This window comes from Mobula birostris, chromosome 7, assembly GCF_030028105.1.
Source record: "Mobula birostris isolate sMobBir1 chromosome 7, sMobBir1.hap1, whole genome shotgun sequence".
NCBI lineage: Eukaryota > Metazoa > Chordata > Chondrichthyes > Myliobatiformes > Myliobatidae > Mobula > Mobula birostris.
Window position 1 is genome coordinate 93,320,051 of NC_092376.1, and position 144,179 is coordinate 93,464,229.

Sequence of the window (144,179 nt, forward strand, 5' to 3'; positions counted from 1 at the left end):
AGGAGTAGGCCATTCAGCCCTTTGAGCCTGCACCGCCATTCAGTATGATCATGGCTGATCATCCAACTCAGAACCCTGTACCAGACTTCCCTCCATACTCCCTGATCCCTTTGTCCCAAGGGCCATATCTAACTCCCTCTTAAATATAGCCAATGAACTGGCCTCAACTGTTTCCTGTGGACCACCACACCCTTCTTGGGTAACGGTATTACTGAACCCTGAAGCAGGTGGGTACCACACACTGCCAGAGCAAAAGGTTGAAGATATCCATGAACACACCAGTCAGCACAGGTCTTTAGTATTCGGCCAGGTACTCCATCGGGACTGGATATGTTCCTTGTCTTGAAGGCAGCCCACACTTCAGATACTGAGACCATTTGGAGATATGGGGGTGTGCAATGTTCTGGTGGTCAAAGTGAACATAGAAGGCATTGAGCTCATCTGGAAGTGATGCCCTGCTGTTTCCAAAATCACCAGATTTAACTTTGTAGGAGGTACTGGCACTCAACCCTGCCGCAGCTGTCAAGCATCCCTTGTTGATTCCAGCCTAGCCCAGAATCTCCACTTCGCCCATGAGATCATACCTGCATCTCTTGTAATATTCTTGATCTCTGGAATTGAATGTCTGATCCGGCCCTCAGAAGGTTCAGAATTCCATTTCTGCAAGAAAAGAACGAGTGAGGGAGGCCACCAAGAGACCTATGACAAGCCTCAGTGGCTGAGATGGGAGAGACTGCATACAACAACTGTTGCTCGGGTGCTTCACCAGTTGCTTCACCAGTCACAGCTTTATGGGAGAGTGGCAAAAAGAAAGCCACTATTGAAAAGAACTCACATGAAATCTCAGCTAGAGTTTGCTAGAAGGCATGTGGGAGACTCTGAAGTCAACTGGAAGAAGTTTCTATGGTCTGATGAAAACAAAATTGAGCTTTTTGGCCATCAGACCAAACCATAGGCCAAACACAGCACATCATCCAATATAGACCATTCCTACCATGAAACATGGTGGTGGCTGCATCATACCATGGGGATGCTTCACTGCAGCAGGCCCCAGAAGGCTTGTGAAGGTAGAGGGTAAAATTAATGCAGCAAAATACAGGGAAATGCAAAAAGTATTCACCGCACTTGGAAGTTTTCATGTTTTATTGTTTTACAACATTGAATCACAGAGGATTTAATTTGGCTTTTTTGACACTTCCATGTCAAAATGAAAACAGATTGCCTAAGTATTCACCGCCTCAAGTCAGTATTTAGTGGATGCACGTTTGACAGCAATCACAGCCTTGAGTCTGTGTGGATAGGTCTCTATCAGCTTTGTACATCTGGACAAAACTGCTCAAGCCCTGTCACATTGCATGGAGATTGTGAGTGTACAGCCATTTCAAGACCAGCCACAAATTTTCAATTGGATTGAGGTCTGGACTCTGACTTGGCCACTCCAGGATAATAACTTTTGTGTTTTTTAGCTGTTTCTGTGTAGCTTTGGCTTTATGCTTGGAGTCATTGCCTTGCTGGAAAACAAACCTTCTCCCAAGTCTTGCAGACTGCATCAGGTTTTCCTCCAGATGTACAAAGCTGATAGAGACCTATCCACACAGACTCAAGGCTGTGATTGCTGTCAAACGTGCATCCACTAAATACTGACTTGAGGCGGTGAATACTTAGGCAATCAATTATTTTGTGTTTTATATTTGTAATTAATTTAGATCACTCTGTAGAGATCTGTTTTCATTTTGACATGGAAGTGTCAAAAAAGCCAAATTAAATCCTCTGTGATTCAATGTTGTAAAACAATAAAACATGAAAACTTCCAAGTGCGGTGAATACTTTTTGCAGGCACAGTATTACAGTGTTATTAAACCTGATTCTGATTCTTAAACTTTTTATAGTCACTCATTGCAACCCCCTAAGCTTCCTTCCTTTTCTTGACCAGAGCTTCAATATCTCTCGTCAGCCAGGGTTGCCTAAAGTTGCTAGGTTTATGCTGACAGGAACACGCTGCCTGTGGAATCTTAATATTACATCCTTAAAAGACTCCACTTGACATTCATTACTTTCCCTTCAACTAGGCTCATCCAATCAACCTCTGCTAGATCCTAATTCCTCCCAAATGAATCCTGCTCCAGTTTAGCATTCTAACTTGTTGTTCTTTCTATCCTTTTCTAGCACTGCCTTAAAATTGGCATCTAGTTTAAGAGGGCACTGGTGAAGTTCGGTGACACTTGATGGTGGTAAAGAAAACAACTAAATACTTTGTTAATCTCACCTTTTCTGGTAAATGATCACTGCAAACAATAGCTGAGCTTTTGAACCACTGTACAATCTGGCATTTTTGCAGCAAGAACTAAAGTCTCGAAAATGCAGAATGTTGTAGTGTGACATGTGCAGGCTGAAACAAGATGGTGGAGTCCAGGCTGGAGAGCAGGGAGCGAGCCAATGTTTAGCCATGCTGGAGTGGACTTGGAGACAATTTGAAGGTGAGGCAAGTGGTGGTGAGGCGGAGTTGAGGTGAGGCAGAATGGAGGTGAGGCAGAGTGGAGGTGGGGCCCAATTCGAATGCCAGTTTGAATTGGAAAAGTCAGAAATAGGCCAAACCAGGCCTAAGATCGTATCAAATTGGCAGGGCCATGGAACGACCTGAGGTTTGGATAAATTAAGCGGCAGGCCATATTGAAAGATCAGGGTGTTGGGACCGGAGGCGATGGACAGGCCAGTTCAGCTCATTGCTCCATGAGGTTTACTTGTTTCCATGCTGAATTGAGGCTGTGGCCTGCAACTAATGGGCTTCTAATTTGGCTGCAGTCATGCCTGGCTTCAAGTCTGTAAGTGAGCTTCAGTTCTGAATGATATTTGCTTAATTTGATAGTTTGCACAACTTGTTTTATTTCTCTGCACATTGGGTGTTTGACACTTCTTCTTCTTAATGGGCTTTATTGGGTTTCTTTGTTTTATGGCTGCCTGTAAGGAGACGAATAGCGAGGCTGCATAAAATACACATACTTTGATAATAAATGTACTTTGAATTTTTAATTATAGTCACCAGAGCCGAAGTTCTCATTAACTGCACTTTATTTACTTCCCCTGCCTCATTCCCTCGGTCCATTGGATCCTTCTGAATAGGTCCCTCTATACATTGGCTCAGGAGACTTTCCTTGGGGCATTTCACAAATTCCACCCTGTCTGGACCATTAAGTCTCTCGCCCAATCAATACCAGGGAAATTAAAATCTCTCACATTATTCTTATAAAAGTCAGCTATTTTTCTACAAACCAATTCAAGTGCCTGTTTCCTATTCAAAGGTCTATAATATAGCTCCGCCAGAGTGATCTACCCTTCCTGCACCATGCTGGGTCAATGACTTCATCAACTTTGCCTCCAACTTCCACCCTCCCCTCAAATTTACCTGGTCTATTTCCGACACCTCCCACCCCTTTTTCAATCTCACTGTCTCTATATCTGGAGACAGCTTATCTACTAATGTCCATTATAGGATGCAAAACTGGGCTGAGAAGTGGCAGATGGAGTTCAACCCAGGTAAGTGTGAGGTGGGTAGGTTAGATATGATGGTAGAATACACTACTAATGGTAAGACTCTTGGTAGTGTGGAGGATCAGAGAGATTTTGGGGTCCGAGTCCCTCGGACACTCAAAGCTGCTGCGCAGGTTGACTCTGTGGTAAAGAAGGCATATGGTGCATTAGCCTTCATCAACAGTGGGATTGAGTTTAAGGGCCAAGAGGTAATGTTGCAGCTATATAGGATCCTGGTTAGACCCCACTTGGAGTATTGCGTTCAGTTCTGGTCGCCTCACTACAGGAAGGACGTGGAAACCATAGAAAGGGTACAGAAGAGATTTACAAGGGTGTTGCCTGGATTGGGGAGTATGCCTTATGAGAATAGGTTGAGTGAACTCGGACTTTTCTCCTTGGAGCAGCAGAGGATGAGAGGTGACCTGATAAAGGTGTATAAGATGATGAGAGGCATTGACTGTATGGATAGAACATGGAACATAGAATAGTACAGCACAGTACAGGCCCTTCAGCCCACAATGTTGTGCTGGCCCTTAAACCCTACCTCCCATATAACCCCACCACCACCTTAAATTCCTCCATATACCTGTCTAGCAGTCTCTTAAATTTCACTAGTGTATCTGCCTCCACCACTCACTCAGGCAGTGCATTCCACACACCAACCACTCTCTGAGTAAAAAACCTTCCTCTAATATCCCCCTTGAACTTCCCACCTCTTACCTTAAAGCCATGTCCCCTTGTATTGAGCAGTGGTGCCCTGGGGAAGAGGCGCTGGCTGTCCACTCTATCTATTCCTCTTAATATCTTGTATACCTCTATCATGTCTCCTCTAATCCACACTCTCTAAACCAGACAGCATCCTGGTAAATCTCCTCTGTACTCTTTCCAATGCTTCCACATCCTTCCTATAGTGAGGTGACCAGAACTGGACACAGTATGCCAAGTGTGGCCTAACCAGAGTTTTATAGAGCTGCATCATTACCCCGCAACTCTTAAACTGTATACCTCGACTTATGAAAGCTAACACCCCAAAAGCTTTCTTAACTACCCTATCTATCCGTGAGGCAACTTTTAGGGATCTATGGACATGTACCTCCAGATCTCTCTGCTCCTCCACACTACCAAGTATCCTGCCATTTACTTTGTACTCTGCCTTGGAGTTTGTCCTTCCAAAGTGTACCACCACACACTTCTCCGGGTTGAACTCCATCTGCCACTTCTCAACCCACTTCTGCATCCTATCAATGTCTCTCTGCAATCTACGACTATCCTCTACACTATCCATAACACCACCAACCTTTGTGTCGTTTGCAAACTTGCCAACCCACCTTTCTACCCCCATCCAGGTCGTTAATAAAAATCACGAAAAGTAGAGGTCCCAGAACCAATCCTTGTGGGGACACCACAAGTCACAACCCTCCAATCCGAATGTACTCCCTCCACCACAATCTTCTGCTTTCTGCAAGTGAGCAAATTCTGAATCCACCTGGCCAAATTTCCCTGGGTCCCATGCCTTCTGACTTTCTGAATAAGCCTATTTATATTCAGAGGCTTTTTCCCAGGGCTGAAATGCCTAACACAAGAGGGCATAGTTTTAAGGTGCTTGGAAGTAGGTACAGAGGAAATGTCAGGGGTAAGTTTTTTACGCAGAGAGTGGTTAGTGCGTGGAATGGGCTGCCTGCCATGGTGGTGGAGGTGGATACAATAGGGTTTTTTAAGAGACTCCTGGACAAGTACATGGAGCTTAGAAAAATAGAAGGCTATGGGTAACCTCAGGTAATTTGTAAAGTAAGTACATGTTCAGCACAGCATTGTGGGCCGAAGGGCCTGTATTGTGCTGTAGGTTTTCTATGTTTCTATAAATCTACAGGATCTCACAGCTACCTGGACTATACCTCTTCCCACCCTGCTACTTGTAAAAACACCATCCCCTTCTCTCAATTCCTGCGACTCCACCACATCTGCTCTCAGGATGAGGCTTTTCATTCTAGAACAAAGGAGATGTGCTCCTTTTTCAAAGAAAGGGGCTTCCCTTCCTCCACCACCAACGCTGCCCTCAACCAAATCTCTTCCATTTCACACACGTCTGCTCTTACCCCATTCTCCCGCCACCCTTCCAACGATAGGGTTCCTCTTGTCCTCACCTACCATCCCACCAGCCTCTGCATCCAGCACATAATTCCAATGGGATCCCACCACCAAACACATCTTTCCTCCTCCCACTTTCTGCTTTCCGCAGGGGTTGCTCCCTACACAACTCCCCCCCCCACTGATCTCCCTCCTGGCACTGACCCTTGCAAGCAGAACAAGTGCTACACCTGCCCCTTCACATCCTCCCGCACTACCATTCAGGGCCCGAAACCGTCCTTCCAGATGAGGCGATACCTCATCTGTGAGTCTGTTGGGGTCATATACTGTGTCTGGTGCTCCTGGTGTGGCCTCAGACCCAGCGTAGATTGGGAGACTGCTTTGCTGAACACGTACATTCCATCGGCCAGGACAAGAGGGATCTCCCAGTGACCACCCATTTTAATTCCACTTCCCATTCCCATTCCGATATGTCCATCCATGGCCTCCTCTACTGTCACGATGAGGCCGCACTCAGGTTGGAGGAACAACACCTTATATTCCATTTGGGTAGCCTCCAACCTGATGGCATGAACATCAACTTCTCGAACTTCTGGTAATGCCCTCCTCCCACCCTATCCTTCACCAGTCCCCATCCCCCTTTCCCTCTCACACCTTATCAGCTTCCCTGCCCATCGCCTCCCCTGGTGCTCCTCACCCCTTTTCTTTCTTCCCTGGCATTCTATCCCCACCTATCAGACTCCCCATTCTCCAGCCCTGTATCTCTTTCACCAATCAACTTCCCAGCTTTCTACATCATCCTTCCCCCTCCTGGTTTCACCTATCACCTGGTGTTTCTCTCTCCCTTCTCCCACCTTGTAAATCTACTCCTCAGCCCTTTTTCTCCAGTCCTGCCAAAGAGTCTCAGCCCAAAACGCCGACTGTACTTTTTTCCATAGAGGCTGCCTGGCCTGTTGAGTTCCACCAGCATTTGTGTGTGTTGCTTGGATTTCCAGCATCAGCAGATTCTCTCTTGTACCCTTCGTATTTATTTATTTGGAGATACATTGCAGAACATTTGGACAAACAACATCGGGGTGCGTGAAAATAGTTATCATTCAAACAGAACTGCGATCGAGATTTAAAAGACAGAGCTTCGCCGCAGTTTCTCTGAGCAATCAACAAGAGGGATTCATTAGAAAGGGCCTAGCAGATTCATTAGAAAGGACAAGCAGAGTGGAGTGGCCATTCTTTTGAGTGTGCCAGCTTTAGAGTGGCTTTGGCTCATTAGGCTAGGGTGAAAATAGGCTTGGGCGAGGTAAAGTATCCCTTTCTGTTCCTATTTGTTCATTCCTCATCTGTAAGGGCGTAGTAATTTAATGAGAATGACTCCAGGACATATGTCTGGGATGTGGAAGACCTCCCTTCAGCTTATATGGGAGAATGAGGATGTGAAAGACAGGAGCTACAGGGAGGTAGTCACACCTAAATTGCAGAGACTGAATTATCTGAATAAGGGGAGGGGAGGAGAAGATGGCGGCACGATGCAGCGCGCATGGCCACTCCGAAATGATATCGTATTTGTAAGTAGGTACCGTGCACAATCCTGATTTGATGGAGACAGACATGAGAAGCACAGAGGAACATCTGGAGAAACTTCTGAAATGCCTGCTTCGCTTGCTGCTGCTACTGTGTGATCGAGAATCTCCAGAGGGGAAGGCCCCAAATCCTTGGCTTTGCCTATTGCCTGTTGGCAGGCCCGGGGTCAAAGCGCTCGACAGAGATGGTGCTTGGTGCTCGGTGTCGGAGGGCTGGTCGGAGGCTCGAAGTTTTCGGACGGACTCAAGAGTCAGCTGTGGTCGGGTGCTTCCAGGGTGCTGCATCGGCAAGTTTGCGGCGCTGGAAGCTCATGGCAGGAAGAGAGTTTCTCTTCCTTCTACCGTCTGTGTGAGATGTTGGGACTTTCGAGAGACTTTGAGACTTTTTTTACCGTGCCCATGGTCTGCTCTTATCAAATTACGGTATTGCTTTGCACTGTTGTAACTATATGTTATAATTATGTGGTTTTTGTCAGTTTTTCAGTCTTGGTTTGTCTTGTGTTTCTGTGATATCATTCTGGAGGAACATTGTATCATTTCTTAATGCATGCATTACTAAATGACAATAAAAGAGGACTGCGTGTCCTCATAATCTAATCTAATCTAATCTTCAGAAGCATAAAGTGTAAAAGAGAGGCGTAAGTGGATGTTGGACCACTGTAAGATAATGCTGAAGAGGTATGCAGTAAACAAAGAAATATCTGAGGCATGTAAGAATGGATCAGCAGTTATCATGGGGACTTCAACTCGCATGTAGATTGGGTGAATCAAGTTGGTCGAGGCAGTCTTGAGGAGGACTTCATAGAATGCATCCGTGATGGCTTTCTTGAACCTACAAGGGAATATGCTATCTTAGATCTGGTCCTGTGCAATGAGACAGTTAAAATTAGTGATCTTGTAGTCAGGGATCCTTTTGGAAAGAGTGATCACAGTATGAATGAGTTTCTCATAAAAGTGGAGGGTGCAATAGTTCAATCTAAAACCAGTGAATTATGCCTAAACAATGGAGATTACAATGGGATGAGGGAGGATTTGGCTAGTGTAGACTGGGAACACTTAGGCTATATGGTGGGATGGTTGAGGAACAGTGGAAGACTTTCAAAGAAATTTTTCACAGTGCTCAACGAAAGTATATTCCACTTAAAAGCAAGGACAGTAAGGGTGGGGAGAATCAGCCTTGGATAACTGAGGAAATAAACGAAGGCATCAGACTAAAAGCTCGAGCGTAATAAGTTGCCAATAGTAGTGGGAAACTGGATGGTTGGGAAGACTTTAAAAAGCAACAAAGCAAACAATAAAGAAAAGAAAGATAGATTATGAAAATAAACTAGCACAAAATATAAAAATAGATAGTAAAAGATTATATAATTATATAAAGCAAAAATGGTGGCTAAAGTGAACGTAGGTCCCTTGGAGGACAAGAAGGGGAATTAATATTGGGTAATGGGGAAATGGCTGAGGCTTTGAATTACTATTTTGTATCAGTCTACATGGTGGAGGACACAACTAACATGCCAAAGAAAGATGTTATGGATGCAATGGGAGATGAGGACCTCGATACAATAACTATCACTAAGGAGGTAGTGTTGAGCAAACTTGTGGGCCTGATAAGTCCCACAAGATAGATAAGTCCCCTGGTCCTGATGGAATGCATTCCAGGGTACTAAAAGAAATGGCAGAGGTTATAGTAGAGACTATTTGGTGATAATTTACCAACATTTTCTGGACTCTGGGCAGGTCCCGACGGATTGGAAGACAGTGAATGTCATGCCACTGTTCAAAAAAGGATGTAGGCAAAAGGCAGGTAACTATAGACCAGTTAGTTTAACATCTGTAGATGGGAAAATGTTTGAAGCTTTCATTAAAGAAGAAATAGCGAGGCGTCTGGAAAGAAATGGATTCATCAGGCAGACTTATCCATAAGGTAAGGATGCATAGATTTAGGGGTGATGTCTTAGTATGGATAGAGGATTGGTTAACTGATAGAAAGCAGAGAGTTGGGATACATGGATGTTTCTCTGGCTGGCAATCAGTGGTGAGCGGTGTGCCATAGGGGTTGGTGCTGGGCCTGCAAATATTCACAATATACATTAATGATCTGGAAGAGTGGACCGAGTGTAATGTATCTAAGTTTCCTAATGATACTAAATTGAGTGGAAAAGCAAATTGTGCATAAGATACAGAGAGTCTGCAGAGAGATATAGATAGGTTAAGTGAGCGGGCAATGATCTGGCAGATGGAATACAATGTTGGTAAATGAAAGGTCATCCACTTTGGAAGGAAAAATGAAAAAGTAGATTATCATTTAAATAGTAAAAGTTGCAACATGTTGCTGTGCAGAGGGACTTGGGAGTGCTTGTGCATGAATTGCAAAAGGTCGGTTTGCAGGTGCAGCAGGCTATCAAGAAGGCAAATGGAATGCTGACTTTCATTGCTAGAGGGATTGAATTTAAGAACAGGAAGGTTATGCTCCAACTGTATCGAGTAATGGTGAGGCCACACCTGGAGCACTGCATGCAGTTCTCAAGATTCGGGGTAGTACATTTAGGATAGAGATGAGGAGGAGCTGCTTTTCCCAGAGGATGTGAATCTGTGGAATTCTCTGCCTATTGAAGCAGTGGAGGCTACCTCAGTAAATATATTTCGGAAAAGGTTGGATAAATTTTTGCATAGTAGGGAAATTAAGGGTTATGGAGAAAAGGCAGGTAGGTGGAGATGAGTCCATGGCCAGATCAACCATGATCTTATTGAATGGTGGAGCAGGCCTCACCTGCTCCTATTTCTTACGTTCTTAGGTAGTAATGGGGAACAAGGAAATGGCAGATGAACTGAATAAGTATCTTGCATCCTTCTTCACCGTGGAAGACACTAATAGTATAATGGAAGTTCCAGAGTGTCAGGAGTCAGAAGGGTGTGAAGTTGCCATTACAAGGGAGAAGTTTCTTGGGAAACTGAAAGGTCTGAATGTAGATATGTCACGTGGACCAGATGGTGTTCTCCTCAGGGTTCTGAAAGAGGTGGCTGAAGAGATTGTGGATGCATTAGTAATGATCTTTCAAGAATCACTAGATTCTGGAATGGTTCTGGAAGACTGAAAACTGCAAATATCAGCATGGTTCCCTCAAGGGAAAATCTTGCCTGACAAATCTGTTGGAATTCTTTGAAGAAATAACAAGCAGGATAGACAAAGGATCATCCATCAGTTGATATTGTGCATTTGGATTTTAGGAAGGCATACAACAAGTTGCCAGACATGAGGCTGGTTAACAAATTATGAGACCATGGGTATTACAGGAAAGATTCTAGCATGGATAAAGCAGTGGCTGAGTGGGAATAAAGGGAGTGTTTACTGGTTGGCTGCCAGTGTCTAGTGGTGTTTCACAGGAGTCTGTGTTGGGACAGATTCTTTTTACATTATATGTCAATGATTTGGATGACGTAATTGATGGCTTTGTTGCAAAGTTTGCAGACAATAAAGAAGACTATAGAAGACATTTGGACTGTTGGAGTTTAAGCACAGCAAACAGTTGCTCTCTTTGCCTGGCCTCACTATTAGCTGTCTGAGCTAATAGACTACGTACTGTCTCTCCTGGGAAATCAACATCCTTGTTCTATTTTTAAAGAACCCTTCATGCAGCAAATGCCTAAAGTTCACACAGCCCTTGCTAATGCACCCGTGAAGGACTATAGGGAGCCTACACTCAGCCAGGTAGAAGTGCAACATTCCTCCTCCCTCCTCTACATCAATAAGCCCAGTCAGCAAGGCCTCCACCAAATGAACGGCCGCAGTGGTGAAACAGACAACGCCAGGTCTACATTCTTACCACGCTCGCCTTGGTACGAACGCTAGGAAGTGCCGACTGCCTTGCAACCTCTGCAGAGCCAGCTCATCATTTAGCTGTAAAGTTTTTTTTCCAAAATTGACTTTGTTAGGGGCTACCATCAATTGCCTGTGTGCTCGGAGTACATTTTCACGGCTGTGAAAACCTTGTTGGCATTTTTGAGATTCTGCGCATGGCATTTGGGCTGAAAAACACAGCACAGACTTTTCAATGGCTGATGGATTCTACTATATATTAAAAGACTCCAATTTTCTTTCTGTCTATTCTGGTATCTGTCCCCCACTTTTCCTTCGCTACATCAACGACTGCGTTGACGCTGCCTCCTGCACGCATGCTGAGCTCGTTGACTTCATTAACTTTGCCTCCAACTTTCACCCTGCACTCAAGTTTACCTGGTCCATTTCCGACACCTCTCTCCCCTTTCTAGATCTTTCTGTCTCTATCTCTGGAGACAGCTTATCTGCTGATGTCCACTATAAGCCTACCGACTCTCACAGCTATCTGGACTATTCCTCTTCTCACCCTGCCTCTTGCAAAAATGCCATCCCCTTCTCACAATTCCTCCATCTCCACCACATCTGCTCTCAGGATGAGGCTTTTCATTCCAGGATGAGGGAGATGTCCTCCTTTTTTAAAGAAAGGGGCTTCCTTTCCTCCACCATCAACTCTGCTCTCAAACGCATCTCCCCCATTTCACGCCCATCTGCTCTCACTCCATCCTCCCGCCGCCCCACTAGGAATAGAGTTCCTCTGATCCTCACCTACCACCCCACCAGCCTCCGGGTCCAACATATTATTCTCTGTAACTTCCGCCACCTCCAACGGGATCCCACCACTAAGCACATCTTTCCCTCCCCCCCTCTGCTTTCCACAGGGATCACTCCCTACATGACTCCCTTGTCCATTCGTCCCCCCCCCCATCCCTCCCCACTGATCTCCCTCCTGGCACTTATCCTTGTAAGTGGAACAAGTGCTACACATGCCCTTACACTTCCTCCCTCGCTACCATTCAGGGCCCCAGACAGTCCTTCCAGGTGAGGCAACACTTCACCTGTGAGTCGGCTGGGGTGATATACTGTGTCCGGTGCTCCCGATACGGCCTTCTATATATTGGCGAGACCCGACGCAGACTGGGAGATCATTTCGCTGAACACCTACGCTCTGTCCGCCAGAGAAAGCAGGATCTCCCAGTGGCCACACATTTTAATTCCATGTCCCACTCCCATTCTGATATGTCTATCTACGGCCTCCTCTACTGTCAAGATGAAGCCACACTCAGGTTGAGGAACAACACCTTATATTCCGTCTGGGTAGCCTCCAACCTGATGGCATGAACATTGACTTCTCAAACTTTCGCTAATACCCCACCTCCCCGATGTACCCCATCCATTATTTATTTATATACACACATTCTTTTTCTCCCTCTCCTTTTTCTCCCTCTGTCCCCCTCGCTATACCCCTTGCACAACCTCTGGTTTTCTCCCGCCTCCCCCTTTTCTTTCTCCCTAGGTCTCCTGTCCCGTGATCCTCTCATATTGCTTTTGCCAATCAACTGTCCAGCTCTTGGCTCCATCCCTCCCCCTCCTGTCTTCTCCTATTATTCTGGATCTCCCCCTCCCCCTCCCACTTTCAAATCTCTTACTATCTCTTCTTTCAGTTAGTCCTGACAAAGGGTCTCAGCCTGAAACGTCAACTGTACCTCTTCCTAAAGATGCTGCCTGGCCTGCTGCGTTCACCAGCAACTTTTATGTGTGTTGCTTGAAGTTCCAGCATCTTTAGATTTCCTCGTGTTTGCATTCAATTTTCTTTCTGTTTACCTGGATGACATACTTGTTGCCAGTGCATTCGAATCTAAACACGTAGTTCATCTCCACACATTTTTCCAGACCTTAAGCCAACACAGGTAGATTATTAACCCTGCTAAATGCCAGTTTGGGTTATCAACCATTGACTTTCTCAGCTATTGCCTCTCAGCAGAAGGTGCAAAACCCTTCCATACAAAGTAGCCGCTATTATGGATTTCACCGCCCCACATTAACAAAAAAGCTACAGGAGTTTTTAGGTGTGGTGAATTTCTATCACCATTTCATTCTGCAAGCTGCTGAAGATAAACTTATGCTGTATAGTATGCTTAAAGGTAATACCCGTAATCACGTTCTTACCTAGTCAACGGACATGACCAGGGCATTCGATGATACCAACCCCACTGGCGCACCTGGTCCCTGATACACCCATAGCCATTACTGCTGACTCTTCAGACTATGCTGTGAGTGCTGAGCACGAACTGTTGGAGGCGTGTGGCAGCCGCTAGCCTTCTTCATCTGGCAGGGTCACTATTTCACAGCATTTGTTGACCACAACCCTCTCATGCACGTGATGACCAAAATAGCAGACCCTTGGTCTGCACGGCAGCAATGCCGGCTAGTCTACGTATCAGAGTTGACAACTGATATACAATATATCAAGGGGAGAAACACCGTAGCTGATTGCCTCTCACAACCAGCCATCGAGGCCATACACATGGGGGTTAACTGTATCAGCTGACCAAGCCACTGACCTAGAGGTCCAGGCTTTCCAAACAGCAGTGACTGGCCTACGGTTTACTGACATTATGTTCGAGGAAGCCCGGGTTTCTCTCCTGTACGACATCTCAAACAGTTGCCCTCACCCCATGGCACTTGCAGACTGGAGGGGACTGTTTTTGACTCCATACTTGGCCTCTCGCATTCAGGTCAGAAGGCCTCACAGAAGCTGGTTGCACTAAAGTCTGTATGGCTTGGCCTTAGAGAGGATGTGCGTGATTGGACTGCGGCCAGTGTGGAGTGGCAGTGGACAAAAATTAACCATCATGTTCAGGCGCCATTGGCACCTTTTGAGGTCCCTGAGTGATGGTTCAACTATGTCAATGCGGACCTTGTTGGTCATCTTCCCCCCCCCCACCCCCCCACTTTCCCCTGGTTTCACACCCCTCCTTACCATAGAGGACCATACAACAAGGTGACTCAGCCGTTCATCAGCACCTGGGTTGCTGAGTTTGACACCCCATCTGTTATTTTCTCTGAACACAGTGCCAAATTCATATCAGACCTCTGGGCTGTGATGGGCTGGAACCAACGCATTAGGCTACATCACACCACAGCGTATCACCCGTAGTTCAATGGCCCATGCAAGTGGTTTCACGGCTCCCTAAAGGCTGCTCTGAGGGCCTCCCTGATGGATGAGTGTTGCCATGATCATCTCCCATGGGTCCTGCTGGGGCTCAGTGCATCTCCAAATGAGGACCTGCAGTCATCTGCAGCTGAGTTGGTATACAGGCAGTCGTTACGTGCCAGGTGATTTTATTACTTTTTATTCCGTGTCGGTCTCTGAACAGCGTTTCACCCTCCTCAGTAGATTGAATTCCTTTGCACCTATTCCTACCTCCCAGCATTGTTTGTTTTCGTCTGTTATTCATGCCACCATCCCCTTAGCCCCGCTTTATGATGGCCCGTTCCATGTTTGGAATGGAGAGAAAAGACACTTATCATAGATAACAGGGGTAATCCTGAATGTATTTTGGTCGGTTACCTCAAACCGACTCAGAAAGATCTGGAGTATTCCGCAACCATGTCCCCGCATCAGGACACAAACATGAGTGTGTCAACAAACCTCTGGATGAGCCAGAGGCACCTGCTGTTCCTTCACCCATGGAACATAGGACCCAAGCTCCGGACAGGCCCACAATACCGGTTTTAATGAATTCTAAGGGTGGGGGTGTCTGTGTAGGGTAATATAATTGGTAGAAATGTACATAATTCTCAACCACCGACATTGAGTTAGGGTTCACTTTAAGAGGCGGATCTGACGTGATGATGCAATTAGGTGACGTTCTTTTTACCGTATTTTGTGTTCAGTGTTTGGAGTACAATAAATGAGTTTTAATGGTTTTTCTGAAACATAAAACACATTATGCCTTTTTATTTGTGAAAACCAACACTACTTCCTCTCTTATCAAAAAGGCAACATTCCCTCCTTACCAATCTGTCCTTTGTCACACCTGTAACATCTGTTTCCTGGAGTACAGAGCTGCCAGTTCTGTCCTTCTCTAGCTATGCTTCTGTTAAGGATTTAACATCTCAGTCCTCAGAGTCAATCCACCTAAGTTGGTTCACCTTGTCTGGTAAGCCCTGTGCATTGAAATTAATGGTGTTTATCTGAGTATTCTCTTTACTGTGCTCCTGGCTATCTTGATTTGATTATTAAACTTGTTCTCATTGGCTACTGCTTATCCCATGACTTGCTCCTGCTTAGAGTCCCACCCTCCTGCCGATCTAGTTTAAATCCTGCTGTGTAGCACTCTCTGCAAAGATATTGGTCCCTCTCTGGTTCAAGTGTAAATTGATCCTCTTGTACAGATCAGGAGTGATCCCCGAAGGGATCCCAATGATCCAAGAATCTGAATCCCTGCCCCGTGCACCAGCTCCTCAGCAGCATATTCATCTTCTCTCTCCCTCTCTCTATTTCAGGCATTGATAGCACATGGCACCCAGAATACTCCAGAGATCAATACCCTCAAGGTTCTGCTTCTTAAATTACCTAACTGCCCAAAACTTCCTCAGGGGGAGCCACAGTGACACTGCTCTGGCAGTGCTGTGACTCAGAAGAGCATAGAAGTCAGGAGGATTGCAGTGTTGATAGGAGATTCCATAGTCAGAAGAACAGAGACAAGATTCTGTAGGCACAATAGAGACATCCGGATGGTTTGTTGCCTCCCTGGTGCAAAGGGCAGAGTTGCCTCAGATGGGGTCCGTGGCATTTTCTAGGGTGAGGGCGAGCAGCCAGAAGTCTTGGTGTATATTGGCACCAATGACATAGATAGAGAAATTGAAGAGGTCCTGAAGAGAGACTTTAGGGAGTTAGGTTGAAAGCTGAAAAACAGAACCTCAGGGTGGTCATCTCTGGATTACTCCCTATGCCATGTGCCAGTGAGCGTAAGAATAGGATGATTTGGTAGGGGAATGCATGACTGAAGATCTGGGGCAGGGGGCAGGGGGCAGGGGTTCAGATTTATGGATCATTGAGAAGTCTTCAGGGAAAAGTATAACCTATACAAAAGGGACGGGTTATAAGTATTTTGCATCAGTCTTCACTGTGGAAGACACTAGCACTATAGTGATAGTTCCAGATGGTCAGGAGTCAGAAATATGTGAAGTTACCATAACTAGGAAGAAAGTTCTTGGGAAACTGAAAGGTGTGAAGGCAGTTAAATCACCTGAACCTGATGGTGTGCATCACAGGATTCTGAAAGAGGTGGCTGAAGAGATTGTGGAGACATTAGCAATGATCAGAAGAGAGTATCTGTTTCCTTGGGTAGAAGTGTCTAACACCAGAGCGCATGCATTGAAGGTGAGAAGGGGTAGGTTCAAGGGGGATGTGAAGGGTAAGTTTTTTATTCAGAGAGTGGCAGATGTCTGGAATGTGCTGCATGGTTTGGTTGTAGAGGCAAACACTTAAGAGGCATTTAGATACGCACACGTATATAAGGGAGATGGAGGGATTTGGACATTGTGTAGGTAGGAGGGACTAGTATCTGGGTATTTTTGATTTGCTTTTTAGCTGGGTTGGCACATTATGGGCCAAATGGCCTATTACTGTGCTGCAACACACAGTCCATAGTTGGCATGGTTTACTCAAGGGGAAAATCTTGCCTGACAAATCTGTTGACATGTTTGAAGAAATAACATGCAGGATAGACAAAGGTGTATGCCTGATATTGTGTACTTGGATTTTAAGAAGACCTTTGACAAGGTGCCACACATGAGGCTGCTTAACAAGCTATGCACCCATGGTATTACAGGAAAGATACTAGCTTGGAAAAAGCATTGGCAGTTTGTCGAGAGGCAAAGTGTGGGATTAAAGGGAGTCTCTTCTGTTCTGCTGTCAATGATTAGTGGTGTTTCACAGGGGCCTGTCTTTGGACAGCTTATTTTTACATTATACGACAATAACTTAGATGATGGAATTGTTGCAACGTTTGTGGATGATATAAAGATAGGTGGATTTTGCGGAAGTAGAGAGGCTACAGAAGGATTTAGATGGATTGGGAGAATGAGCAAAGAAATGGCAGATGGGAAGTGTATGGTCATGCACTTTGGACTTCAGTAGAAGTGAAAGGGTTGACTGTTTTCTAAGTGCAGAGAAAATACAGAATTCTGAGGCACAAAGGGACTTGGGTGACCTTATGAAGGTTTCCCTAAAGGTTAGTTTGCAGGTTGAGTCTGCGGTGAGGAAGGCAAATGCAATGTTGGCATTAATTTCAAGAGGACTAGAAAATAATAGCAAAGATGTAATGTTGAGACTTTATAAAGCACTGGTGAGGCATCAGTTGAAGTATTGTGAGCAGATTTGGGCCCCTTGTCTTAGAAAGGATGACCTGAAACTGGAGAGGGTTCAAAGGAGGTTCACAAAAATGATTCTAGGATTGAATGGCTTGTCATATGAAGAGCATTTACTGTCTCTGGGCCTGCATTCATTGGAATTCAGAAGAACGAGGGGGTGACTTCATTGAAACCCATCAAATGATGAAAAGTGGATATGGAGAGAATGTTTCATATGGCGGGAGAGTCTGGGACCAGAGGACATAGCCTCAGAATGGAGGTCCTTTTCGAACAGAGATGAAAAGGAATTACTTTCGCCAGAGAGTGGTGAATCTGTACAATCCTTAGCCACAGGCAGCTGCAGAGGCCAAGTGTTTACAAATATTTAATGCAGTGGTTGATAGATTCTTGATTGTTCAGGACATGAAGGGATACGGGGAGAATGCACAGACTGGGGCTGAGAAGAAAAATGGACCAGACATCATGAAACTGCAGAGCAGAGTCAATGGACCAAAATAGCCTAATTCAGCTCTTATATCTTATGGTCTTATATTTTTGAGTTCTTCAGTGCTATCTTTGATCACTCCTGTTAGTGGAAGACAGTCTGTTTATTGAAAATGGACATTAGGATTTGGTGATCAGTAACAAGGGTTAACTCTCTCCCATAAAAGTACTGGTTGAAATTTTTTATACCCCAAACCAGACTGAAGGCCTCTTTGTCAATCTGTGCATAATTCTTCTTTACAGCAGTAAGGGAACATGATGCAACAACCAACAAGCCACATTGGGTTTGGCTGTGAAGAAAAACAGGAGGACCAGCATTATGGGGACGTGAATGGCTGAAACAACTATAACTTAATTGGAGATCCATCCACAATCACTGCAATGAAGCCAACTGAAAGAGAATTCAGAAAAGTACTGGATGATGCCTCAACTATTGCCATGCCATACACCATGAACTGTTGCCCAACAGAGGGGAAACAGGTGTTGGTGGCAACCTCTGTGCCTCTGGTTGGAAAGCATCTTGGACCAAGGAAAGACCATGCTGCTCAGAGGAATCATGAAAGTGATGAAAGCAGTGGTCCAACTACAACAGTTTTTGTAAGCAACATATCTGAGAAAGACACTAATGTATTAATCATGCAGATACTTGTGAAACATGGCTATGGTTTAAGCTGGAAGAGAGTTCAAGGGGCTTAACAAAAGTTGCAAGCATTTGACTTTTGAGTACAACGAATTAGAATCTACTCTGTGTACATTGAGGTTATTGCATGAACAAAGTGGGAGACAAAATTCAGCTTGTAAAAGTGCCACAGTCTGTGGCAGAGTGTGCCACAGATTTACTATGCCCTGGCTAAAAAAATCCTCCTTACCCCTGTTCTAAAAGTTTACTCCTCAATTTTGAGGTTGTGATCTCTAGTTCTGGACACTCCCACCATAGGAAACATGCTCTCCACATCCATCCTGTCTAGTCCTTTCAACATTGGGTAGGTGTCAATGAGATCCCCCCACATTCTTCTAAATTCCAGTGAATACAGGCCCAAAGCTGCCAAACGCTCCTGATATGTTAACCCCTTCATTCCTGGAATCATTTTTGTGAACCTCCTCTGGACTCTCTCCAAAGACAAAACATCCTTTCTGAGGTATGGGGCCCAAAACTGTTGACGATACTCCGTGTGGTCTAACTAGTGTCTTATAAATGCTCAGCATTATCTCCTTGAAATAAATGCCAACATTGCATTTCTTCACTGCAGACTCAACTTGTAAATTAACCTCTAGGAGTCTTGTATGAGGACTCCTGAGTCCCTTTGCACCTCTAATGTTTGAACCTCCTTCCCATTTAGATAATAGTCCTCACTATTGTTCCTTTACACAAAATGCATCATCATACATTTTCCAGTATTCAACTGCCTTCTTTGCCCATTGTTCTAATTTGTCTAAGTCCTGCTGCAATCGCTTTGTTTCCTCGGCACTACCCCTCCACCTGTCTTCATATCATCCGCAAACTTTGCCACAAAGCCATCAATTCCATTATCCAAATCAATGACAAACAATGAAAAAAGTACTTGTTGCAATACTGACCCCGAGGAACACCGCTAGTCACAGGCAGCAAAGCAGAAAAGGGCCCCTTTTTTTGCTACATCCTGCCTATCAGGTATTCCTCTATCTATGTCAGTATCTTTCCTGTAATGCCATAGGATTTTATCTGGTTAAGCAGCCTCATGCGTGGCACCTTATCAAATGCCTTCTGAAAATCTAAGTAAGTGATATCCACTGCCTCTCCTTTGTTCACCCTGCTTTTTACTTCCTCAGTTCCTCTAACACATTTGTCAGGCAAGATTTCCCTTTGCAGAAACCATGCTGACTTTGACTTATTTTATTTTATCATTCATCTCCAAGTACCCCGAAACCTCATCCTTAATAAAAGATACTTTCTCAGTCACTGAAGTTAAGCTAGCTGGCCTATAATTTCCTTTCTTTTGCCTTCCTCCCTTCTTAAAGAGCGGAGTGGCATTTGCAATTTTCCAGTCCTCCGAGACCATGCCAGAATCAAGTGATTCTTGAAAGATTCAGCGTGAATTTGATCATGACCAATGCGCATCTGTTATCTCTTCAGCAACTTCTCTCAGGATTCTGGGATGTAGTCCATCTGATCAAGGTGACTCATTCACCTTAAGATCTTTGAGTTTGCCTAGCACTTTTTCCTTTGTAATAGCATTCCTGCTCCCTGAAACTCATGGAGCTCTGGCACACTGATAGACCCTTCCACAGTAAAGACTGAAGCAAAATACTCATTAAGTTCATCTGCCATTTCTTTGTTCCCCCAATACTATTTCACCAGCATCATTTTCCAATGGTCCAATATCAACTCTCACCCTCCTTTTACTCTTCATAACTACAAAAACGTCCCAATCATCCAACTTCCCACTCACTTTTGCTACCTTATATGCCCTTTCCTTGGCTTTTATGCAGTCCTTAACTTCCCTTGTCAGTTATGATTGCCTAGCCCTGCTATTTGAGAACTTTTCTGTGGGACATATCTATCCTGCGCCTTGTGAAGTATTCCCAGAAACTTCAGCCATCTCTGCCATCATCCCTGCCAGTATCCTACTCCAATTGACCTGGGCAAGCTCCAATTTCATGCCTCTGTAATTCCCTTTATTCCACTGTGATACTGATACATGTGAACTGTGCTTCTCTCTTTCAAACTGTAGTATGAATTCAATCATATTATGATCATTGCCTCCTAAGAGTTCCTTTACTTTAAGCTCCCTAATAAGATCTCGGTCATTACACAACACCCAAGTAGGATCAAGTACAAGCTGCTCTAAAAAGCCATCTCATAGGCGTTCAACGAATTCCCTCTCTTGCAATCTGACACCAGACTTATTTTCCCAATTACCTTGCGTATTGAAGTCCCCCATTACAATAGTGTCATCACTACTATTACATGCCTTTCACAACTCCCTTTGCTAACTCCACACTATATCTTGGCTACTATTTGGAGGCCTATATATAATTCCAATAATGGCCTTTCCCAGAGTAGGCACAAGCACAAACTGCTCTAAAGAGCTGCCCCACAGGCATTCAACAAACTCCCTCTCAAATGCCAACCTGATTTTCCCAAACCCCTTGCATATTGAAGTCCACATTACAATTGTGACATTACCCTTATTACATGCCTTTTCCAGCTCCCTTTGTAATCTCAACCTCACATCTTGGCAACTATTTGGAGGCCTATATATGATTCCCATAATGGTTTTTTTTACACTTGCCATTTCTTAACTCTACCCACAAAGGTTCAACATTTTCTGACCCTATGTCACCTTTTTCTAAAGATGTATTTCCGCCTCTTACCAACAGAGCCAAATCACCAGCTATGCCTTCCCGCCTGTCCTTTTGATACAGAGTATATCTGATGTTAAGCTCCCAACTATGGCCTTCTTTTAGCAGTGGCTCAGTAATGCCCACAACGTCAAACCAACCAATCTCTAATTGCGCCACAAGTTTATCCACCTTATTTCTAATGCTACACACATTTAAATACAACATCTTCAGTCCTGCATTCTTCGCCCTTTTGAATTTTGCCTTTGTGATATAATTTAATTCTTTGTTTTGTACAGGTTACATCTGCCTCAGAAGAAGTCCCAATTATCCAGAAATCTGAATCCTTGCCCCCGCTCCAATTTTTTAGCCATGCATTTATCTGCCACCTCATTCTGTTCCTATCTCCACTGCTGCATGGCACAGACAGCAATCATGAGATTACTACCTTGTGGTCCTGCTTCTCAGCTTCCTTCTTAACTCCTTGTATTCTGTTTACAGGACCTCTTCCCTCTTTCTACTGTTACGTACCCCGTAACTGGGTTGTCAAACCAGCAGAAATGGATCACTCAGTTGGAGTCTGGATTACTAGAACTAAGAAAGTTTTATTAAAGAAACAAGCAACACAGTACTCTAATCAAAAGGATAATAAATGCAACAGTTCAGCAATAATAAGCACACATGTACACAGAATTAAGATAACAGGATCAATCAAGCTCTATTGTTGTCTAGGGGTAAATGACCAGTTTCAAAGTGACGCAAAGTTCAGTTCAGTTTAGTTCAGTTCAGTTCGCAGTAATCGCTGCCGTGGCGATGGACAGTGGGGGGAAGGAGAGAGAGAGCAAAACAAATGAATATTCAAAACGGCTTCCACACAGACCTTCACAGTCAGCTTTCGGGCGAGTCCTTTGTGATGTCATCTGAGGTCACCGACCGTGACCCCTCCGTTTCCCGATACAATCGTTTCTCTGCGGTGAACCTGGCACCCAGGCAAGGGTGGACACACACCAGGTTCCCGCCGATCGTGCCTTTCCACCCTGAGCGTCTATGGCTTGATCCCGCGATCAGCCGTCCAAAAACTTCCCACCGACTTGTGAGAGACGCACCGCTTCCAGGGTTTCGTTACCTCGGGGTGTCGTGTGTGTGTTGCCTTAGTGAACCTGTCCCTTTTTATCCCCCTGCTGGGGTATCGCCTGTCCATCACTTCAAACAGTTCAGGGTTCAAAGGGGGGAGCCGATCTTGACAGCTCTCCTTCCGTTACTCTCTCCCGTCCCTTCATTAACATCTCCAAATGCTGCTCCATTGTTTTCCTTATCTCTCTCCCTCCTGAAGACAGGTGGCAGACCAACTACTGATCCCACTGGTGCCAGCACAGGACAGCTAACATCTTAATCTATGTGTATTCTCGTCACACTGCTTATATCGTTGGTACTAATGTGTACCATGACTTCTGGCTGCTCACACTCCCTTTTCAGGATATTGTGGACGTGTTCAGAAACATCATTGACCTTGGCACCTGGGAGGTAAACTATCATCCATGTGTCTTTTTTCCTTCCGCAGAATCACCTATCTGTCCCCGGAAATGTAGAGTCCCCTATTACTGCTGCCATCTCTTCCGTTCTCTACCCTTCTGAGCAACAAGGCCAGACTCAGTGCTTTCTCCCCAGATCACTTCATGTCCTAACCAACAAAGAAACTATCAGCCTCTGCCTTAAACATACATAAAGACTTGGCCTCCACAGCTGACTGTGGCAAAGAATACCACAGACTCACCACTCTCTAGCTCAAGAAATTCCTTCTCATCTGTGTTCTAAAATGATGCCCCTCTATTCTGAGACTGTGTCTTCTGGTCTTAGACACTTGCACTAGAGGAAACATTCTCTCCACAGCCACTCCATCAAGGCCTTTCACCATTAGATAGGTTTCAATAAGGTCACCTGTCATTCTTCTGAATTCCAGTGAATATAGGCCCAGAGCCATTAAACACTCTTCATATGACAAGCCGTGAACCTCCTTTGAACCCTCTCCAGTTTCAGCATATCCTTTCTAAGATGATAGGACAATATTGCAGCCTGCAGACAGAGTACCAGTGCATTAGGGATAGAGAATTAAAAAGGGTAGGAAGTACACCACTCAAAATATTATATCTCAATGCACAGAGTATAAGAAATAAGGTGGGTGATCTTGTTGCACAATTACAGATGGTCTGGTATGATGCTGTGGCCATCACTGAATTCTGGCTGAACAATGGTTGTAGTTAGGAATTGCATGTCCAAGGTTACACATTGTATTGGAAGGTAGGCAGAGGGGTTGATGTGGCTCTGCTAGTTAAGAATGGCATTAAATCAGTAGAAAGATGTGACATAGAAGATGTTGAATCCTTGTTGGTTGAGTTAAGAAACTGCAAGGGTGAAAGGACCCTGATGGCAGTTATATACAGGCCTCCCAACAGTAGCTGGGATGTGGACCTCAGATTATAATGGGAAATAGAAAAGGCATGTCCAAACAGCGATGTTAGGATAGTCATGGGAGACTCCAACATGCAGGTTGATTGGGAAAATCAGGTTAGCAATGGATCTCAAGAGAATGAGTTTGTTAAATGCCTATGAGATGGTTTTTTAGAGCAGTTTGTCATTGAGCCGATTAGAGGATCAGCTATACTGGATTGGATATTATGTAATGAACCTGAGGTGATTAGGGAGCTTAAGGTAAAGGAACCTTTAGGAACCAGTGATCACAATACGATCGAGTTCAACTTTAAATTTGATTGGGAGAAAGTAGTCTGATGTAGCAGTATTTCAGTGGAGTAAAGGAAGTTACAGTTGTATGAGAGAGAAGTTCGCCAAAGTAAATTAGAAGGAGATGCTGGCAGGGATGACAGCAGAGCAGCAATGCATGAGTTTCTGTGAAAAATAAGGAAGGTGCAGGATAGATGTATTCTAAAAATGAAGAAATACTTAAATGGCAAAATAATACAACAGTGGCTGACAAGGGAGGTCAAAGCTAACATAAAAACAAAAGAGGGGGCGCATAACAAAGTAAAAATTGGCAGGAAGATAGAGGATTGGGAAGCTTTTAAAGACCTACATAAAGCAACTAAAATATCTTTAGGAGGGAAAAGATGAAATATGAAAGCAAGCTAGCAAACAATATCAAAGTGGATAGTAAAGGTTTTTTCAAGTATGTTAAACATAAGGGAGAGATGAGAGTGGATATAGGTCTGCTAGAAAATGAAGCCGGGGAAATAATAACAGGGAGCAAGGAGACAGGAGATGAACTGAATGAGTATTTTGCATCAGTACTCACTGTGGAAGAGAGTAGCAGTGTGCCAAGTGTTGAAGGGTGTGAGGGAAGAGAAGTGAGTGCAGTTACTATTACAAGGGGGAAGGTGCTTAAAAAGCTGAAAAACCTAAAGGTACATACGTAAATCACCCAGACCAGATGAACTGCATCCTAGGGTTCTGAAAGAGGTAGCAATAGAAATTGTGGACACATTAGAAATGATCTTTAAAACATTATTGGACTCTGGCATCGTGCCAGAGGACTGGAAAACTGTAAATGTCATTCCACTCTTTAAGAAAAGAGGGAGGCAGCAGAAATGAAATTAAAGGCCAGTTAGGCTGACCTTGGTGGTTGGGAAGATGTTAGAGTCAATTGTTAAGGATGAGGTTATGGAGTACCTGATATCACAGTACAAGATAGGACAAAGTCAGCATAATTTCCTTCAGGGAAAATCTTGCCTGATGAACCTGTTGGAATTCTTTGAGGAGAATACAAGTAGGATAGGTAAAGGGGATGCAGTGAATGTTGTATATTTGGACTTACAGAAGGTTACCACAGGCAGCTGCAGAGGCTAGGTCATTGGGTGTATTTAAGACAGAGATTGATAAGTTCTTGAGTAGACATGGCATCAAAGTTTACGGGGAGAAGGCCAGGGAGTGGGGCTAAGGAGTGGATATATTGATCAGCCATGATTGAAAGGTGGAGCAGACACAATAGGCCAAATGTCCTAAATCTGCTCTTAGGTATAATGGTCTCATAAGGAGCCCAAAACTGCTCACAATACTCCAAGTGAGGCCTCACCAGTGTTTTATAAAGTCTCAACATTACAAACTTGCTTTTATATTCTAGTCCTCTTGAAATGAATCCTAACATAGCATTTGCCTTCCTTACCACAGACTGAACCTGCAAATTAACCTTTAAGGAATCCTGCACAAGGATTCCCAAGTCCATTTGCACCTCAGTTTTTTGTATTTTCTCTCCATTTATATAATAGTCAACCAGTTCATTCCTTCTAACAAAGTGCATGACTAAACACTTCCTGACACTGTATTCCATCTACCATTTCTTTACCTATTCTCCTAATCTATCGACATCCTCTGTAGCCTCTCAACTTCTTCAAAACCATATGCTCCTCCACCTATCTTGATATCGTCTGCAAACTTTGCAACAAAGCCATCAATTTCATCAACTAATATTGGAAATATATCTGTAACCCTGAATTCTTTATGAACTTGTAACTTTTATAAAAATGTAATGTAATTAAATCCTATGGTGCTTTGCTGGTTTGGGTGAGAAAACTTACAAGTGTGTTTAGATTATGAAGACACGTAGTCCTCTTTTATTGTCATTTAGTAATGCATGCATTAAGAGATGATACATTATTTCCGCTGGTGTGATATCACAAAACACAGGGCAAACCAAGACTAAAAAAACTGACAAAACCACATAATTATAACATATAGTTACAACAGTGCACAATACCATAACTTGATGAAGAAGTCCGTGAGCACAGTAAAGTTCAAAGTTTCTCAAATGTCCCACATCTCATGCAGACGGGAGAAGGAAGAATTCTCCTTGCCATGCCGACCACAATCCGACTCTGAGTCATCTGAAAACTTCGAGCTCTGATCAGCTCTCCGACACCGAGTACTGAGCGCCATCTCTGTCCTAGCGATTCGACCTCTTTCTCAGTCGCCAAAAGCAGGCAAGGCTGGGGATTTTGAGGCCTACCCTCCGAAAGATTCCCGACCACGCAGTAACGACAGCAGCGAACGGGCGTTTCAGAAATTTTTCCAGATGTTCCTCTGTGCTTTCAAGTCCACTCTCCATCAACGTTTATGTTGTATCAGAACGAACTATTTTCTTTGTTGACGGGATGGATAATGTAGCACAATCTCTATGAGTCTGAAGGTGGTGAAACCTTGAATTCTAATCCTGTGAAGAAACAGAAACTACAGAAGGTGCATCAATACAACGTAACATACCTGGAGTGTGGTTTTATTTCATTTCTGTCAGATCAGCGATGCCCCATGTGTCTTATTTGTAATACAGTACTGTCTAACGAAGCAACAAAACCATCAAGATTGCAGGAATACTTCTACAAAGGGCATGCTGAGAAGGCTATTTATGGTATTACTCAGTTCCAGAAGATGAAAGAAGCATTCAAAAAGCATTGCACACTCGAGTCATTTGCCAAGAAAGCTAAAAATGACATTGATAGTGTCTCATTGCTTCTTATAACTTTTCCAAAATTATGCAAAGTGTGGAAAAACTCATACAATATTTGATGACTCTGGGTCTATACTCACTGGTATTTAGAAGGATGAGGGGGGGATCTCATTGAAACCTTTCGAATGTTGAAATGCATAGGCAGAGTAAATTTGGAAAGGATGTTTCCCATGGCGGGGGAGTCTAGAACAAGAGGGCACTGCCTCAGGAAGAAGGGCATCCCATTTAAAACATAGCTGTGGAGAAAGTTCTTTAGCCAGCGGGTGGTGAATTTGTGGAATTTGTTACCACAGGCAACTGTGGAGGCCAGGTGTATTTAAGGCAGAGATTGGTAGTTTCTTGATCGCCCAAATGCCCTAATTTTGCTCCTATGTCTCATGGTCTTATAGACGTGTTCTTACACTATGGGGGCACCAGAAAGTATATTGTGCCTGAGGGGCAGTGGCAAGTATGAAGGTGTTTTAGGGGGGTGTTGGCAAGTACCAAAGTGCTTTAGGGGGATGTTGGGCTGGAAAAGATTGGGAAACTGCATTAGAAGTTTGAGGAGACTTGATAATTTCTACAGATGTACCATGGAGAGCATTCTAACTGGTTGTATCACTGTTTGGTACGGAGTAACCTTTGCACAGGATCAGAAAAAGCTGCAGGAATTTGTAAACTCAGTCACCTCCAGCATGGGCACTAGCCTCTCCAGCATCAAGAACATCCTCAAAAGGCAATTCCTCAAAAAGGCGATATTCATCATAAAGGACCCTCATCACCCAGGACATGCCCCCTTCTCATTGCTAGCATCAAGAAGCAGGTATAGGAGCCCGAAGATACACACTCAACCTTTCAGGGGCATCTTCTTCCCCTCTACCATCAGATTTCTGAATGGACAATGAACCCATTTACACTACTTCACTATTTTCTCCTTTTTTTGTGCTCTTTTTGCACTACATATTTAACTTTATTTTATATATATTTTTTCTTATTGTAATTTATAGTATTTTCATTATTATCTATTGCTCTGTACTGCTACTACAAACAACAAATTTCATGACGTATGCCAGTGATATTAAACCTGATTCTGACTCTAAGGTGCAACGACCTAGGTCTTGAAAGTTAATGATAAATTTGAATGGAATGTGACTGTGTTCAATGCCAAGTGAAGTCGCTGAACAGCAGCCTGGCATATGAGGTACTGTTGTCCATGGCTGTGTGAGGTTTTCTGTGAAAACCATAAACTAGTCCTCAGCCTCTGCTCGCCGAAGCCTCTCAAGCCAAAGTCTCAAAGCTCCACTCCTACCCTGAGCCACTCACACACTGGCCACTCCTCTTCAGTTACCCCTCCTTTTATTTGTCCCTGCCAATTATCTCAAGTACTCACTCCCTCTAATCAACTAATCAACACTCTATTTAACCCTTCAGTTGCCCTCCGCGCACCTTTTAAAGCACACTCACCTCAGCTCCTCAGCTGTTTCCCAGTACTCAGCGCTCTCCTGAGCCCCTCACTACTCCTCCTGCTGCTAGGGTCCCGCAATCACAGTGTTCTTAGTAATAAAGTTTAACTGATTATATGAATGGATGTATACAACTATGAAAGGCTAATGATCTACTAAGCAATTTGTTCTCCATTCTCAACTAGTAAGCAACATATATACTCAGTGGCCATTTGATTAAGTATACTTGTACACCTGCTCATTAATGCAAATATCTAATCAGCCAATCTAGTGGCAGCAATTCAATGCAAAAAGGCATGCAGACAGTCAAGAGCAGGGGTCCCCAACCTTCATTGCACTGTGGAACGGTTTAATATTGACAATATTCTTGCAGGCCCGCAGTCAAATATGTTGTGTTTACCCAGAAAAAGACTACAATGACCATGAAGCCTTGCGCGGGCATCAGTGCGCATGCGCGTCGTGACCTGCCTATTTTTCTCCTGCAAATCCTTTTTGGCGATTCTGTACGGTGGGGGGGTGGGGAGGGGGCGTGTTAATCACGACCTAAGTGTTATCACCACTTAGGTGATAAGTGGCTAATACACTCAATTTCGTTTCTAAAAGGGTTTATCTAACTAATTTAATATTAAACACAGCGTATATTTTCCTCGCATGAATATAGTGATAAGTTAATTATCAGGGGAGCTTGAAGTAAGTGTTGAACGAACTTCCAGTAGAAGTAGCAGAAGCAGGTTCGATATTATCATTTAAAGTAAAATTGGATAGCTATATGGACAGGAAAGGAATGGAGGGTTATGGGCTGAGTGCAGGTCAGTGGGACTAGGTGAGAGTAGCGTTCGACATGGACTAGAAGGGCCGAGATGGCCTGTTTCCGTGTTGTAATTGTTATATGGTTATATAAGTAAGTCAATAACATCATAACATTTTAAGTAACATTTGGATATTAAACACACAGCACATATTTTCCCCGTATGAACAGATAAAATCATTGCAACACACCAATATCGCTGAATCATTGGGAGCCCAGGGCTTGTCTCCCTGCAATAAGCGGTCCTATCGAGGGGTGATGGGAGACAGCGATACTAGAAAGGGGTTCCTTATGTCCAGTCTATTCCGTAATTTAGTTTTTGTTGCATTCAATTGCAGAGATATGTTGGAAATGGAAGCAACGTTTTCAGTGCTTTCGTGGATATCTCAGGATATTTAGCCTTGACCTTGATCCAGAATGCCGGCAGAGATGTTATGTCAAACATACTTTTCAGCCCGCCGTCATTTGCAAGCTCAAAGATGACACAGATGATACGTGGGTAATGACCCTGCGTGTGTTCAAGATCAACACTGGGCGTGACAGGGAATGAGGAAAGGTGCAGCTGACTCGTATCGTCAAATCATATTGTTTCCTCGCGGCCCGGTACTGGTCCGCGGCCCGGTGGTTGGGGTCCGTTGGTCAAGAGGCTCATTTCTTGTTCAGACTAAACATCAGAATGAAGAAGAAGGGGTGGCACAGCTGTGCAGTGGTTAGCACAATGCTATTACAGTGCCTACAACCTGGTTCAATTCCCACCACCATCTGTAAGGAGTTTGTGACCACACGGGTTTCCTCTGGGTGCTCCTGTTTCCTCCCACATTCCAAAGACATACTGGTTACTAGGTTAATTGGGTGTAATTGGGCCGGAAGGGTCTGTTACAAATCTGTATCTCTAAATAACTAAAAACAAATACATCTAAGTAACTTTGACCGTGGAATGATTGTTGTGCCAGACAGAGTGGTTTGATTGTCTCAAGAACTGAGGATGTCCTGGGTTTTTCTCTAGACTTCAGAAAATGGTGTGAAAAAATATCCAGTGACTGCCAGTTCTGTGGGCAGAAAGGCCTTGCTAATGAGAGAGGTTGGAGGAGAATGGCCAGACTGATTCAAGCTGACAGGAAGGCAACAGTAACACAAATAACCATGCATTATTAACAGTTGTGTGCAGAATAGCACCTTTGAACACACATGTCGAACCTTGAAGTGGAACCGTGCAGTGGACCACGAACATACAGAGATCCACTCAATGTCATCTTATCTGGTACCACCTCTACCAAATAAGCATGACCACAGAGTGTATATTCACAACTCTTCCACGACAGCCTGCTTTCTATACACAGTTCTTTTAATTAGTGATGAGTCCAGTTTTGTGAGTTCTGAGGTTATTGATGATGTCTATATCAGACCTGCAAAATCTTCCATAGAAGGGAAAGTAGTTAAGAAATTGCAATCCTGTGGACCTCTTATTTTTCAACAGTAACCCCTGATTCCGGATATCCCAGCCAACCTTGACAAGTTATTAATCTTTTCAGTGCAGTGATCGTGGGCCCAGTCTGCCCAAACTGTCCTCACAGAGAGAAAAAAACAAATCCTGGAATGAATCTAGAAAACCTTCTCTACATCCTCTGTCATAACTATATCTTTCTTTGGGTGGATGGAGCATATACAATATTCCAGGGGCAGATACAATATCTTACTATGGGCCTTTAGAATTGCTCGAGCTTTCCAGAGGAATGATACTGATTAGATTGCTCTACAGAGGGATGGCAAAAACTTACTGGGCCAGTTGACTTCCTGCTCTCCCATAAATTTGTGATTCTTTAATCATGATGTAAACCCCTTGATATAAATCTAAAAGCAAATACAGCAGTTGTAATGACTTACTGAATTGCATTCATTTTTAACTGACTTGGAAGTCTTCAGGTTTTCAGCCCTTTGCATGGATGCCAGATAGAATTTATTTTATTGAAAAGGCAGCAATATAAATACATCTCTGATTTGATAAGAATAAATATGAAATAATTGTTTCCTGTGAAGTAAATAGTAAAATAGTGTATAAAAATGTTAAATATTGACACCTGGCAACCAAAATATAAAGTTGAAATGCAAACTTTCAGAGACTGGTTTCAGGGCTGGTATGTTACTACATTATTACATGTTTATGGAGCTTGTTTTAAATCTCTCTCTTTTTAAGATGTTTTGCTTATTTATTAAAAGGTACCAGTTTGGTGGTCTAAACAAGCAAGAGAAAAAATAATTCTGTCAGAGGATTCTGCACTGGGAGTTTCCAGTAGAGCACTAGCCTATTGTTACACTGATATTATTTGTTCCACATACTTATAATACTTTAATCATGATATTCCATAAACTAATTAAAAATAAATTAAATTGCATATAAAGACAAATCATGTCAAGTACATGATAATATTATTAAATACTAGACAACAGGGTGACCCGTTGGGGCACCCTTTGAGAGAAGGGTAGTGCAGTCTGATGTGACCAGAATGAACATTAAATTTTCCTGAATGCTATTGGTATCGCTTTGCTTTGGAAATTGAAGAAGAAAACCTCAGTTTTTTAAAGAAGAACGATGCATAGCAAGGCTCCTCCTTGTTTAACGAAGGACACTTTTGATGGCATCATTTCTGGTTGATCTGGCACCCTTGTGCCTCTCATTGTCATTCTGGAGACGTGCAGTCCTTTCATCCACCGTCTCTTCATCTCTTCTGCTGTTTATTCTTTGCCTCTGATCTTGGAGATGTGCATTTCTCTGCTCCTTTGTCTCTTCCTCTCTCCTCCTTCTGTGCCTGTTTTTGTCATTCTGGAGATGTGCAGCCCTTTCATCCCCCGTCTCTTCATCTCTTCTGCTGTTTGTTGTTTGTCTCTGATCCTGGAGATGTGCATTTCTCAGCTCCTTTGTCCCTTCATCTCTCCTCCTTCTATGCCAGTTGTTGTCAGTTTGGAGACGTGCATGCCTCTCCTCCTTTGTCTCTTCTTCTCTCGTCTTTTTTGTCCTCTTTGATCCTGGAGTCGTGCGGCCCTGGCCTCATCCAATTCTTGTTCTCTTCCTCTCCTTGCCACTTCCCGACCACGTTTGGCATCATATCTTGACCATAATGTCCCCCTTTTCTTTCCACATGGCATAATTAGGCTGACCATACTTTTTTCACCCTAATGCTGGATAGAAGATACAAAGCAGTAACACCAAAGCCTCAAGGATGCTGATTATTCTTGATGATGTGGTTGGCGCTCTCCTAAATGGACGTGATATAGTCACCGCTGTCCTTTGACTGCAGCAGAGGGTTTGATGGGTGTCTCGAAGTGCGACATTACAGTAAGATTTAATTATCTCTTATTGATGGGTCTCAGTTAGACCTGTCCCAATCCTGCACATGCTGATGGTGATTAGCAGAAAATGACCGCTCGAAATAGAGCTGCCCTGCCCTTTTGCTCCGGTTGGTGTCACTTCTGAGGCTGGCCATGCACATATGTCTTGGTTTCGCGTTACAGTTTCCATCATGGCTGGCAGCTGCACTCGGGTGAAAGCTAGGCTGTTGATTTTGGCGAGTGAGCAATTTTAAACTAATATATAACCCTGAACTTTGCCTGCATTCTGTAAGTTAGCACATTTTAAGTTGATTTAGCCAAGAATAGTGCCGTTGTAATGCACCATTTGCACTCATTAGAGGTCACAAACAGACAAACAGAGCCTGAGAGTTTTAGTAGTACGTTTGTATATAGATTTTGCCCTCACTGAAAAAGAATTGTAACTGAATCATTTCTGGTTGCCAATAGATGACACAGTACTCCTCTTCTTAATTAGCTCCATTGACTTTACTTAATTTCATTTGCTCCACAGAAAGGCTAATCGTTCTACATTAACAATTTTAAAATTATTAACACTTAACCTTCATTCAATAATTAAAATTTGATGTTAATTCAACAATTAACCTAAACTAGCTTAAAGCAGCAAACATTTCCATTGATCTTTACTACATAAAGTTGGTAATACAAAGCATCATATTAGCTGTTTGATATTTACCAATTAAAACTGAAAACGCCATATGTAAGTTTGCTGACGACACCACTGCCGTTGGCCAAATCAAAAGTGGTAACTAATCAGTATATATCAGGGAGATTGAAAACCTGGCTGAGTGGTGCAACAACAACCTCTTACTCAATGTCAGCAGCACCAAGGAGCTGGTTATTGATCTTAAGAGGAGGAAACCAGAGGTCCAAGAGACAGTCTTCATTGAGGGATCAGAGCTGGAGAGGATCAGCAACTTTAAATTATTTTTGTTGTAATTTCAGAGAACCTGTCCTGGGCCCAACTTTTAAGTGCAATAATGAGAAAGCATGGCAGTGCCTCAAGTTCCTTCAGAGTTTGTGAAGATTTGGCATGACATCTAAAACTTTGACAAACTCCTATAGCTGTGTGGAGGAGAATACACTGACTAGCTGCATCACAGCCTATTATGGAAACACCAATGTCCTTGAACGGAAAATACAACACGTAGTGGATGCAGCCCAGTCCATCACTGATAAAGCCCTCCCCATCAATGAGCACATCTACCATTCGCAGTAAAGCATCATCTATCATGAGGGACCCCCACCACCCAGGTCATGCTCTCTTCTCACTGCTGCAACCAGGAAGAAGGTACAGAAGCCTCAGGATTCACACCACCAGGTTCAGGAACTACCCATCACCTATCAGGTTCATGAACCTAAGGGGATAACTTCACTCACCCCATCACTGAAATGCTCCCACAACCTATGGACCCACTTCCAAGGAATCTTCATCTCATGTCCTTGATATATATTGTTTATCTATTATTATTTCTTTTTGTTTTGTATTTGCACAGTTGGTTATCTTTTGTACTCTGGTTGTTTTCCCACCCTGTTGGGTGCAGTCTTGCATTAATTCTACTACGGTCCTTGTATATTATGGTCACCATACTATAGAAACAATGTGATTAAGCTAGACAGTGTACAGAAAAGGATAGGGATTGACAAGGATGTTTCTGAGGCCATACAGCTTGTGTTATAAGGAGAGATCAGACAGGCTGGGGCTGTTTTCTACTTGAATGGAGGCCCAACTTGTCTACGCTGACCATCATGCCTATCTATGATAAACCCACCTGGCCACATGTTATCCCGCTACTGCTTTCATCTCCAAGTACCTGTCAAATGTCCTTTAAATTTTTACTGTATTTGCCTAACACTTTCTCTGCACCTTGTTCCACAAAACACAGTCCTCTTTGTGAAGAACTTATCCCCCAGATTGTCTTAAACTTTCTCCCCTATTACCTTAAACATATGGCCTCTTAGTTTTAGTCTCTCCCACACAAGCAGAAGGACCATCTACCCTCTCATATAACAATACAAACTCAGCCTCTTATATTCCAGTGAAAATAAACCTCACCTGTCCATTGTCCATTGAGTCTGCCCCACCATTACATTATTTCCCTCTCAGCCCCAATTTCCTGCCTTCTCCCCATATCACTTCATGCCCTGACTAATCAAGAACCTATTAACCCCTGCCTTGAATATACCCAATGGCTCAGCCTCAACAGCCACCCGTGGTAGCAAATTCCAGATTCTTCACTCACTGGCTAAAGAAATTCATCATTTACGTTCTAAATGAGAGTCCCCCTATTCAGAGGCTGTGTCTTCTGGTATTAGACTCTTCCACCATAGTAAACACCCTCTCAACATCCTTTCTAACAAAGCCTTTCACCATTCAACAGGTTTCAATGAGGTCACACCTCATTCTTCTGAATTCTAGTGAATACAGAACCAGAACCATCAAACTCTCCTCATATAAGCCTTTCAATCCTGGAATCATTTTTGTGAACCTCCTCCTGTGTCAGCACATACTTTCTTACATAAAGGGTCCAAAACTGCTCACAATACTCCAAGTGAGGCCTCACCAGTGCCTCATAACACCATACCATTACATCCTTGTTTTTATGTTCTAGTCCTCTTGAAATGAATGCTAACATCACATTTGCCTTCCTCAACAGACTCAACCTGCAAGTTAGCCTTCAGGGGACCTTGCACAAGGATTCACAAGTCCCCTTGCACTTCAGACTTTTGAATTTTCTCCTCTATGTAAAGTTCTCTCCCCCTCCCCCTTTCCCCAGTCCAGGCAACATCCTGGTAAAGCAGTTCTGCATTCCAAATGCCACTGTGAGAATGGCAACCATAATTATATACCACGTGAAACGTTATACAGCTGCACACAGCATCCCAACTCCGATACTCAATCCCTCAGCTTTTAAAGGACACTTCCAGTCAGAAAAACTAATTCAATTTTGAATCGTGTCCACCAACACACCTTCAATCCCATGCCCACTAACTTGGCCCAGCCTATTATGTGATAGCATAAAATATTTTGGAATATTCATTAGTCCTTCTATTTTCTCTCTCAAGCACTACCTCCTAACTTTTTAACTTTTTTTCTGTTCTTGTGGGACCTTCCCTGTTTTCACCCGTCCACGATGATGCTGCAAGCACCGCCTTGTTGGAATGTGACGTCCCAGTGATCATCAGAGTCAGAGTTCAACGTTACAAACCTTGTGGAAAAGAGGCAGGAACATGGACCATATAATCAGGAAACTACAAGAAGCAATTGATGAAGTGGTGGAGTGGGGTTATGATTGGGGATATAGATTTTCAGTAGATAAAACTCAAACTGTATTTTTTTACCAGGAAAAGGGTTGAGGTAGGGAAGAAGTTAAGAATGTATGGGGTTGAATTAGAAAGGGTTGCAACATTTAAATTTCTGGGAGTTATATTTGATTTACGATTAACATGGGCAGACCATATCAGGAAAGTTGAGGAGAAATGTAAAAAAGTAATAAATGTGATGAGATGTTTGACTGGTAGGGAATGGGGAGCAAGTTGTTCAGCTTTGAAGAGAATGTATGTGGCTTTAGTGAGATCTGTATTGGATTATGGAAATATAGTATATGGATCAGCAGCTATGTCTCTTATAAGGAAACTGGATGTGATTCAGGATCAGGCCTTGAGAGTGTGCAGTGGGGCTTTTAAAACGTCACCAATGTCAGCCCTACAGGTAGAAATGGGAATAATGCCTTTGGAACTAAAAAGGATGCAACTGATGGCAAACTACTGGGCTAACTTGCAGGGGCACAATGATTCTCACCCTACTAAAGGAGCGTTGCAGGAGTGCTAGGAAAATGGGAGGTTTCAGAGGGATACCTTTAGTCGGGTAGGGAATGATATTGCGAAAGAATGTGGAGTATTTGATCTGAGGATAAGTCCTTCAGTAGTTTATCCGGTTGTAGCTCCATGGAAGCTTGTATGGCCTGACATAGACTGGCATTTGTTAGAGGTAAAAAGGAAAGAAAGATATAAAACAGATTTGGTAAATGCATTTAACTGTCATGTGATGGAAAAGTATAGTGATTATACTCACATTTATACGGATGGTGCGAAGGAACCTGAAACAGGAGTGACAAGGTTTGGGGTGGTAATACCAGCAAAAGAAATTGGAATCAGCAGAAGAACATCTAATAAGTTAGGGGTGTTTACAGTGGAGATGCTGGCAGTGTTGGTTGCGTTGCAATGGGTGCAGAAAGCCAGACAAGCCAAAGCATTGATATGTTCAGATTCATCCTCAGTTCTAGCAAGTTTAAGGTCTTTTCACACAAACAGTCGGCAAGATGTACTTTATGAAGTCCTTCAGTTAGTTACAAGAATTGCAAATCAGGGAGGTCAGGTAAAATTTCTATGGGTTCCAGCACATGTAGGGGTGAAGGGGAATGAGAGGGTGGATGAGTTGGCAAAGAGGGCGTTAAAGAAAGAAAATGTGGAAATGCACATTAGTATCAGTAAAGCAGAGGTTAAGTGTGTAATCTGGGAAAAAGTCAACCGAATGTGGCAAGAAAAATGGGACAGGAAGGGGAAAGGGAGGCATTTATATCAAATACAGAAGAGTGTTGCAGGTACTAGGATAGGTAATGGAAACAGAAGAGAGGAAACTGTGTGGACTAGGTTAAGGCTAGGGCATTGTGCATTAAACAAAACATTGAAAATGATAGGGAAACACCAGACAGGATTGTGTGAGAAATGTCAGGAAGAGGAGTCAGTAGAACATGTAGTTTTGTGTTGCAGGAAGTATGGGATACAGGGAGAGATGATGAGAATTAAATTAAGGGAGTTGGGGGTGCAGGAATTCACATTAAAAGGGTTGCTGGGCATGGGTGAGAGAGCACAAGTCCGGGTATTTTTAGCGTTTTTAAGGGGTACAGGGGTTTTTTTTATAGAATATGACAAATAAACAGGAATAGGATACTAGGATGGTCAAAGATGGGAGGGTGAAGTGTGTGTGTGTGTGTGTGTGTGTGTGTGTGTGTGTGTGTGTGTGTGTGTGTGTGTGTGTGTGTGTGTGTGTGTGTGTGTGTGTGTGTGTGTGTGTGTGTGTGTGTGTGTGTGTGTGTGTGTGTGTGTGTGTGTGTGAGAGAGAGAGAGAGATTGGGTGAAGGGATTTAGATTATATGTCTAGTGCACATTCCGGAGCAGAAGGTGGCGGTAAATGCACCATTAAACTGGATGCCAACCGCCGTAAACCAAGAGACAGACCTACGTTACAAACCCGGATGTGAGACGTTAAAGCAACACGCATCAAAGTCGCTGGTGAACGCAGCAGGCCAGACGAAGGGTCTCGGCTCGAAACGTCGACTGTACCTCTTCCTAGAGATGCTGCCTGGCCTGCTGCGTTCACCAGCAACTTTGATGTGTGTTGCTTGAATTTTCAGCATCTGCAGAATTCCTCGTGTTTGTGAGACGTTAACGTCCGTGCTGATTAACCTTTACTTTCCAGCCCGCCCCCCTCATAAATATCCATTACCCGACATTGCGAATAAATTAATAATTCAGTGTCGGCCGGGGTCAGGCTCATGAATATTCAGTGTTTACTACCCTGGTGAGTGATGGCTGCCGCGGTGCTGTGTCGGTTGCTGGGCCTGGTTGAAGTGAGAAGCGCCGCCCTACGCTGGCGTGCTCCTTGCTCTATCCATGTAGGTAAGTGGCAGAGGATTCCTGTTGGAATTCAATGGAGAAACGCATCCGTTTTCCCCGGGGAGCAGAAGTTTGGAGGGCAGAGATGGCATTTGCGGGCCAGTTATGTAATCCGTTGTTGATCGCACACCACCAATTGACGAAACACTTTACAGAACGGGGGCTGCAAAGGGAAGAGCCACCAGAACCGTCATAGAGACTGCGGAGCGACCCTCCAGCTGACTGGATCAGGAGGTGTGACCCGTGGGCCAGTGCTGTTCGGACTCAAGCCTTGGGCCCCTGGCTGTGTCGTCTGGGCGAGGGTGTCTGAGACTCCGGGTTTCATCACTGATCATGTGTAACAGGGTAACAGCTTTAATTTTGCTTTCTGTTAAATCTCATTTTGAGGATCTTGCTATTTGCATTCATGCAGTAAATTTGTGACCATCGGAATATTGACAGGTTTTTATTTTTGATTACTGCATTGCAGCTTTTGGGGGATTATCACCAGTTTTCTCGTCTTTTTGTTGACCTAATAGGCTGGCAGGTCAAATTTAATTGAGAAGTCTAAAGTTATTTTGGCAGAGAAAAAAACAAGAATAGTATAAATTAAATGGCTGAATTTTAAAAGGAGACACATAGTGAGACTGATGATTGGAACACTAGAAATGATTTTAAGGAGCCAAGTTAGGAAGCATTAGTTTTTCACTGTACTGATTTTGGACAGGGCTCTGTTGAACAAGATTATTAATTTGATTTGCTTCTCAATATTATTTGTTCATGAAGGCATATTTAAAAGAAGTGTGTCTGATCTGGAGATGCAGAAATTTCCCAGGATTTCATTCAACTTGGCCAAACCAAACCGAATAATATAGCGGAATTGGGATCATGAGTTTCTGGTAGCTTTTGCTGTATAAGATTGATATCCTTTTGTAACTGATTGTGGAAGGCTATGCAGGAAGTGGCAATTGTGGCAGGACATAAAAAATAACAGCCTTTAATCATTTTAGCTAAAAGCTTAGACTAGCAGGATGCAGTGACAAAATTACACTTCACAGTACAATAATGTAGTTGCTTTTGTGTATTAAGCAAGTGCTATTCATCTAAAGATGGATGCACTGTAGCTTTTGTGCAACTTTTAATAAAAATCCTAATGCATTTGAAATGTTTAGATCAAAAGGAGTGATTGAAAATAAAGTCTGAATTAGTTCTTCCTTTCCACTAAAATCAATGGAGATACCGTCCTCGCATCAGTTACAACAGGTGGCTGCAATCTTAGGAAATGTGTACAGACAGCAGAACCAATGTTGTTGAAAAGATGCAGAGAGATGTAAGGAGCCCAGACAATCTGAAGCATTGTTGGCTACCCTCTTACTGGGTAGTACTATCTTGAATAAAAGTCTGAAATTCAGTGGCTATGAACATGTCATATATCCCACTAAATGAATGGTAAAGTCTTTCATTAAAATAATCTTGCCTTTGATACATTGGTTGTCTAATTTCTGCATTTATAATTCTACTACTTCAGCCTTTGGAGACTTTACAGAACTCCCAATCAAGTCTTAAATGTAGTTATTTATTATTTAGCAATACAGCATTGAATGGGCTCTTTAGCCCTTTGAGCCACGGCACCCCAACAACCCTGATTAACCCTTACCTAGTCAAGGCTCAATGAACTACCCATTACATCTTTGAACTGGGAGGAAGCAGGAGGAATCCCACGGAGAGGATGACGCTGAAATTGAGCTCCAAAGTCTGGAATGACCTGAGCTGTAATAGTGTCATATTAACTGCTATGCTACTGTGGCACCAAATCTTTGTCTGCTGCTTAATAATGCACTCTGCTTGCCTATTTCTCAGTAAATCATCTCTGAATAGGAAAATTAAAGATTCCTTTCTTCACCTGGTTTTGCATGTACTAAAAATGCTTAGATATGTCAGCATCAAGGCTGTTCATTCTCTGTTTTCATTTTTTTTACCCCCTGTAAACTTGCAGCCAGTATATTTCGTTTCTGGTCCTGACCATCTTACAGTGTGTACTTTACAAGTAAATATTTAGTTAAGACACATTTCTAACTTCCTGCTAAAAACTTTTCTTTGTCCAAGTGCATTAGCTTTTGCATGCTTAAAGAACCATTTATCGGTTATTAGCCTCTTACCTTCCATTTCATAGATTTGAACACAATTATTAGTACTAATTTTGGCAGAACTAACAGAGAAAAGACCTTTGTGTATGCTAGTAGATGCAAAATCTATTTTGTATTCCCTTGCCTGAAACTAATGTGGGTCTCTTAGTCTGTGTAGTGCGACCTGAATGTGCCTCTTGCAGTGTGACAACATTTCTAGTATGAAAGACAATATAACATGGAAGGCTTTGAAAGAATATGGACCAGCTAAGTGATGTGGAGAGGACATGGCAGCTAGAATACAGTAGGTTCTGGTTAATTGGGACACATCGGAACCAGTACATTATGACATCTTAAAGTCTGAATGTTTAAAACCTTAGTGAGCAAAATAGTTCTGAAGTGTCTTACTGCTTTAACTATCAGTGACAAATTCACTGCTTTTTAAACACAAACATAAGCAACTGACAGTTTAAAAGCTGTTTAAGCATGGCAAAGTGTCTAAAAGACTGTAAGACATAGAAGCAGAATTAAGCCAATCAGCCCATCGAGTCTCCTCCACCATTCCACCATGGCTGATCCTGGATCCAACTCAACATCATACACCTGCCTTTTCACCATATCCTTTGAAGCCCTGACTGAACAGGAAATGATCAACTTCTGCCTTAAATATATGCATAAACTTGGCCTCCACTGCAGTCTGTGGTAGAGCATTCCACAGATTTACCACTCTGGCTATAAAAATTCCTCCTTATGTCTGTTCTAAAAGGTTGTCGCTCAATTTTGAGGCTATGCCCTCTAGTTCTGAATGACCCCACCATATGAAACATCTTCTCTACATCCACCCTATCTTGTCCTTTCAACATTTGGTAGGTTTCAATGAGATCCCCAAACATTCTTCTAAATTCCAGTGAGTACAGGCCCAAAGCTGCCAAACGCTTCTCATATGTTAACCCCTTCATTCCTGGGATCATAGAACATAGAATAGTACAGCATATTACAGGCCCTTCAGCCCACAATCTTCTGCTGACCCTCAAACCCTGCCTCCCATATAACCACCTACCTTAAATTCCTCCATATACCTGTCTAGTAGTCTCATAAACTTCACGAGTGTATCTGCCTCCACCACTGACTCGGGCAGTGCATTCCACGCACCAGCCACTCTCTGAGTAAAAAAAGCTTCCCCTAATATCCCCCTTGAACTTCCCACCCCTTACCTTAAAGCCGTGTCCTCTTGTATTGAGCAGTGGTGTCCTGGGGAAGAGGCGCTGGCTACCCACTCTATCTATTGTACACCTCTATCATGTCTCCTGTCATCCTCCTTCTCTCCAAAGAGTAAAGCCCTAGCTCCCTTAATCTCTGATCATAATGCATACTCTGTAAACCAGGCAGCATCCTGGTAGATCTCCTCTGTACCCTTTCCAATGCTTCCACATCCTTCCTATAGTGAGGCGACCAGAACTGGACACAGTACTCCAAGTGTGGCCTAACCAGCGTTTTATAGAGCTGCATCATTACATCGCGACTCTTAAACTCTGTCCCTCGTCCCTCGACTTATGAAAGCTAACACTCCATAAGCTTTCTTAACTACCCTATCTACCTGTGAGGCAACTTTCAGGGATCTGTGGACATGTACCCCCAGATCCCTCTGCTCCTCCACACTACCAAGTATCCTGCCATTTACTTTGTACTCTGCCTTGGAGTTTCTCCTTCCAAAGTGTACCACCTCACACTTCACTGGGTTGAACTCCATCTGCCACTTCTCAGCCCGCTTCTGCATCCTATCAATGTCTCTCTGCAATCTTCAACAGTCCTCTACACTACCTACAACACCTTTATGTTGTCTGCAAACTTGCCAACCCACCCTTCTACCCCCACATCCAGGTCGTTAATAAAAATCACGAAAAGTAGAGGCCCCAGAACAGATCCTTGTGGGACACCACTAGTCACAATCCTCCAATCTGAATGTACTCCCTCTACCACGGCCCTCTGCCTTCTGCAGGCAAGCCAATTCTGAATCCACCTGGCCAAACTTCCCTGGATCCCATGCCTTCTGACTTTCTGAATAAGCCTACCATGTGGAACCTTGTCAAATGCCTTACTAAAATCCGTATAGATCACATCCACTGCACTACCCTCATCTGTATGCCTGGTCACCTCCTCAAAGAAATCTATCAGGCTTGTTAGACACGACCTTCCCTTCACAAAGCCATGCTGACTGTCCCTGATCGGACCATGATTCTCTAAATGCCCATAGATCCTATCTCTAAGAATCTTTTCCAACAGCTTTTCCACCACAGACGTAAGGCTCACTGGTCTATAATTACCCAGACTATCCCTACTACCTTTTTTGAACAAGAGGACAACATTCGCCTCCCTCCAGTCCTCCGGTACCATTCCTGTGGACAGCAAGGACATAAAGATCCTAGCCAGAGACTCAGCAATCTCTTCCCTCGCCTCATGGAGTAGCCTGGGGAATATTCCATCAGGTCCCGGGGACTTATCTGTCCTAATGTATTTTAACAACTCCAACACCTCCTCTCCCTTAATATCAACATGCTCCAGAACATCAACCTCACTCATATTGTCCTCACTGTCATCAAGTTCCCTCTCATTGGTGAATACCGAAGAGAAGTATTCATTGTGGACCTCGCTCACTTCCACAGCCTCCAGGCGCATCTTCCCACCTTCATCTCTAATCGGTCCTACCTTCACTCCTGTCATCCTTTTGTTCATCACATAATTGAAGAGTGCCTTGGGATTTTCCTTTACCCTACTTGCCAAGGCCTTCTCATGCCCCCTTCTTGCTCTTCTCAGCCCCTTCTTAAGCTCCTTTCTTGCTTCCCTATATTCCTCAATAGACCCATCTGATCCTTGCTTCCTAAACCTCATGTATGCTGCCTTCTTCCATTTGACTAGATTTTCCACCTCACTTGTCACTCATGGTTCCTTCACTCTACCACTCTTTATCTTCCTCACCGGGACAAATTTATCCCTAACATCCTGCAAGAGATCTCTAAACATCGACCACATGTCCACAGTATACTTCCCTGCAAAGACATCATCCCTGTTCACACCCGCAAGTTCTAGTCTTATAGCCTCATAATTTGCCGTTCCTCAATTAAATATTTTCCTGTCCTCTCTGATTCTCTCCTTTTCCATGATAATGCTAAAGGCCAGGGAGCAGTGGTCGCTGTCCCCCAGATGCTCACCCACTGGGAGATCTGTGACCTGACCCGGTTCGTTACCTAGTACTGGATCTAGTATGGCATTCCCCCTAGTTGGCCTGTCCATATACTGTGACAGGAATCCATCCTGGATACACTTAACAAACTCTGCCCCATCTAAACCCTTGGAACTAATCAGGTGCCATTCAATATTAGTGAAGTTAAAGTCACCCATGATAACAACCCTGTTATTTTTGCACCTTTCCAAAATCTGCCTCCCAATCTGCTCCTCGGTATCTCTGCTGCTACCGGGGGGCCTATAGAATGCTCCCAATAGAGTAACTGCTCCCTTCCTGTTCCTGACTTCCACCCATACTGACTCAAAAGGGGATTCTGTTACATTACCCACCCTTTCTGTAGCTGTAATAGTATCCTTGACCAGTAATGCCACCCCTCCTCCCCTTTTTCTGCCCTCTCTATCCCTTTTAAAGCACTGAAATCCAGGAATATTGAGAATCCATTCCTGCCCTGGTGCCAGCTAAGTCTCTGTAATGGCCACTACATCATAATTCCATGTATGTATCCAAGCTCTCAGTTCATCACCTTTGTTCCTGATGCTTCTTGCATTGAGGTACACACACTTAAGCTCTTCCACCTTACTGTCTTTACACCGTTTATTCTGCTTCTCTTTTCTCAAAGCCTCTCTATATGTTAGATCTGGCTTTGCTCCATGCACTTCTTTCACTGCTCTATCGCTCCGGGTCCCATCCCCCTCGCAAATTAGTTTAAACCCTCCCGAACCATGCTAGCAAACCTACCTGCATCGTGAACCTCCTCTGGGCTCTCCAATGACAACACATCCTTTCTGAGATATGGAGCCTGAAACTGTTCACAATACTCCAAGTGTGGCCTGACTAGTGTCTTATAAAGTCTCAGCATGACCTCCTTGCTTTTATATCCTATTCCCCTTGAAATAAATGCCAATTTTGCATTTGCCTTCTTTACCACAGACTCAACCTATGAACTAACTTCCTCCCAATTTAGATATTAGTCCGTACTGTTGTTCCCTTTACCAAAATGCATTATCATACATCGCCCAACACTATTCCATCTGACACACTTTTGCCCATTTTTCCAATTTGTCTGTGTCCTGTTGCAATCGCAATGCTTTCTCAACACTACCTTTTCCTCTGCCTATCTTCGTATCATCTGCATTCCATCATCCAAATCATTGATAAACAATATGATGAGTAGTGATCCCGGTACAGACCCCTGAGGAATACCATTAGCCACTGGCAGCCAACCAGAAAAAGCCCCCTTTATTCCGACGCATTGCCTCCTGCCTGTCAGCCCTATTCGTCCCAGTATCTTTCCTGTAACACCACAGGATTTTATCTTGTTAAGCAGCCTCATGTGGCACCTAATCAAATGCCTTCTGAAAATCCAAGTAAATGACATCCAGTGCTTCTCCTTTGTTCACCCTGCTTGTTACTGGTGTGTCTAATTACACACATAAGTGCATGAGTTAGAAACTGCTTGGCAATGGTCTCCTGTCCCAATTAAGCAGCGTAGTGTCCCAAATAAATGAAGGAATCCCAGCTATTTCCTCAGTTTGTGTTGTTAAAGAATTGTCTCAGTTAACCAGAATCCAAAGTTTAAAGTACATTTATTACCAAAGTATGTATACATTAAACAATGCAAACAGGAGGAAATCTGCAGATGCTGGAAATTCAAACAACACACACAAAAAATGCTGGTGAACGCAGCAAGCTGGACAGCATCTATAGGAACAGGTACAGTTGACGTTTCAGGCCGAGACCCTTCGTCAGGGTTTGTCCACGGACCCATAGTTCAGCGCAGAGTGGAGCAGCAAGCTGAACCTGTCCGTGCCTGATACCCTGACCTTTCAATCTGGCCCGGCACCTAAATTGTTGTCCAAAGACTGGGTTCAATTGCTTTGGTACGCTTCGGGGCCTGGACCCCACCGCCTCAATTCTGCTCGTACCCAACCTTTCCGATTTGGTCTGGCACTTAAATCAATTGAACCTGGTGTCTTCCTTGCTCTCAGTGATGCCTTACATCCCCTCAGTTCTGCCACATCGAAGTGCCTCCAAATCCAAAGGGAAGGTACGTGCTATTACTTGCAATGATCGTTTGCCAGATTAACAAACAATTTAGTTGTTTTCCTTGTTTCATCAGCTACCAGCTAGAAGTTGCTGAGATTAATCAGTGCCATCCTAAACCACTGTATATTGTAGTAAATTGTCAAGTTATCCTCTTCGGTCTATGAAACAGAAAAGTATTTGTTAAATGATGAGAGACTGGGCAATTCAAAAGAACCTAGGAATGCTTGCATACAAGTTCTTGAAGCCCAATGTGCAGGCACAGCAACAACTAAGAGGATAAATGTTATGTTAGCCTTTACTTTTAGAAGATACGATTGGACAAATAAGATGTTATTGTAGTTGTTTAGACCTGCACCTGGAGTACTATATAAAATTTTGATCTCCAAGAGTAGATGTATTTGTCATAGAAGAAGAACAGTGAAGTTTAGCTGGATTAGTTCCATGGATGGCGGGCTTTGAAGCTTGAGGAAAGATTCAGATTTAGACATTTTTTTTTACAATTTAGAAGAATGCGAGGTGATTGTATTTCAAGGCCAAATTCAGGGAAGATGTTTCATTTGCTGAGGTGTTTAGGTCAGGCTACATAGTTTCAGAATATGGGGCCAATTGGGATATGCAAGGAGTAAATTCTTAATTTAGAGGGGCATGAAGTTTTGTAATTCTTTAAGTGCTGTGGAGGCTTAGTCATGGTATTCATTAGAAGTGCACTTCAAGAGATTTCTGAACATTAATGGAATCAAGGGTTGTGGGAATACTGAAGGAAAATCAGCTGAAAGATCAGTCATGATGTTAGTGAATGGCAGTCCTCATTAGAGGATCAGAGGTGGAGAGGCTCAGTAACTTTAAATTCCTAGGCATTCTCATACCAGAGGGTCTGTCCTGGGAGCAGCAAGTGCCATCACAAAGAAGGCACTGCAGCACCTCTTCCTTCCTTAGGTGTTTCTGCAGATTCGACATGTCATCTTTGATAAACTTCTATAGTTTCTCAGTGAAGGGCATTCAGATTGGTTGCATCATGCTCGAGAATGGACAAGTCTACAGAAACTGGTGGATACAGGCCAGTCAATCACAAGTGGTGCCCTCCCACCAATGAATATATCTACAAGGAGTGCTGCCACGGAAAAACAGCATCCATCATCACGGAATCCACCATTTACGCCATGCTCTTATTGCTTCTGCCATCGTGAAGGAGGTACAGGAGCCTGAGGTCCTACACCCCCAGGTTCACGAACAGATATTGCCCTTCAGTCATCAGACTCGTAAACCAGTGTGAATAACTCTCAACTAACTCCGCAATGTATGAACTCATTTTTAAGGACTCTACAACTTATGTTCTCATCACCCCTTTCAAAGTATTAAGATACAAGTTATCAGGTTTTGAAGGTTACAGGATTTCAGTTCCATTAGTTTCAACAATACATTCTTTTTCTACTAATGCCAATTTCTTTTAACTTTCCATACCCACTATATTTGCTTACTTCCAGAAGAATTTACATGTTTTTGTCATGAAGGCAGGCATAAGAATTAAATTTATTTGCCACTTCATTATTCCCCAATATATTTTCTCCTCTCTCAGTCTATGAGATTAGGTTTCAGAATTCATATATATCTTTTTACCTATCTGCAGAAAATTTTGGAGTCAATATTTTTGGAACAAATGTCACAGAAGCACAACAGTTAGTGTTGCTTCGGTGGCCTGAGTTCAGTTGCCAGAGTGGAGTTCGCATATTTTTACAGTGATTGCAGAGATTTCCCCAGGTGATCCAGTTTCCTTCTACATCCAAGTATGTATGGGTAGGTGGTGTAGATGTACGGCAGGGGAATCAGAGCGGAGGTAAAATAACTTCCTCCCATGTTCCAAGATCTCTTGAAATGGTTACTAGATTAATTGGTACTTTGTTTTGTTTAGAGATACACATGGAACAGGCAATTTTGGCCCAATGAGCCATGCTGCCAGTTACCCACTTATTTATCACAAGCCTAATCACAGGACAATTTACAATCACCATACTAACTGGAATGTGGAGGAAACCCACACAGTCATGGGAAGAACATACAAATGTTTTACAGGCGTCACTGGAATTGATCCCCAAACTCTGACATCCCGAGCTGTAATAAGCACTATGCTATCGTGGCTCCATTGTAAATTGTCCTGTGATTAGACTAGGGTTAAATAGATAGGTTGTTGGGTGGTATGGCTCGTTGGGCCAGAAGGGCCTGTTCCTCACCAGATCTCTAAATAAATAAATAACTATATCATGCAGTTCACCCCCATTTTTTTAGTAATGGTGTCATAGATGGTTAAGGAGCACCAAATATATAAAAAGCTGTTTTAAATTCATCAGATGTTAATGTAGGTCATTTGCCAAAAAAATTGACCTATTTGGTCTCTAATTTAATGCTGTTAATGTTGATTTATGGTTTGCCATTCCAGGGTGCCGAAAGAAATCAACCCAATACTTAAATCGTCCCAATCTACCTAAATTAGCATACAAGAAATCAAAAGGTAGAAATCCAGGAGTTCTTTTCTTGCCGGATTTTGCATCTAATATGAAGACAGATAAAGCATTGGCACTTGAGGACTTTTGTAAATCACTTGGGCATTCGTTTGTAAGGTACTGCATGGCTAGATTTACAGTATATCTTCTGTAAAAATGTATGCACTTATAAATGCAATGGTTGCTGGTGTTGGGGATGTATTGTCTGAATGATAGTTAAGTTAATGGCAATTTACTTCCTGGCAAAAATAGATTTTCCCATAGTAATTATATTTTCACTTCTATTCAAGTGGCGCACAACCTTCTTTCCAGGGAGAACAAATTCTGTAAAAGATAGAACATAGAACCATATGGTGCAAGAACAGGTTCTTTGGTCCATTATGTTGTGTCAAACGAACTGAGCCAATGATACCTAATCTCCTCTGCCTGTGCATTGTACATATCCTTCCATTCTCTGCATATTCATGAGTCCATCTAGAAACCTTCTAAACACCCCCATCATACCTGCTTCTACTACCAGCCCTGGCACCATATTCCAGGCATCGACATTTTGTGTGGCCGGGAAACAAAGCAAACATCACATCTTAAATCATGCCTTCTAATATTAGACATTTTAACCCTGAGAAAAAGATACTGTTGTCTATCCTATCTATGCCTCATTTAATTTTATAAACTTCTGTCAGGTATCTCATCAGCCTCCACACACTAGAGAAAACAATTCAAATTTATCCAACCACTCCATATAAGCATATGCCCTTTATTTCAGGCAGAATCCTAGCAAACCTCTCCTGAGCCTCCAGATCTTTCCTATAATGAGCCAACCAGAATTGGATGCAATATTTCAGATACAGCCTATCCAGATTTTTTTAAAACTGCACCGCAACTTCCTGACTCTTGAACTCAATGCCTCGGCTAATGAAGGCAAGTGCGCCATACACTGCCCTTGCCACCTTATCAACTTTTCGGGAGTTATGCACTTGGACTTTAAGGTTGTTATGGCCAGGGGTGGTAGTGGAGATGAGCTCCTGTTGTTTATTAAATGCTCCCAATGGTGTGCACCTCAAGTTGCTTCTAACAACCAAGTCCAGCTCCTGGCCTTTACATGTGGCTTAGCTACTAAGCCCAGTGCAACTGTTTGTACTGACAGGAGAAGGGGCAATGGTGGGTTACTGGCGCCTTAAAACCAGTTGCTTCAGGCAGATGGGATTTGTCAGCTGTGGTTGGCAGCTCATCTAGAGGAAGGAAAACTCTCATCTTAAACCTCCACTGCCATGCAGCTACTCATGAGGAAGGCTTCATGAGTAAACCCCAAGGGAAGGATCCAGAGTTACTGTTCCCAAGTCCCTATGTTGCCTTCAACACTGACTAGCAATTCCTGTGATGCTGCTGGTACCTAACTGTATCAGTCTCTGCCTTTCATCAGATGCATGGAGAGGGGGAGCTTGTTATGTGGGCAACAGCTTGCTGTCCATATTGTACTGCCCAGGCTTGTGTATCTAGACAGCTAGGACACAGCAACCGTGATCGACCCTGACTGATGGAGGCACACTTGAACCCCAAGATCCATCCGTGCATCTGCACTGCTAAGAGTCCTCTCATTAACCGTGTGCTTTCCCTTTGCTTTTATTTTCCCAAGAGTGCAACTTCTTGCACTTGCACAGATTCTATAGTTTTATTTTGACCATATATAGCCAATTACCAGCATTTTAAGTCATGTTTAAGGGCATAATTATTGCTCCACCATTGGTGTATTTACCACATTTCTGGTATTCGTAGAACAGTGTAGAAATACTTCATATTTAGCCAGGTTAAACTCCATTTGTCATTTCTCCGCTTGTATTTGCATCTATTGTAATGTTCTTCAAGATACCCAAGATTACCTCCTCTTTTATCTCAAAATTCCCTAGCAAATTAGCACACTCCAGATTAAGCTTCCTATCTGTCACATCCTTCTCCTTTGTGAATGCTGATGCAAAGTACTCATTCAGAAACTCATCCACATCCTCTGCCTCTAAGCACATTCCCTTCATAGTGGTCCTACCCACCCCCTAGTTATCCTCTTGCTCTTGATTTATTTACAGAATACCTTGGGAATTTCATTAATTCTACTTACCTAGAACTTTTCATAACCCTTCCTGGCTATCCTAATTCCTCACTCCTATCTTGGTTTCTTTTCTGGCTTTATAATCCTCAAGGGCTCTGTTCTTGGTCTCCTAAACCTTTTTATATATTTCCTTTTCCTTCTTGACTAAGTTCACATCTCTTTTGACTTCAGAGTTTTCCCAACCTTGCCCATCCTTGCTCTTTCCTCATACTGGAACATACCTGACCTGTACTCTGTACAGTTGGGCTTTAAAAACCCTACTCATTTCAGATGTGGACTTGCCCAATAACAGCAGCTTTCAATGAACTCTCCCTACTCCCTGCCTAGTAATCTTGTAATTCCATAAGACCATAAGGTACAGGAGCAGAAGTAGACCATTTGGCCCATCGAGTCTGCTCCACAATTCCATGCTGCCATGCATAGCGGTTAGTGCAATGCTACACAACTCAGGCATTGGACTTCAGAGTTCAATTCCAATGTCTTCTGTAAGGAATACGTGAGTTTTCTCCAGGTGTTCCAGTTTCCCCTCACAGTCCAAAGACATATCGGTTAGTAGGTTAATTGATCATTGTAAATTGTCCTGTAATTAGGCTAGGGTTAAATCGGGGGTTGCTGGGTGGCACAGCTCAAAGGGCAGATTCCATGTTGTATCTCAAAAAAAAGTAAATAAATTCTTCCTGTTCCAGTTTCGTTTTTTCCAATAAGGTCTATACATTTCCTTTTCTATAGCTATCTTAAAACTTAGGATTTGGTATCAGTGTTCCCTAACTGTTCTCCTGCTGAAAGGTCAGATCGGCCAGCCTCATTACCCAACACCAGACCTAGCACTGGCCCTTCTCTTGCTGGACTCTCCACCTTGCCAGATCTGAGCCCAGTAACATTGTACTTTTCACTATGTTGTGACAGGTTGATGTCCACCTATAAAACGAACCAATAGTATTCTTAACTGGAGAAATGAATTTATGGCTCAAGTTTTTTTTTAATATAATTTTTATTGAGTTTTCAAAGTAAGTACATGAGAAAATAATATCTACCCTCCCCTCTCCCCTTAACCCTCCCCCCCCCGATATATACTCCTACCTAAAGAGAAAAGAAAAAAAGAAAAAAAAAGAACCTCCTGAATATTGGAAGATTTGCACATGCTCCATGGGATTAAAAATAAATTTAATATATATTTGTTACTTTCCCCAAGGAACCTAGATCTTTATCATCGGAGCTGTAAATAAAGGCTCCAAATATTCAAAAATGTTTCATATTTATCTCTTAAAGTCTAAAACATTACTTAGCTTCTCAACTCTCATAGTTCCCTGGGGAATCTCTTTGAACTTCACCATGTTGCTATGTGTTTCCCTCCCAATCATTCAGGTAAAAAAAGAAAAAAAAAGAGAGATAAGATACAAAAAAAGAAAAAACAAAATACCCCCCCACTAATGTTGTGAATGAAAAGATACACAACACTACCCCCCTCCATTGTGCGGGTCGTGGCTATTGCCACGCCTGCACACATGAATAACGTAGCAATTGGACAGTGTTTCTTCCAGCTCCCCCGTAACAAAAAATTGTATATATATTAAAAAAATTTTAATGTCCTTATTCCCAGCTAATATTCCTCAAATTTTAACCTTTCTTCCCCTCCCTCATATAATTAATAATATATTTATATATTCATCCGCCTAAAAATCCAACAGGCCTAATCCTTGATCCAGTCTTCATCTTCAATCCATCTCAGTCCCCTGGGTTTGTTCTTGTATCTGGTGAATATTCAAAGAATCTCGTACAAACTCCTCTGCTTTCCGGTAATCGTCAAAAAATTTTTTTCTCCACCAGGCAGAAAAATCTTCAAGGTTGCAGGATAACGCAATATAAATTGATAACCGTGATCCCATAGGGCTTTTTTCACTGGATTAAATTTCTTCCTTTTCTTCAAAAGTTCATAACTTATGTCAGAGTAAAAAAAAAAATTTTCTTCCCTTCTATCATCAGTGGCCCTTTTCTCTTCTTGACAGCTTGGGCAGCCGCCTGTAGAATCCTTTCTTTGTCTTGAAATCTTAAGAATTTTATTAAAATTGATCGTGGATATTGGTCATCTTGTGGTTTTGGTCTCAGAGCTCTATGTACCCACTCTATTTCAATTGATCGGTCTTCCTCTTTCATTTGCAAGATTTTCGGGATCCATCTTTGAAAAAATTCTATTGGATTATCTCCCTCTATACCTTCTTTAAGACCAACAATTTTAATATTGTTACGTCTACTAAAATTTTCCAACACGTCCACTTTCTCCAAGAGTCGATTTCTTTCCGTATTCCGGACAAGCACATCATTTTCTGTTTTTTCCACTCTATCGTTAATATGCTCCATTGTTCTTTCCATCTTCTGAAGTTTCTTATCCATTTTATCCTGTCTTTTCATAGCTTTATCATAGCACATCCTCACGTCTCTAAGCTCTGTTCTTAATTTTCTTAGTTCAGCTGTTAATTGCAATAAAACCTCTCTTATGTCTCTGTCGTCTCCTTTACTTCCAGTCTCTTTCAGTTCTTCCTCCTCTTCCTCATCTGTAGTCTCTATGGTATCCAATTCTGACTCTGAGTCGTTTTAAGTTGCGGTGGCCGTTGGTTCGGCTCAAGTTAAAATAAATATGTTGTTATGCAGATACAAATTGATGCCTATAGTATGGTAGCCCAATGTTACAAGTAGGAAATCTGTTCCCACCAGCACTATATTTGTTTTATAGGGCAATCCCCCCCCCCCCCACCACTCATTAATATAGTACACCTAGGTCTCAAAAGTAGCCTGGACTAAGAACCCAGAAGATCTGTACATGTCCAACATGGACCCTGGGTCTTGGACCCTTGTGTTTCTAAAAACAATTATGACCCTGGTCCCAACATTGGTTGGACCCTAATGATCCAAACAGAAGCAGAATGAGTCCAGTTTTACCTTGAGTCTGTCTTTTTTTTAAACATAGGTGTTCTTTGATAATTACAATGTGTGACAAAGAGCTCAAATTTTAGAGGACTCTAATTATGGTTTGGTATGTTATAATAGGAAGAGATCTCAAGCAGAAACTTATATTAATATAGGTTGTTGAAGAGATGGCTAATTTTCTTTCACTGAGCCAGGAATGTTATGGATTAAAGCTGAAGAGTTGTGATCAATTAAGAAGAATTGGATGGATGGGTTAACTGTTTTTTTCCGTGCCTTATTTTATCTGCTTTCAGCCTTCTTTGGAAGACTTGTAACCTGGGATTTTACTTTCTTTGCTTAGTAAGTTGTGTTCATAAACCTGTTGTAAATGCCTAGCTTTAACTCTTTTATTAAATTGGGAACTCTCTGTTTAAAATATTAATGGTTACATGTGACTTTAGCAACAGTGATATTCTTGTTCTTTTCAATCTCAAAAAGTCCAAACAATTCCCCTGCATTTTTCCCGTTCTCATTCCACCCCATTCTTGACTCCGATCTGAACCCAGCATTCTTAATCCCTCATCTGCCAGAATCCACCCAGACAAGTTGTCCTTTCTTTCATCCAACATACATAGAAGTTGCTGGTGAACGCAGCAGGCCAGGCAGCATCTCTAGGAAGAGGTACAGTTGACGTTTCAGGCTGAGACCCTTCATCAGGACTAACTGAAAGAAGAGATAGTAAGAGATTTGAAAGTGGGAGGGGGAGAGGGAGATATAAAATGATAGGAGAAGACAGGAGGGGGAGGGATGGAGCCAAGAGTTGGACAGTTGATTAGCAAAAGGGATATGAGAAGATCATGGGACAGGAGGCCTAGGGAGAAAGAAAAGGGGGAGGGGGGAGGCCCAGAGGATGGGCAAGGGGTATAGTGAGAGGGACAAGGGGAGAAAAAGGACAGAGAGAAAAGAATGTGTGTATATAAATAAATAAGTACCGGATGGGGTACGAGGGGGTGGTAGGGCATTAGCGGAAGTTTGAGAAGTCAATGTTCATGCCACCTGGTTGGAGGCTACCCAGACGGAATATAAAGTGTTGTTCCTCCACCCTGAGTGTGGCTTCATCTTGACAGTAGAGGAGGCTGTGGATAGACATATCAGAATGGGAATGGGACGTGGAATTAAAATGTGTGGCCACTGGGAGATCCTGCTTTCTCTGGCGGACAGAGTGTAGGTGTTCAGCGAAACTGTCTCCCAGTCTGCGTCGGGTCTCGCCAATATATAGAAGGCCGCATCGGGAGCACCGGATGCAGTATATCACCCCAGCCGACTTACAGGTGAAGTGTCGCCTCACCTGGAAGGACTGTCTGGGGCCCTGAATGGTATTAAGGGAGGAAGTGTAAGGGGATGTGTAGCACTTGTTCCGCTTACAAGGATAAGTGCCAGGAGGGAGATCGGTGGGAAGGGATGGGGGGGACAAATGGACAAGGGAGTCGCATAGGGAGCGATCCCTGCGGAAAGCAGAGAGAGGTGGGGAGGGAAAGATGTGCTTAGTGGTGGGATCCCGTTGGAAGTGGCGGAAGTTACGGAGAATTATATGTTGGACCTGGAGGCTGGTGGGGTGGTAGGTGAGAACAAGGGGAACCCTATTCCTAGTGGAGTGGCGGGAGGATGGAGTGAGAGCAGATGTGCGTGAAATGGGGGAGATGCGTTTGAGAGCAGAGTTGATGGTGGAGGAAGGGAAGCCCCTTTCTTTAAAAAAGGAGTCCATTCTTTGTCATTTACCATCTATCCCTGCCTCTAACCACCTGTTTCTTTTGCCCCTGTGCCTGGCCATCTTGTTTCTGATCCACGCTCCAATATGATTCTCTCCTTAACTTATTTACTCTTATGTTTTTGTTCTACAATCGGAGATTACAGAAGAACTCCTATTCCACAATGCATTATGCTTCATACCTTGGGAGAGATAAGACCATCTAAAACACCCTATTAATAAGGTGAATAAAGCTGAAATATGCCCTGAACTATGCAGTTCATCTCAATTACTCCATGAGATCTTTCCAAATAGTTCTAGTTCCCGTATTTCATTCTCCATATCAAAAATTTCTCTTAAATTCATTAATGGATTTGCTGCTAACTGTTGTGACACCTAACTTTGTATTACCTCATGGAAATGTGCCATAGCTCAGAAATAGGCCCATCACATCCATATGAACTATCAAATACCCTTCTACACTAATCTCCTTTATCTGTTCCCTTCTATGCCATGGTGATTTGAGTGATTGCCTCAAAATTTCTTAAAATTAGTGAGAGTACGTAACTCCAGTACTCATTCAGACAGTGCATTTCAGATTCCAACCATCATCTTGGTGAAAAGGTTCTTCCCCCAGATTTTCTCTAAACCTCTTACTCCTCACCCTAAGCCTATGCTCTCCCATTTTAAACACCTCACCATGAGGAAAGGTTTCCTGTTGTCTTCCCCATGTACACCCCTCATAGCTCCATATAGCCATGTGGGATATCTTATTTTTTTTCCGGAACTCCAAGGAAACCAATCCCCATTTATCCAGTTTCTCCTCATAACTGAAGTGCTACATCCTAGGCAACATCCTCTGTATGTGCTCAAGTGCAATCATGTTCTTTGTGGTGACTAGAGTGATACATTATTCCATTGTGTACTAACCAGTGTTTTATACAGTTGTACACCTCTGCATGAAACATAGAATTCTGCATATCTTTTGTGTAATGTGGAGCTGCACTTTCCAGTCTGCTAATCTATATAACTTCTGCTCTCGTTTCTATTTTGATGCCAGCATGCTGTGTATTGATGACTGTCCCCTGATTTTACATATTCTAGCTCCTAGAAATTAAAAATGCACTAGCTCTACTGCATTAACCCAATCTAGTCTTCATGTTATTTCCTCAGGTGGTTCTTAATTTTATTCACCTCAATAAGTAACTCTCCGCTCAATGAGTGGGTATCTGATAGATGTTCAGAAAACAATCTTGCCCATTGCTTATTACGGAGTATATATCATTTTCTATTTTATTTGCATCTGTGAGCTATGACCTGTCTTATTCAAAATGTTAAGTTACTTGATCTATAGTTCTCTGCATGTCTGCTTCGTAATGTAATGCAGAAAAACATAATTTACCATAGGTATTGCAATGAGCAGATTACCTAATATACTTCTTTAGATATGTAGATTCATACAAAGGTATTAATGAGTTCCTTAAGCAAAACCTGCTTTTTAAAATCGAAAAAGTATCTATGATTTTAATTAATAAACTAATCTATTCTAAGGGAAGGAGAAAAAGTTAACATTTTAGATTTGGGATCCTTTATCTGAAAATGGATCTCAAACCTCAAACATCAACTGTTTCCCTTTATAATAAATGCTGCCTGGCTTGCTGAGTGTTACCAGCATTTTCTGCTCTCTTCTCCAGGTATCTGGTATCTGCAGTTGCTTGTTTTTTCTCTGTATTCTAAATGTCAGGTGAAGTTTGAACAGTAACTCATGAAGCAAACTATTGACAGAATGGAAATTGTTTTCTTGCCATTGCCATGCATATTTTCAATGTTATTTTCTATAATTTATTATGAAATAAAGTTGGCTTTCTCAGAACTTTCTTATGCGATTTGGTTTTGCTTTTATAAGGTTTGATTATACGGGATGTGGTGCATCTGGTGGAAACTTCAGTGAGTGTACAATAGGACAATGGAAGAAGGATGTTTTGTCTGTAATCGATGAGCTCACCGAAGGCCCACAAGTAAGATTTTATAGCCATGTAAATTATAGGGTTCAGATTTTCATCTTAGTGACTTCAGAGGTACTTATGGTGAAGTATCATATAACTATATAACCATATAGCAATTACAGCACGGAAACAGGCCATCTCGGCCCTTCTAGTCCGTGCCAAACTCTTACTCTCACCTAGTCCCACCGACCTGCACTCAGCCCATAACCCTCCATTCCTTTCCTGTTCATATAACTATCCAATTTAACTGTAAATGACAACATCGAACCTGCCTCAACCACTTCTGCTGGAAGCTTGTTCCACACAGCTACCACTCTCTGAGTAAAGAAGTTCCCCCTCATGTTACCACTAAACTTTTGCCCTTTAACTCTTAACTCATGTCCTCTTGTTTGAATCTCCCCCACTCTCAATGGAAAAAGCCTATCCACGTCAACTGTATCTATCCCCCTCATAATTTTAAATACCTCTATCAAGTCCCCCCTCAACCTTCTACGCTCCAAAGAATAAAGACCCAACTTGTTCAACCTTTCTCTGTAACTTAGGAGATGAAACCCAGGTAATATTCCAGTAAATCTTCTCTGTATTTACCCTAACTGTAAAATGCAAATGAAATCAAAATTGGAAAACAGAAAAAATATAGTTTTGAATTCCACTTGTACTTTTGGAATATAACTTACAAAACTTAAAAAGGAGGCAGGACTATTTTTTGTTAAGAAGGGTGAAAAAATTGAATTAATATATCTCGGCTGTAGATTGGGCTGTCGAATTGTTATTTTTCTTGTAGTTTGACTTTCCTATGCTTTCTTGTATTTCTTATACATGTGATTGTTCAGTGAATTTTCCAGTAATTGGTGTACAGTTGTCCCTGCACTTTTCTGGAAACTTCGTCTCAGTGGCGGTGTCATATTACTTGAATTTGGCTAACTTTTATCAACAGAATTTCTGTTTAGTTCTAGTCTGGTATGGGAAGACAATGACTCTGTCTCTCCCCCTTGTCTCTCTCAGTGCTTCTCCTGCCTACCTTTGCTCTTGTAATATTTAATAAAACAACCGTAAACAACAAGTTTTATTCCTCATTCTTGACTTCTGAAGAACATTGGGATTCAATACGGCCACAAATCCTCATTCTACGCTTTTGCCACTGAAATAGCTAGCCTCTCCCATACAGGAGGTACACATTTCTGTCAAAAGCATATTCCTTTATTGCAAATTTGACAGTTCTTATTTCTTAGTCGCTGTTCTTTCTGCACCTGCTGTTTCAGTCATCCTTTCCCACACACTGTTGTTCATTTCCATCCTTCAGGTTATGAACAATCCTCAGGAAATGAAACTTTGTTCTAACCTGGAGAATGCCGGTAATTATTTTCACTTCAGCTCCTTTACAACTGAATGTCTCTTTCACTTCCAGAAGAAACAATCCCTATATTCATTCATTTGCTACCTTTTTAATTTCTAAATGGAGGATCTTTGTAACTGCCACTCACTGCTTAATAATATAGGAGAAAAAAATTGCTAGAATGATTTGCAAAAGTCATGACAAATTCAGCCATAAATTTAGCTGAAGTTGTTCGTCTTGAAGCATTAAAAGTAGAGGGGAGATTTCACAGAGATACAGAAACGTACGAGTTAATGACTGGTTCTGAAAGGTTCTAATTAGTAGACAGGTAAAGGATCAGAAGCACAGTTTTTTTTGGCAAGGTATGCTTTCTCTGTTTGGATAGGAGTAATGATTTATGTAGAATTTGCAGCAAGGAGGAGTGGCGGAAACTGAATTAATCATTACCTTAAAAAGGGAATTTGGATATGCATGTGTGAGAAAATAATTTGCAGGGTTGTATTGAAAGCATAGGGGAATGGAACTGAAGATATTGTTCTGAAAGGAGCTGATTAGTCAATACAGCCAATGGGTTGAGTTTACCCAGTTGCATTGTTTTCCATTCCTGCCTCAGTGTTTATTCTTTGCAGTTTTGTAGATTTTAAGCCCTTCTTTCCACTAAATTTAAAAAAGAGTGAATTACAGTTGAATGTATTTTCATGCGAAGTACTCTTCAGTTTTTGTACATTCACGCACCTTGTGCATCCTTTCTAGGGACATCGCAATCCGTAATAAAAGTGTCTGTTCTAGCTTGAGCTAAGCTTTTCCTATCTTATCTCTTTAGTAAGGTAAATCATCTGGATAAGAGAAGAATTTTAGCTTTATTGAACTTTATTTACTGCTACTATTTCACGTTTAGCCAAAACAGCAGTTAAATCTCTCTGTACAAGGAATAATCTGAATGTTCTGCTACTTTGGGTAGCGCGTCTGGACACTCTGCCAGTTTAACACCCAAAGTATAAAGCATGGCAGATCATCAGACTTTTACTGCATATCAACAAATTGGCTGAGAGGGCTAAATGCCAGGTTTCCAAGTTTGCCAATGATACAAAACCACACTGGATTGTGAGTTGGGAGGAAAAAGTAAAGAGGCTTATTGGGATTATGGATGTGTTGAATGAATGGACAAGTACACGGAAAGTGCAATATAACATTGAAAAAATATGAAGATATTGTAATTATATGGATGGTTCATGTTCAATCAGTAAGGTCAGAAATCATTTTATTAAATGCAATAATACATACAAAAGATCAATAAGAAAGAAACAACTGTGTTCAGGAAAACTAAATCTATGCTTACATGTCTTAGATCATGCAATCAGATAAAACACCACAGTTCCATAGCATTAGAGTATTCCATCTCTTCTCTTATGCAGATAAGATAATCTTACCTTCAAATCTGTTCACACCACTCATGAACCCAATTCAGAGATAATGGTCCATTGAATCAAACAAGAAGCTGGAGAAAGTAAATATTTCTCAAGAGAAAATAACAACTTCCTAGAGCAACAGTGAATGCATGACAGTCTTCCATTGATACCATTCACGACATTACAAAATGACATCTGACATGCAGTGGAAAATTCCCATGTTTTATGTGCGTTGACAAACAACTCTTGATCATGTGACTGATCATTATAGTTACTAATCTTTCCCAAGGTGTTTACTCAGTACTACACCTGTGAATTTTGCAATGTTATTTGCACGTGTATTCAGAGATTCATAGTGTAAGTAGAATATATTAATAATTTCACTATTATAAGCCATATTATTAAAGCTATTAAACACTATTATTCAAAAGTTCTTGCTGTATTCCACACAACAGTGAGTATAAAGTAATGAATTCTCCCAATTAATTTTTGCATATTCTGGTCCCATGCCATCAAAATTAGCCATGTCCAGATTATGGACTTTAACATGTGGACCAGTTTTATCTCTTTCCATAGCTATTTTAAAACTGATGGGATTATGGTCGCTGGTCCCAAAGTAATTCTTGACTGACACCAACCAGTTGCTTATCCTTATTTCCTACAAGAAAGACTATTGGTCCCTCTCTATTTCAGCCGTCTACATATTGCTTGAGAAAACTTTCCTGGACAAACTTCACAAATTCTGCCCCATCCAAATCCTTAGGACTTTGGTAGTCCTAGTCAATGTTAGGTCAGTGAAGATAACATCTTCTATTACACCAATTATTCCTACTTCTATAAGAACATAAGAAAAAGGAGCAGGAGTAGACCATCTCACCCAATGGTCCCCAACCACCGGACCGCGGACCAGTACCGGGCCGCAAAGCATGTGCTACCAGGCCGTGAATCAGCTGCACCTTTCCTCATTCCCTGTCACGCACTGTTGAACTTGAACATAGGGTTGCCAACTGTCCTGTATTTGACAGGACATCCCGTTTATTGGGCTAAATTGATTTGTCTCATACGCCCTTGTCCCGTATTCCCCCCGCTGAGGTAGAGTGTTCCTATAAAACCTTTGGTGCCGAAATGGTGTGAAACGAAGAAGCAATTACCATTATTTTATATGGGAAAAATTTTTGAGCGTTCCCAGACCCAAAAAATAACCTAACAAATCATACCAAATAACACATAAAACTGAAAATAAATAACATTGAAATATGGTAAAAGCAGGAATGATATGATAAATACACAGCCTATATAAAGTAGAAATAATGTAGGTACAGTATAATCGGGAAGATGAAGGCAAAACCGATTTGTGGGAAAAAGAATCGTCACGTACGCGCATGCGCACATCACATGCACGTCACGCATGCGCACACAGGTGCCCGCGCAAGGCTTCATTGTCATGGTAGTCTTTCCTGGGGTAAAGTGTCCTGGGATTTGACTGCTACTTTCGTCCCTTATTTGGGAGTGAGAAAGTTGGCAACCCTAACTATAAAAGACATGTTGGGGTAAGTTTAATCCTACTTGAACCCCCCCTCCCCCGGTTTGGCCGGTCTGCAAGAATATTGTCAATATTAAACCGGTCCGCGGTGCAAAATAGTTTGGGGACTCCGATCTAGCCTATTGAGCCTGCTCCACCATTCAATAAGATCATGGCTGATCTGACCTTGCACTCACCTCCACCGATCTGCCTTCTCTCCTTAATCCTTAATTCCCCTACTATGCAAACATCTATCCAACCTTGTCTTAAATATATCTATTGAGGTGGCCTCCACTGCTTCATTGGGCGGAGAATTCCATAGATTCACCCATCAGTTCTCCTCATCTCTGTCCTAAATTTACTCCCCCAAATCTTGGGGCTATGTCTTAGTCACCACTATCAGTGTAAACAGCTTCTCTGCCTCTAACTTATCTATCCCTTTCATAATTTTATATGTTTCCATAAGATCTCTCATCCTTCTGAATTCCAGTGAGTATAGTCCCAGGTAATCTCTCCTCATAGTCTAATACTCTCATCTCCTCCACACTGCCTCCAAAGCCAGTATATCCATCCTCAAGTAAGGAAACCAGAACTGCACACGGTCCTCCAGATGCGGCCTCACCAGTACCTTATACAGTTGCAGCATATCCTCCCTGCTCTTAAATTCAACACTTTAGCAATGAAGCCCAGCATTCCATTTGCCTTGATAGCCTGCTGTGCTTGCAAACCAACCTTTTGCAATTCATGCACAAGCACTCCCAAGTCCTTTTACCATTTAAATAATAATGTGATCTTCCATTTTTTTTTCCTTCCAAAGTGGATGACCTCGCATTTACCAACATGGTACTCCATCTGCCAGACCCTTGCCCACTCATTTAACCTATCAAATCTCTCTGCAGACTCTCCATATCCTCTACACAATTTGTTTTTCCACTCAATTTAGTGTCATCAACAAACTTGGATACACTGCACTCTGCCCTCTTTCAGATCGTTAATGTATATCTTGAACAGTTGCAGGCCCAGCACCAACCCCTGTAGCACACTGCTCACCACTGATTGCCAACCAGAGAAACACCTCTGTATCCCAACTCTCTGCTTTCTATTGGCTAACCAATTATCTATGCTAATACATCATCCCCAACTTTATGCCTCTTCCCTACATATTTGCTCCCCTAGGTCCCACTGACTATCTGAGGGACCTTTAGTACAATGCATTCAAAGTGATCATCCCTTTCATTTCTAAGTTGTGCCCTTCTAACCTCAATGGACAAACCCAGGAATATCCCCTTGGTACCATGTCATTGGTAGAAAAATTAGAGGAGTGAAGCTCTCTGGTTTTGTCGGCTGTGTAAGTCTAGGGAAGACAATCCCCAGCCCTGCCAAACGTGGGAGATTGAGGCGTGAGCCCACCCCAAAAACCCCTGTTACAAATCAGTGCCATGAAATAACAGACAGTACACTGCATACAATTAAAAGATTTAGCTTTATAATTCTTAATTTGACTAAAAGGTTAGTAAAGAAAGAACAAAAAAAGAAAAGGGCCCATTTTAATGAAACGGTCTAATGTACACAAGTTGGAGCTCACGGTTTCCTCTTTGCCGATCTCCTTCGATCTTACCCCAGGCTCCGTCGAATCACAGCCTTGCTCCAGGTCGACTCCTACGACCTCTTCTCTCCAGCGTCTCCTTCATCTCTCTTCATCTGCTTAACAAAAGCCCCAAGCCCAACCTTAGTGTCCCTCACCAGAGAAACCTCCCCTTAATCCGACCATCCTAATTGGATGGCACACAATTCTCCTATCTCTTATCTTCAACAGTAACCCAAACAAGCAGCTTGCAGAGAACAGCACAAGATCAAATACAGAACAGCATAACAGTAAAGAAATATGAACCACGGCATTACAGGAGTAACTACCTACTAAAGGATAGAACTGATAAATATTTGGAAAAGCAAAGGCTGATTAGAGACAATTAGCATTGCTTTGTGCAGAGTAACTCTGCCCTTGCTATTTTGAGATTTTTGAGAAGAAAATTAGTAAGAAAATGGTTAGTGTGGTAGATGTTGGCTATATAGACTTCAGTAAGGCATTTGACAAGGTATTGCGTGGTGGGCATATCCAGAAGGTTAAGATACAGTATGAGTACTGAGACTCCTGTACCTCCTTCCTGATAACGGCGGGGAGAAGAGAGCAGGGCCTGGACAGTGCAAGTCCTTGATGATGGTTGCTGATTTCTGGTGACAGCCCTCCTTGTAGATGTGCTTAATGACAGGGAGGGCTTTCACTGTGATGGACTGGACTATATCCATTACTTTTTGTAGGGTTTTCCATTCAAAGGTGTTGTGTGTTTAATACTTATGTAATATTGGAGTAATATTGCAAATATATTGTTTGTTTAAGCATTCTTTGTTGTTTCGATAATGCATACATCATCACACCACTGTGTCATATGTGCATACCTCACTTAAAGTGAAAAACAAAACTAAGGCACACATTCTCCCTTGTTTTTCTTTCAATTAGTTTTGTGTTTTGGAGTTGCAGTCTCTCACTGCTACAATCAGAAGTTCCCACCTGCTTCAAAAGGGCAACAATTATACCAGTGCCCAAGAATAGCAGTGTGATATGCCTCAATGACTATCATCCAGTAGTACTCACACCTCTGGTGACGAAATGCTTTGAGAGATTGGGCATGGGTAGGATCAACACCTGTCTCAGGAAGGATCTGGACCTAATACAATATGCCTATTGTCACATTAGGTCTATAACAGGCGTGATCTCAATGGTTCTCCACACAGCCTTGGCCTGGATAGTGCATATACCTATGTCAGGATGCTGTTCGTTGACTATAGCTCAGCATTAAACACCATTATTCTTTCAGTACTCCTTCTGCAACTGGATCCTCGACTTCCTGATCAGAAGACTACAATCTGTGTGGATTGTAAATAACATCTCGTCGCTCTGACAATCAACACTGGTGCTCCACAGGGATGTGTGCTTAGCTCACTGCTCTACACCCTTGACTGTGTGGCTAGGCACAGCTCAAATATCATTTATAAATTTGCTGATGATACATCCGTTGTTGGCAGAATTTCAGATGGTGACAAAAAGGTGTTGAGGAGCGAGATATACCAGTTAGTTGAGTGGTGTCACAGTAACAATCTGCACTCAACGTCAGCAAGACCAAAGAGCTGATCGTGGACTTCCAAAAGGGTAAGATGAGGGAACACAAACCAGTCCTCATAGAGGGATCAGAAGTGGAGAGAGTGAGCAATTTCAAGTTCCTGGGTGTCAATATCTCTGAGAACCTAACCCAGACACAACATATTGATGCATGTATAAAGAAGGCAAGATAGCGGCTATATTTCATTAGGAGGAGATTTGGTTTGTCAACTAAAACACTTGAAAACTTCTACAAATGTACCATGGAGGGCATTCTGACTGGCTGCATTACCATCTGGTATGGGGGGTGGGGGCTACTGCACAAGATCGCAGAAACTTGTAAAATTAGTCAGCACCATCACGGATACGAGCCTCCATAGTATTCAAGACATCTTCAAGGAGCGGTGCTTTAGGAAGGTGTTGTCCATCATTAAGGGTCCCCACAACCCAGGACATACTCTCTTCACACTGGTACAGTTAGGAAGGAGGTACAGAAGCCTGAAGGCACAAACTCAGTGATGCAGGAACAGCTTCCTCCCGTCTACCATCTGATTTCTAAGTAGACATTGAACCCATGAACTCTTCCTTATAATTTTTTTATTTCTGTTTTATTGATCTGTTTATTTTAACTTAACTATTTAATAGACATATACTTAATGTAACTCAGTTTTTTTCTTTATATTTATCATTGTATTGCTGCCATAAAGTTAACAAATTGCTCAACATATGCTGATTATATTGAATCTGATTCTGACAAAACATAACAGTGATAACAAATGAATTTTAAAATGAACCTGAGTTTTTAAAAAAGTGCAGCAAAACGTTCAAGTTAAATGCAAAAGGAGAAGACATTCGAGTTTTTTAAAAAAAGGCAGGAAATGGATGAAATTCACAGGTTCATAATACCACTGGGTCATAAATTTTTAAAATAGCAGAAATGGCTTGTTATATCGGAATGATAGACACAGGAAGGAAAAGAGGGGAGATCCTAAAGAGAAAATTTAAAGAGCTAGGTAGAAAGGTGAAAAACAGGGTCTTCAGGGTAACAGTCTCTGGATTGCTGCCTGTGCCACACACTAGTGAGGGCAAAAATAGGATGCTTTGGCAGGTGAATGTATGGCTATAGAACTGGTGCAGGGGGCAGAGTTTCAGATATATAGATCATTGGGATCTCTTCCGGTGAAGATAGGGCCTATACAAAAGGACAGGCTACACCTGAACCTGAAGCAGACCAATATCTTTGCAGGCAGGTTTGCCAGAGCTGTTAGGGAGCATTTAAACTATATTTGGCAGGGGGATGGGAACTGGAGTGATAGGGCTGACGGTAGGGATGTTGCTTTCCAAGCAGAGGTAGTCTATAGTAAGACTGTCAGGAAGGCCAGGCAGATGACAGGGCAACATTGCAGTTAGTGGTATGAGTTACAGTGTAAAAAGAGAACAAAGTTGAAAAGGGTGACAAATACAGGACTGAAACATATTTGAATGCACATTATATATGAAATATGGTAGATGATTTTGTAGTGCAGTTAGAGATTGGCAGGCATGACATTGTGGGTATCGCAGAATCATGGCTGAAAGAGGATTGTAGTTGGGAGCTTAATATCTAAGGATACAAAATTTATCAAAAGGACAGGCAAGTAGGGAGAGAGGGAGGAGTGGCTCTGCAGGTAAAAAATTAAATCAATCTTTAGAAAGAGATGACGTAGGATCAGAAGATGTAGGATCCTTGTGGGTAGAGTTAAGAAACTGCAGGGTATGAAGACCCTGATGAGAGTTATTTACAGGCCAAGATGTAGTCTATAAATTACATGGGAGGCCTGGAGAAAAAGCATATCAAAAAGGCAGTGTTACGTTAGTCATGGTAGATTTCAATATACAGACAAATTGGGAAAATCAAGTTGATGCTGCACACCAAGAGAGAGAATTTGTGCAATGCCTCTGAGATGGCTTTTTGGAGCAGCTTGTGTTTGGGCATACTAAGGGGAACAGCAAATCTAGATTGGATGTTGTACAATGAACCAGATATGATTAGAGAGCTTAAGGTAAAGGATCTCTGAGGAGACAGTGATCATAATATGATAGAATTCACCCAGCAATTTGAGACAGAAAAGCTAAAATCAGATGTATCATATAACAACATATAACCATATAACAATTACAGTACAGAAACAGGCCATCTCGGCCCTTCTAGTCCGTGCCAAACTCTTACTCTGACCTAGTCCCACCGACCTGCACTCAGCCCATAACCCACCATTCCTTTCCTGTCCATATATCTATCCAATTTAACTTTAAATGACAACATCGAACCTGCCTCAACCACTTCTGCTGGAAGCTTGTTCCACACAGCTACCACCCTCTGAGTAAAGAAGTTCCCCCTCATGTTACCCCTAAACTTTTGCCCTTTAACTCTCAACTCATGTCCTCTTGATTAAATCTTCCCCACTCTCAATGGAAAAAGCCTATCCACATCAACTCTGTCAATCCCCTTCATAATTTTAAACACCTCTATCAAGTCCCCCCTCAACCTTCTACACTCCAAAGAATAAAGACCTAATTTGTTCAACCTTTCTCTGTAACTTAGGAGATGAAACCCAGGCAGCATTTTAGTAAACCTCTGTACTGTCTCAATTTTATTGACATCTTTCCTATAATTCGGTGACCTGAATTACACTGGAGTAAGGGAATTACAGAGGCATGAGAGAGGAGTTGGCCAGAGTTAATTGGAAGGGAACACTAGCAGGGATAACAGCAGTGAGGCAGAAGAAAGGGAATTATAGACCAGTCAGCCTGACCTCATTGGTTGGGAAGATGTTAGAGGTGATTGTTAAAGATATGGTTTTGGGGTACTTGGAGGTACATGACAAAATAAGCTAAAGTCAACATGGTTTCCTCAAGGGAAAATATTACCTGACATATCTATAGAAATTCTTGGAAGAAATAACAAACAGAATAAACAAAGGAGAATTGGTGGATATTGTGTAGTTGGATTTTCAGAAGGCCTTTAACAAGGTACCACACATGAGGCTGCTAAGCAAGAGAAGAGCCCATGTTATTACAGAAAAGATACTAACATGGACAGAGCATTAGCTGATTGGCAGGAAGCAAAGAGCAGGAATAAAGAGAGCTTTTTCGGATTGGCTGCCAATGATGAGTGGTATTCCACAGGGGTCGTTTTGGGACCGATTCTTTTTATGTTGTATGTCAACGATATGGAAGATGAAATTGATGATTCTGTGCCAAGTTTGCAGATAATACAAAGATAGGTGGAGAGACAGGTAGTGTTGAGGAAGCAGAGAGGCTGCACGGTGATTTAGATATTTTAAGAGACTGGGCAAAGAGGTGGCAGATGGATTACTGTGCCAGGAAGTGTATGGTCATGCACTTTGATAGAAGAAATAAAAGCATAGAGTATTTTCTAAATGGAGAGTAAGTTCAGCAATCTGAGGTGCAAACGGACTTGGGAGTCCTTGTGTAGGACTCCATAAGGTTAATTTGCATGTTGAATCAGTTGTGAGGAAGATAAATGCAATGTTAGCATTCATTTTGAGAGGACTAGAATATAAAAGCAGGGATGTAATGTTGAGGCTTTATAAGGCACTGCTGAGGCCTCACCTGAAGTATTATGAGCAGCTTTGGGCCTTATTTAAGAAAGGATGTACTGACATTGGAAAGGGTTCAGAGGAGGTTCATGATCATGATTCTGGGAATGAAAGGGTTAGGATATGAGCAATGATTGAAGGTCCTGAGGCTGTACTTGGTGAAACTTAAAAGAATGAGGGTGGATCTCATTAAAACCTATCGAATGTTGAAAGGCCTAGACAGTGTGGACGTCAAGAAGGTGTTTCCTTTGGTGGGGGAATCTAGGACCAGAGGGCAGAACCTCAAAATAGAGCGACATCTATTTAGAACAGAGATGAGTGGTGAATCTGTTGCATTTGTTGGCACAATCAGCCGTGGAGGTCAGGTCACTGGGTGCATTTAAGATGGAGGTTGATAGGTTCTTGATTAGTCAGGGCTTGAAGTGATACGGGGAGAAGGCAGAGGAATGGGGTTGAAAGGGAAGTGGATCAGCCATGATGAAACAGCAGAGCAGATTCATTGGGCGTAATGGCCTAATTCTTCTCCAATGTCTTATGCTGTAAAAACAAAAGTAAGGGGAATCTATTTCCACCTATGTGGCTGAAGTGAAGACACTGTGTGAGCATCGTCAGTTCAGTGATGGGCTTAATGATGCTCTGAGAGATTATTTAGTTTGTGGAATCTTACAAGAAAATATTTAAAATCAGCTACTAATTGAAGCTCCGTACATTTAAAAGAACAGTTGAAATAGATAATCAATGGAAACAGAAGACAGAGACACAACTGAGTTGCAGTCTGAAATGAAAGGGAGTGTCAACAAAATTGCAATGTCTAAACAGAAACCTGCCTGGCCAAACAAATTGTGTTACCGTTGTGGCAGAGGTTCATATACACCAGAACAATATGGTTTAAAGGTGAAACTTGCAGAAAATGCAGCATGTAAGTCTCATACAAAGAGCAGGCCAGGCAGACAAAAATAAATGGACTGCACAAGGAAGAGATAATGAAAAAAAAACCTCAAAGTTGTAGTTTCAAAAAGAGCACTAATCTTTGTGAAAACTTTGATAATAATGAGAATGGTATAGGACTGAGTAGCCTTGAGATTTACAATGTGAAAACTAACAAGAGACCAGCAATATAGCTTACACCAGAAATGTATGGCAAATTAATTAAAATGGTATTGGACTAGGGCTCAGCTGTTTCAATCATTCCACAAAATGAATTTGAACAGCATTTTGAAAATACTGAACTGAAGCCTGCAAATATCCAACTATAGACTAATACTATAGAAAAAAATCATTCCTATAGGAATGATATTCATAATAGTGAAATTTAACAACCAACAAGCCACATGCATACTAACAGGAGGGCCAGCATTGTGGGGGTGTGAGTGGCTGAGACAACTCCAACTTGATTGGAGATCCATCCACCATTTGCATGCCACATCCCAGCAACAGAGTGCCAGGAATTTACGGCACAGAAACAGGCCCTTCTGCCCATCTAGTCCATGCTGAAAGCATTTAAACTGTCTACTCTCATCAACCTGCACTGGGACCATAGCTCACCATATCCCTACTATCCACGTACCTATCCAAACTTCAATTAAATGTTGAAATCGAGCTCGCGTGCACCACTTGTGCTGGCAGCTCATTCCACACTCTCACAACCCTCTGAGTGAAGAAGTTTCCCCACGTGTCTCCCTTAAACTTTTCACTTTCACCCTTAATATATGGCCTCTGGTTGAGTCCCACCCAACCTTAGTGGAAAAAGCCTGCTTGCACTTACCCTATCTACACACCTTATAATTTTCTATAACTGTATCAAATCCTCTCTCAATCTTCCAAGTTCTAAGGAATAAAGTCCTAACCTTTCCAATCTTTCCTTATAACTCAGACCTGGCAACATCCTTGTAAATTTTTCCTGCACAATTTGAATCTTATTTACATCTTTCCTGTAGGTAGATGACCAAAACTACACACAATACTCCAAATTAAGGCTCATCAAAGTCTTCAACATAACATTCCATCTCCTCTACTCAGTATATTGATTTATGAAGGCTAATGTGCCAAAAACTTTCTTTACAAACATGATGCTACTTCCAAACGCATTACAGACCTGTATTCCCAGATCCCTTTGTTCTACCAAACTTCTCAGAGCCTACCGCTCACTGTGTAAGACCTACCCTGGTTGGTCCTACGGAGGTGCAACACCTCGCCCTGTCTGCATTAACTTCCATCTGCCATTTTTCAGCCCATTTTTTCAGCTGATGCAGATTTCTCCGAAATCTTCCACTGCACCCCCAATCTTGATGTTATGCACAAATTTGCTTATCCAGTTAACCACATTATCATCCAGATCACTGATATACATTTGTAGAAGACAAACAATGAAGGACCCGGCACTGATCTCTGCAGCACATCCCTACTCACGGGCCTCCAGTCAGAGAGGCAACCATCTACTACCACACTCTGGCTTCTTCCACAAAGCCAATGTCTAATCTGATTTACTACCTCATCTTAAATGCCAAGTGACTGAACCTTTTTGACCAACCTCCCATGCGGGATGTTGTCAAGTGTCTTGTTAAAGTCTATATTTTATATATATGAGCAGGAAGCGCAGAATCAAATATCGCTGTGATGATTGTATGTTCTAGTGTCAATTGTTTGGCGACAATAAAGTATAAAGTATTGACACCATCTACTGCATTGCTTTCATCCATTTTCCTGGTAAATTGCTCAAAAAATTCAGTAAGATTGACAAGACATGACCTACCAAGCACAAAGCTATGCTTACTGAATCAGTCCATGACTAAGCAAATACTTATATATCTGGTCCCTTAGAATACCTTCCAATAACTTTCTCCCTACTGATGTCAGACACACTGGCTTATAATTTCCTGGTTTATGTTTATATCCTTTCTTAAACAGTGGAACAACATTGGCTATCCTCCAATCCTCTGGTCTGAGGGAATACCTTGTCAAGTCCTGAAGATTTATTCACTCTGATTTGCCACAGGATAGCAAACACCTCCTCCTCTGTAATCTGTATAGCATCTATGAAGTTAATGCCGCTGTGCCTCACTTCTATAGACTCTGTGCCCATCTTCTGAGTAAATACAGATGCAAAAAAAATGACTTAATATCTACCCCATCTGTTTTGGTTCCACACATAGATTACAATTCTGATCTTCCAGGAGCTCTCCTGATTTTTTTCTTAAGTATTCTCTTGCATTTCTTATACTCCAAAAGCACCTCATTGGTTCTTAACTGCCAATACTTGCTATGTGCCTCCTTTTTTCACTTAACCAGGGTCTCAATATCTCTTGAAAACCAAGGTTCCCTACACTTTTTAACTCTACCCTTTATTCTGACAGGCACATATAAGCTTTGTACTCTCAAAATTTTGCTTTTGAAGGCCTCCTACTTACCAAGTACACCTTTGCCAGAAAACAATCTCTCCCAGTCACACTTACCAGATCATTTCTGATACCATTAAAATTGGCCTTTCTCCAGATCAGTATATCAACCCGCAGATCACAAACTTCTGTCACCTGCCCTATCTTATTCCCTAATCGCAGACCCATTATCTCACGCTCTCTCATTGGGATTTCTCTGTACTGATGAAGGAAACTTTCCTGAACACATTTGACATACTCTATTACATCTAGTCGTTTGAAAGTATGGGAGACCTAGTCAATGTGTGGAAAGTTAAAATCACCTATTACGACAAACTTACTCTTCTTACAACAGTCTGTGATCTCTCTACAAATTTGTTCCTCTAAATCCCTGGGACTTCAGGGGATTAATGTGGTCATACCTTTCTTATTCTTATTTCTCAGTTCCACCCATAATGCTTCACTCGACGAGTTGTCCAGGCTGTCCTTTCGGAGTACTGCCGTGACACTTTCCCTGACTAGTAACATCACCCCTCCGCTTTTTCCACTCTGTCATGTCTAAAACAACAGAACCCTGGAATATTGAGCTGCCACTTCTGCCCCTGCTGCAGCAAGTCTCACTAATGGCTACAATATCATAATTCCAGGTGTTGATCCATGCCCTGAGCATGATCCATGCCTCTTGTATTAACATATGCGCGGTTCAGGACACTAGTATCACTATGCTCAACCTTTTGATTCCTGATTTTGTCTGAGTTCTGACTAACATCTTCCTAACCGTCACCCAGTTTCCTGTGTCCTGCACCTTGGGTGTAATTACCTCTATATATGTCCTATCACACCCTCAGACATGTTCCCTTTAAACATTCCACCTTTCACCCTTAACCCCTGACCTCTTGTAGTCTCACCCAACCTCAGTGGAACAAACCTGCTTGCATTTATACCCCTCACAATTTTGTATACCTCGATCGAATCTCCCCTCAATCGTCAACATTAGACCATAAGATATAGGAGCAGAAGTAGGCCATTCGGCACATCAACTCTGCTCCGCCATTCAATCATGGGTTGATCCAATTCTTCCAGTCAACTCCACTCCCCTGCCTTTCCCCATACCCTTTGATGCCCTGGCTAATCAAAAACCTATCAATCTCTGCCTTAAATACAGCCAATGACTTGGCCTCCACAGCCATTCATGGCAACAAATTCCACAGATTTACCACCCTTTGACTAAAATAATTTCTCCGCTTCTCTCTTCTAAATGGACATCCTTCAATCCTGAAGTCGTGCCCTCTTGTCCTAGAATCCCCTACCATGAGAAATAACTTTGCCATATCTAATTTGTTCAGGCATTTTAACATTTGGAATGTTTCTGAGATCCCCCCTCATCCTCCTGAATTCCAGGGAATACAGCACAAGAGCTGCCAGACGTTTTTCATACAGTAACCCTTTCATTCCTGGAATCATTCTTGTGTATCTTCGCTGAACCCTCTCCAATGTCAGTATATCCTTTCTAAAATAAGGAGCCCAAAACTGCACACAATACTCCAAATGTGGTCTCACGAGTGCCTTATAGAGCCTCAACATCACATTCCTGCTCTTATATTCTTTACCTCTAGAAATGAATGCCAACATTGCATTCACCTTCTTCTCCAACTACTCAACCTTAAGGTTAACCTTCAGGGTATCTTGTTACAAGGACTCCCAAATCCCTATGCATCTCTGCATTTTGAATTCTCTCCCCATCTAAATAATAGTCTGCCCATTTATTTCTTCCATCAAAATGCATGACTCTATGAGGTCTCCCCTCATTCTTCTAAACTCCAAGGAATACAGTCCAAGAGCGGACAAACGTTCCTCATATGTTAACCCTCTCATTCCTGGAATCATTCTAGCGAATCTTCTCTGTACCCTCTCCAATGTCAGCACATCCTTTCTTAAATAAGGAGACCAAAACTGCCCACAGTATTCCAAGTGAAGCCTCACTAACGCCCTATAGAGCGTCAACATCACATCCCTGCTCCTATACTCTATTCCTCTAGAAATGAATGCCAACATTGCATTCACCTTTTTCACCACCGACTCAACCTGGAGGTTAACCCTAAGGGTATCCTGCACGAGGACTCCCAAGTCCCGTTGCATCTCAAAACTTTGAATTCTGTCCCCATTTAAATAATAGTCTGCCTGTTTATTTCTTCTGCCAAAGTGCATAACCATACACTTTCCAACATTGTATTTCATTTGCCACTTCTTTGCCCATTCTTCCAATCTATCCAAGTCTCTCTGCAGACTCTCTGTTTCCTCAGCACTACCTGCCCCTCCACCTATCTCTGTATCATCAGCAAAACTTAGCCACAAAGCCATCTATTCCATAATTCAAATCGTTGATGTACAACGTAAAAAGAAGTGGCCCCAACATGGACCCCTGTGGAACACCGCTGGTAACTGGCAGCCAACCAGAATAGGATCCCTTTATTCCCACTCTCTGGTTTCTGCTGACCAGCCAATGCTCAACTCACGCTTGTAACTTCCCTGTAATTCCACAGGCTTTTATCTTTCTAAGCAGCCTCATGTACGGCACCTTGTGAAAGGCCTTCTGAAAATCCAAGTACGCCATATCTACTGCATCTTCTTTGTCTACTCTGCTTGTAATTTCCTCAAAGAATTGCAGTAGGTTTGTCAGGCAGGATTTTCCTTCCAGGAAACCATGCATGCTTTGGCCTATTTTGTCTTGTGGCTCCAGGTACTCCGTAATCTCATCCCTAACAATTGATTCGAACAACTGACGTCAGGCTAACAGATCTATAGTTTCCTTTCTGCTGCCTCCCACCCTTCCTAAATAGCGGAGTAACATTTGCAATTTTCCAGTCATCCAGTACAAAGCCACAGTCTATCGATTCTTGAAAGATCATCATTAATGCCTCCGCAATCTCTCCAGCTACTTCCTTCGGAACCCAAGGGTGCATTCCCTCAGGTCCAGGAGATTTATCCACCCTCAGACCATTAAGCTTCCTGAGCACCTTCTCAGTCATAATTTTCACTGCACAAACTACACTTCCCTGACACTCTTGAATGTTCAATATACTGCAGATGTCTTCCACTGTGAAGACTGATGCAAGATACGCATTCAGTTCCTTTGCCATCCCTGCATCTCTCATTACAATCTCCATCGTCATTTTGTATTTGTCCTATATTTACTCTCAACTCTCTTTTACCCTTTATATACTTAAAAAAGCTTTTAGTATCTTCTTTGATGTTAGTTGCTAGTTTCCTCTCATAATTTATCTTTTCCTTCCTAATGACCTTATTATTTTCTTTCTGCAAGTTTTTAAAAGCTTCCCAATCCTCTATCTTCTCACTAGCTCTGGCTTCCTTGCTTTCTTCTCTTTTGCTTTTACTTTGGCTCTGACTTCACTTGTCAGCCACAGTAGTGTCCTTCTTCCCTTTGGAAAATTTCTTCTCATTTGGAATATATCTGTCTTGCACTTCCCTCATTTTTCACAGAAACTCCAGCCATTGCTGCTCTGGTGTCCTTCCTGCAAATGTCCCTTTCCAGTCAACTTCAGCCGGTTCCCCTCTCATACCATTGTAATTTCCTTTATTCTACTGAAACACCAACACATTGGATTTTACTTTTTCCCTCTCAAATTTCACTGTGAACTCGATCATATTGTGATCACTTTTCCCTAAGGGTTCCTTAACTTTAAGCTCTCTTATCACCTCCAGATCATTGCACAACACCCAATCCAGCACAGTCGATCCATTAGTGGACTCAACAAGCTGTTCTAAAAGGCCATCCCTTAGACATTCTACAAATTCTCTCGCCTGAGGTCCAGTACTGACCTGGTTTACCCAATCCACTTTCATGTTAAAATCCCTAGCGATTATCATGACATTGCCTTTCTGACACACCTTTTCTATCTCCTGTTGTAATTTATATTCCACAACCCGGCTGCTGTATGGAGGTCTGTATACAACTGCCATTAGGGGCCTTCTACCTTTGCCATTTCTTAACTCAACCCATAGAGACTCTATACCTTCTAATCCTACATCATCTCTTTCTAATGATTTAATATTATTTCTTATACACAGGGCCACACCACCCCCTCTGCCTATTAACCTATCTTTCTGACACACCGTATATCCTTGGATGTTCAGCTCCCAATGGAAACCATCCTTTAGCCAAGTTTCAGAGATGGCCACAACGTCATATTTGCCAGTTTGTAGTTGAATTTCAAGATCGTCCATTTTATTCCATATGCTGCATACATTCAAATACAACACTCTCAGTCCAGTATTTGTTGCTTTCTGTTTTAACTGCACCACGCCTCTATTGCCCTGTAACTCATGCCACTGGCTGTGGTTAAGTCTCATCTCCTGCCTGTTCTTTCTATCATCTCTGTTGTACTCTATCTTTGATTTATTTCTGTTTTCCCCATCCTCAAACCTGTCATTCCAGTTCCCATCCCCCTTCCAAATTAGTTTAAGCCCTCCCTAACAGCTCTATTAAATGTGCCTGTTCGGATATTGGACCCCTTTGGGTTCAGGTGTAACACGTCCTTTTTGTACAGGTCTTGGGAATAAAGTTCTAATCTATTCAATCGTTCCTATGACTTAGGTTGTCAAGTCCCGTAGCATCCTTGTAAATTTTCTATGTGTTCTTTCAATCTTCTTTACGTCTTTCATGTAGATAGGTGACCAAAACCACACACAATACTCCAAACTAGCCCTCATCAATGTCCCATACAATTTCAACATAACATCCCAACTCCTGTACTCAGTGCTTTGATCCATGAAGGACAGCATGCCAAAAGCTTTCTTTATAACCCTATCTAATTATGAAGCCACTTCCAATGAATTATAGACTTGTATTCCCAGGTTCCTTTGTTGTACCACACTCCTTGGTACCATACCACTCACTGGGCATGACCTACCCTAGTTGGTCCTCACAAAGTGCAGTACTTCACACTTGTCTACATTAAATTCCATCTTTCATATTTCAGCCCATTTTCCCAGATCCCATTGCAGCTTTGATAGTCTTTCTCAATGTCCACTACATCCACGAGAAACCATGTTGACTATCCCTAATCAATCCCTGTCCATCCAAATACTCACATATCTCGTCCCTTAGAATACCTTCCAAGACCTTTACCATGACTGATGTCAGGTTGATCAGCCTATAATTTCCTGGGGTTTTTTTAAGAGCCTTTCTTAAAGGGTGGAACAACATTTGCTATCTTCTAATCCTCCAGTAGCTCACCTGTTACTAAGGATGATTTAAATATCTCTGCTTGGGCCCCTGCAGTTTCTGGTCTTGACTTCTACAGGGTCTGAGGGAAATACCTTGTCAGGGCCTGGGGAATTGTCCACCCTGATTTTGCTCAAGACACCTCTCCTCTATAATCTCTATAGCGGGCAAGGAGTTATGGTAAGAGAGGGAAAAGGTGATGGGAAATGGCGAAGTTCCTGAAAGTTTGAGAAATTGATATTTGTGCGATCAGGTTAGAGGCTACTCTAACTCTACAAATTTGTTCCTCTAAATCTTGCAGACTGATGTGTGGTCTAAAATATAGCCCTATTAATGTGGTACAGTACCCAGTTTGGGCCCCTATCCAGGGTTACGGATCCCACTGCCTTGTGGGTATCTTCGGGAGAACAGAAGGCTAAGGAGTAAACCCTACACAAATCTGGAGTGGAGCCCCTAAGGCTGTTGGATAATGTATCACGTCACCTCCCGGCTGCTCCTGCAGCCAAGTTGATGCCAAATGTACTGCTTCGCATTCCTTTGGACCACAACCGCGAGGCCAAGAGGGGATGTCTGGGTAGCCCAGGATCTCCACATTCATCGCCCAGGTCTGCGCCCCAGAAGTACTGGGCGCATCCATTGTCTACTTAGACAGACGGAGCCATAATAATAATTAATGTGGTCATATCTTTCTTATTCCTCAGAGTTCCCCATAAAGCCTCACTAGTTGAGTTCGCCAGTCTGCCCTGACTGAATTCTGCCATGACATATCCCTGACGAGTAATGCCACCTGTCAACCTTTAAACCTCTACAGTCTCCATCAGCACAGGTACACCACAGGTCAGTGACCCCAGTTCTTCTCGCTTTACACCTACAACTGTGTGGCTAAGTACAGCTCCAACACCATATTCAAGTTTGCCGATGACACCACTGTTGTGTACCAAATCAAAGGTGGTGACAAATCAGCGTACAGGAGGGAGACTGAAAATTTGGCTGAGTGGTGCCATAACAACAACCTCTCACTCAGTGTCAGTAAGACCAAGGACCTGATTGTGGACTTCAGGAGAGGGAAACCAAAGGTCTATGAGCCAGTACTCATTGGAGGATCAGAGGTGGAGAGAGTCAGAAACTTTAAATTCCTGGGTGTCACTATCTCAGAAGACCTGTTCTGGACCCATCATATAAATGTAATTACAAAGAGAGCACGACAGCACTTCTACTTCCTCAGGAGTCTGCAGAGATTTGGCATGTCATCAAAAATCTTGACAAACTTCTATAGTTGTGTGGTGGAAACTGTACTGACTGGCTGCATTATGGCCTGGTATGGAAACACCAATGCCTTTGAGCAGAAAATCCTACAAAAGATTTGGCCTAGTACACCAAGGGTAAAGTCCTCCCAACCATTGAGCACAACTACATGAAACATTGTTGTAGGAAAGCATCATCAAAGATCCTCACCACCCAAGCCATGTTCTTTTCTCACTGCTGCCAGCACGTAGAAGGTACAAGACCCTTAGGACTCACACCACTGGTTCAAGAACAATTACTATCCCTCAACCATCAGGCTCTTGAACAAAAGAGGATAACTACATTGAGATGTTCCCACAATCAATGATCTTACTTTAAGGACTCTTTATCTTGTTATTTCATGCTCTCATTATTAATTGCTATTTATTTATATTTGGATTTTTACAGTTTGTTTTTGGTTGATCCCATTTACAGTTACTGTTCTATAGATTTGCTGAGTGTGCTTGCAGGAAAAAGAATCTCAAGGTTGTGTGTGGTGACATGTATGTACTCTGATAATAAATATTACTTTAAACTTAAACCCTCCTGCTCTATCACATCTAAAACAATTGAACCCCGGAATACGGAGCTGCCTGTCTTGCCCCTCCCGCTACCAATATCATAATTCCATGTGTTGATACATGCCTTGAGCTTATCTGCCTTTCCTACAATACTTTTTGTGTTGATGTATACAGTGTGTAACTCCAAATATTAATCCCATCACGCTCAACCTTTGGCTTCCTGACTTTGTCTGAGGTCCTAACAACATCTGTCTCCACAACCACTCTACTATCTGTTAAGTGCAAACAGTTTGTTCTGTACAGGTCCCAACCTTCCCTCGAAGAGAGACCAATTATCCAAAAATATGACGCCCTCCCTCCTATACCAGCTCCTTAGCCATGTGTTAAACTGAATGATCTTCCTATTTCTAGCCTCACTAACATGTGGCACATGTAGCAATCCTAAGATCACAACCCTGGAGATCCTGTCCTTTAACTTGACACCTAACTACCTGAACTTACTTTGCAGAACTTTTTCCCTCTTCCTACCTTCCTACCTATATTGTTGGTACCTATATGGACCATGACCATTGTCTGCTCACCCTCCTACTTAAGAATGCTGAGGACTCAATCCAAATTTTCACAGGCCCTGGCACCCTGGAGACTACATTGCATCTGGGAATCTTGAATGATCCATAGTTCATCCAGTTCTAACTCCAGCTCTTAATGCCGACTGGTAGAAGCTGCAGTTGGCTGAACTTCTTTAAAGTGGAGCTATCAGGAATACTGGAGGTCTCCCTGCCTATCTACATCCTGCATGGCAACCCTACTATGCTAACTGCAATTCTAAAGAAGGAAATGAGAAATAAACTGAAAAAAATCTACCTACAGGTTTTCGCCTTCTCTCTCTCGAGCCTTTCCTCGCTGAAGTCTCGAAGAGCTGAAGCTTCCAAATCCCCATCCCAACAAAGGCCGCTCCAACAAAGTCAGCTGATTGTGAATTAAGAAAGATAGTGGATGATGCCACTGCAGTGTTCAAGGATGGCATAGGAAAACTCCAGCATATCAAGTGATAAATAGTGCTAAATGAAAATACCACACCTAGGTTTACAAAGCCGTTCAGTTCCTTATACCATCCATGAAAAATAGCCAGTGAGCTAGATCACATGGTGGCTGAAGGAATTCTTTCCAAGGTTGAGTGGAGCCCATGGCAACAGCAGTGGTCCCAGTAGCAAAGAACAATGGGTCTGTCAGGATCTCTGGTGATTTTAAGGTCACCATCAACCCAGTACTGTAAGATCAATACCCAGGATAGTGGATATCTTTGCAAACCTTTCTGGAGGAAAACACTTCAGCAAAGTGGACTTAGCTGAGGCCTATCTACAGGTGGACCTGGAAGAGTTCCTCACCATGAACAGAAAGGGCTTTATTGCTATAATGGGAGTGGCATCTGCAGCTGCACTCTGGAAGAAAGCTATGGACCAGGTGCTGCAAAGTTGTCCAGGCACTCAGTGTTACCTGGATGACAAGGAACTTCTTCAAAATCTCAAGACAGTGTTAAAAAAAATAGCAGATTATGGCCTCAGAGCACATTGCAACAAGTGTGATTTTTTAAAAACAAGCATCACTTACAGTGGTCACACTATTGACACACAAGAATTACACAAGTGTGCTGAGAAAATTTAATCAGTGTTAGATGCCCCAATGCCAAAGGATGTGTCACAGTTGCTGCCTTTTTAAGATTTGTTAACTACTATAATAGGTTCTTGCCAATCCTGGCTACTGTGCTGCACCTTTTGAACTCATTATTACAGATAGGGAAGAAATGGCAATGGACAAATCAAGGTAAGCTGGCTTTTCAGAAGACGAAGGAAATGGTAATGTCAGACACTGTACTCACACAATTATGATCCACATTGTGCAGTGAAGCTTGTCTATGATGCCTCCCTTTATGGTATAGGTGTTGTCATGTTATGAGTAATGGAAGCAAATGCCCTATAGCCTTTGCATCACATTCCCTTACTGCTGCAGAGAAAAATTATGGACAGATTGACAGAGAGGGCTTGAGGCTGGTGTGAGATGTAAAAGGTTTCCAGCAGTACTTGTATGAGAGAGAGGGAGAGTTTACCTTCATTACTGATAATCAACCGCTAATGTCCATTTTCAATCCACAAACAGTAGCAGCACAAATGTCAAGATGGGCTTTTGGAGGTCACAATTATAAGATAGAATTCAAGATGATGACTAATCATGAAAATGCCGATAGATTGTCCCATTTACCCTTGGAGAAGGAACGCCAAGATGAACTCGCCCTTGATGGAGCTTGCCTTATGTGGGGATTGACAGTTGTTGTATCATCCAAGCTGAGAGCTCATATGTTGGAGGAGCTGCATGTTGGTCACCTAGGTGCAGTTAAAATAAAAGTGTTGATTGAAGCTTTGGTGGCCTGGAATAGTTCAGCAGATCAAACAGCTTGCCATGCACAAGTCCAGAAGAAAGGCATTCGGATCCGTCAGAACCACTTTCGGTAGTCCCAGAGAGACCTACAACTACCACAGAGGAAGATCCCAGAACCTGAGATTGCTTCACAGCTGCAAGTTTCACCTACCAGCAGAGTGACCTCCCTGGTTAGGAATGATGTTTTCCCACAACAGTATGAAATCTTCCACCATGATTAAATCTTTAGGCCTGAATGGGACAATTTAAAATTTACAATGCCATGGATGTCTGTACAGTAGTTGTATAATATGGCATAGTATTTATATAGTTGAGATGCATTCTACATTGAGATAGAGTTTATAGCTAAGCAGGGAGGAGTGCTGTGTGTTTAATTTTTGAGTAATATAAATATATTGTTTGATCAAGCAGTCTTTGTTTTTTACATAATACATTGTGGGTTATATGTAAAAGTATGTGAATGACATATGTCATCATTCCACCATGTCACACATGCGTGCCTGGCTTAAAGTTAAAATATGAAAGTAAGACTAATGCACTCCAGACTTCTTTGTTTTTCTTTCGATTAGTTTTAATTTTTGGAGTTACAAAACAAAAAAAGGGCATTGGTGTTTCCATATCAGGACATGGTGCAACCAGTCGGTATACTGTCCACCACACATCTATAGAAGTTTGTCAAAGTTTGAGATGACACACTGAACCTTCGCAAACTTCGAAGAAGGTAGAGGAGCTTCCGTGCCTTCTTTGTAATGGCACTGATATGTTGACCCTGGACAGATCCTCTGAAATAATAACTCCAAGAAATTTAAAGTTGCTGACACTCTCCACCTCTTATCCCCCAACGAACACTGGCTCATGGACGTCTAGTTTTCTCCTCCTGTAGTCAATAATCAGCTGTTTGGTTTTGTTGATATTGTGTGAGAGGTTATTATTGGGACACCATTCAGACAGATTTTCAATTTCCCACCTTCACCAACTTTGATGTGGCCAACAACAGTGGTGTTGTCAGCAAACTTAAATATGGCACTGGAGCTGTACTTAGCGTCACAGACATGAGTGTAAAGCGAGTAGAGTGGGGGGCTAATCACACAGCCGTGTGCACCTGTGCTGTAGGTGGTTGTGGAGGAGATGTTGCCAATCTGAACTGTCTGAGGTCTGCAGGTGAGGAAATTGAGGATCAAGGAGGTATTGAGGTCTATGTCTTAGAGCTTATTGATTAGTTTTGAAGGGATGATAATGTTGAATGCAGAGCTATAGTCAATGAAGAGCATCCTGATGTATGCATCTTCGCTGTCCATTTGTTTCAGGGTTAAGTGAAGAGCCAGTGAAATGGCACCTGATACAGTCATGCACCCCAAGACCTGACTGCTACTGAACAACAGAAATGACTCCCAATTATCTTCCTCTGAGCAGGAAAACTGTTCTTTTTAAGTACAAGACAACTGCATGGATTATGTCAGGGTTCTGTTCCTGAGAATCATCAGTAACTTGATATTACAGTAAGTTGGAAACTCTACCAGTTCAGGTTGTTGTTATCTGAGATCACAAAAATTGCACTGATCATTTAATTAGCTGCAAAGGGGAAAAGGGGAAAATGTTAAGTAAAGGAAAGGGAATGCCTGTGATAGAAGGGTAGTGAGTTGAAAGATATAGTCAGGGTTTGGTAATCATACAATTGTTACATATCCCATGAGTATCGTGTGAATATGATGTAATTGTCTTATGCTATTGGGTAATTATAGAACATAGAATAGTACAGCATAGTGCAGGCCCTTTGGCCCACAATGTTGTGCCAACCCTCAAACCCTGCCTCCCATATAATCCCCCACCTTAAATTCCTCCATATACCTGTCTAGTATTCTCTTAAACTTCACTAGTGTATCTGCCTCCACCACTGACTCAGGCAGTGCATTCCACGCACCAACCACTCTCTGAGTAAAAAACCTTCCTCTAATATCCCCCTTGAACTTCCCACCCCTTACCTTAAAGCCATGTCCTCTAGTGGTGCCCTGGGGAAGAGGCGCTGGCTGTCCACTGTATCTATTCCTCTTAATATGTTGTACACCTCTATCATGTCTCCTCTCATCCTCCTTCTCTCCAAAGAGTAAAGCCCTGGCTCCCTTAATCTCTGATCATAATCCATACTCGCTAAACCAGGCAGCATCCTGGTAAATCTCCTCTGTACCCTTTCCAATGCTTCCACATCCTTCCGATAGTGAGGCGACCAGAACTGGACACAGTACTCCAAGTGTGGCATAACCAGAGTTTTATAGAGCTGCATCATTACATCGTGACTCTTAAACTCTATCCCTCGACTTATGAAAGCTAACACCTCATAAGCTTTCTTAACTACCCTATCCATCTGTGAGGCAACTTTCAGGGATCTGTGGACATGTACCCCGAGATCCCTCTGCTCCTCCACACTACCAAGTATCCTGCCATTTACTTTGTACTCTGCCTTGGAGTTTGTCCTTCCAAAGTGTACCACCTCACACTTCTCCGGGTTGAACTCCATCTGCCACTTCTCAGCCCGCTTCTGCATCCTATCAATGTCTCTCTTCAATCTTCGACAATCCTCTACACTATCTACAACACCACCAACCTTTGTGTCATCTGCAAACTTGCCAACCCACCCTTCTACCCCCACATCCAGGTCATTAATAAAAATCAGGAAAAGTAGAGGTTCCAAACAGATCCTTGTGGGACACCACTAGTCACAATCCTCCAATCTGAATGTACTCCCTCCACCATGACCCTCTGCCTTCTGCAGGCAAGCCAATTCTGAATCCACCTGGTCAAACTTCCATGCCTTCTGACTTTCTGAATAAGCCTACCATGTGGAACCTTGTCAAATGCCTTACGAAAATCCATGTAGATCACGTCCACTACACTACCCTCATCTATATGTCTGGTCACCTCCTCAAAGAATATCAGGCTTGTTAGACACAACCTGCCCTTCACAAAGCCATGCTGACTGTCCCTGATCAGACCATGATTCTCTAAATGCCCATAGATCCTATCTCTAAGAATCTTTTCCAACAGCTTTCCCACCACAGACGTAAGGCTCACTGGTCTATAATTACCCAGACTATCCCTACTACCTTTTTTGAACAAGGGGACAACATTCGCCTCCCTCCAATCGTCCGGTACCAGTCCCGTGGACAACGAGGACATAAAGATCCTAGCCAGAGGCTCAGCAATGTCTTCCCTCGCCTCGTGGAGCAGCCTGGGAATATTCCGTCAGGCCCCGGGGACTTATCCGTCCTAATGTATTTTGACAACTCCAACACCTCTTCTCCCTTAATATCAACATGCTCCAGAGCATCAACCTCACTCATATTGTCCTCACCGTCATCAAGTTCCCTCTCATTGGTGAAAACCGAAGAGAAGTATTCATTGAGGACCTCGCTCACTTCCACAGCCTCCAGGCACATCTTCCCACCTTTATCTCTTATCGGTCCTACCTTCACTCCTGTCATCCTTTTGTTTTTCACATAATTGAAGAATGCCTTGGGGTTTTCCTTTACCCGACTCACCAAGGCCTTCTCATGCCCCCTTCTTGATCTTCTCAGCCCCTTCTTAAGCTCCTTTCTTGCTTCCCTATATTTCTTAATAGACCCATCTGATCCTTACTTCCTAAACCTCATGTATGCTGCCTTCTTCCACCTGACTAGATTTTCCACCTCACTTGTCACCCATGGTTCCTTCACCCTACCATTCTTTATCTTCCTCACCGGGACAAATTTACCCCTAACATCCTGCAAGAGATCTCCAAACATTGACCACCCAGTACATTTCCCTGCAAAAACATCATCCCAATTCACACCCGCAAGTTCTAGCCTTATAGCCTCATAATTTGCCCTTCCCCAATTAAAAATTTTCCTGTCCTCTCTGATTCTCTCCTTTTCCATAATAATGCTAAAGGCCAGGGAGTGGTGGTCACTGTCCCCCAGATGCTCACCCACTGAGAGATCTGTGACCTGACCCGGTTCGTTACCTGTTACTAGATCTTGTATAGCATTCCCCCTTGTCGGTCTGTCGACATACTATGACAGGAATCCTTCCTGGACACACTTAACAAACTCTGCCCCATCTAAACGCTTGGAACTAATCAGGTGCCAATCAATATTAGTGAAGTTAAAGTCACCCATGATAACAACCCTGTTATTTTTGCACCTTTCCAAAATCTGCCTCCCAATCTGCTCCTCGGTATCTCTGCTGCTACCATGGAAACCGTGGTGATTAAAGAAGAGGAAGTACTGGTGCTTTTAAGGAATATAAAAGTGGATAAGTCTCCGGGTTCTGACAGGATATTCCCTAGGACCTTGAAGGAAGTTAGTGTAGAAATAGCAGGGGCTCTGACACAAATATTTCAAATGTCATTAGAAGCGGGGATGGTGCCGGAGGATTGGCGTATTGCTCATGTGGTTCCATTGTTTAAAAAGGGTTCTAAGAGTAAACCTAGCAATTATCGGCCTGTAAGTTTAACGTCACTGGTGGGTAAATTAATGTTAAGTATTCTTAGAGATGGTATATATAATTATCTGGATAGATGGTCTGATCAGGAACAGTCAACATGGATTTGTACGTGGAAAGTCATGTTTGACAAATCTTATTGAATTTTTTGAAGAGGTTACTAGGAAAATTGACGAGGATAAAGCGGTGGATGTTGTTTATGTGGACTTCAGTAAGGCCTTTGACAAGGTTCCACACAGAAGGTTAGTTAGGAAGGTTCAATCGTTAGGTATTAATATTGAAGTAGTAAAATGGATTCAGCAGTGGCTGGATGGGAGACACCAGAGAGTACTGGTGGATAACTGTTTGTCAGATTGGAGGCTGGTGACTAGTGGTGTACCTCAGGGATCTGTACTGGGTCCAATGTGGTTTGTTATATATATTAATGATCTGGATGATGGGGTGGTAAATTGGATTAGTAAGCATGCAGATGATACTAAGATAGCTGGCGTTGTGGATAATGAAGTAGGTTTTCAAAGCTTGCAGAGAGATTTAGGCTGAAAGATGGCAGATGCAGTTTAATACTGATAAGTGTGAGGTGCTACATTTTGGTAGGACTAATCAAAATAGGACATACATGGTAAATGGTAGGGCATTGAGGAATACAGTAGAACAGTGGGATCTAGGAATAATGGTGCATAGTTCCTTGAAGGTGAAATCTCATGTGGATAGGGTGGTGAAGAAAGCTTTTGGTATGCTGGCCTTTATAAATCTGAGCATTAAGTATAGGAGTTGGGTTGTAATGTTGAAATTGTACAAGGCATTGGTGAGGCCAAATTTGGTGTATTGTGTACAGTTCTGGTCACCGAATTATAGGAAAGATGTTAACAAAATAGAGAGAGTACAGAGAAGATTTACTGGAATGTTACCTGGTTTTCAGCACCTAAGTTACAGAGAAAGGTTGAACAAGTTAGGTCTTTATTCTTTGGAGCGTAGAAGGTTGAGGGTGGACTTGACAGAGATATTTAATATTATGAGGGGGATAGATAGAGTTAACGTGGATAGGCTTTTTCCATTGAGAGTAGGGGAGATTCAAACAAGACATGAGTTGAGAGTTAAGGGGCAAAAGTTTAGGGGTAACATGAGGGGGAACTTCTTTACTCAGAGCTGTGTGGAACGGGCTTTCAGTAGAAGTAGTAGAGGCAGGTTCGATGTTGTCATTAAAAAAAATTGGATAGGTATATGGACAGGAAGGAATGGAGGGCTCTGGGCTGAATGCAGGTAGATGGGACTAGGTGAGAGTAAGCGTTCGGCACGGACTAGAAAGGGCAAGATGGCCTTTTTCTGTGCTGTAATTATTATATGGTTATGTGGAATGATGTAATGGTCTTGTGCCATTAGAATGATGTAATTGTCTTGTGACAGTGGGGTGGATGTGATGCCACATGATGGCATGTTCTAACTGGTATATGAGGGAAGACCGCAGTTCTTGCATAGTTCGTTTTGGTGGGAACTCACAGTTGGTAGGTACACCATCGGAGAAGAAGAGAGAGTTAGAGTGAAGAATCCGAACAAATCCCAGAGGGATTGGGGTTAACCAGCAGCATTCGGTGCTTTGCGGGTGTGACTGACACTTGGAACCATCCGTACGTAGCACGCATGTTTTGTTAACCCTTACACGGTTTGGTTATTGTGTGATGACCACTTCCGGCAGAAAGGTCAGTTACTTTGAGAACTCATATTCTGCGTCATAACTTCGGAAAAGATATTTCTCGGCTGGAACTGGCATCAGCAGGTTCGACTTTTCTTCATCGCAAGGTTCGGGAAGTCTGTCCTCTCAGTTATTTCATAAATCATATGGACTTATTAAACTACCACCTTAAGACTGTGCTTAAATGGGATCTGTTGAGAATTGTCTTTAAGTTCAACCACTTGATAACTATAGAAGCATAACGCTGTTAACATCCATTTAAGTTAATCATTCGTTTACTGTTCTATTTTTTTATTTGAGTAGAGGTTAATAAATGTCGTTTATTTTATAAAAACAGAGCTCAAATTCATCTCTATTGTTGCTGATTAATAACACAATCAATTTGCTTCCTTCTTTTCTTCCCCCTTCCCAGCTCTATAAAGACTTCTTAATTTCTAACTTTTTCTCATTTAGATGAAAAGTCTTCAAACTGAGCTCCACCAACTCCATTGATGGTACTACATACAATTGGCTTGAGCCTGCTTGGGGAAAGGCTATCTTAGATTGGGTGTTGTGTAATAACCCAGATTTTATCAGGGAGCTTAAATAAAGGAATCCTCGAGGTTGTGATCACAATATGATTGAATTCAACTGCAGTTTGAGAGGGAGAAGCATAATTCACATGTGTCATTATTGCAATGGAATAAAGGGAATTACAGAGGCATGAGAGAGAAGCTTGCCCAGATGGATTGGAGGAGGATACTGGTGGGGATGATGGCAGAGCAGAGATAGCTGGAGTTGCGGAGAATACTTCACAAGGCGCAGGATAGATATGTCCCACAGGGGAAGAAGTTGTCAAATGGGAGGGGTAGGGAACTGTGGCTGACAAAGGAAATTAAGACCATAAGACAGAGGAGCAGAAGTCAGCCATTCGGCCTATCAAGTCTGCTCCGCCATTCTATCATGAGCTGATCCATTCTCCAATTTAGTCCCACTCCCCCGCCTTCTCACCATAACCTTTGATGCCCTGGCTACTCAGATACCTATCAATCTCTGCCTTAAATACACCCAATGGCTTGACCTCCACTGCTGCCCGTGGCAACAAGTTCCATAGATTCACCACCCTCTAGCTAAAAAAAAATTTCTTTGCATCTCTGTTCTGAATGGGCGCCCTTCAATCCTTAAGTCATGCCCTTTCATACTAGACTCCCCCACCATGGAAAACAACTTTGCCACATCCACTCTGTCCATGCCTTTCATCATTTAAAGTATTTCTATGAGATACCCCCTCATTCTCCTAAACTCCAAGGAGTACAGTCCAAGAGCGGTCAAACGTTTCTCTTATGTTAACCCTCCCATTCCTGGAATCATTCTAGTGAATCTTCTCTGAACCACCTCCAACATCAGTACATCCTTTCTTAAATAAGGAGCCCAAAACAGCACACAGTACTCCAAGTGAGGTCTTACCAGTGCCTTATAGCAGTGGTCCCCAACCACCGGGCCACGGACTGGTACTGGGCCGCAGAGCATGCGCTACCAGGCCGCGAGGAAACGATATGATTTGGCGATACGAGTCAGCCACACCTTTCCTCATTCCCTGTCACGCCCAGTGTGGAGCTTGAGCGCATGCGAGGTCGTTACCCGCGCGTCATCCATGTCAGCGCGGGAAGGAGATCAACTCCTCGAGTTTGCAAATGACGGCGGGCTGAAAAGTATGTTTGACATAACATCTCTGCCAGCATTCTGGATCAAGATGGCCACGAAAGCATTGAAAAAGTTGGTTCCATTTCCAACATACCTCTGCAATGAATGCAACGAAAACTAAATTGCAAATAGACTGGAAATAAGGAACCCCGTTTGAGTATCACTGTCTTCCATCACCCTTCGATAGGACCATCTTGTTGCAGGAAAACAAGCCCAGGGCTCCCATTGATTCAGCGATGTTGGTGTGTTGCAATGATTTTATATGTTCATACAGGGAAAATATGTGCTGTGTGTTTAATATCCAAACGTTACTTAAAATGTTATGAAGGTATTGACCTACTTATATAACTGTATAACAATTGCAGCACGGAAACAGGCCATCTCGGCCCTTCTAGTCCGTGCCGAACGCTACTCTCACCTAGTCCCACCGACCTGCACTCAGCCCATAACCCTCCATTCCTTTCCTGTCCATATACCTATCCAATTTTTCCTTAAATGATAATATCGAACCTGGTTCTGCCACTTCTACTGGAAGTTCATTCAACACTTACTTCAAGCTCCCCGTCCTCCCCAATAATTGTCTTATCACTATATTCATGCTGTGTGCTCAATATTAAATTCGTTAGATAAACCCTTTTAGAAATGAAATTGAGTGTATTAGCCACCTATCACCTATATTCCGGTCGTAATTAACACCCCCCCCAAACAGAATGGACAAAACCGATTTGCAGAGAAAAAAATCGGCAGGCGTGTAGCTGGTGCCCGCGCAAGGCTTCATGTTAATTGTAGTCTTTCTCTAGGTAAACACAATGTATTTGACTGCTATTCTTGTCCGTTGGCATCCCCCTCCCCCCGGGTCTGCTGGTCCGCAAGAATATTGTCAATATTAAACCGGTCCACAGTGCAAAAAAGTTTGGGGACCCCTGCCTTATAGAGCCTCAACATCACATCCTTGCTCCTATACACTATTCCCCTGGAAATGAATGCCAACACTGCATTCGCCTTCTTCACCACCGACTCAACCTGAAGGTTAACCTTAAGGGTATCCTGTACGAGGACTCCCAAGTCCCGTTGCATCTCAGAACTTTGAATTCTCTCCTCATTTAAATAATAGTCTGCACTTTTATTTCTTCTGCCAAAGTGCATAACCCTACACTTTCCAACATTGTATTTCATTTGCCACTTCTTTGCCCATTCTCCCAATCTATCCAAGTCTCTCTGCAGACTCTCTGTTTCCTCAGCACTACTGGCCCCTCCACCTATCTTTGTATCATCAGCAAACCTAGCCACAAAGCCATCTATTCCATAATTCAAATCGTTGATGTACAAAGTAAAAAGAAGTGGCCCCAACACGGACCCCTGTGGAACACCACTGGTAACCGGCAGCCAACCAGAATAGGATCCCTTTATTCCCACTCTGTTTCCTGCCAGTCAGCCAACGCTCTATCCACGTATGTAACTTTCCCGTAATTCCTTGGGCTCTTAGCTTGTTTAGCAGCCTCATGTGCAGCACCTTGTCAAAGGCTTTCTGAAAATCCAAATACACGACATCCACAGCATCTCCCTTGTTTAGCCTACTTGTAATATCCTCAAAAAATTGCAGTATGTTTGTCAGACAGGGTTTTCCTTTAAGAAAACCATGCTGAGTTCTGCCTATTTTGTCATATACCTCCAGGTACTCCATAACCTCATCCTTGACAATCGACTCCAACAACTTCCCAACCACCGATGTCAAGCTAACAGGTCTATAATTTCCTTTTTGCTTCCTTGCCCCCTTCTTTTTTTTTTGTAATATAATTTTTATTGAATTTTCAAAAGGAATACATGAAAAAATAGAATCTACCCTCCCCCCTCCCCTTAACCCTCCCCCCTCCATATAAAGTCCTACCTAAAAAGAAAGAAAGAAAAAAGAAAGAAAGAAAGAAAAGAACCGCCTGGGTGTTGGAAGGTTTCCACATGCTCCATGGGATTCAAAATAAATTTGGTATAATTATTCGTTACTTTCCCCAAGTGACCAAAGTCTTTATCGGAGCACTTAAATATGCCATCCTATCTTTTGTAAATAAGGGCGCCAAATATTCCTTGCCCCCTTCTTAAATAGCAGAGTGACATTTGCAATCTTCCAGTCTATTGACTTTTGAAAGATCATCGCTAATGCCTCCTCAATCTCCACAGCTAATTCCTTCAGAACACGAGGGTGCATTCCATCTGGTCTGGGAGATTTATCCACCCTTAGACTATTCAGCTTCCTGAGTACTTCCTCTGTCATAATTGTGACTGCGCACACTCCTCTTCCCTGACACCCTTGAGTGTCCAGTATACTGCTGATGTCTTCCTCAGTGAAAACTGATGCAAAATACTCGTTCAGTTCCTCCACTATCTCCTTATCTCCCATTACAATTTCTCCAGCATCATTTTCTATCGGTCCTATATCTACTCTCACCTGTCTTTTACTCTTTATATACTTGATAAAGCTTTTAGTATCCTCTTTGATATTATTTGCTAGCTTCCTTTCATAGTACATCTTTTCCCTCTTAATAACCTTCTTAGTTTCCTTTTGCAAGCTTTTAAATACTTCCCAATCCTCTGACTTCCCACTAATTTTTGCTTCCTTGTATGCCCTCTCCTTTGCTTTAAATTTGGCTTTGACTTCTCTTGTCAGCCACGGTTGCATCCTTTTTCCATTTTCTTCTTTTTTTGGAATATATCTTCTTGCACCTTCCCCACTTCTCGCATAAACTCCAGCCACTGCTGCTCTGCCATCCTTCCCGCTAGTGTTCCTTTCCAGTCAACTTTGGCCAGTTCCTCTCTCATGCCACTGTAATTTACTTTACTCCACTGAAATACCAACACATTGGGTTTCAGCTTCTCTTTTTCAAATTTCACAGTGAACTCAATCATGTTATGATCACTGTCTCCTGAGGGTTCCTTCATCTCAATCTCTCTAATCACCTCTGGTTCATTACACAATACCCAATCCAGTACAGCCAATCCCCTAGTGGGCTCAACAACAAGCTGTTCTAAAAAGCCACCTCATAGACATTCTACAAATTCTCTCTCTTGAGATCCAGTGCCGACCTGATTTTCCCAATCCACTCGCATGTTAAAATACCCCACAATTATCGTAACACTGCCCTTCTGACAAGCCTTTTCTATTTCCTGTTGCAATTTGTAGTCCACATCACGACAGCTGTTAGGAGGCCTGCATATAACTGCCTTCAGGGTCCTTTTACCCCTGCGATTTCTTAGCTCAACGGATAACGATTCTGCACCTTCTGATCCTATGTCACCTCTTTCTAATGATTTAATATCATTTCTACTAATAGAGCCACGCCACCCCTCTGTCTGCCTGCCTATCCTTCCGATACACCGTGTATCCTTGGATGTTCAGCTCCCAAAGACATGCATCCTTCAGCCACGTCTCAGTGATGGCCACAATATCATACCTGCCAATCTGTAGCTGTACGATAAGATCATCCACCTTATTCCTTATGCTGTGTGCATTTAAGTATAACACCTTAAGTCCAGTATTTGGTACTTTTTGCTTTGATTGCAGTGCAACTCATCCCAATGGCTGTAAATTTGCCTCATCCCCTGCCTGTCCTTCCTGACATGTTTACTGCTCACTATTTGAGATTTATTTCTGTTTTCCCCCTCCTCTGCTCTATCGTTCTGGTTCCCATTCCCCGCCAAATTAGTTTGAACCCTCCCTAACAGCGATATTAAACCTTTCCGCCAGGATATTGGTCCCTTTGGGTTCAGGTCTAACCCATCCTTTTTGAACAGGTCATAATTCCCCCAGAAGAGATCCCAATGATCCGAGAATCTGAAGCCCTGCCCCCTGCACCAGTCTCTCAGCCACGCATTCATCTGCCTGATCCTACTATTCTTGCCCTCGCTAGCACGTGGCACAGGTAGCAATCCCGAGATTACTACCCTGGAAGTCCTGCTTCTCAGCTTCCTTCCTAGCTCCTGGAAATCTCTCTTCAGGACCTCCTCCCTTTTCCTATCTATGTCATTGGTACCAACATGTACCAAGACAACTGGCTGCTCACCCCGTCCCTTCAGAATATTCTGGACCCGATCCGAGACATCCCGTACCCTGGCACCTGGGAGGGAACACCATGGGGGCATCTCTATCAGGGTCACAGAATCTCCTGTCTGTTCCCTTGACTATGGAATCCTCTAAGACTACCGCATTCCTCTTCTTCCACCTTCCCTCCTGCACAACAGCGCCAGGCTCAGTGCCAGAGACCCAGACACCGTGGGCGTCCCCTGTCAGGTCATCCTCCTCAACAGCATCCAAAACGAGATACTTGTTGCTGAGGGGGACAGCCACAGGGGTGCTCTCCACTATCCGGGCATTTTCCTTTCCTGTCCTGACCCCTGTAGCCTAGGGATGACTACCTCCCTGTAGCTCCTGTCTATCACCTCTTCACTTTCCCTAATAAGCAATAGGTCATCAAGCTGCAGTTCCAGATCCCTAACACGGTCTCTGAGGAGCTGCATTTGGTGCACCTGGCGCAGATGTGGCCATCAGGGAGGCTGGAGGTCTCCCAGGATTCCCACTTATGACACCCCGAACAAAGCACTAACCCTGCAGACATGCTATCTAATACTACAGGAATGAAACAAGGAAAAATAAGTCTACTTACCCACTTACCTCGCCAAACACACAAACTTTTTAAATTATTAGCTCGTACTGTTAGCTGTGTGAGCCCTGCTGTTCCTCTGTCTGTCCGGGCCGATTCTCCAAGGGGGAGAAAAAAAAGAGTTGGTGCCTCACTCGCGCCTCTTCCCGTTAGCGTCTAAGCCCGTTGAGCCAAAGCCCTATACTCTGCTGCTACTCACTCCGCTGCCCGCTGTATAGGGTGGTCTCCTTTTTAAACTCTCCACGCTGCCCTGTCTATGTCACACACCTGAGCAGTCTCGTCCTTCTTGTACTCGAAGTTTTTTTAAAAACTGCCTTCCTTCAGAATTTAGCTTTAACGCTGCTCTTCTTGTCCTGATTCAAAAAGCCAACGAAAGAGCATATAAGGTAGCAAAAGTGAGTGGGAAATTTTGAAAATCTAACAAAAGACAACTAAAAAAACTATAAGAAGGGAAAAGATGAAATATGAGTGCAGGTAGCCAATAATATACAGCTGGATAGAAAAAGTTTCTTCTGTTATATAAAGAGTAAAAGGGAGGTGAGAGTTGATATTGGACCACTGAAAAATGATGCGGGTGAGAGTAATGGGGGACAAAAAATGGCAGGTGAACTTAATGAGTACTTTGCATCAGTCTCACTGTGGAAGACACCAGCATTGTGCCAGAGGTCCATGAATTTCAGGGAGCAGGAGTGAGTGTCGTTGCTATTACAAAGGATGTGGGGGTAGAAAGGTGGGTTGGCAATTTTGCAGATGACACAAAGGTTGTTGGTGTTGTAGATAGTGTAGAGGATTGTCAAAGATTGCAGACAGACATTGATAGGATGCAGAAGTGGGCTGAGAAGTGGCAGATGGAGTTCAACCCGGAGAAGTGTGAGGTGGTACACTTTGGAAGGACAAACTCCAAGGCAGAGTACAAAGTAAATGGCAGGATACTTGGTAGTGTGGAGGAGCAGAGGGATCTCGGGGTACATGTCCACAGATCCTTGAAGGTTGCCTCACGGGTGGATGGGGTAGTTAAGAAAGCGTATGGGGTGTTAGCTTTCATAAGTCGAGGGATAGAGTTTAAGAGTCGCGATGTAATGATGCAGCTCTATAAAACTCTGGTTTGGCCACACTTGGAGTATTGTGTCCAATTCTGGTCAACCCACTATAGGAAGGATGTGGAAGCATTGGAAAGGGTACAGAGGAGATTTACCAGGATGCTGCCTGGTTTAGAAAGTATGGATTATGAACAGAGATTAAGGGAGCTAGGGCTTTACTCTTTGGAGAAGGAGGATGAGAGGAGACGTGATAGAGGTGTACAAGATAATAAGAGGAATAGATAGAGTGGATAGCCAGCGCCTCTTCCCCAGGGCACCACTGCTCAATACAAGAGGACATGGCTTTAAGGTAAGGGGTGGGAAGTTCAAGGGGGATATTAGAGGAAGGTTTTTTACTCAGAGAGTGGTTGGTGTGTGGAATGCACTGCCTGAGTCAGTGGTGGAGGCAGATACACTAGTGAAGTTTAAGAGACTACTAGACAGGTATATGGAGGAATTTAAGGTGTGGGCTTATATGGGAGGCAGGGTTTGAGGGTCGGCACAACATTGTGGGCCGAAGGGCCTGTACTGTGCTGTACTATTCTATAAAGGAAAAAGTGCTAGGCAAACTCAAAGATCGTAAGGTAGATAAGTCACCTGAATCAGATGGACTACATCCCAGAGTCCTGAGAGAGGTTGCTGAAGAGATAACAGATGCACTGGTCATGATCTTTCAAGAATCACTTGATTCTGGCCTGGTCCTAGAGGACTGGAAGATTGCAAATGTCACTCCACTCTTTAAAAACGGAGGAAGGTAAGAGAATGGAAATTATAGGCCAACATGAGGAATTCTGCAGATGCTGGAAATTCAAGCAACACACTTCAAAGTTGCTGGTGAACGCAGCAGGCCAGGTAGCATCTATAGGAAGAGTTACAGTCGACGTTTCAGGTGGAGACCCTTCACCAGGACTAACTGAAAGAAGAGCTAGTAAGAGATTTGAAAGGGGGAGGGGGAGGTCTAATGATAAAGTAAGTCAAAGTCAGCATGGTGTCTGTAAAAGGAAATCTTGCCTGACATATCTGTTAGAGTTCTTTGAGGAAGTAACAAGCAGGGTGGACAAAGGAGAGGTAGTGGATGTCATTTATTTGGATTTTCAGAAGGCGTTTGATAAGGTGCTACACATGAGGCTGCTTAACAAGATAACATCTTATGACATTACAGGAAAGATACGGGCATAGATAGTGGAATGGCTGACAGGCAGGAGGCAGTAAGTGGGAATAAAAGGGAGCCTTTTCTGGTTGGCTGCCGGTGACTAGTAGTGTTCCTCAAGGACACCTGCTTTTTACATTGTCAATGATTTAGATCAGGGGTCCCCAACCTTTTTTGCACCACGGACCGGTTTAATATTGACAATATTCTTGCAGACCGGCTGACTGGGGGGGGAGGTGGTGGGGTTCAAGTAGGGTTAAACTCACCTCAACATGTCTTTTACAGTTAGGGTTGCCAACTTTCTCACTCCCAAATAAGGGACAAAAGTAGCAGTCAAATCCTGGGACACTTCACCCCAGGAAAGACTACCGTGACCATGAAGCCTTGCGCGGGCACCTGTGTGCGCATGCGTGACGTGCGCTTGTGATGTGTGCATGCACGTACATGCCGATTTTTTTCCACAAATCGGTTTTGCCTTCATCTTCCGGACTACACTGTACATACATTATTCTATTTTATATAGGCTGTGTATTTACCATATCATTCCTGCTTTCACTATATGTTAGTGTTATTTTAGGTTTTATATGTTATTTGGTATGATTTGTTAGGTTATTTTTTGGGTCTGGGAACACTCAAAATTTTTTCCCATATAAATTAATGGTAATTGCTTCTTCACTTCACGCCATTTCGGCACAAAAGGTTTCATAGGAACGCTCTACCTTAGCAGGGGAAATACGGGCCAAACCAATTTAGCCCAATATACGGGATGTCCTGGCAAATATGGGACAGCTGGCAACCCTATGTTCAAGTTCAACAGTACGTGACAGGGAATGAGGAAAGGTGCAGCTGACTCATATCGTTTCCTCACGGCCCGGTAGCACATGCTTTACGGCCCGGTACCGGTTGGGACCCGCTGATTTAGATAGTGGAATAGATGGCTTTGCAGCAAAGTTTGCAGATTATATGAAGACAGGTGGAGGGGTAGGTGGTGCTGAAGAAGCAATGCAATTGCAGCTGGACTTAAACAATCTGGAAGAACGGGCAAAAAATGGCAGATGGAATAGAGTTTTGGGAAACGTATGATAATGCATTTTGATAAAAGGAACAATAATGCGGATTATTATCTAAGTGGGGAGAAGGTTCAAACATCAGAGGTGCAGAGGGACTTGGGACTTCTCATGCAAGACTCCCAGAAGATTATTTTACAGGTTGAGTCTGTGGTAAAAAAGGCAAATGCGATGTTGGCATTTATTTCAAGGAGAATAGAATATAAAAGCAAGGAGATAATGCTGAGTCTTCATAAGACACTAGTCAGGCCACATTTAGAGTATTGTCAACAATTCTCAGAAAGAAGGTGTGGTCATTGGGAAAGAATCCAGAGGAGGTTCAGGAGGATGATTCTCTGAATGAAGGGGTCAACATGAGGAGCATTTGGCAGATTTGGGCCCATACTCTAGAGATGAGAGGGTTAAGCTATGAGGAGCGATTGATTCCCCTGGGATTGTACTCACTGGAATTCAGAAGAATGAGAGAAGATCTTATAGAAACATACAAAATCATGAAAGGGATAGATAAGATAGAGGCAGGAAAGTTGTTTCCACTGGTAGGTCAGACTAGAACTAGGGGACTTAGCCTCAAGGTTCGGGAGAGTAGATTTAGGACAGAGATGAGGAGGAACTGCCGTTCCCAGAGAGTGGTGAATCTGTGGAATTCTGTCCCCAATGAAGCAGTGGAGGTTATCTCAGTAAATATTTTTAAAACAAGGTTGGATAGATTTTTGCATAGTAGGTGAATTAAGGGTTAAGGGGAAAGAGCAGGTCAGTGGAGATGAGTCCATGGCCAGATCAGCCATGATCTTATTGAATGGCGGGGCAGGCTTGACGGGCCAGATGGCCTACTCCTGCTCCTATTTCTAATGTTCTTATGTACTCACTGGAGTTTAGAATAATGCGTGGGGATTTCATTGAAACCTACCAAATGTTGAAAGAACTAGATAGGGTGGATCTGGAGAGGATGTTTCCTCTGCTGGTGGTATCCAGAACTGGAGGGCACAGCCTCAAAATTGATGGGCAACCCTTTAGAACGGAGGCAAGGAGGAATGTTTTTTGCCAGAGAGTAGTAATAGAATGCTCTGCCAGAAACAGCGGTGGAGGCCAAATCCGTGGGTATATTTAAGGCGGAAGTTGATCGTTTCCTGATTAGTCAGGGCATCAAAGGATATAGAGAGAAGGCAGGTGTATGGGTTTGAGTGGGATCTGGAATCAGCCATGATGGAATGGCAGAGCAGACTTGATGGGCTGAATGGCCTAATTCTGCTCCTATTTCTTATGGTCTTTTTTCTTTGTTTTCCAATTTTCTAGGATGTGCAGTATTTTCCTTTCTGCAAAACAAGTTATTGTTCCTTTCAAGTGGTAAACCAATTAATTTTGAATATTTTGCTTTTTCTTAGATTCTGGTGGGTTCTAGTTTGGGAGGATGGCTCATGCTCCTTGCTGCGATAGCACGACCGGAGAGAGTAGTTGCACTTGTTGGTATAGCTACAGGGGCAGACTATTTAGTGACTGCTTTCAGACAGCTTCCTTTGGAGGTAAATAGACTGTGTTCTTAATTGTCATATAATTCCACCAAATCGCCTTTGGAAAGAAGGACAGGCCTCCACAGTATTTAGTTTGTTGTCAATATGATTCACTGCACATGTTAAAACAAAATATTTCACTACACTGGATCAGGATCAAAATCAAGTTTATTATCTCTGACCTGTTTGCCATGTCCAAAACAGAACCCCACTTTCAATGGACAGCAGAAGCATTGAGAATATATCAAAGGTTCAAAGTTCATTTAATATGAAGGTATGAATACTTTATACAACCTTGAGATTCATCTCCTTATAGATAACTACAAAACAAAAAAATTCAATAAATGTCATTAAAACAAAAGAACACCATCGAACATCCAATGTGTAGAGAAAATAAATCATGCAAATGATAAAAAGTAGCAAATATCATTCAGGACTGAAGTTCACAAAATTGAGTCCACAGTCAGGCATCACTGCAGCCGATTCAGATGCCCATTAGTTGCAGGCCACATTCTCAGTTCAGCGCAGAGATGAATAAACCTTGTGGAGCAGCGAGTTCAACTGGCCCATCCCTTGCCTCCGGCCCAACACCCTGACCTTTTCAATCTGGCTCAGTGCGTAAATCGTCCAAACCTAGGGTCGTGCCTTGCTCTTGGACCTGGACTCTACCACTTCGATACACTCTCGGTCCCAAGCCCCACCACCTCCATACTAGGCATTTAAACCAATCAAACTTTAGGTCTTTCCTTGCTCCCAGACCTGGGCTGTGCCTCAAGTTAGCTTTGTCTCACCTCAGTTTTGCTGCATCTAATTGCCTCCCAAGTCCACTCAAGCAATGGCCATACATTGGCTCGTTCCCCTCTCTCCAAGCCGGACCCCACTGCCTCATTTCAGCCTGGAAAAGCCATGCAGCACCTTCGAGACTTCAGTTCACTCTGCAAAAATGCCAGGTCATACAGTTGGTTCAAAAGCTCAGCTCCAACAGGGTAGTTACAGTCTGTATGCAGTGATCATTTACCAGAAAAGTGCGATTAATAAAGTATTGAGTTGTTTTTTTATTTGCCACCAGCAAGTAGTCGCAGAGCATCACCAGCACCATCTTAAACTGGATGCTCAGATTGAATTTCATCAGGACAATATGACTTGGAAATCTATTATATGCCCCTGTTCAGGTGTAACAGTGTTGTAGCTCTAAAATGTATAGACATGGCAAAATAATTTTGATGAATATGACAGTGTTTCATATTGATGCTTAATGTTTCCAGCTCGGATTAGCAATTAAAAATTTCCTTTCCTGAAGATTGTTATGTACTCCACATGGCTAGATAAGTGATAAGCTTTTATCTGATGAGATTATCATGACCTTTAACATCTATTGTGATAATATATTTTAACAACACTCTCTAAATTGCTTATGTTTCTATAGACAAAGAAAGAAATAGAAGAACAAGGTGAATGGTATTTGCCAAGCAAGCAAAAGGAAGCAGGATTTTACAAGATTCCTTATTCATTTATTAAAGATGCTGAAAATCACTGTGTGTTGCACAGCACCATTCCAATCACTTGTCCTGTGAGGCTTATTCATGGGATGGAGGATGGGTATATTCCCTGGCAGATTTCACTGAAAGTAGCTGAAAGTGTTGTTGGTTCTGATGTTGACCTTATCCTTCGCAAGCAGGGTCAGCATAAAATGGCTGAGAAAGATGATTTAAAATTAATAGTTTACACAATTGATGATCTCATAGACAAACTTTCAACACTGCCATAAACCAACAGCATTAGAAATTAGTATGTATATAATTAAAAAGTACATTGAATTTATAGAGGTAGTTTTTGTCATGAATTCTGTGATGTAAATATACTGTGCAGGATTATTTTGAACTGCACTTAAAATGTGCTTATTATAGAATATATTACTTTGATTAAAAAATCAGCAATTGTTAGAAACAAAAAAAATCAGAGTTTTGTTGACTGTTGATGGATGATTATTAATGCAGCACAGCTATATAAGATTACTGGTGTTAATAAGTGTGTCCTTACACAGCAATGTTAATGCATCCTTGATAGTTCAGCATTGCCTGGTTGCAGGAACAGGATGAACTATATCGTTTTAATGCAGTATTTTAGAAAAATACTAGCAGTTCCAATTAAAAATAATTCTGCACTGTTGCCAGATGTATTTCCACTCTCATTTCAGTATTATATCAATTTTTCTGTGTACATACTCTTCTTTAATTTGGAGATGTGTATTTCTGGAGTATCAGTTATAGATCTCAATGTTACATTGTTTATGAAATTTGTTTCCAAATATAACATGCATGAGATCACCCTGGGAAAAAGTGAAATGGTACAACGGATTTCTTTATAAGTTTGCTTTTATAAGTAAGAGGACAAATATTATTTGTTTAATGAATTTCTCATAAGGGATATATCCCTACTTTGACAGAACCTTCGAACCTGGTTCCTGAGAAGTCTGTTAGGTTCAAAAGCTACTAAATTGAGAATAAGTGATTTATATTAAAAATTTGCAATACAATTTGTATTTCATAAGTCAGTCTGATATTATTTAAAACATTAAATGCCACAGTATAAAATTGAAACTCTCTTCAGATGCTAAGGGCTACGATTTAGTGTTTTGCTGCTGCACAAGTCAAATAACAATAGAAGGTAAGTTTCTGTTCAGAGCTGTATCAGTTTGAATAACGAGGAGAATGTGAATACCCTCCTTGTGTGTTGGGGCAGTTCTGATGAAAGTAATTTTCTGTGTTTTTTTTTAAGAATATACAATAATCAACATAATTGTAAGTACATTGTCAAAACTGTTAGTTATTTTGTTCACATACTGATGGTTTAGATTTAATGTTTATTACAACTCCAGTCTTGGCTGTGATTTTTTTGCTACTCTCCAAATAATTAAACTGAAGAGAACATAAAAGTTGCACTGATGCTTTTATTTCCTTCTACATTCATTTCATGTTACAGAATGCTGATTTTCTGTAAGGTCAGACACACGCAGAAAAGTATATTTGAAATGCTTTTGAGCAAGTAAAGGTTTTGATGAAGTGCAGAGAAAAAATAATTACAGCAATCCTTGTGTGTGTGTTTACAAACACAAAGTATTTCTGGCCTCTCAACTTTACATGAGATGTGCTAGCAGAATCTAGTGCAGCCACTTCAATTGCTAAGGGTTATTTTTAATTTCAATTAATCTTTTCAATTTAGTACACTTTCATGCTTTAATTATTTTTAATTGTTATCAATAATCTGCCTTTATTTAGTTTTTATTTTCAGCTGTTTCTGTATATCTCTGATTGCCAGAGTCATTTGAAACTGCAAAAGTCTTTGATAGCATGACAATCAAATACCATCAAGATCATCAAGATATTGGTTTCTTTTGCCTGTAACTGAGTAATCCATAAGACAATAATACATCAGAGCAGAATTAGGCCATTTGGCCCATCGAGTCTGCTCTCCCATTGAATCATGGGTGATCCTTTTTATCCTTCCTCAACCCCATTCCTTGGCCTTCTCCCCGTAACCTTTGATACTGTGTCCAATCAAGAACCAATCAAGCTCTGCTTTAAATGCACCCAACAGCCTGGCCTCCACAGCTTCCTGTGGTAACAAATTCCACACCCTCTGGCTAAAGAAACTTCTCCGCATCTCTGTTTTAAATGGACGCCCCTGAATCCTGAGGCTGTGCCCTCTTGTCCTGGACTGCCCCACCATGGGAAACATCTTTTCCAAGTCTACTCTGTCTTGACCTTTCAGCATTCGGAAGGTTTCAATGAGATCCTCCCTCATCGTTCTAAATTCCAACAAGTACAGACCCAGAGCCATATGTTCCTCATATGATAACCTTTTCATTCCTGGAATCACCCTTGTGAACCTTCTCTGGACCCCCTCCAATGTCAGCACATCTTATCTTAGATGAGGAGCCCAAAACTCTTCACAATACTCAAGGTGAGGCCTCACCAGTGCCTTATAAAGCTCTTGTATTCAAGACCTCTTGAAATGAATGCTAACATTGCATTTGCCTTCCTCACCACCGATTCAACTTGCAAGTTAACCTTTAGGGTGACCTGCACAAGGATAAATTCCTTTGCATCTCCGTTTATTGGATTTTCTTCCCATTTAGTAAATAGTCTGCACATTTATTTCTACTACCAAAGTGCATGACCATGCATTTTCCAATATTATATGTCATTTGCCACTTTCTTGCCCATTCTCCTAATCTAAGCCTTCTGCAGCCTACCTGTTTCCTCAACACTACCTGCCCCTCCACCAATCTTCGTATCATCTGCAAACTTGGCAACAAAGCCATCGATTCCATCATCTAAATCATTGATATACAGCATAAAAAGAAGTGGTCCCAGCCCCGACCCCTGTGGAACAACACCAGTCACTGGCTGCCAGCCAGACAAGGATCCTTTTATTCCCACTCACTCCTCCTATCAATCAGTCAATGCTCTAACAATGCCGGTAACTTTCCTGTAATACCATCGGCACTTAACTTGGTAAGCAGCCTCATGTGTGGCACCTTGTCAAAGGCCTTCTGAAAGTGCAAATATGCAATATCCATTGCATCCCCCTTATCTATCCTACTTGTAATCTCCTCAAAGAATTCCAGTAGATTTGTCAGGCAAGATTTTCGCTTAAGAAACTCATGCTGACTTTATCCTATTTGCACAAGGATTGAAAGGCCACAGCAAGGACACGTGGAGTATGCTAAACCTGACGGCCATGAAAAGTGAATGCAAGTGTGGGGCTACTACTGAAAACGCAAGAAGCCCAATGCTCCAGATTGTTGACCTAGCATCAGAATTAAAACCCTAATTTTGATTCTGAGGTTCTGAATGACTTTGAAGATTAGTACTCTTTCTGTATTCTCAGAAAATTCATGTCAAAAGAGCAATGTTGCAATAGTCATGGGGGATTTCAATATGCAGGTTGATTGGGAAAATCAGGTTGGTACTGTATTCCAGGGGAGGAATTTGTAGAATGCCTCTGAGGTAGCTTTTTAGAGCAGCTCATGGTAGATCCCACCAGGGAATCAGCTACTCTGGATTGGGTGTTGTGCAATGAACAGGAATTGATTTGTGAGCTTAAGGTAAAAGACCCTTAGTGACCATAATATAGAATTTACCCTGCAGTTTGAAAAGGAAACACTAAAGTCAGATGTACCAGTATTGTAGTGGAGTAAAGTTACAGAGACGAGAAAGCAGTTGGCCAAAATTGTTTGGAAGGAAACACTAGCAGGGATGACGGCAGAGCAGCAGTAGTTGGAGCTTCTGGGAGCAATTCGGTAAGGCACAGGATAGATACATACCAAGGAAGAAGAAGTATTCTAAAATCAGGATGACATAATTGTGGTAGTGAAGAGAAGTCAAAGCTAACATAAAAGCCAAGGAGGATATATATTACAACTAAAATTAGTGATAAGTTAGAGGATTGGGAAGCTTTCTACACTAAACTAAGGCTGTCTACAAGAAGGGCCAGAGCCGTCTCTATTTCCTGAAGAGACTGAGGTCCTTTAACATCTGCCGGACGATGCTGAGGATGTTCTACGAGTCTGTGGTGGCCAGTGCTATCATGTTTGCTGTTGTGTGCTGGGGCAGCAGGCTGAGGGTAGCAGACACCAACAGAATCAACAAACTCATTTGTAAGGCCAGTAATGTTGTGGGGATGGAACTGGACTCTCTCACGGTGGTGTCTGAAAAGAGGATGCTAAGTTGCATGCCATCCTGGTCAATGTCTCCCATCCACTACATAATGTACTGGGTGGGTACAGGAGTACATTCAGCCAGAGACTCATCCCACCGAGATGCAGCACTGAGCGTCATAGGAAGTCATTCCTGCCTGTGGCCATCAAACTTTACAACTCCTCCCTTGGAGGGTCAGATATCCTGAGCCAATAGGCTGGTCCTGGACTTATTTCATAATTTACTGGCATAATTTACATATTACTATTTAATTATTTATGGTTCTATTACTAGTTATTATTTATGGAGCAACTGTAACGAAAACCAATTTCCCCCGGGATTGATAAAGTATGACTATGACTATTTTAAAAGCCAACGTAAGGCAACTAAAAAGTCACATAAAAGGAAAAGGTGGAATACAAAGGTAAGCTAGCCATTAATATTAAAAAGCATACCAGCAGTTTCTTCAGAATCATAAAATGTATAAGAGGTGAGAGTAGACATAGGACTGCTGGAAAATGACGCTGGGTAGATAGTAATGGAGGACAAGGAAATGGTGGAAGATACTAGCAGTATGCTGAAAGTCCCAGAGTGTCGGGGGCAGGCAGAAATACTAGGGAGAAGATGCTTGGGAAACTGAAAGGTCTGGAGGTAGATCAGACATCTGGAACAAATGGTGTACACCCCAGAGTTCTGAAAGAGATGGCTAAAGAGATTGTGAAGGCATTAGAGAATGACCTTTAGAGAATCAATGGATCCTAGCTTGGTTCTGGAAGTCTGGAAAATTACAAATGTCACTCCACTCTTCAAGAAGGGAGAGAGACAGAAGAAAGGAAACTATAGGCTAGTTAGTCTGACCTCGGTGGTTGGGAAGATGTTGGGAGTCAATTGTTAAAGATGTGGTTTTGGGGAACCTGGGACACATGATAAAATAGGCCAAAATCAGCATGGTTTCCTTCGGGGAAAACCTTGCCTGACAAATCTGTTGGAATTCTTTGAAGAAATAACAGGCAGGATAGACAAAGGAGAATGGATGTTGTGTACTTAGATTTTCAGAAGACCTTTGACAAGGTGCCACACATGAGGCTACTTAAGTTAAGAGCCCATGGCATCACAGGAAAACTACTAGCATGGATAAAGCATTATCTGATTGGCAGGAAGCAAAGAATGGGAATAAAGGGAGCTATTTATGGATAGGTGCTGGTAACTAGTGATGTTCCACAGGGGTCTGTGTTGGGACTGCTTCTTTTTATGTTATATGAGAATGATTTGGGTGATGGAATTAATGACTTTGGGGTCAAGTTTATGGAAGATAGCTGGAAGGGCACATACTGTTGAGGAAGCAGAGAGGCTACAGAAGGATATAGATTAGAAGACTGGGCAAAGAAGTGGCAAATGGATTACAATGTTTAGAAATGTATGGTTGCGTACTTTGGTAGAAGAAATAAAAACATAGACTATTTTCTAAATGGTTTGGAAATTCAAAAATCTGAGGAGCAAAGGACTTTGGAGTCCTTTTGCAGAATTCTCTAAAGGTTAATTTGTAGGTTGATTTGGTGGTGTGGAAGGTGATTGTGATGTTAGCATTTATTTTAAGAGGACTAGAATATAAAAGCAAGGATGTAATGTTGAGACATGGGCGAGGCCTCACTTGGAACATTGTGAGCAGTTTTTGGCTTGTTATTTAAGAAAGGAAATGCTGATATTGGAGAAGCTTTAAGGAGGTTCACAAAAATTCCAGTATTAAAAGACTTATCATACGAGGAGTGCTTGATGGCTCTGGGCCCGTACTCACTGGAATTCAGAAGAATGAGAAGGGATATCATTGAAACCTATCAAATGTTGAAAGGCCTCTATAGACTGGATGTGGAGAGGATAATTCCTATGGTGGGGGAGTCTAGGACCAGAGGATACAGCCTCAGAATAGAGGGGCATCTATTGAGAACGAAGATGAGTAATTTCTTTTGCAAGGGAGTGGTGAATCTGTGCAATCTGTTGCCACAGGCAGCTGTGAAGACTAAGTCATTGGGTATATTTAAGGCAGAAGTCGATAGATTCTTGATTGGTCAGGACATGAAGTAATAGGGGGAGAAGGCAGGAGACTGGCTGAGAGGAAAACGGATCAGCCAAGATAAAATGGTGCAGAGATTTCTGCACAAGGCCCTTCTTACAATGGGGTCTCCCCTTCGAGCATCTTCCCTCATGCTCCACTCCACAGCTCCTGCCAAAAGGCCCCAAACCAGACTACAGTCCTTCAGAAATCTGATCCCGCCCAGCTCCCTCGAATCTTCCATAGCACCTCACTGGGCAAAATGTCACAACACGTTACTAAAATAAATCCAACTGGCTGACACAGCATTCCTACGTTGGACAAAATGGCTCCTTATCTTTAGCCAAAGCCAAAACGCTAGTCTATGAAGCTTAATCAGGCAGATGAATGTGTGGCTGAGAGACTGGTGCAGGGGGCAGGGCTTCAGATTCTTGGATCATTGCGATCTCTTCTGGAGGACGTATGACCTGTTCAAAATGGATGGGTTACACCTGAACCCGAAGGGACCAATATCCTGGCAGGAAGGTTTAATAGAGCTGTTAGGGAGGGTTTAAACTAGTGGTCACCAACCTTTTTAAGCCCAAGATCCCCTACCTCAACCTTAGTGAAAGGCAAGATCTACCTACTAAATCATTTAGAGAAAACACAGCTCAGACTGTACTTCCAATTTGAAGCCTTTTATTTGGGCTAAATGTATTTGAATTACACAAAATTCTTTTGTCAAACTTTCAAATTAGTTCAAACAAGAAAACACTGTAACTAGCATATCAAACAGGCCATAACTGTCTTTCTTTAAGAATATTACAATACTTCACCACCTTTAATTCTAAGTTTCATTATTTAGTTTTAGTTCAACACGAAAAATAAATGAATAAAAATTAACTGTTGCACTCAATGTGATGACTGGGGCTGAATACTTTCTGATAGTTCCCTGAGATTTGGCTCATAACTACAGACAGCCAGTCTGAGACAGTCTGTGAGGTGTCTGTCAGTAAGAGAGTTCCTGTACTTAGATTTAATAATTTTCATCTGTGAAAATGCAATTTCACACAGATAAGTTGACCTGAAGTAGGCACTGACTTTTAGTGCACATGCGGTTAGATAAGGAAACTTCTCCCTGCTGACAAGCCCCCAAAAGTCATCGTCCCTTGATCTTGCTTTAAGCTTGATTTAATTTTGCAAATCAATTATTTCCATTTCAGAATCACTCGGCACACCAAATACTTGCTGGAGTTTGGCTGCTATCTGTTCTATATCGATCGGCAGAAATGGGTTTGAAATAAATGCAGCAATATCTTTCATGATGTTTAACTCTCCAAAACACCGATCGAACTCTATTGCCAGTTTGTCTAGGTGAGCACAGTACTGCTCAGGGCGAAAAGCATTTTTTTCCATGATGCCCAGTAACATTTTCTCCAACTTGGGAAAGTGTGTCAGCCTCCCGTTCTTTAAATTTGAAGTCCAAATACCGAACTTGGCCTTAAAGGCATTTACTGCACTTATCATGTGGGTTAGGTGTTGGTCTTTTCCCATGAGCTCGTTATTAAGTGCGTTTAATTTAGCCGTTAGGTCTGTCAGAAATCCTAAATCCAGTAGCCACGCATCATCTGACAGCTCCTCGTGCTCCTCGTTTCTTGTTGACAGGAAAGTCTTTATCTCAGGCAGCAAGTCAAGAAATCGTTGCAGCACTTTGCCGCGACTCAACCACCGAACATCAGCATGAAGAATTATGTCTCCATAAGCAGCATCGAGCTCATCCGATAACACCTTGAGTAAGCGGTGCTGAAGCACTTTTGCTCGAATCAAGTTTATCAGTTTGACCACCCGTGTCATTACATGAGAAAAGTCCGTGACCTTCCCAGCCAAGGCCTGCTGATGAATCACAGAGTGATAATCCAGGAAGCTGGGAAAATCAGGGTCATTACGGCACAGTGCTATAAAACCAACAGGCACACCACGCATTGCTGGGGCCACATCAGTAGTAATTGCTACCAGTTTATGAATTGGGATGTCATTTTCATGGATATATTTTTTAAACTCATTGTAAATATCCTCACCTCTCGTTCTCTCCTTTAATTGCAAAAGAGTGAGGAAGTCCTCCTTTGTTGTAAAATCCTGGAAAGCCATTCTGACAAATACAAGCTGAGCTGTTTGCATTACATCCAGGGATTCATCGAACTGAATAGTGAAAAATATTCACAGAGTGACAAGTTCTTTAACATTTGTCGATCCACATCCTCTGACAGTGACTCTACCCTCCTTGTTACTGTTGCAGGGCTAAGCGGTGTATTATGTATTGCGGTTGTGATGTCGCTTTTGTTTTTAAAGCCATTAAAAACAGTCTCAGCGGTAATGACCATTGCTTCCTTGAATAAATAGCCATCTGTAAAAGACTATTTGTGTTTAGCCAAAAGGTGACTTACACAAAATGATGCTTCAATAGCAGGTTTATTTTGAGCAGCATGTTTTGTGAAAAAGGATTGCTGGGCCTTCAACCCCAATTTCAGCTCCTCAACTTTCCTGGCACGAATTGCGCTCTTTGGGGGGTTAGGTGTCTTTAAAATTCTGGTGGTTGGTGTTGTGGTGCCGCTCCAGATTCCCTCTTTTAGACAGTGCTTGTGTTTGGTGGCACAACCTACATACACACCTGTCTTTCACCAAGGTAAATAGAAATTCCTCTTCCCATTCTGGATGGAAGTTGTACGTTTTCGCCTTCTTTCGCGGAGCCTCTGCCATGCTAGCTACCTGGCAGGGTTATCACGAGCGAGTGCCGTCTATTGATGTTTGCGACAGTCTGTACTCTAATTGGTCACTTTGATGCAGCACAAGTTACGCTGAAAACACGGTGCATGGCGGGGGAGCTATACACGCATGCGCACTGGGCAGAAAGAACAGAACTAAAACCCCGCAACCCGGAAACAATCTCTCTTTACAAATAGTTTTCAATAGCGAAAATATTGCTATATTACCATTATCCTAATTAGTATTACTTATTTTTATAATGCTCACTTTACAACAGTATTTGTGTATTTATTTTTCTTTTTTTTCGGGATCGACTGGGAAAGTCTCAAAGATCGACCAGTCCATCGTGATCGACGGGTTGGTGACCCCTAGTTTAAACTAATTTGGCAGGGGCATGGGAACCGGAATGATAGAGCGGAGGAAGGGGAAAACAGAAATAAATCTAAGATAGTGAGCAGTAAAGATGTCAGTAAAGATAGGCAGGTGATGGGGCAAATTTGCAGCCATTGGGATGAGTTATGTGCAATCAAAGCAAAAAGTACCAAATACTGGTCTTAAGGTGTTATACTTAAATGCACGCAACATAAGGAATAAGGTGGATGATCTTGTCGTATAGCTACGGATTGGCAGGTATGATATTGGGGCCATCACTGAGACGTAGCTAAAGGATGCATGTCTCTGGGAGCTGAACAGTGTATCAGACGGATAGGCAGGTAGGCAGACAGGGTGGCATGGCTTTATTGGTAAGAAATGATATCAAATCATTAGAAAGGATCGGAAGGTGCAGAATCTTTATGGATTAAGCTAAGAAAAGGCTTGTCAGAAGGGCAGTGTTATGATAATTGTGGGGGATTTTAACATGCAAGTGGATTGGAAAAATCAGGTCGACACCAGATCTCAAGAGAGAGAATTTGTAGAATGTCTGCGAGATGGCTTTTTAGAACAGCTTGTTGTTGAGCCCACTAGGGGATCAGCTGTACTGGATTGGGTATTGTGTAATGAACCGGAAGTGATTAGAGAGATTGAGGTGAAGGAACTCTTAGGAGGCAGTAATCATAACACGATTGAGTTCACTGTGAAGTTTGAAAAAGAGAAGCCGAAATCCGATATGTCGGTATTTCAGTGGAGTAAAGGAAATTACAGTGGCATGAGAGAGGAACTGGCCAAAGTTGACTGGAAAGGAACACTGGCGGGAAGGATGGCAGAGCAGCAGTGGCTGGAGTTTATGCGAGAAGTGAGGAAGGTGCAAGACATATATATTCCAAAAAAGAAGAAATTTTCAAAGGGAAAAAGGTTGCAACCGTGGCTGACAAGAGAAGTCAAAGCCAAAGTTAAAGCAAAGGAGAGAGCATACAAGGAAGCAAAAATTAGTGGGAAGACAGAGGATTGGGAAGTTTTTAAAAGCTTACAAAAGGAAACTAACAAGATCGTTAAGACGGAAAAGATGAACTATGAAAGGAAGCTAGCAAATAATATCAAAGAGGATACTAAAAGCTTTTTCAAGTATATAAAGAGTAAAAGTCAGGTGAGAATAGATATAGGACCGATAGAAAATGATGCTGGAGAAATTGTAATGGAAAATAAGTAGATGGCGAAGGAAATGAACGAGTATTTTGCATCAGTCTTCACTGAGGAAGACATCAGCAGTATCCCAGACACTCAAGGGTAGCAGGGAAGAGATGTGCGCGCAGTCACAATTATGACAGAGAAAGTACTCAGGAAGCTGAATAGTCTAAGGGTGGATAAATCTCCTGGACCAGATGGAATGCACCCTTGTGTTCTGAAGGAAGTAGCTATGGAGATTGCGGAGGCATTAGCAATGATCTTTCAAAAGTCAATAGACTCTGGCATGGTTCCGAAGGACTGGAAGATTGCAAATGTCACTCTGCTATTTAAGAAGGGGGCAAGGAAGCAAAAAGGAAATTATAGACCTGTTAGCTTGACATCGGTGGTTAGGAAGTTGTTGGAGTCGATTGTCAAGGATGAGGTTATGGAGTACCTGGAGGCATATGACAAGATAGGCAGAACTCAGCATGGTTTCCTTAAACGAAAATCCTGCCTGACAAACCTATTACAATTTTTTGAAGAAATTACCAGTAGGCTATGTTAGAGTGGATTTCTTTTTGGGTAGATGATTTGTTAACACTTAAATAACTTTAGCCACCAGACTTCTATTTTAACTGTTTGACAAAGGACTGTGGATTGAGTCCACCACAATGGGCTTCCTAAAAGGTGTAAATACCAGATGCTTCTGGTGCCTGATGCTGTAGTTTTGAAGACAGTCTTATCTATACATTATAAATATTAATTGTCTTCTATGTTAGCACGTAAAATGCCAAATAAATGTATTGTGGATTGAACTAAAGGCTGTGGATACCAACACAGACGTTGGCATCAGAAGGAAAGGATGAAATCCGAAGGTGTGATGTTTGTATGTAACTTCAAAAGGAAGCATTGTCTATAACAGAGAGTGGGAATAAAGGGATCCTATTCTGGTTGGCTGCTGGTTACTAGCGGTGTTCCACAGGGGTCCGTGTTGGGCCGCTTCTTTCTACATTGTACATCAACGATTTGGATTATGGAATAGATGGCTTTGTGGCTAAGTTTGCTGACGATACGAAGATAGGTGGAGGGGCCGGTAGTGCTGAGGAAACAGAGAGCCTGCAGAGAGACTTGGATAGATTGGAAGAATGGGCAAAGAAGTGGCAAATAAAATATAATGTTGGAAAATGTATGGTTATGCACTTCGGCAGAAGCAACAAACGGGCAGACTATTATTTAAATGAGGAGAGAATTCAAAGTTCTGAGATGCAACAGGACTTGGGAGTCCTCGTGCAGGATACCCTTAAGGTTAACCTCCAGGGTGAGGCGGTGGTGAAGAAGGCGAATGCAATGTTGGCATTCATTTCTAGAGGAATAGAGTATAGGAGCAGGGATGCGATGTTGAGGCTCTTTCAGGCGCTGGTCAGACCTCACTTGGAGTACTGTGAGCAGATTTGGTCTCCTTATTTAAGAAAGGATGTGCTGACATTGGAGAGGGTACAGAGAAGATTCACTTGAATGATTCCAGGAATGAGAGGGTTAACATATGAGGACCGTTTGTCCGCTTGTGGACTGTATTTCTTGGAGTTTAGAAGATTGAGGGCGGACCTCATAGAAACATTTTGAATGTTGAAAGGCATGTACAGAGTGGATGTGGCAAAGTTGTTTCCCATGATGGGGGAGTCTAGTACAAGAGAGCATGACTTAAGGATTGAAGGGCGCCCATTCAGAACAGAGATGGTGAATCTATGGAATTTGTTGCCATGGGCAGCAGTGGAGGCCAAGTCATTGGGTGTATTTAAGGCAGAGATTGATAGGTATCTGAGTAGGCAGGGCATCAAAGGTTATGGTGAGAAGGCGGGGGTGTGGGACTAAATGGGAAAATGGCGAAGCAGACTCAATGGGCCGAATGGCCAACTTCTGCTCCTTTGTCTTATGGTCTTATGGTCTTAATAACAGGATTCACATTGTTTGCAGAAAGCTGCTAAAATAAAAATGCCTCAAAGCATAGCAATAGAAATCTTAACCGGGGCATTACATTCTATGCCAAACAAAAATAGTCATGTCGTCATGACTTTGTAAACCTTTGGAACTTATTAAACTATCACTAGTAACAGTATTCAAATGAATTTTGTGATTTCAGAACTCCCGTTACATTTGTAAATGGAAGTACCATATCTCACCATGGGGGTTGACATAACACTTTGTTTCCCAGGTGCATCAGATGCCAGCATATAGAACATCGAACATAGAACATAGAATAGTACAGCACAGTACAGGCCCTTCGGCCCACAATGTTGTGCCAACCCTCAAACCCTGCCTTCCATATAAGCCCCCACCTTAAATTCCTCCATATACCTGTCTAGTAGTCTCTTAAACTTCACTAGTGTATCTGCCTCCACCACTGACTCAGGCAGTGCATTCCACGCACCAACCACTCTCTGAGTAAAAAATCTTTCTCTAATATCCCCCTTGAACTTCCCATCCCTTACCTTAAAGACATGTCCTCTTGTATTGAGCAGTGGTGCCCTGGGGAAGAGGCGCTGGCTAGCCACTGTATCTATTCCTCTTATTATCTTGTACACCTCTGTCATGTCTCCTCTCATCCTCCTTCTCTCCAAAGAGTAAAGTCCTAGCTCCCTTAATCTCTGATCATAATGCATACTTTCTAAACCAGACAGCATCCTGGTATATCTACTCTGTACACTTTCCAGTGCTTCCACATCCTTCTTATAGTGAGGTGACCAGAAATGGACACAGTACTCCAAGTGTGGCCTAACCAGAGTTTTGTAGAGCTGCATCATTACATCGCGACTCTTAAACTCTGTCCCTCATCCCTCGACTTATGAAAGCTAGCACCCCATAAGCTTTCTTAACTACCCTATCCACCTGTGAGGCAACTTTCAGGGATCTGTGGACATGTACCCCGCGATCCCTCTGCTCCTCCACACTACCAAGTATCCTGTCATTTACTTTGTACTCTGCCTTGGAGTTTGTCCTTCCAAAGTGTACCACCTCACACTTCTCCGGGTTGAACTCCATCTGCCACTTTTCAGCCCACTCCTGCATCCTATCAATGTCTCTCTGCAATCTTTGACAATCCTCTGCACTATCTACAACACCACCAACCTTTGTGTCATCTGCAAACTTGCCAACCCACCCTTCTACCCCCACATCCAGGTCGTTAATAAAAATCACGAAAAGTAGAGGTACCAGAACAGATCCTTGTGGGACACCACTAGTCACAATCCTCCCAATCTGAATGTACTCCCTCCACCACCACCCTCTGCCTTCAGGAGGCAAGCCGATTCTGAATCCACCTGGCCAAACCTCCCTGGATCCCATGCCTTCTAACTTTCTGAACTTTCTAACTTCTAACTTTCCGTGTGGAACCCTGTCAAATGCCTTACTAAAATCCATATAGATCACATCCACTGCACTACCCTCATCTATATGCCTGGTCACCTCCTCAAAGAAATCTATCAGGCTTGTTAGACACGATCTGCCCTTCACAAAGCCATGCTGACTGTCCCTGATCAGACAATGATTTCCTAAATGCCCATAGATCCTATCCCTAAGAATCTTTTCCAACAGTTTTCCCACCACAGACGTAAGGCTCACTGGTCTATAATTACCCGGACTATCCCTACTACCCTTTTTGAACAAGGGGACAACATTCGCCTCCCCCCAATCCTCCGGTACCATTCCCGTGGACAACGAGGACATAAAGATCCTAGCCAGAGGCTCAGCAATCTCTTCTCTCACCTCGTGGAGCAGCCTGGAGAATATTCCGTCAGGCCCCGGGGACTTATCTGTCCTAATGTATTTTAACAACTCCAACACTTCCTCTCCCTTAATATCAACATGTTCCAGAACATCAACCTCACTCATATTGTCCTCACCATCATCAAGTTCCCTCTCATTGATAAATACCGAAGAGAAGTATTCATTGAGGACCTCGCTCACTTCCACAGCCTCCAGGAACATCTTCCCACCTTTATCTCTAATCGGTCCTACCTTCACTCCTGTCATCCTTTTTTTCTTCACACAATTGAAGAATGCCTTGGGGTTTTCCTTTACCCTACTCTCCAAGGCCTTCTCATGCCCCCTTCTTGCTCTTCTCAGCCCCGTCTTAAGCTCCTTTCTTGCTTCCCTATATTCCTCAAAACAGCCACCATTGTTCCTGTACCTAAACAGACCAAGGCAGTATGTCTGATTGGCTGGCGTCCTATCGCACTCACCTCAATAATAAGCAAACGTTTTGAGAGGCTGGTCAAGGATTACATCTGCAGCTTGCTGCCACCCACTCTGGACCCCTACAATTCGTCTACTGACACAACCAATCAACAGAAGACGCAATAGCCACAGCTCTACACGCCGTCTTTATACATCTGGAGAAGAAGGATGCTTATGTGAGAATGCTGTTCTTGAACTACAGTTCAGCATTCAACACCATAATTCCCTCCAAGCTTGATAAGAAGCTCAGAGACCTCAGCCTTCACCCTGCCTTGTGTAGCTGGATCCTGGACTTCCTGTCCCTCACCTCTGCCCCTCTGACCCTCTGACCCTCTGACCCTCAACACAGGTGCCTCTCAGAGCTGTGTCCAAAGTCCCCTCCTTTAGTGTCTGTATACCCACGACTGTGTCACCACCCACAGCTCAAACCTGCTAATTAAATTTGCTGATGATACCACATTTAAATAATCTCAAATAATAATGAGGCAGTCTACAGAGAAGATGTCATCACCCTGACACAGTGGTGTCAAGAAAACAACCTTTCCCTCAATGTCACAAAAACAAAGGAGTAGGTTGTGGACTACAGGGGGAATAGAGACGGGCTATCCCCTATTGACATCAATGGATCTGGGCTTGAAAGGGTGAACAGCTTCAAGTTCCTTGGCATACACATCATCGAAGATCTCACGTGGTCTGTACATACCGGCTGTGTGGTGAAAAAAGCACAACAGCGCCACTTTCACCTCAAGATGGTTGAAGACCTTTGGTATGGGCCCCCAAATCCTAAGGATTTTCTACAGGGGCACAGTGAGAGCATCCTGACTGGCTGGTATGGGAACTGTACTTCCCTCAATCACAGGACTCTGCGGAGAGCGGGGCGGACAGCCCAGTGCATCTGTAGATGTGAACTTGCTACTATTCAGGACATTTACAGAGACAGGTGCGTAAAAAGGGCTTGAAGGATCATTGGGAACCCAAGTCACTCCAACCACAAACTGTCCGGGAAACAGTATTGCAGCATAAAACCCAGGACCAACAGGCTCCGGGACAGCTTCCTCCACTGGGCCATCAGACTGATTAATTCACGCTGATACAAATCTATTTCTATGCTATATTGACTGTCCTGTTGTACATACTATTTATTACAAATTACTATAAATTGCACATTGCACATTTAGATGGAGACATAACGTAAAGATTTTTACTCATGTATGTGAAGGATGTAAGAATTAAAATCAATTCAATTCATATGGGTAATCATCAGTGGTAAATGGTAAATAATCATCAATGGTAAATGCATCAAATACTATTTGTAAAAGGATCTGTAAAATAAGGTAACTTGAGAACCCTTGTCAAGTATGGCTCTAACATAAATATCTTCAATCTGTATGACTAAATCAGAGCTTGGTCCCACTAAACCTTCAGGAATAATGTTTTACACTTTAGTATTTCCTTTGAAACACTGATTAGAACGTATCCTCTCCGAGACACAAGCCTGTTCCTTTACCGGGTCCCTCCGTAGTTTTGCTACTTTTCTTCACTGATTAATTAACCACTGACTTACTTTTCCTATCCCTCTCGTTTGAAACGTCCATCTTCTCCATAGTTCTAACAGATAATAGCAGTCCTCTCTCTAGTCAAGAGACCCTTTTCAGCAGCATTCCTCTGCTTAGTAAGTCCTACAGGTGGGTTGGGTTTCCCAATGGACAGAACACAGAACACAGAAATCTACAGACGTATCACCTTTAGATGAATCATTAGCAGGCATCCACTGAATCAGCTCAGCTCGAAAGTTTTTCCGGGAAGATGTGGAATCGATATGGGTAGAGCTGCATAACACTAAGGGGCAGAAGACGCTGGTGAGAGTTGTGTACAGGCCACCTAACAGTAGTAGTGAGGTAGTGAGATGATATTAAACAGGAAATTAGAAATGTGTGCAATAAAGGAACAGCAGTTATAATGGGTGACTTCAATCTACATGTAGATTGGGTGAACCAAATTGGTAAAGGTGCTGAGGAAGAGGATTTCTTGGAATGTATGTGGGATGGTTTTTTGAACCAACATGTTGAGGAACCAACTAGAGAGCAGGTTATTCTGAACTGGGTTTTGAGCAATGAGGAAGGGTTAATTAGCAATCTTGTCGTGAGAGGCTCCTTGGGTAAGAGTGACCATAATATGGTGGAATTCTTCATTAAGATGGAGAGTGACAGAGTTAATTCAGAAACAAAGGTTCTGAACTTAAAGAGGGGTAACTTTGCAGGTATGAGACGTGAATTAGCTAAGATAGACTGGCAAATGACACTTAAAGGATTGACGGTGGATATGCAATGGCAAGCATTTAAAGGTTGCATGGATGAACAACAACAATTGTTCATCCCAGTTTGGCAAAAGAATAAATCAAGGAAGGTAGTGCACCCGTGGCTGACAAGAGAAATTAGGGATAGTATCAATTCCAAAGAAGAAGCATACAAATTAGCCAGAGAAAGTGGCTCACCTGAGGACTGGGAGAAATTCAGAGTTCAGCAGAGGAGGACAAAGGGCTTAATTAGGAAGGGGAAAAAAGATTATGAGAGAAAACTGGCAGGGAACATAAAAACGGACTGTAAAAACTTTTATAGATATGTAAAAAGGAAAAGACTGGTAAAGACAAATGTAGGTCCCCTGCAGACAGAAACAGGTGAATTGATTATGGGGAGCAAGGACATGGCAGACCAATTGAATAATTACTTTGGTTCTGTCTTCACTAAGGAGAACATAAATAATCTTCCAGAAATAGTAGGGGACAGAGGGTCCAGTGAGATGGAGGAGCTGAGCAAAATACATGTTAGTAGGGAAGTGGTGTTAGGTAAATTGAAGGGATTGAAGGCAGATAAATCCCCAGGGCCAGATGGTCTGCATCCTAGAGTGCTTAAGGAAGTAGCCCAAGAAATAGTGGATGCATTAGTGATAATTTTTCAAAACTCGTTAGATTCTGGACTAGTTCCTGAGGATTGGAGGGTGGCTAATGTAACTCCATTTTTTAAAAAAGGAGGGAGAGAGAAACCAGGGAATTATAGACCGGTTAGCCTAACATCGGTGGTGGGGAAACTGCTGGAGTCAGTTATCAAGGATGTGATAACAGCACATTTGGAAAGCGGTGAAATGATCGGACAAAGTCAGCATGGATTTGTGAAAGGGAAATCATGTCCGACGAATCTCATAGAATTTTTTGAGGATGTAACTAGTAGAGTGGATAGGGGAGAACCAGTGGATGTGGTATATTTGGATTTTCAAAAGGCTTTTGACAAGGTCCCACACAGGAGATTAGTGTGCAAACTTAAAGCACACGGTATTGGGGGTAAGGTATTGGTGTGGGTGGAGAATTGGTTAGCAGACAGGAAGCAAAGAGTGGGAATAAACGGGACCTTTTCAGAATGGCAGGGGGTGACTAGTGGGGTACCGCAAGGCTCAGTGCTGGGACCCCAGTTGTTTACAATATATATTAATGACTTGGATGAGGGAATTAAATGCAGCATCTCCAAGTTTGCGGATGACACGAAGCTGAGCGGCAGTGTTAGCTGTGAGGAGGATGCTAAGAGGATGCAGGGTGACTTGGATAGGTTGGGTGAGTGGGCAAATTCATGGCAGATGCAATTTAATGTGGATAAATGTGAAGTTATCCACTTTGGTGGCAAAAATAGGAAAACAGATTATTATCTGAATGGTGGCCGATTAGGAAAAGGGGAGGTGCAACGAGACCTGGGTGTCATTATACACCAGTCATTGAAAGTGGGCATGCAGGTACAGCAGGCGGTGAAAAAGGCGAATGGTATGCTGGCATTTATAGCGGGAGGATTCGAGTACAGGAGCAGGGAGGTACTATTGCAGTTGTACAAGGCCTTGGTGAGACCACACCTGGAGCATTGTGTGCAGTTTTGGTCCCCTAATCTGAGGAAAGACATCCTTGCCATAGAGGGAGTACAAAGAAGGTTCACCAGATTGATTCCTGGGATGGCAGGACTTTCATATGAAGAAAGACTGGATGAACTGGGCTTGTACTCGTTGGAATTTAGAAGATTGAGGGGAGATCTGATTGAAACGTATAAGATCCTAAAGGGATTGGACAGGCTAGATGCAGGAAGATTGTTCCCGATGTTGGGGAAGTCCAGAACGAGAGGCCACAGTTTGGGGATAGGGGGGAAGCCTTTTAGGACCAAGATTAGGAAAAACTTCTTCACACAGAGAGTGGTGAATCTGTGGAATTCTCTGCCACAGGAAACAGTTGAGGCCAGTTCATTGGCTGTATTTAAGAGGGAGTTAGATATGGCCCTTGTGGCTACGGGGGTCAGGGGGTATGGAGGGAAGGCTGGGGCGGGGTTCTGAGTTGGATGATCAGCCATGATCATAATAAATGGGGGTGCAGGCTTGAAGGGCCGAATGGCCTACTCCTGCACCTATTTTCTATGTTTCTATGTTTTCACTTCATTCCTCAAAAGCTCTATCTCTGTGGCATCAGGAGTCACTTTAGTGACAGAGGCTATTACTGAAGACTTCTTTCAGCTTTGGAAGCATTCCACTCCCTAATCATGGTTTCATCCTCTCTAACTTCTCTGACTAACTCAATAAAAGATGACGGACGCAACTTGTGGGTTATTTGAATACATAGAGCAATCATGTCATGTGACACCATGCCCTTCACAACTTGCTCCATCCTCAAGCAATTGGTCTCAGACAGTTGAATACCCCCTTTGTGGCACAAACAATACAGCAATCCGAAAAGGTAGGCTGACAACTTCTCTCTTTCCTCCTGGAATATGTGCATAAACTTCATCATAAGATTGGCTGAAGTTTCATTACTTCCAAAAGCATCTTCCATATAGTTAGGTGACGTGGCTAATGGGTTTTCTGCCTTTAGGAACCTCACTATATCAGCTGCCAGACACTTTAAACTCCCTACCAGTCTCTGTTTTTTCATAATATCTGAGCACTTCCATTCATCCAGTGACTGAGGTGTCTGCTCAGCCCAATCCTCGTACTCTTCTTCCCCATCGGGGGTGAGCTTGACCCCAGAGAACACTCAGCCTACGGTAACTGTGGCTCTCCACAGGTACACTTTGGTATTTATCAGCCAGTGTTGTAATAGCCGGAACCAGCTCAGAACTTAAATCAACAGCTGAAAGACTTATTAGACTTCTCACATCAGAGAAAGTCCTCCCCTCTTTCTCGAGAAAGGAAACAACTCCACGAGAAAGAAAACAACTTGCCTGTAAAATCTTCACCCTCGGCTACATTCTCACCAACTCCCAAGAATGGCCCCACCTCTCCAGGTGCCCCTACCCTAACTTCAGTCATGTCACTGATAGTCTGTACCATCTGATTGATCAAAATGCCGTTCATTCAATGTGTAACTTTCTCCAATACCTTTACAGAACTCAGCACTCTAAGTAGCAGTCTGTTGGGAATTCGGACATCCACCCCGCTCAGAACATAAGCATCACATATGGAAACCCTCTTCGTATCGTACCAGACCTTAATCCCCACAGCATCCATAATAAGTATCATAATTATGACGCACCTGACTTTCCACAAACACTAGTTTAAACACTGGGTTAAACACACAAATAAACTGTTTAATCAATCCTGAAACAGCATTCGATCTCCAGATGAGCACCCCACAAATGCAAACCTCTCATCGAGGCTCATAACAAACTCAGCTCATTAGCTAACTCTGGCACATGATTCAGTCCTGAGAAGGCCATCTTTCATAAGCGCCACACAACTAGGGTCAGTATAACTTGTACAACCAAACAGAAAAGTTGGAATGTTCCAATTAAGGAACGTTGACTGTAGTGAATGCTGTGTAAATACAGCCCCATACACAGTTATTGGTCACCAGGAAATAACAGACTGTACACCAACCTAAAAGTACCAAGGATGTATATTTCCTAATTTTTCAACTTTAACAAACAGTTAATAAAAGAGAAAAGAATAATGAAAGGGCCCGTTACAGTTAAACTAGTCCAATGTGCACATAAACACTGGAGCTCATTTCTGGAGTAGTCAGGTGTATCACTTTCCTCACGCACTGAACCCACGCTCTGCATGAAAGGCACTAGTCACAGTACAAACTTCCCTTGAAGACTATCTCAAACGAACTGGCTAACTCAGAAGTATTGGCACTTTCTCCTTGGAGCCGTTCATCTGCACAAAGCACTTCTTACAACAGGGTCTCCCCTTCAAGCATCTTCCCTCATGCTCCACTCCACAGCTCCTGCCAAAAGGCCCCAAACCAGACTACAGTCCTTCAGAAATCTGATCCCACCCTGCTCCCTCGAATCTTCCATAGCATCTCACTGGGCAAAATATCACAACACGTTACCAGGACAAACCCAATCGGCTGACACAACATTCTTAAGAAATGCATTTGCAGAAAACTGCTAAAATAAAAGTACCTCACAGTTGAGTGATCTGGTGCTTTGCTTTCTCCGAGGGAGATCGGTGAGGTTTGGAGCGGAGTAGACAGCCTGGAAGCCTGGAGACAGGGCACAATCCCTTGATCGACTCCATTGTTTATTGAGCTTATTGAGTTATTGAGCAAGGCTGAAGTTGATGAGGACAAGAGTGGGGGGGCAGGTAGTTGTTCGGTACCATTTGCTTGCATTTGATTGGTCTTCCTTTCCCTCTCGCTAGCTACTGTAGGAGAAAAGTGCAGCAGTCTTGGGATCCACATTACAAAGATTGATCGAAGAGGCTGAGGATTTGTTTTGGGGACTTTGAGGTTTGTGTTGCATGTGTTCCTGGATTCTGATTGCTCTTCTTGAGTGGTTTGATCAGGGCAATCAATGTGGCCCACCAGGACAGCTTACAGTGGGCTAGTGGTGTGATGCTGAGCTAAACTAAACTGGGCTCCAGGTTTGATGTCTTGTCTGTTTGCTTTTTGCCTTTTGCTCAGTTTGTTGTTTTCTTGAACAGGTTCCATGGTGTTTCTTTATTTCCTGGCTGCCTGCAGAAAGACAAATATCAAAGTTGTGTTCTGTATGCACACTTTGATAATAAATGTACTTTGAACCTTGAATCTAGCTGTTGAAAATCAATTTGAGTCCATTTGTCAAAAATTGTGATTTAGGTCTGATTAAAGACCTGCATTTCATTAATCAAGCTTACATTAGTAATAATAATTTTGAAGTCAATCTCATTTGCTCTTCATAAAAAGGGGTCTTGGAAGGCAGATAACACAATGTGCATTACTTTGCCAGAAGCAGTGATCCAAGTCAGATTCAGCACTGCAAAAGGCCAGCTTTGTACCATGCCTATAACATACATTCCTATTCATATTAATCCTATTTTCCAGCACTTGGTGCTATTTGGTTCGGTGATTCAAGTGCTTGTCCAGATGTTTCTTAACTATTGTGAAAGTATCTGTCCTCACCATCCTGGACAGTTCACTCAAGACTGTAACCATTCACTGGATGAAAATATTCTTCTTCAGATCCCCTCTTTACTCCTCATGCCTAGCCTTCTGATCTTAGATACCCTGCCACAGAGAAAAGATGCTTATTTTATGTACTACCCATGTCCCTTAAAATTATGCATACCTCTAGCTTATCCAATCTCTCCTTGAAATTGAAATATACTATGCTGTTGGATTAGACTGTATAATGGTCACTTTCCCTGTAGTTTAACTTTCTTAATCTTGTCTGTATTTTTATATAGTTATCTATGTATATATAATTGTTCAGTGGGTCTTTTAGTGGTTGCAGTCACATTGTATCTGTGGAAACCTCTTGGTTTTAGTGGCTGTATCACAACACTTGAATGGTTATTGGTTATTGGTTGATTCAAGATTGGTTGAATCTTATTGGTTGATTCAAGATTGGTTGAATCTTATTGGTTGATTCAAGATTGGTTGAATCTTATTGGTTGATTCAAGATTCAGAATTTGAATGGAATTTACCGCTGCTAGAAATTGATATGAGACCAAACTATGTTCACACCTTCCCCTTTGTCTCCCTACTAGGCTCTGCTTCTGCTACTCCCTTTTCCTAACTCCTTTGTTTCTAATCACTTAATAAAAACAGCCATAGACAAGAAGCTTTATGCTTCATTCTTGATTTCTGAAGAACTTCGGATCAAAAACATCAAGATCCAGCAGTTTTGGTGTTGTTAGCGGATGGCTGTGAAGATTTAAGCATCAAGATCCAGCAGTTTTGGTGTCATTAGCAGGTGACTGAAGATTTAAGCATCAAGATCCAGCAGTTTTGGTGTCGATAGCGGATGGCTATGAAGATTTAAGCATCAAGACCAGCAATTTTGGTGTCACTAGTGGATGGCTGTGAAGATTTAGGGACTCAGAAGAATCCCAGAAAAAGTGAAAACTTTTGGCACACATATTTAAAAAGGAGGCAAGATCTTCCTTTCTATTTTCCAAATTGACTGAGAATTTGCCTAGTTCTTGCTTCAATATACCATAGTGGAAGTTTAAATGTGAAGGAAAACTCTGTTATACATTGCTGTGCTGGAAAAGATCTGCATTAAAATTAACATAGAAACAGAAAACCTACAGCACAATACAGGCCCTTCAGCCCACAATGCTGTACCGAACATGTACTTACCTTAGAGATTACCTTGGCTTACCTACGGCCCTCTATTTTTCTAAGCTCCATGTACCTATCCAGGAGTCTTAAAAGATCCTATCGTATCCGCCTTCACCACCGTTGCCGACAGCCCATTTCAGACACTCACCACTCTCTGTGTAAAAAACTTACCCCTGACATCACCTCTGTACTTACTTCCAAGCACCTTAAAACTGTGCCCTCTCGTGTTAGCCATTTCAGCCCTGGGAAAAAACCTCTGACTATCCAGACTATCAATGACTCTCATCATCTTATACACTTCTATCAGATCACCTCTCATCCTCTGTTGCTCAAAGGAGAAAAGGCCGAGCTCACTCAACCTATTCTCATAAGCATTTTCCCCAATCCAGACAACATCCTTGTAAATCTTCTCTGCACCCTTCCTATAGTTTCCACATCCTTCCTATAGTGAGGTGACCAGAACTGAGCACAGTACTTCAAGTGGGATCTGACCTATTACCTCTCAGCTCTTAAACTCAATCCCATGGTTGATGAAGGCCAATGCACCGTATGCCTTCTTAACCACAGAGTCAACAGCAGCTGCTTTGAGTGTCCTATGGACTCGGACCCCAAGATCCCTCTGATCCTCCTGTTACGTACTCCATAACTGGGTTGCCAAACCAGCAGAAATGGATCACTCAGTTGGAGTCTGGATTACTAGATCTAAGAAAGTTTTATTAAAGAAACAAGCAACACAGTAATCGAAAGGATAATAAATGCAACAGTTCAGCAATGATAAACACACATGTGCACAGAATTAAGATAACAGCATCAATCAAGCTCTATCGTTGTCTAGGGGTAAATGACCAATTTCAAAGTGACACAAAGTCCAGTTCAATTTAGTTCAGTTCGCAGTAATCGTTGCCATGGCGATGGACAACGTCGGGGGGAAGGAGAGAGAGAACAAGAACGAATGATCATTCAAAATGGCTTCCACACACAGACCTGTGATATTGCTCACAAGCAGCTTTCGGGCGAGTCCTTTGTGATGTCACCTGAGGTCACCGACTGTGACCCCTCCTCCAGATGCGGTCGATCCTCTGCAGTGAACCTGGCACCCAAGCAAGGGTGGACACACACCGGGTTCCCGCTGATCGTACCTTTCCACCCTGGGCGTCTATGGCTTGGTTCCGCAACCAGCCTTCCAAAACGACTCCCGCCGACTTGCGGGGGGGCACCGCTCCCAGTGTCTCGTTACCTCGGGGTGTCATGTGTCTTGCCATAGCGAACCTGTCCCTTTTTATCCCCCTGCTGGGGTATCGCCTGTCCATCACTTCAAACAGTTCAGGGTTCAAAGGGGGAGCCGCTCTAGACAGCTCTCTCTCCCGTCCCTTCATTACACATCTCCAAATGCTGCTCCATTGTTTTCCTTATCTCTCTCTCCTGAAGACAGGTGGCAGACCAACTGTTGATCATACAGGACAGCTAACATCTTATCTATGTGTATTCTTGTCACACTTCCCCCCTTTAAGGATTTTTACCGGGGGGTAAAAATTACGAACATGAACACATTATTTGATACACACACAAATATACATCTTTATCAGCTATTTGGCTAATACAGCGAGTTTAAAGTTGTCAACACCTTGACAGACGGTCAGCCATCACATTTTCTGTTCCTTTTATATGTGTTATTAATAATCCTTTAGACCAGGCTCCAACTTAGCAAGCTTCATAGTGGCCAAAAACACTGATGAATTGCGATCGATGTAACCTCTCATTTGGTTTTGTCCCGGACCACAATAACAAGGGCCGTCCCATTCTGACTTAGTTTTCCCTCGCAAGGGCTTAGTAGGAGGGGGAGGGGTAGTGACCGCAGAGTTATTGCAAAACTTCCTACAGTACCCCACCATCTCCAAGAGCCTTCTGAGGGCCCTCTTGTCTGTCAGGGTTGGGAGGTCAGTGATAGCCTGCACTGTAGTTTGCATCCCTGCCAGCTGCCCCTGTGTCACCACAATTCCCAGGTAAGTGACCCTCGTGTGGCCGAACTCATTTTTTTCAACGTTCACTATCAAGCTGGCTTCAGACAGCCGTATTAAATTGCCAATACACACCTCTGTGTTCGTCAGCCCTTTAGTCACTGAATTACTCATTCTATATGAATGTTGCTTACTAGTCTGACCTATTGTAACAGACACCACCCAACGTCCTAGTTCTTTGCATCGCCTCGGGACAATCAAACACACGGGTGCAAGTCGCTTAATTACTTCTCCTAAAGAGTCGCTTTGTTCGGGGATTAAAGGAGAGACCTTATCAGCAGACCTGGCCAAAACAATAGCCTTCTCCCATCTGATCGATACCATACTAATCTTTTCAAAATGTTTTTTTTCTCTTATCAGGGGGCCCCTAGCTTCATTGATTTCCGCGCTAATATCGACTAGGTTTGTTAGCATATCAAAAGCCTGTGACCGTCTCAGTTCGCATCGGTCATAATCAATAACATCCTTCCTCCTGGGCAGCCGGTAAACCTCTTTCATGATTCCACCAACTGTTCCCTCCAGCACCGCAAAATGTCCACCGGGGGGGTACCTTGTGGGCCAGGTTAAAAACCTCATCCCCATAACTCTTTTGCACCACCCCCCATTCCTCATCTGCGGGCACGGCACTGGATTTCCCTTGCTTCCTTAGCACTTCCTCCTCCACACAATAGCCTACTAGTTCCCTTGTCAAGTCTGTGTCAGAGAGAGCTGTCTCTGCCAAAACCATCAGCCCCTCGTCTCGCTCCTGCGCCTGCGCAAATTCTTTCCTAGCTAATGCTACATCTGTCTCAGCTCCCTCACTACCTCTTGTCTCCCTACACTCCTTCTTTTCATTTTCTACCCCCGTCTCGTACAAGGTTGGCAGAAACGTCTCAGCTAAATTTACCACCGCAGCCCCATGATGAACCTGTGAGTCCATGGGCGGGGCCTCAATGCTGGCAGGCTGACCTGTCAATCTCACGACTGGGAACACGATTCCCCCGGCGAGGTCATTACCGAGCAAGACTTCCACGCCTTTCATCGGTAATTCAGACCTCACCCCGATCGTGACAAGTCCAGAGGCCAGGTTGCTTTGTAAGTGTATCTGGTGCAAAGGGACTGACTCTGTCCCTTCCCCAACACCTTTGACCTTTACCTCCCCAGTCTGGGTCTCTGAGCTAAACTCTAATACACTCTTCAGTATCAGTGACTGACACGCTCCCGTGTCGCTCCAGATCCTCACTGGAACTGGTTTTAACCCCTCCTTCACTGACACCAATCCGGCCGAGATAAACCTCTCGCGCCCTTCCTGAACTTTGGCAGACCTGTCCTTCCCTAGCGGTTCATTTACCAGCTCGATACAGCCAGTCAAAATCGCCGTTTTTCCTTTTCCCGTCTCCTTCTTTGGGGCAAAGCACCTGGACGCAAAGTGTCCGACTTTCCCGCAATTATAACATACGACCCCAGGAGACTTCCTACCAGACTACCCGGTCTACCTTATCCTTCTCACTAGTCCCCGGCTTACTTTCTGACTTTTCCGGCGGACTCTCCCCGCCGTCCTGACTACCCTTCTGGTAGCCTTTACTTGGGGCAAACTTCATTTTATGCGTCAACACATACTCATCCGCTAACTTAGCAGTTGCGGCTAACATGGCTGCCTCTTTCTCATCGAGGTAGGGTCTCATACCCTCAGGGACACAACCTTTAAACTGCTCAATCAGGATCAGCTGCAGCAGTCTGTCATAATCCCCCTCTACTCCCTTCGAGGCGCACCAGCGCTCACAATATGTCTGCATCTCACGGGCAAACTCCAAATACGTGCGGTCCCACTGCTTCCTCGCATTCCGGAACCTCTGCCGGTATGCCTCCGGGACCAGCTCATAAATCCTGAGGATGGCCTCTTTTACCACCTCATACCTCTAGGCATCTTCCGCGGACAAAGCTGAGTAAGCTTCTTGGGCTTTCCCTTTCAGTACACTCTGAAGTAAAACAGCCCACTTATCCCTCGGCCAGTCCTGACTAATAGCCACTTTTTCGAAATGGAGGAAGTACCGATCCACGTCGGTATCGTCAAATGGGGGAACCAGCCTAACCTCCTGGGTCGCCTGGAACCCTCCACCTTGGTTCGGCACAAGCCCCTGCTCGGCCCTTATCTTTAACTTCTCCAGCTCAAATTCCCTTTCCCTCTGTTTCTCCTCTCGCTCCAGCTGTCTCTCTCTCTCTCTCTCCTGCCTTTCTAACTGTTTCTCTTTCTCCCGCCTTTCTAACTCTCTCTCTTGCCTTTCTAACTCTCTCTCCTTCTCTTCTCGCTGTAACTGTCTCTCTCTCTCTTTCTCTTCTCGCTCCAACTGCCGTACCCGGAACTCGTGCTCGAGTCTCAGTTTTTCAAGCTGCACCTGTACTGCGTCTCCAGCAGGTTTTTCAATAGACACCACCCCCAGCTCGCCTTGGGGAAACACACCTTTAGATACATAGTGCTCTACGATAGCTCTGTGTATCTCCTCTCTCCTCATTGTCGACTTCCCCTTAGCAGGATTCAACCGTTTGGCCACAGCTACCAATTCCGATTTCCTGGCATCTTCTAATGCCTCCAAGGTCGGCGCCCTTATAAATTCCTCAGCCTCCATTTCTGCTGTTTGTCTTTTCTTTCTTTCGGGAATTTTAACCCAATTAATTTACTCCGTCCCAAATTTAGCATTCAAAATTGCGGACGAGAACCCCACTTATGTTACGTACCCCGTAACTGGGTTGCCAAACCAGCAGAAATGGATCACTCAGTTGGAGTCTGGATTACTAGATCTAAGAAAGTTTTATTAAAGAAACAAGCAACACAGTAATCGAAAGGATAATAAATGCAACAGTTCAGCAATGATAAACACACATGTGCACAGAATTAAGATAACAGCATCAATCAAGCTCTATCGTTGTCTAGGGGTGAATAACCAATTTCAAAGTGACACAAAGTCCAGTTCAATTTAGTTCAGTTCGCAGTAATCGTTGCCATGGCGATGGACAACGTGGGGGGGAAGGAGAGAGAGAACGAGAACGACTGATCATTCAAAACGGCTTCCACACACAGACCTGTGATATTGCTCACAAGCAGCTTTCGAGCGAGTCCTTTGTGATGTCACCTGAGGTCACCGACTGTGACCCCTCCTCCAGATGCGGTCGATCCTCTGCAGTGAACCTGGCACCCAAGCAAGGGTGGACACACACCAGGTTCCCGCCGATCGTGCCTTTCCACCCTGTGCGTTTATGGCCCGGTACTTCCCACCGACTTGTGAGAGGCGCACCGCTTCCAGGGTCTCGTTACCTCGGGTGTCGTGTGTGTGTCCTGCCTTAGCGAACCTGTCCCTTTATATCCCCCTGCTGGGGTATCGCCTGTCCATCACTTCAAACAGTTCAGGGTTCAAAGGGGGAGCCGCTCTAGACAGCTCTCTCTCCCGTCCCTTCATTACACATCTCCAAATGCTGCTCCATTGTTTTCCTTATCTCTCTCTCTTGAAGACAGGTGGCAGACCAACTGCTGATCCCACTGGACAACTAACATCTTATCTATGTGTATTCTTGTCACACTCCACACTGCCGAGAGTCTTATCATTAATACTATATTCTACCATCATATTTGACCTACGAAAATGAAACACCTCACACTTATCTGGGGGGATCTCCATCTGTCACTTCTCAGCTCAGTTTTGCATCCTATCGATGTCTCGCTGTTACCTCTGACAGCCTTCCACACTATCCACAACCTTTGTGTTATCAGCAAATTTACTAACCCAACCCTCCACCTTCTCATCCAAGCCATTTATAAAAAAATCTCAAAGAGTAGGGATCCCAGAACAGATTCCTGAGGCACACCACTGGTCACTGACCTCCATGCAGAATATAACCATTCTACAACCACTCTTTGCCTTCTCTGAGCAGCCAATTCTGGATCCACAAAGCAAGGACCCCTTGGATCCCATGCCTCCTTACTTTCCCAATAAGCCTTGCATGGGGTATCTTATCAAATGCCTTGCTGAAATCCAAATATACTACATCTACTGCTCTACCTTCATCAGTGTGTTTAGTAACATCCTCAAAAAATTCAATCAGGCTCATAAGGCATGACCTGCCTTTGACAAAGCCATGCCAACTATTCATAATCATATTATGCCTCTCCAAATGTTCATAAATCCTACCTTTCAGGATCTTCTCCATCAACCACTGACATAAGACTCACTGGTCTATAATTTCCTGGGCTATCTCTACTCCCTTTCTTGAATAAGGGGACAACATCTGCAACCCTCCAATCCTCAGGAACCTTTCCCATCCCCATTGATGATGCAAAGATCATTACCAGAGGATCAGCAATCTCCTCCCTCACTTCCCACAGTAGCTTGGGGTATAGCTTGTCCAGTCCTGGTGACTTATCCAACTTTATGCTTCCCAAAAGCTCCAGCTCATCCTCTTTCGCAATGTTTATATGCTCAAGCTTTTCAGTCCGCCATAAGTCATCCCTGCAATCGCCAAGATCTTTTTCTGTAGCGAATACAGATGCAAGGTATTCATTAAGTATCGCCGCTATCTCTTCCAGTTCCATACACACTTTCCCTCTGTCACTCAACATTATACTCAAATTACATTCATACTAGCCAGTAGAGTACCTAAGAAAACTTTCGATTGTAATCTAGTGCTTAAGAAACTTTTAGATTGCAATACAATGAGAAAAAAATTGTTGTTTGCATATCAAGAAAATATAAATTGCAATCCTACAAATATATGGACTGCAATCTGACAGAATTCCATCAGACCATAAGATATGGCCAATTGGCCCATCAAGTCTCCACCGCCATTTGATCAGGGCTGATCCATTTTTCCTCTCCACCCCAATCTCCTGCTTTCCCCCCTCCCCTGTATCCCTTCATGCCCTGACCAATCAAGAATCTATCAACGTCTGCCTAAAATATAAAGTCCTGGCCTCCACAGCTGACTGTGGCACAGATTTCCATAGATTCACCATGTTCTGGCTAAAGAAATTCCTCCTCATCTCTTTCTAAAGTGACCCCCCACTACTTTGAGGTTGTGTCTTCGACTTTCCACCACTGGAAACATCCTCTACAGATCCACTCCATCAAGGCCTTTCACTATTCAATAGATTTCAATGAGGTCACCCCTCATTCTTAATTCCAGGGAATACAGGCCCAGAGCCATCAAACACTCTTCTTATGATAAGCCTGGATTCATTTGCATGAACCTCCTTTGAATGCTCTCCATTTTTAGCACATCCTTTCCTGGATAAGGGGACCAAAATTGCACACAACACTCCAAACGAGGCTTCACCAGTGCTTTGTAAGATCTCAACATTACATCCTTGCTTTTATATTCTCGTCCTCTTGAAATGAATGCTAAAATCGCATTTGCCTTCCTCACTACGGACAGAACATGCAAATTAATCTTTAGTTTTTTTTTTGTATTGTCTCTCCATTTAGAAAATAGACAAGCTTTTCATTTCTTCTACCGAAGTGCATGACCATACAGTTCTTGACACTGTATTCCATCTGCCACTTCTTTGCCCATTCTCCTAATCTGTCTAAGTCCCTCTGTAGCTTCCCTATTTCTTCATAATTGCCTGTCTCTCCACCCATCTTCATATCATATGCAAACTTTGCAACAAAGCCATCAATTCTATCATCCAAATCATTGATATACAACGTAAAAAAGAATTGGTTCCAACACAAACCCCTGTGGAACACCACTAGTCACCGGCAGACAAGCAAAAAAGGCTCCCTTTAGTCCCACTCTTTGTCTTCTGCCAAACAGCCACTGCTTTATCCATGCTAGAATCCTTCCTGTAATACCATGGGCTCATAACTTATTAAGCAAACTCATTCTCTTTTTTCTATCCTGCTTGTTAATTCTTCAAAGAATTCCAACAGATTTGTCAGGCAAGGTTTTCCCTTGCAGAAACCTTGCTGACTACAGCTTATTTTATCATTTGCCTCCAAGTACTCCAAAATCACATCTTTAACAATCAACTCCAACAACTTCCCAACCACTGAGGTCAGACGAACTAGCCTACAATTTCCTTTCTTCTGCCTCTCTCCCTTCTGAAAGAGTGGAGTGACTTTTCCAAGTTTCAGACTTCTGGAACCATTCCAGAATCAAGTGATTCTTGAAAGAACATTACTAATGCTTCCACAATCTCTTCAGTCATCACTTCCAGAATCTTGGGGTGTACACTATCGGGTCCAGGTGACTTATCTATCTTCAGACCTTTCAGTTTCTCAAGAACCTTCACATACTTCATGACACCTGGAACTTCCACCATACTTCTACTGTCTTCCACAGTGAGAACTGATGCAGTTCATCAGTCATTTCCTTGTCCTCCCATTACCACCTCTCCAGCATTGTTTTCAATGATCTGATATCCACTTGCCTCTCATTTACACTTTTTGTATTTGAAGAAACTTTTGGCTTCTTATATTATTGGTGAGCTTGCTTTTTTATTCCATCTTTACTTTCTTAATGAGTTCTTTCAAATCCTTGAACTTTCCACAGTCTTCTTTCTCTGTTTTATGCCCTCTGTTTGGGTTTTATGTTGGCTTTGACTTCCCTTGTTAGCCGTGGTTGTAACATTTTGCCTTTAGAATACATCTTCCTCTTTGGGATATATATATCGTGTGCCTTCAGAATAGCTTCCAAAAATTCCAGCCATTGTTACTCTGCCGTCATCCCTACCAATCAATTCTGGCCAACTCCTCTCTCAATCCTCTGTAATTTCCAATACTCCACTGTAATCTGACTTTAGCTTCTCCTTCTCAAATTTCAGGGTGAATTTGATTATATTATGATCACATTCCCCTAAGGATTCTTTTACCACTCAATTCCGGTTCATTGCACAATACCCAATCCAGAATATTTGATCCCCTAGTGGGCTCAACCACAAACTGCTCTAAAAAACACCTTGCTGGCATTCTAGAAAATCCCCCTCTTGGAATCCAGCAGCAGCCTGATATTCCGAATTTATCTGCATATTGAAATCTCTCTTGACTATTGTAACAATGCCCTCTTGGCATGTATTTTCTATCTCCTGTTGTAACTTGTAGACCACATCTTTACTACTGCTTAGGGGTCTATATATAACTCTTATCAGGGTCTTTTTACCATTGTACTTCCTTAGCTCTATTCACAAAAATTCAATGCCTTCAGAGCCTATGTCACATCTTTCTAATGATTTAATTTCATTTTTTACAGCCATGCCGTACCCTCTGCCTTCCTGCCCATCCTTTCAATACACTACGTGTACTTGGACATTAACCTCCCAGCTGTAATTTTCTTTCAGCCCTGATTCATTGATGCCTACAACATTATTCCTGCCAATCTGTACCTGTGTTCCAAGTTCATTGTCCTTATTCTGTACACTGCCCACATTCCGATTGCAATTCTAAAATAAAATTCTGATTGTAATCCTAAAATAAAATTCCAGTTGTAATCCTAAAGCAATTATTATAATCCGTTTATAACCTGGGAAATGAATACCAATGAATTGATCCACTTGACCCGAAACAGGAGTGTGTGGGCCATAGCAATCAAAACTCAAACTGGGCATGGCACCTGATGGTGGTGATGATGATGATTATTATTATGATAATCTTATTATAATCCTAAAAAGATAGTTCTAATCACAATCCGATAATATTTCAACTGCAATCCATAAAACCATAAGAACATAAAAGATAGGAGCAGGTGTCGGCCATCAGACCCATAGAGTCTACTCCACCATTCAATAAGATCATGGCTGATCTGGCCATGGACTCATCTCCACCTGCCTTCCTTTTCCCCATAACCCTGAATTTCCATACTATACTATACTTGTCTTAAGTATATTTACTAAGGTAGCCTCATTGGGCAGAGAATTCCACAGATTCACCACTCTCTAGGAAAAGCAGTTCCTCCACATCTCCATCTACTCCCCTCGAATCTTGAGGCTATGTCCCCTAATTCTGGTCTCAACTACCAGTGGAAACAACTTTCCTGCCTCTATCTCATCTATCCCTTTCATGATTTTGTATGTTTCTATAAGATCTCCTCTCATTCTTCGGAATTCCAGTGACCTTAGTCCCAAGCATCTCAATCTCTCCTCATAGTCTAACCCCTCATGTCTGGAATCAACCTGGTGAACCTCCTCTGCACCGCCTCCAAAGCCAGTATACCTTCCTCAAGTAAGGAGACCAGAACTGCAGGCAGTACTCCAGATGTGGCTTCACCATTACCCTATACAGTTACAACATAACCTCTCTGCTCTTAAATTCAATCCCTCTAGCAATGAAGGCCAACGTTCCATTCGCTTTCTTGATAGCCTGCTGCACCTGCAAACCAACCTTTTGTGATTCATGCACAAGCACTCCCAAGTCCCTCTGCACAGCAGCATGCTGCAATTTTTTACTATTTTTAATACTAATTAGTATTATTTACTAATCTGCTCTTTTATCTTTTCTTCCAAAGTGGATGGCCTTGGATTTACCCATATTGTACTTCATCTGCCAAACCCTTGCCCACTCACTTAACCTATCTATATCTCTCTGCAGACTCTCCATATCCTCAACACAATTTGCTTTTCCACTCAGTTTAGTATCATCAGCAAAATTAGATACATTACACTCGGTCCCCTCTTCCAGACTGTTAATGTATATCGTGAACAGTTGCAGGCCCAGCACCAACCCCTTCGGCACAGCACCACTGATTGCCAACCAGAATAACACCCATGTATCCCCAACTCTCTGCATCCTTATCTTATGGTTAAGTCTTTTATGTGGCACCTTATCGAACGCCTTCTGGAAATCAAGTAAATAATGCCCATCTGTTCCCCTCTATCCACTGTACTCATTATATTCTCAAAGAATTCCAGTACATTTGTCAGACAGGACCTGTCTTTGCTGAATCCATGCTGCATTTGCCTGATGGATCCATTTCTTTCCTGATGCCTCATGATTCTTTAATGATAGCTTCCTGCACTTTCCCAACTACAGATGTTAAACTAACTGGCCTATAGTTATATTTCAAACAACAGGAATTCTGCAGATGCTGGAAATTCAAGCAACACACGTCAAAGTTGCTGGTGAACGCAGCAGGCCAGGCAGCATCTCTAGGAAGAGGTACAGTCGACGTTTCAGGCCGAGATCCTTCGTCAGTACTAACTGAAGGAAGAGTTAGTAAGAGATTTGAAAGTGGGAGGGGAAGGGGGGGATCCAAAATGACAGGAGAAGACAGGAGGGGGAGGAATGCAGCCAAGAGCTGGACAGATGATTGGCAAAGGGGACATGAGAGGATCATGGGACAGGAGGCCCAGGGAGAAAGACAAGGGAGAGGGGAGAATGGGAATGGGATGTGGATGCAGACTGGGAGACCGCTTTGCTGAACACCTATGCTCTGTCCGCCGGAGAAAGCAGGATCTCCCAGTGGCCACACATTTTAATTCCACATCCCATTCCCATTCTGACATGTCTATCCACGGCCTCCTCTACTGTAAAGATGAAGCCACACTCAGGTTGGAGGAACAACACCTTATATTCCGTCTGGGTAGCCTCCAACCTGATGGCATGAACATTGACTTCTCTAACTTTCGCTAATCCTCCCCCTCGTACCCCATCCGTTATTTATTTTTATACACACATTTTTTCTCTCACTCTCCTTTTTCTCCCTCTGTCCCTCTGACTATACCCCTTGCCCATCCTCTGGGTTTTCCCCCTCTCCCTTGTCTTTCTCCCTGGGCCTCCTGTCCCATGATCCTCTCATATCCCCTTTGCCAATCACCTGTCCAGCTCTTGGCTCTATCCCTCCCCCCTCCTGTCTTCTCCTTTCATTTTGGATCTCCCCCTCCTCCTCCCACTTTCAAATCCCTTACTCACTCTTCCTTCAGTTAGTCCTGACGAAGGGTCTCGGCCTGAAACGTCGACTGTACTTCTCCCTAGAGGTGCTGCCTGGCCTGCTGCGTTCACCAGCAACTTTGACGTGTGTGGCCTATAGTTACCTGCCTTTTGCCTACATCCTTTTTTGAACAGTGGTGTGACATTCATCATCTTCCAATCCGCCCGGACCTGCCCAGAGTCCAGAGAATTTTGCTAAATTATCACCAAATGGTCTACTAGAACTTCTGCCATTTCTTTCAGTACCCTGGGATGCATTCCATCAGAACCAGGAAAATTGTCAATCTTCAGGCCCACAAGTTTGTTCAGCACTACCTCTTTAGTGATAGCTATTGTATCGAGGTTCTCTCCTCCCATCGCATCCATATCATCTCTCTTCAGCATATTAGACATGTTTTCCACTGTGAGGACTGACACAAAATAGTCATTCAAAGCCTCGGCCATTTCCTCATTACCCAATATCAATTTCCCATTCTCATCCTCCAAGCAACCTATGTTCACTTTAGCCACTGTATCCCATTTATGTAATTATAAAAAACTTTTACTATCCATTTTTATATTTTGTGTTAGTTTATTTTCATAATCTAGCTTCCCATTTTTGTATTACTCACTGAGTGGTTCTTTGTTGCTTTTTAAAGTTTTTCCAATCTTCCACTTTCCCACTACTCTTGGTGACTTTGTATGGACAAACTTTTCGTTAGATGCCTTCTTTCAATTCCTTAGTTATCCAAGGCTGACTCTCCCCACCCTTATTGTCCTTGCTTTTAACTGGAATATGCCTTTGTTGAGCACCGTGAAAAATCTCTCTGAAAGTCTTCCACTGTTCCTCAACCATCCAATCATATAGCCTCTGTTCCCAGTCTACATTAGCCAAGTCCTCCCTCATCCCATTGTAGTCTCCAGTGTTTAGGCATAATGCACTAGTTTTAGATTGAACTATTTCACCCTTCATTTGTATGAGAAACTCAAAAAGAAACTCTTTCCAGGAGGATCCCCAACTACAAGATCACTAATTTTACCTGTCTCATTGCACAAGAGCAGATCTAAGATAGCACGTTCCCTTATAGGTTCAGTAACCTGCTGCTCAAGAAAGCTATCACATATGCATTCTATGAAGTCCTCCTCAAGACTGCCTTGACCAATTTGATTCACCCGATTTATGTGCAAGTTAAAGTCCCCCATGATAACTGCTGTTCCATTCTTATATGCCTCAGATATTTCTCTGTTTATTGCCTGTGCCATTGTAATGTTATTATTCGATGGCAGATAGACAACTCCCACCAGTGAATTTTACCCTTTACTCTTTCTAATCTCTACCCAGATGGATTCAACATTCTGCTCCTTAGATCTTATATCGTCTCTCACTATCACCCTGATCTCATCTTTAATTAAGAGCACTACCCCACCTCCTTTACCTTCCCGCCTATCCTTCTGTATTACCTGATATCCTTGGATATTTAATTCCAAGTCCTCTCCACCCTGCCACTACGTTTCTGTAATGGCCCTTTGTAGTGATTTGTGCCACAAGTTCACTGACCTTGTTTTGAGTACCTCAGACGTTCAAATAAAGTGCTCGTTGTGCTTTTAAAATTTTGTAATCTTTTTCTCTTTTGCACTTGACTTTTCTTCACTCCACTCTTACTTTTCTCTTTTTTATCTTTTGTTTTTTCTTTGTCTTTATCCACACTTTCCTTTTTCACTTTATCCATACTTCTCCAATCTGTTGAATCCACCTCCCTGCTATGTAGGTTAAAGCCCTATCCAGAGCACGAGTTATGCAATTCGCTTGGATCCAGGCCCCATCACAGTTCAGGTGGAGCCAGTCCCAATGGAACAACTCTCTCCTTCCCCAAAACTGGTGCCAATTTCCCATGAATTCAAACCCACGTCTCCCACTCCAATCCTTGAGTCACGCATTTAATTCTCTAATCTTCTTGACCCTCTGCCAATTTGCATGTGGCTCGGGTAGTAATCCAGAAATTGCCACCTTTTTGGTTCTGATTTTTAATTTAGTTCCTAGCTGCTCAAATTCCCTCAGCAGAACCTCTTTCCTCGTCGTTGGCACCCACATGGACCACGACAACTGGATCTTTCCCCTCCCTCTGCAAATTCCTCTGCAGGTCAGATAAGATGTCCCGAACCTGGGCACCAGGCAGACAACACAGCCTTTGGGATGCTCTATCATCGTGATGGAGAACTCTGTCTATTCCCCTGACTATACTATCCCCAATTACCACTACATTTCTTCTTCTTGCCCTCTTGAATGGCTCCCTGAACTACAGTGCCACAGTTATGTTGCTCATCTTTCCTACAGCCCCACCCCCCCACACCCTCATGCACACTGGGAACAAGAATCTCAGAATTCTCGAGGCTGAGACTCTTCCAGCACTGTCTCTTCGATCCCACTACGTGCCTCGCTTGCAGTCACATGCTCTTGTCCCTGACCACAGACTGAACTTGCAGCAGCTAATCTAATGGGTGTGACTATCTCTTGAAACAGAGAATCCAGGTAACTCTCCCCCTCCCTGATGTGCCGCAGTGTTTGAAGCCTAGATTCCAGGTCATCAACTTTGAGCCTGAGTTCAGCAAGCAACCAACACTTGCTGCAGATGTGGTCACCAGGAACCACAATGGGGTCCACCAGCTCCCACATCGTGCAGCTACAGCACATCATCTGGTCCTGCATCATCCCTACTTTATTTAATTAGGGAGGGGAGGCCACACATTGACACCAGCAATACTCGTGACCCTGAGAAGATAGCCGAGTTTGTGCAAGACCTGGAGGAAGCTCTGCCTGGCTCTCCTGACATCAATATCAGCAAGAGATGGGAAAACCTGTGGGACACCATCTACAACACTGTGATATCCACCTTTGGAAAAAAGTCAGTCAAGTCTGCTGACTGGTTTGAGGCCCGCTCTGAAGTGTTGTTGCCTCTGATTGAGGAGAAGAGAAAAGCACTGACAGTGTACAAGTCCTCTCGTAGCAAGAAGAACCTGCGGGTGCTCCGGTCTGCCTGGAACAAAGTTCAACAGGCTGCCAATGACTATTGGCTTCAGCTCGGCTCCAACATCTAGGAGGCTGCTGACGTTGACAACATCAGATGGAATCAAGCAAGCCAGTGATCCATTACAGAGCAAGAACGCCCCACTAAAATCATCAATGGGAGAGGTCATCAAGGACAGAACACAACAGATGGAACACTAGGTAGAACATCACTCGGAGCTGTATGCAAGAGAGAATGTTGTTACAGATAAAGCTCTGAACACCATTGAACCTCTGCCCACCATGATTGAACTTGACGTAGACCCCACACTAGAGGAACTCAGTGAAGCACTAAAAGCACTCTCTTCTGGGAAAACACCAGGAAAAGATAGCATCCCCCCCTGAGGTTCTCAAATTTGCCAAGGGCACCATCATCCCAGAGCTGCACCAAACCCTTTGCCAGTGTTGGAGAGAAGGCAGAGTACCTCAAGACATGTGGGATGCAAACATCGTCACTCTCTACAAGAACAAGGACGACAGGAGCAACCATAACAACTATTGCGGCATCTTGCTTCTCAGCAGTGTGGGGAAGCTTTTTGCTCGAGTAGCCCTGAAGAGGCTCCAGCTGGTCACAGAAAAGGTCTATCCCGAGTCTTTGTGTGGGTTCAGAACTGAGCGGTCCACCATTAAAATGATGTTCTCCCTCAGGCAACTGCAAGAAAAGTGCAGAGAACAGCAGAAACCACTCTATATCGCCTTCATCGATCTTACTAAGGCATTCGACCTTATGAGCAGGAAGGGCCTCTTTGAGATCCCCCAGTCCTACTCAGTATCATCAAATCATTTCATGATGACATGGAGAGGACCATAGTGTTCGACAGCTCCACATCAGAGTCCTTTAACATCTTCAGCGGGGTAAAACAGGTGTGTGTCTTTGCTCTGATGCTGTTTAGTATTTTCTTTGCAGTCCTACTCATCCGATTTGGGGAGGCCACTGAGGGCTTTATCTCCGTTTCAAGATCAGACGGAAACCTCTTCAGACTGTCCAGACCCAGAGTGAGGACCAAAGTGCAGATAAGCTCCTCAGTTTATGGACTTCCTGTTTGCCGATGACGCAGCTGTCGCAACTCACTCACAGCAGGAGCTATAAGATCTCATGACCCGCTTTGCGGAAGCCTGCCAAGAGTTCCTCCTGACTGTCAACCTGAAGAAGGCACAGGTGATGGGGCAAGTCGTTGACGACAAGCCATCCATGAACATGAACTATCAGCTGGAAGTCATCCACAAATTCACATTCCTGGGCTCCACGATGTCAGATAACCAGTCACACAAAAGCAAAATCAACAAGTGCATTGAAAAAGCAGCCACAACCTTCTCAAGGTTAACTAAGAGAGTCGGGGCCAACAGCAGACTTGCGATGAACACCAAAGTCCAGGTGTACAGAGCCTGTGTGCTGAGCACTTTCCCTACGCCAGCGAAACTTGGACCCTGCACACAAAACAGAGCAGCGACTCAAGGCTTTCCATATGTGCTGCCTCAGACGCATACTTGGTATCACCTGGGAAGACAAGGTTACAAACAACACAGTGCTCGAGAGAGCAGGCACCACCTCCATGTTCACCTTCCTCAAACAGAGGCGTATCCGCTGGCTCGGCCGCAACTTGTGCATGGCAGATGGGCACATACTGAAGGACCTTCTTTTTGAGAGCTGGAGTCTGGGAAGAGGCCAACAGGAAGACTCCAGCTGTGCTACAAGGACACCTGCAAGCGCGACCTCCAGGTCCTTGGTATTAGCACCAACACGTGGCAGTCACTCACCTCAGACAGGTGTGGTTGGAAGCAGGAGCTGAAAAAGGGTCTTTTGAGATACAAGACCACTCTGAAGCAGCAAGCAGAGGAAAAGCCGAAAGTTCTGTGCCCAAGCTGGCCAAGATGTCAGAGCTGCCTCAGCGTTCTACTGTACAGTGTGGCAAGGTCTGTCACTCCTGCATTGAACTCCAGTCACAGCAAACACTGCTTAACCCAGACCACCGGAGGCACAAACCTGGGATCAATAGCTGCCTACTAATTTAGTGACTTTTAATTCAACTACTACAAAAGCCTTACCTGCTATTTACCTGTACCTACTAGCCAAAGCCTCAAGTTTCCACTCCTACACTGGTCCATTCACACAATGGCTGCTCTGCTTTGACCCTGCTTTACTTTTATTTACTCCTGCTAATGAATTGCGAATCAATTAGTAGGCCACTAATGTTCCGAACCTCGTGAAACACTCCTTTTTTTAAACTCTCATCCTGACATGTGTGAAGCTCTCTCTCTCTCTGCAAATTGATTGGTCTGTTGCTAATGCATCTGCTAATTGGTCTGCCAACAACATTTCAGTGCAATGCAATGATACTTCAATTGCAGTTCATGTTAACAGTTCATACAAATGAAGTGTTACGCAATATAGAATTAAGACAATGCCCAAAGTTATGAAAGCTACTACAGGAAAAGGGGAAGCTGAATCTCCAGTTGTTACATGTGAACAGGTGAATGAGGGTTTGTGTTTTCGCTGTATCAAATACTTCAAATTGATGAGATTAATGAAATATCCATCAATGCTGAGTCTAATGAAATATGGCTCTTGCATGACATTGAAAAGGCCTTTGGAGAAGCAGGAATACTGGCTGGACATTAGCAGTATTATGGTGGTTCAGAAAGCAAAAATGGGCTGGACTGGAAAAACAGATCTGTGAGTTTAAGCAAACGTGTTCAGCTTGAGAAGAGAACTTGTGAGTTAACTGAACAAGTCGAAAAGAAAAGGGAAAACTGTGACAAACTACAAAGACAGTATGACAGAGACAACAAAAGGTCAAAAGAGCAACTTTTTTCATTAGCTGAGCCTGTGAAAAACATAAGTGCATTGTATGGAGCTTTGAAGAGAACTGAAGCAGTATCAGAAAGCCCAGCAGGAACATCCCTGCCAATAACACTTCTCTTTGGGAAACACTCCCTACAGACTTCTAAGACAGCACTGTCATCTGAGCTCTAAGGAATTATGACATTTACATTACACATGGACTCTACAGTGACCTCTAGTGGCTCCAATGAGGATGACAATGATATAGAAACAGAAAATAGGTGCAGGGGTAGGCCATTCAGCCCTTCGAGCCTGCACCGCCATTCAGTATGATCATGGCTGATCATCCAACTCAGAACCCTGTACCTGCCTTCTCCCCATACTCCCGATCCCTTTAGCCACAAGGGCCATATCTAACTCCCTCTTAAACATAACCAATAAACTGGCCTGGTAAACACCAGGAATTCTGCAGATGAATGAATAAGTTTTTCCTCATCTCGGTCCTAAAATGCTTCCCCTTTATCCTCAAACTGTGACCCCTCGTTCTGGACTTCCCCAACATCAGGAACAATCTTCCTGCATCTAGCCTGTCCAATCCCTTTAGGATTTTATACATTTCAATAAGATCCCCCCCCTCAATCTTCTAAATTCCAGCAAGTATAGGCCTAGTCGATCCAGTCTTTCACCATTTGAAAGTCCTGCCATCCCAGGAATCAATCTGGTGAACCTTCTTTGTACTCCCTCTATGGCAAGAATGGCTTTTCTCAGATTAGGGGACCAAAACGGCACACAATACTCCAGGTGTGGTCCAAGGCCTTGTACAACTGCAGTAGAACCTCCCTGCTCCTGTACTCAAATCCTCTTGCTATAAATGCCAGCATACCATTCGCCTTTTTCACCGCCTGCTGTACCTGCATGCCCACTTTCAATGACTGGTGTACAATGACACTCAGGTCTCGTTGCACCTCCCCTTTTCCTAATCGGCCACCATTCAGATAATAATCTGTTTTCCTGTTCTTGCCACCAAAGTGGATAACCTCACATTTATCCACATTAAATTGCATCTGCCATGAATTTGCCCTCTCACCTAATCTATCCAAGTCACCCTGCATCCTCTTAGCATCCTTCTCACAGCTAACACTGCAACCCAGCTTCGTGTCATCTGCAAACTTGGAGATGCTGCATTTAATTCCCTCGTCTAAGTCATGAATATATATTGTAAACAACTGGGCTCCCAGCACTGAGCCTTGCAGTACCCCACTAGTCACTGCCTGCCATTCTGAAAAGGTCCCATTTATTCCCACTCTTTGCTTCCTGTTTGCCAACCAATTCTCTATCCACATTAATACCATGCCCCCAATACTGTGTGCTTTAAGTTTGCACACTAATCTCCTGTGTGGGACCTTGTCAAAAGCCTTTTGAAATATACCACATCCACTGGTTCTCCCTTATCCACTCTACTAGTTACATCCTCAAAAAATTCTATGAGATTCGTCAGACATGATTTTCCTTTCACAAATCCATGCTGACTTTGTCCGATGATTTCGACACTTTCCAAATGTGCTGTTATCACATCTTTGATAACTGACTCTAGCATTTTCCCCACCACCAATGTCAGGCTAACCGGTCTATAAATTGCCCAGTTTCAATCTCACTCCTTTTTTAAAAAGGGGGGTTACATTAGCTACCCTCCAATCCTCAGGATCTAATCCAGAATCTAAAGAGTTTTGAAAAATTATCACTAATGCATCCACTATTTCTTGGGCTACTTCCTTAAGCACTCTGGGATGCAGACCATCTGGCCCTGGGGATTTATCTGCCTTTTAATCCCTTCAATTTACCTAACACCACTTCCCTACTAAGATGTATTTCCCTCAGTTCCTCCATCTCACGAGACCCTCTGTCCCCTACTATTTCTGGAAGATTATTTATGTCCTCCTTAGTGAAGACAGAACCAAAGTAGTTATTCAATTGGTCTGCCATGTCCTTGTTCAATTCACCTGTTTCTGACTGTAAGGGACCAACATTTGTCTTAACCAATCTTTTTCTTTTCACATATCTATAAAAGCTTTTACAGTTAGTTTTTGTGTTCCCTGCCAGCTTTTTCCCTTTCCTAATTAAGCCCAGTGTCCCTTTCATTGAAGTATGTTCTCACTTCAACAGGAATGTTTCTTTTAAATTCCTCCAGTAAAATCAACTCTTTTAATTTATTATACTCCCTATTCACATTTTTAGAGGAAACCCATCTCTCAAAACACACAGATTTCTCTGAGGCAAATTCCACATAAGATTTTCCACTGATTTCTTCAAATTTCCTGAATCTTTCTCTATATGCTTCCGGAACCAACTCATATGCCTTTAATATATGCTGCTTAACAATATCATAATCCAGTGTTTGCTCAGCATTTAAAGCTGTATAAACTTGTTGTGCCTTGCCTTTAATTACACTTTGTAACATCACTGGCCATTGGTCTTTCAGCACTTTAAACTCAGAGCAATAGTTTTGAAATGCTGGAAATATTTCTCCACTTCAGCTTCATTAAATGGAGGAGCCAAAATAACTTCATGACTAGCAATAAACTGTTTCATAGAACCAGAAGGCGGATTTCCCCTTCTTAATTTCTCCATCTCAAACCCAAATTTCCTCTGGTTTTCAGCTTCTCTTTCTTTAAATTCTCTTAGTTTACTTTCCTCTGTTTCTTTAAATTCCCTTAATTGACTTGCCTCTCTTTCATCAAATTCCATTTTTTATTAGCCTCTCTTTCATCAGATTTCCTTTCTTTATTAGCCTCTCTTTCAACCATTTCCGCTTTAAATCTTTCAAACTTTAACTGTTCAAGATGTAACTGCATTTCCAAATTACTCATTGGAAACCTATCTAACACCTCATCCTCAAACATTTTTGAAATAATATAATGCTCAGTGATTTTTCTTTGTATTAAAGCCTTTGTGGTATTCTTTGTAATTCCTTTAATATCCAACCCCCTAGCAATCTCCAATACCTCAGGTTTTCTCGCATTCACTAAAGACACCGGGTCAGGCGTGTCTATAAACTTGTCAATATTCATTGTTGTTGAATACCACTCACACACCAATCAAACTAAAAAAAATCGGGTATTTTCCTTTTCCAAATCAGAATGACAATTACTAGCACTTAAACTCAAAATCGGAACATATCCCGGATGAGCCCCCACAAATTATGTTACGTAACCGGCAACAATGAATATCAATCGAGACAGGTTATATAAAAATAACCAAACATTTATTAAACACGGATAAACAATAAAAAAAAAGACAAAAACCTTAACCAGAAGTTAACCGCTATGCAGCTGTTCAACAAATCGTCACCCGGCCCTGGTTCTTAAAGCCTTAAATGCGAAAATAGTTCTTATAGCGGTAAAGTCAAATACGGTTCTTGAAATGGTAAATTCGAAAATCCAACAGATTTATACATTCAATTGGGAGAGACTTCTCTGGAGAAGGATTTCTTCATAGATGCAACTTTCCTGTTGGTTCTGTCCAAAGGATTCACGATGCAGGAAATAAACAGTTTAAAACAACTGACCTTAATTTCTTTTAGAGAGAGCAAATCCCGCATGAACTTCCTTGCTCTTTTGGCAAGAGTTATCTTTGATGCAGGTCGCTACTTCTTCAACGAAGACTCAATAAGGTTGATCCTTTGTTAAACTGCCAAACGATACCAACTCCTCTTAATCCTTCGGGTCCTGTACTTCGA

The 144,179-nt window shown here is 42.8% G+C and overlaps 1 protein-coding gene across 1 annotated transcript; it reads left to right on the forward strand.

Moving 5' to 3' along the window:
- Positions 1-37,746: 37,746 nt before the first annotated feature.
- On the forward strand, positions 37,747-100,800 carry LOC140200333 (palmitoyl-protein thioesterase ABHD10, mitochondrial-like). Its single transcript, XM_072263516.1, has 5 exons — positions 37,747-38,026; positions 47,853-48,033; positions 56,578-56,689; positions 97,740-97,877; positions 99,292-100,800. The coding sequence occupies exons 1-5, from the start codon at positions 37,936-37,938 to the stop codon at positions 99,631-99,633; spliced, it is 864 nt and encodes a 287-aa protein (XP_072119617.1). The 5' UTR covers positions 37,747-37,935; the 3' UTR covers positions 99,634-100,800.
- The last annotated feature ends 43,379 nt before the right edge of the window (positions 100,801-144,179 follow it).

Bases quoted from the DNA above. Each gene is read 5' to 3' on its own strand.
- LOC140200333 (XM_072263516.1), top strand. From the start codon at position 37,936: ATGGCTGCCGCGGTGCTGTGTCGGTTGCTGGGCCTGGTTGAAGTGAGA. The intron at 48,034-56,577 runs GTACTGCATGGC...TGCTTTTATAAG, and splicing joins CTTGGGCATTCGTTTGTAAG to GTTTGATTATACGGGATGTG. The intron at 56,690-97,739 runs GTAAGATTTTAT...GCTTTTTCTTAG, and splicing joins AGCTCACCGAAGGCCCACAA to ATTCTGGTGGGTTCTAGTTT.